This window comes from Drosophila takahashii, chromosome 2L (assembly GCF_030179915.1).
Source record: "Drosophila takahashii strain IR98-3 E-12201 chromosome 2L, DtakHiC1v2, whole genome shotgun sequence".
Lineage (NCBI taxonomy): Eukaryota > Metazoa > Arthropoda > Insecta > Diptera > Drosophilidae > Drosophila > Drosophila takahashii.
In genome coordinates, this window is record NC_091678.1 from 24,387,756 (window position 1) to 24,527,582 (window position 139,827).

Consider the following 139,827-nt stretch of genomic DNA (forward strand, 5'->3'; position numbering starts at 1 on the left):
GCCAAGGTGGTGGAAAAGGCGGCGCCCAACGAGGCTGTAGGCGTGGTGGCCATAGTCGATGGCAAGTACCAGGTGGTGGAGTACAGCGAGATCTCGGCCAAAACGGCCGAGATGCGCAACTCGGACGGCAGGCTGACCTTCAGTGCCGGGAACATATGCAATCATTTCTTCAGCTCGAACTTCCTGCAGAAGATCGGCAGCACATTCGAGCAGGAGCTGAAGCTGCACGTGGCCAAAAAGAAGATCCCCTTCGTCGACAACGCCGGCAAGCGGCTGACACCCGACAAGCCGAACGGCATCAAGATCGAAAAGTTTGTCTTCGATGTGTTCGAGTTCGCCCAGAAGTTCGTGGCCATGGAAGTTCCGCGCGACGAGGAGTTCAGCGCGCTGAAGAACGCCGATGTGGCTGGCAAGGATTGCCCCAGCACCGCCCGATCGGACCTCCATCGGCTGCACAAGAAGTATATCGAAAGCGCCGGCGGCATCGTGCACGGTGATGTCTGCGAGATCTCGCCGTTCGTCACGTACGCCGGGGAGAATCTCGCCTCGCAGGTTGAGGGCAAGTCGTTCACCAGTCCCGTCTACCTTCGGGACACCCGCGATCCGATGCACGGACACCTGTAAGCATAGACTGATGGACGGACGGTAGTAGTTGTTTCGGTTAATTGTACATTTTTCGTTTACCGTTTTTGAACGTCATGATTCCCAAACTATATAGTTAGCGCACGGAAATTCCATTGATTTCAGTACTTAAAGGAGACTTGTAAAAATTTGTTACCTATTGTGTCCGTTGTTTTTTTCGTTTTGGAAATAATTGTGCAATCGTAATGTGAATATATACAATATATAGAACATGTAATAATATGAATATTTTAATATGTTGTAAAATACAAAAATTATTAGTACGGCCATGTGACCCGATTTGTACTTCTTGGGCTATTAATACGTATGTATAGCATGTAAACAATAGGCCAATCCTTTGTGTGAACAGGTGTCGTTCTTTATTTACAATATTGTTGAATGGGCATTAGATAGATGGTATATTTGAACAATAGATACCCCACCTATTGCAATTGATAATTCCACTAGTTGCAAATGGACTAATAATATGAAAATTTGCGCTTTAAAACTAACTGGATCTAAAATGGAAAACTGTATTCATCTTGCTTTTCAAAGTTGTTTTTCCTCGGAGGCTTCATGGCAATTATATGTCTTCATTTCAATGTAAAAGAAAACATTTTAGATCACTATTGATTTTATACGCAAATCCAACTTGAAAAGCGTGTATAACTAATTTGAAATCTGGTTCATTGTTAAATCAAGATATTAAAAAAATCTAGCATAAACACCAGTTTCCAATATTTTATTTGTGCTGCGTTAAATCGACCAAATCATAATTTTCCCTTATTCAGACTGTGACATCATGTACATATATTATGATCGTTTACGCAACAGTATACCAATAGGGTGGGCTACAATCAGGGCGTGAATAATTATAGGGCCCTTCCCGCGATTCCAATAGAACTCGATACTCGTAGATTCAAACTTTGCGCCAAAGAACTCAGAAGGGCAGTCACACTTTTCCGGCCAACGGTAACACTTGGAGCGTGAACATTCGTGTCACATTTTTTCAAATACCAGCTGGTAATTTGTAACGGTTGTGCAACGGTCACGCTGGAACGAACTGGCTTCAAAATTTGGATGTTAATCAATAGCAACAATTAGATAATAAGTGAAATTATGCTTAGACAATTAACACGGTCAGTGGGCCTGACCTCGCGGCTGCTCAGGCGGGTCAACTATGCCACGAATTCTTCGACTGGCCAGTCACAAATTCCCGTAAACACGGCCCTGGAAAATGGGCGGTGGGCGGAAAAGCTCAAGGCCGCCGGAGTCGAGGACACGGAATTCAACGTAAAGTGCATTGTGTCGCATGTCCTGAAGAAAAAATTCGTAATGTTTCTGTCACAAAAGCGAAGCAATCATTCCAACTAACCGGTATTATTTTCCCCAGAATACTGTGCCGGACTCCTTCGATCAGCTGCAGTTCAATCCCGGCCAGCTGGCGGACTTTGAGCGCTTCCTGGAGGCCCGATGTGCCCGGATGCCGCTGCAGCACATCATCGGCGAGTGGGACTTCATGGACATCACCCTGAAGACGTCGCCCTCGGTCTTTATTCCACGCCCCGAAACGGAGGAGTTTATCCGCCTGGTGATCGAGGAGTACAAGGATGCGAAGCACGTCGACCTGCTGGAGGTGGGCTGCGGTTCGGGCGCCATGTCCTTGTCCATGCTGCACAGCCTGCCGCAGGTGGAGGCCACCGCCATCGAGAGGAGCAAAGCGGCCACCGTGCTAGCGGCGGAGAATGCCCAGATGCTGGGCCTGCTGGACCGCTTCAGGGTGCACAACCACACCATGGAGGAGGACAAGTATTTGCCGGAGGAGCTCAAGGATCAGAAGTACGACCTGATCATCTCCAATCCGCCGTACGTCAAAACGGAGGAGTTCCAGTTCCTCCATCCCGAGGTGGTTGTGTGAGTAGAGAGCCTCTTTAAACCATATCATTCAGTTCACTGACCCTCTTGTACCCCTAGTTATGAGAACCTCAATGCCCTGGACGGTGGCTCGGATGGCTTGAAGGTGGCCCGCCTGGTCTTCGAACTGGCCTGCCGGCACCTTCGTCCTGGCGGCAAGCTCTGGCTGGAGCTGGGAAACGACCATCCGCCGTTGGTCAAGACCATCATGAATCTGAAGTACGAGGGCCGCCTCAAGTTCATCGCCGGCTACAGTGACCAGTATAAGCGCGAGAGATTCGTCCAGATCGAGAAGGTCTAGGCGGTGTTACCACATCGACAGGACTGGATGATTTGACTTAGACAATGCAATTAGCTATTACGATGCCCATGCATTTAGCTGTGATTTGATTTATGATTTATGACCACAAAACCTGCACGCTGCCCAGAGACTCACACAGTATATATATTGAATATATATCGCTATTTAACCTAAAGTATTGGTGTTTTAATATTTTTGTACTACTGCTGCAAAGGCTTTATAGTTTTGTATTTGAAGCCTGCAGATTTCATAATGAGAACATAGATAGACCATTTTGACTTGGATAACGCAATTAATTTATTACAATTTATCTTGATATATGATTATTGAACTGCTACTTTGTGTCTAACAGCATTGACTTTTATGCTGATCAGGTTATACAGATGGTAAAGGTCTTAGCTGGATACTTTATAGATAACCCCCTATGATTACGATAGTTCTATGATGATATAGAATTGGAATACCTCTACATTTGGTCATAACAATTATATTTATATTGGTGTTTTAATCTTGTTGTAATATCGCTGCAAAGACTTTATACCGAATCTATAGCTATCAATCCTTTAGTTTACGAAAAGTATTTACTCCATAGATAGACCATTTTGACTTGGATAATGCAATTAATTTATTACAATTTATCTTGACTTATGATTATTGAACTGCTACTTTGTGTCCGACAGCATTGACTTTTATGCTGATCAGATTATACATATGGTAAAGGTTTTAGCTGGATACTTTATAGATAAGCCCATATGATTTGGAAAGTTCTATGACTATATTGAATTGGAATACCTCTTTATTTATTATTCTTGTTGTAATATCGCTGCAAAGGCTTTATTACGATTATTTAGCTATCAATCCTTTAGTTTAAATCGAAAAGTTTTTACTCCATAGATAGACCATTTTGACTTGGATAACGCAATTAATTTATTACAATTTATCTTAATTTATGATTATTGAATTGTGATTATTGAATTGTGATTATTGATTGTGTCCAACAGCATTGACTTTTATGCTGATCAGATATACAGATAGAAAAGCCCATATGATTTGGATAGTTCTATGATGATATAGAATTGAAATACCTCTACATTTGGTAATAGCAATGATATTTATATTGGTGTTTTAATCTTGTTGTAATATCGCTGCAAAGTCTTAATACCGATTATATAGCTATCAATCCTTTAGTTTAGATCGAAAAGGTTTTACTTCATAGATAGACCATTATGACTTGGATAACGCAATTAATTTATTACAATTTATCTTGATAAATGATTATTGAACTGCTACTTTGTGTCTAACAGCATTGACTTTTATGCTGATCAGATTATACAGTTGGTAAAGGCCTTAGCTGGATACTTTATAGATAAGCCTATATGATTTGGATAATTCTATGACGATATAGAATTGGAATACCTCTACATTTGGTCATAACAATTATATTTTACCGTCTTACAGAATTCCCAAATTATGAAAGTGAGTGCTAAACCCTATATCGTTATTATGATTTGGATCTCTTTCTTTTTATAACACAGCCAGTGGTGCTGTTCTGATTGTTTAGATAGAGGTGAATTGGACTATGCTATTAGGATTTTAACTATGGTATCCTTATGATATTAGTTAACCCGAAGTCCGACCCCATATGCATATAGCACTAGTATTCCTTAGTTCTCGTACCGTATCTGAAGTAACAGCCCCGCTGAATCGCTGGCCGAGAAAGCTTTCGGCTGCGGAGCGGAAGAAAGCTTCGGCAGACTGGCTGGCAGCAACAAGTGGAATCCACTCCGCTCAGTCAGTTGGAAATCGAAGCTCGCGCCGCACGAATCGAACCAGCGGAATCCGGGTCCGCGACTTAAACGCGGATTTTGATTTGTCGCCGTTGTCGTGGCTCTTTAATTCAATTGTCGATTCCGAGCTGCGGCTGGTGTGCGTTGTTTCACTCTCAAGTATTCACTTCATTGCTAATAAATTATAATTAACGAATGGGCGAAATTATAATTAAAGGCTAAATTTCAACGAAAATCACAATGAGCAGATAATAAAGCTAGAGCTAAAGCCAAAGAAGATGAGAGCCAGTCGCGAGGCAAACAAAATAAACCCAAAAAGTGCAAAAACAAAACAAAATCAAAAACACGTTAAACAAGAAATTGGTTTAAAAAACCTATATAAATTTAAGTTTATATGTATGGTAAATGAATGAATGTCGGTGCGTGCGAATGAACGTATGTACATATGTACTACAGCCAAACTTCAGATCGAAGGCGGTTTGGATTTGGATTGGAAACTTTTAGAAACCGATTACACAGATCGTGACATTATTTAATGCATCTGTGAGCGAGTGCGTGCGTGCGTAAACATGAATGTTCAATAATTGAATACCGAATCAAGTTTCGAATGGGCTGCGTTCTTTTCGACGACTGGTTTTCCATTCCGCTGAGGCTGCTGCTGCTTTTATCGCCTTACGTTTGTAATTTTAGCACACTTTCAATATTTATTGTCGGTTTCTGCTTCGGCAACGATTTTTCTGCTCGCCGCGCTAAGCAAATACCTGAGAATAACCGCGGTAGGCAAACGAAACCGAAAGCTCATCTGCTGTTGCCATTACCGTACATAAATTTCTGGTAGTTGCTCCTTCGACGGCATCTATGTGCAGCAGCAACGTGCAACACAGCTAACTGCAACCTGCAATGCCATGTCAACGACGGCAGCAACAACCACTGAGCGAAAGTTTTGCCAAGTCGCACGCCGGTTATGTTAACAAGTGTGGGTTGTTGTTTTTCCCCTGCTTTTTCATTCATCATCCGCACTGTGTGTCAAGGCACTGCGAATCCGATTCCGAGTGCGAATTTGTAAAGCTGTGAACGTCTTTCTTGCGACACATTGACCTGCAGGCTAAGCAAGCGATTTAAATGCTCCCGCTCACATGGCACAAGGCCCCATCGAAACACAGTTGCGGCCAAAATGGTAGCTCCAAAATAGTTAGATTTTATTCCAAGAAAAAAAAAAACATTTCAAAATTAATCTTTTGACTAATTGATTGGATCATTCTAAGTAAATATAATATTAGGAACCTTACCTGATCGAAAATAAAAATTAGGAAAAATATCAACGATATAAGTATGATTGCAAAATTTGATACTTTTATTCCATTTAAGCTCACAGTTATTTACAATGAATTTTAAATTATTATTTTTTCCCATATTTTTAAATTACTATTTTTTTCAAGAATAAATAAAAAAGATCTTAAAACAATATAAAGTATTCTTAATGCTTATTAATTGTTTGCCACTGTACATACAACCGTACAAGTACAGTGCGAGACGCCGAAGAAAACTGGCTGAAAATCAAGATAGTAGTTATCTACTTTAGATGGCCTTTCGCAGGCGGGGACTGGGAAACATTGAAATGCAAATACGCTGCCTTGGTAGTTTAGTTGTGTCAAACATTGTGGGGGGATAACCCGGTCTACTGATCGATCGGTGTATAAACAATGGCCTGCAATCCGTACTCACCTCTTTCCCACACTTTTTAATCGCTTCCAGCCCAGTGTCACACCTGTGCGAGTTTCGGCAGCCGAAAATTCGACAACGACAGTCTATGAATACACAAGGAAATGTTGCATAAATGAAAGTTAGTTAGAAAAGAGAGTTCCAGCCGGGTTGTCGGATTTACCATATATACTATACTCACGTCGACGGGGCGGATACAAAGTCTACATGTGTCACAACAGCAACATCGGCAAATAATTTAAATGCTACGCGGCAATTGAAGAGGCAACAATTAACCAAGACCACTGCAACTTAGAGGAATAGTGGAAAATCACTTATATATACGTATATCTATATATAAAGATATTTAGCTCCTGCAACAAAATGAAGAATCGTCAGCGGGCGCGCCGAATATCGCTAAATGAAAACCACAACAAATACTTGGGCAGCAGCGGCAGCATCGATGTACAAATATTTACCAATACAAAAGAACCCAATCAAGTCAATTTAAATTCATCGTCAAAGCTGCTGGCGACTACAGTAACGACGACCTCAGCGGAGGCTGCTCTTCCCGCTTCGCTTCCAGTTGCTCAGATAGCACAGCAGCGACATCTACATGCACAGCAGCAACATCAGCGTCTACAGCAGCAGCAGCAACAGCAACAGCAGCAACAACAGCTGATTAAGCCGCCTACAACGATGATGGGCAAATATTTTCCACCGCACGCAAAACTGAGAAAATGCAAATCGACACCGAGTCTCAATTTCGATGGCATGGAGCCCATGGAGGAGGATCCCCACTGTCATCGCATTTCCCCATTTCCACGGAACACCGCCTCGGAGGCTAAACAAACGCAGCAACATGAACAATTATCACGCATCACCAGCAGCGACGACAGCTGTAACAGCAACATCGGCAACAGCAACAACATCAACAGCAACAAGTGCAACAGCAATGCGACGCCAACAACACCGGAGTCATTGCGCTTTGGCTGCGCTCACTACAAGCGACGGGCCATGTTTGTGGTAAGTGCAATAAGTAGTCAATATACATTGATATCAGCTCTAAAGAGCTATAGGTTCTGCGGAAGTTAGCGAATCGTCTACTGAGCACTGAATGAAAGCAAAAGTTGCAGTGCACTGCAGGAAAAAGCTCGCATAGCAATGCACTTGATCTTGAATTTATATTTTATTTAGTGCAGCTCATCAATTGAAACTATAAATGGGGCCATATAATGGTCTTTATACACTCAAAAAAAATTGATTTACCAATTCAAATAGTTTCGTAACTGTACAAAATAGTTAGGTACTATACAAAATATGACCGTGTTTTGTTGTTTCTTGTTTTAGTTTAAATGTTATAGGAAAAAACTATAAAATTGTAAGTTCTTGTTTTTATTTTGCTGTCAGAAAAACTATTTTATGGGTCAAATTGACAATTTGATGGTTGAAAACCACTATTCTATTCTATTGGTAAATTTAACAAGTTCATTTTTTCGCAAATTCATGATATTTCAAATTTTAAAAATGGCAGATCAAATATTAAAATTTTTTGATAATTGCGTATATTCTTGGAGTGCTGAGAAAAAGTCTTTAATGTCTTATTTGACGAAAAGATATAACTGCATTCATTTTATGCAATCCCCTATATACTTTTTCAATTAATACAAATTAAAGAAAATGTCTAAAAAAAGGTTCATTGGGAAATTTTTGTTTTTCAAGCAATACAAAAATTAACCCTTCTCAATATTGATGCGGGTGTAGTTAAATAAATTATTTCTTATTATAGGGAACCCCTATGTTTCAATTAGTCGTTGTGCCTTTAATTAATTCGTATCAGAATATTTCTTAATTAATTTAAAACGCCATATATTCTTTGTTCCCATTAATACTCTTAAAGCTATAGAATATTTCATACACTTGGCAATTTTTGGAATTTTTTGAAAAAGTTATGATGGCGCCTTTAGAGGGCATCTGTGCTTTCTGCACATTTAATCGTCGCTTTATTTGCTCGGTGTCTATCCACCTCCCTCAAATGGGCATTTAACCTTTATTTATTCGTTTCTAAACAAACAAACCAAATAAAGTGTCTGAAGTCTAAACAGACACCTTCGGCAGTGATTCTTTTGTGCCTGGTGTAATTTTAATTCAATTGGAGGGAATCACTTTTTGCACGGCAATTGTTCGGTTTGTGTGGACAGCCACAGTCTCACGATGTCCGGATTTCGAAGGGGCATACGTACATATGGGCACGGGTATGGGTTTGGGTATGGGTATGCTCCGGTTCCGATTCACAGCACAGGAATTCTCGGTGGGCAGCTGCCCCAGAGGCGAGTGGCCATTTAACACCTCCATTCTCCATTCATCTGGGCAAACAATGCGTTTATCTTCATCGGTCGGGTTTGGATAAGAAATTATGAGGAAACGTGAAATTGTGTGTGCATATAAAGCAATCGTTCCCCAGCTATATTCAGGCCTTTACTTTACCAATTAGGAGCCAGCAGACATAATTATCGAGAGGTGATAAGTACGGGATATCATTGTACCAGTATAGAAGTTTTAAGGTGAGAAAAGTGACTCAATGTGGGGGAAAGTAATAAAAATTTTAATATTTAAAAATTAAACTACGAATTGACCAACTAATTTAAATATTCAAAAAGGATGTCAAAAAATATAAATAGAAAAGAAAAAACTGAGTAAACATTTCTGGAAACCCTGAAGAAATTAAAACCAACAATGTTTTTAAAATTTTGTCACCTAGTTTCAAAGTTTTAGGATATACAGAAAACGGATTTGCAATTCTTCAGGTAATAAATAAATATAAAAAGACCGACAGCAACACGTTTAAGTAACTGTAAAACTGAAGCATTCCAATTTCGCGATATGAATTGATAATTTACCCAAAAATGTATAAAGCTCTCCCAAAAATGTCACGTAAGCCCGTTCACGCCCCACACTGTCCTACATTTTCTACAATCCGAAGGGTTTTCGATGTTTTTGGCTTTGTTGAACTTATTTGCATTAATGAGGGTCGCATTAACTGTTGAATCAGGTGGAGTAATTTATTCTCAAATATTTATATTCGTCTCACAATGCGTGAAATTAATTTATACATATCTGTGGACTTAAGCTCAATGTTAAGAGCAATATGTGCAATCCCAAGTGGAGCAATGCCCGCCATTGCTGGACCCTCTCAGTGTCGCCTGTTCCACCAGATCTTGTACCAATTTGTCTTAGAACGTTTTTAGTATTTGCTTGCTTCTTTGTTTCGGCAATAAATAAATTTGAGATGTCTGGAATTAACCAATTGCAGGAACAAAAGCGTTATAATACGATCATTAGTGAAGCGCAGCAATAAAACGAGGGGAAACACAAAGAAACCGGATTCGGAGATTCTACTCCGTTTCTGTACTTCGAGTGTTATCATCGCAGCAGAGTTGAAATAAATACTTGTATACGAAAAAGTGTTGTTAAGTTATAAATAATTCTCAAAGATAGTAGGGATGTGTGTGCGAGGCTGGGCTGGCAGATATAAATAGCTGGGGTGTTGGCTGTTACTATACTGAACTCAAGGGAAGACTTTGTTACATAAGTTACAGAAGGCAAACAAACAAGATAAGGAAATAAGGTGGAGTTTGCATTGTAAACTAACCGATTTTTAATCTCTCTGCATGCAACCAGAAATTCTAAGATCAACACGGGAAACCGGATCGATCTGATACAGTTTCGGTCGGTCTTTATCATAACCAAATGTTGATAATTCGAGCTATATCGACGAGTGAACTAATTAGCAGCAACCTAATGAACCGACACGAGTGCCTTTTGGCATCTTTACAAGCGGATTCAGTTTCTCCCGGTGATTTGATTAGGGTCTCTATTCTCATAAAAATTCGATCGAGTTCCAAGTGCAATGTTTATTATAATGCTAAGTTTGCCTTTTGGGGGACTGAGACTGATACGTCATCCGTCAGTTTTACCAACCATTTGTTTTATGCCGGTTTCCAGGCAGATTTCGTAAATTAGCAACTCAATTTGGGAATTAGGGGCCGTGTCACCGTTGGCTGCTAATGAATTATGTTGCTTGATATTGGCTTCGCTAGTCCTTGACTGGGGGAGGGTTCCATTGGGGGAGTGTTGTGGAATCTTGGCTCCATTTAAAGTGGAATTTTTTATAGACCGTTTTCTTCCAGTACTAATTTCATTCGATTTTGTTTTCTCCCCATTCATATCGTATTTTTATAGACCCCCTGCTGCAACAAGTTCTACAAGTGCCGATTTTGCCATGACGAGAACGAAACGCACCACTTTGATCGCAAAACCCTCACCGAACTGATCTGTTCTGAGTGCAATACGCGGCAAACGGTTCGAGAGCAGTGCGAAAATTGCGGAGTGCGATTCGGCAAGGTAAGCTTGGGGTATTCTAAAATACATGTATCTTCCTCGAAATCTTTTCTAATATTTATCTTGAAAATATATTTACCTTAGTAAAGGCAATACGAAATTTTCTTATCTTATGAAAATATTCTTGTAGCAACAATCCTTTGGTTAACATAAATCTCCCAGGGCTTCTTCTAATTAGTATTAAAATATGATTAATTTTGGCATTTTAAAATTATATTTTCCAAGAAAGGCAAAAAGGTATTCCTTATTTGGACATTAGAAAAACTGGAAAATCAATAAAATGAAATTCTGTAAAAAAAACATTAAATTAATGAAACCCAGTGGGATTAGGTCATCAATAAAATGTTTAAATGTTACTTGGAAAATACACAAGCAAAAATTCCACGTTTTCTAAGGAACTTGTAATATAATTTTTGTGTACTTCATTAATTTCAGTACACCTGTCTGATCTGCAACCTCTTCGACGATGCGGACAAGCAGCAGTACCATTGTCATGGATGTGGAATTTGTCGGATTGGAGGTGCCGAAAACTTCTTCCACTGCGAGGTCTGCAATATGTGTCTGCCCATCCAACTGAAGATCGATGGCCATAGGGTGAGTTGGGACTTGATTTTGCACCCCATTAGGCTCCGAGATTGTCCGCTTGGAAATTATTTGACCTGTAAGTGCGGATGGCGACCTCCGCGTTTCGAAAGCAAATCAAAGAAACAGCCAGCCGGCTCGAATGTTAATTTTGTGTCAATTCATTGCCCAAACCGGTTGCCTAATTGCTTCATGTGGCGATCACCGATCCGCGATATAGTTGAGTGGATATGAATGTCAAAACTGTTGGAGGAATAGCTTAATTAATTGGCCCGCATATCGAGAGTGCTGTGCAGACACGTATCAGGCACCGAAATGGGCCCCAGATCTGAGACGGATTTGCATAACTGATTGGGAAACTCCACTAATTGACGCTATGTTCCCTTTCCAATCCCTTGCAGTGCGTGGAGAACATCTCGCGATCCCACTGCCCGGTCTGTCTGGGCGACATCCACACCTCGCGCATTCCCTGCCATATTCCCGACTGCGGCCACCTGCTGCACAAGATGTGCTTCGACCAGCTGCTGGCCTCGGGCCACTACACCTGTCCCACCTGCCAGACCTCGCTGATCGACATGACGGCGCTGTGGGAGTACCTGGACGACCAGGCGGAGCGCATGCCGGTGCCGCTGAAGTACGAGAATCAGCGAGTGCACATATTCTGCAACGATTGTCACAAGGTAAGTTATTAAATTCTGTAGAGTGCAGGGCAACATTTAAAAATACATAAAGAATTCGCGTTTTTAAAACGTTAATCGAAAATCAAACACTTGAAAAACTAACAGGTGTTACTTAAAAATACATTTAAATTTCGATAATACCACCTATATGTAAAAAAATTGATAGGTAACGATACTAGTTTTGATTAAAAATAACTTGATGCCCTTATCAGTTTCTTATGTTTCAATATATAATACCTTAATTTCGAGAGTATCGTGCTCAAAATAAAGCAGTTTTACCCAACTAATCCTGACACCCCCTTTATCTCAGTGATGAAGCTCTTAAGATTTTATGAAAAATATATATAACACAAATTTAGATCACATAAAATAAATAAATATACGAATATACGTCGATACCAAATATTTACATATTCTAATCTTAATCTTTTCTCATATCTATTGCAGACTTCCAAGACCAAATTCCATTTTATCGGGCTCAAGTGCGTGCATTGCGGCGCCTACAATACAACGCAGGATGTGAAGCGTCGCCTGTCCCTGGTCACCGATGAGCCATCCTCGGCGTGATGTCCACCGATTCCCACCACATCCCCATAAGCATCCACATCCGCATTTGCATCAGCAACAGGAAATCTCTTGCCATGCTACCCACATTTGAAGAAACTATTTTGTTACCTAAACACAACACAACTGAAATCGAAACGCATTGAATTTAGACCAAATTCGAGCTGGTATCGAATATAAACCATACAAACAAAAACAAAAGGCTCCCTAAATCATTCGGGTGTGCTGTCGAAACCCCGGGAGATTTGAAAATATTGATTAGATGAAATGGAAATAGTTAGTTTCAATATTGTGATAGGCCCATACAAAAATTATTTTCTAATTGTGTTTTTAAATCTCTAGGGGATTCTAGACCCCCAATAGATATACACTTTACACATTGGTAAAAACTAATTTTCTCTCGAATTTTTAAGCATTCTATTTGCTAAAATCATCTTGTGTAAATCTCGAATTTCTCTGTGCAAATTTAAACATAGAAAATACCCCTCGAAAACTCTCAAAATTCCGTTACCATGAACTTTTAATAAAAAAAAGAACACGTACAAATATGAATATTTTGTGTATTTTTTGGGGATACATATAGTTTAATTTGGAATTGAGTGATCATAGCTGGATTTGATATTTATACATTTTTCGACCTTATTTCTTTGGTTAAAATATGTGACTATAATTATCTTTCTTAGTAACCATTTAGATGCCTAAATCTATTTATTATTCATATCGATATCATCACCTTTCCCAGAAGAATCTTGGATGGAAGCTGGTGGAAGGCGTAACAAGACCACTTTTGTACATGATTAAATTGGTGAATATCGTTTGATCTTAGTGATTTGCATAAAAATAACTGAAGAACATAAATTTCCGGTGACATAATATCTACTGGAACACTTTTAGAAAGTCTTCCATGAATTGATCTACCAATTAAGGATTCTGAAAGCTTACTGCGCCTTCTCCTTCTCCACTGCGGCAGCGATTCCATCTCCGCCAGCTGCCTTCTCCGCCGCACGATTCTTTCTGCGTTCGGCAGCCTTTTTCTGGCTGCTCAGGTACAGTCCCAACGCAATCATCGCTGCCCAGCTTATGTAGCCAATGTGATAAACCGAGCCATAGAACCGCCAGATTCTGCCGAACGAGGAGAGCAGGAAGGCCTCGCCCAAGTAACTAAAGGCGAACCACTTGAAGATCCAGAATATAACGTCGATTACACGGCGACTAGTGCCAGTGGCACTCTTGCGCACCAGCTTATCCCACATGTCCTCCAAGGCAACGTAGAAGGGAGCGCCCATGATGCAGAAGTAGTGACCCGGCCGGAATCCGTGCCAGTAGGCGGAGCACAGCAAGGTGGCGCCAGTCCTGGGAAAGTTTTAAAATCAAGTTAGTAAGGGAATCGCTGATCAAGCCCATAATATAAGTAAGTGAGTAACTACCAGGCATACCTGCCAACCCTGCGATCAGTAGCAAAGGGAAAGAACAATAACAAGAGGAGCAATACGAGAGGCAAGCAGTAAAACGACAAAAGCTACGACTCAAATCAATTCCAAAACGTCTCTCTACTTTCTCTAACTCACCTGTACTTCTTGCTGGGGAAGAGTTTGTACACATTGACAGCCAACCAGTACTGGACACAGACGTTCCAGTGCTTCATGCCCTCGCGGAAGGTCCAGCATCGCTCCACCTCCAGCACTCTGGTGTTCACAATCGTTGTGAAGTTGTACGAGTGCTTCTCAGCGTCGCGCTTTAGGTGCTGGTAGCGTTTCCGCGGCCCCTCGCCATTATTGGGATCCGACTCATCCGGATAGGCTCCGAAGCCGGCCATCGTGCAGACGCATTCGCTCAGGGTCAGGCCGGTGTAGATGCGAGCACGGAAGGTGAAGAACGTGGGCCACACGTACAGCAGGCGGTAGACAAAGGAGCGATCGTTGAAGAACTCGTCAGTCAGCGCATACTAAATATCAAATCAGATTAGTAAGGTTTTGGGGTCAGCTTAACTACTCACATCCAGTGGCCAGAGGTAGTTTGTTGCCAGGTAAAGGGCGCAGTAGAAGACTGCATACTTGAGCTTCTCCAGGGTGGCTTCCACACTTGGTGCATGGGTCTTGAAGGGCATCTCAAAGTAGTCTCTGTATGTGCGATACCGATAATAGGGACCTGCAATAAATAAACGAAGTGCGATTCCGTTTAAAATGCAGATTTTCCAGCAGTAGATAATACACCTATTGAAAGCGGCAGTAATCGATTTTAAATGTGTGTGGGTAGCACTTTACAATCAGCAATTGAATTGGACTTTGGTATCTACATGTGTTTCGACTAGACAGACTGAATAGTTTTAAAACAAGCCCGATCTTCACCTGTTAGAACTCCGATATAGTTGAAGCTGTAGTGCAGGATTTCGGCGGCACTTAGGGTCTGCAACTCCTCATCGTAGTCGGTAATCTCGACGAGACTCTCCTGGTTCACATCCCGCTGGTCGTTCTTCTTCTGCTCGTCCCGGGCCTGCAGGCGCTTCCAGGCGGCGGTCTTCTCGAAGGCAATACCCGAAACCTGTCGTTGGAGGACTGACACGTAAGTAATTGTAATGATGGATGGTTGCATAACCCACCTTCAGGGTGAGTATCATTTGAATCATGTTGGTGTGGCCGGGAATGCCCAGGTAGAAGTCGAACAGGCGGAAGAACACCAGGTAGCCAAACATGACCACAAAGGTGACCAGGTGTCCCTTGCTGGAGGAGGGCGAATCAGTGGATATTAGCGGGTTCCAGAGACTGGGCAACCATCACCTCACCTCGGATGTACCAGGAGCACGGCGGCTGTGCCCAGGGCCAGGGAAGCGAAGCAGTGCAGGCTGTGGAGTCCCGAGACAATCACCACCACAATCACGCCCAGCGCGGTGGACACCAGCTTGCGCTGGCCCTCGTCCGAGATCTTCTTCACATAGCCCCCAGCTCCGATGCAGGCCAGCAGGCAGATCACGTAGATCACGTCGTCGATACTCATCGTGCCTGGGATCGGGATCTACATGTACTATACTCCCCCGCTATTGATTATATTATTATGATTTGCTCAGTGTTACCAGATTGTGAATCGAACTTTACCGCAAGGGCGCTCATCCAGCCGTCGCTATCCGCTAAATTCAAACGGTAAAAATAACCGCTAGTTATATTGAAATTTCATTGTAAGACGACGGAGTTTCTTGTTTTGAATCCAATTTTAGTACCCGATTACTTACCTTATGAGAGGATAATATCATAATGGTTTGTGGAACAGGTAAAAATAGGTAAGAACAACACGGTGTTTTTTTATATTATTATAGTTTTAGAGTTAAAAAAATGATTTTTATTTTAATCATAGAAAAAAATTTAAAACATATATTCAACAAGAAGCGCCAAAACAAAAAACAATGACAGAGATGACAAGCAACACGAAATTGAGATGGCCGAAAAGTTTATTTTTCAATCGATATGTTAGTCCCATCTATGGGTGGTGTATTCGCTAAGTGTGGAGGGTGTACTTACTAACCGTAAATGGACAAATAATTGCTGATATGAAACAACAAAACCTTCCGTTATTTTGAAAAAATTTATTTATTTACATTATTTACATTTAATACTATTTAGTGATTATTACTTAAAATTTTGTAATTCTATTATCTTTAATTAAGTTCAAATATTAAATAACTTGCAAAAAATTAAGATATATCGAGTAATGTATAAGCTAATGAAATGAAAAAATTCAAATCAGGATAAAAGCATGTGCCGATCGGATCCGATCCCATAGAACAAAAGGGTGAAAATTGTGACCTTTTATTTGCACATATTTTGTTGTTTGTTATTTTAATTTGATTTATTTAACAAATTCTAATTTAGTCACGTTTTGAATCGGGAAATCTGCAAGGGTGTTGAAACTTCGGATTAGCTTTCGTCCTCGTTTATTTCTGCAATATGCTCTGCTCAGTTTAACTTAGCGTTAGCTACTGGAAGCGACATCCATGGGGATGGTGAAAGCACTTACGGAGGTTTCACAGAAATCTCTTCCAACTAAAGACGGTTAGTTTTGTGTGATGTACATTATTTATTTGGAAAAGATTTCTGTGAAACCCCCGATTAAAACAAATTTTGAGATCACCATGAGCGTAATGGTAGTCAGAAATACCTTAGACACCAAATGAGTGAGGTCCTTGGCATATGGCTCAGCCCGATTTGGGGAATCCACAGTGGCATGGCTACTACTAAGCAGTCTTATTTTGTATAGACTAACCTTATAAATAAATATTCTTGAGAGTTTCCCACAATACATATTGTCCCCATACAATGCATACAAACAGCTTGGAAAATTGTATTGCAATGACTTCCTCACAAAACTCCAAGTCCGTCAGTTGAGGCATTTATTAAATATCAATTCATTAATGATTAGCCAGTGATATTTCCCAAAGCGCGCGCCACAAAAGTCAATTAGATGAACCATCCATTTGATTTTAATTCGAGTCTGATAATGAGATTCCATAATCGGTTGTAAACGCCCAGCTGATAATTGTGATCGAGTTGAGCTAAAGCGTTTGCCCACTTTTTGTGGCTGTCATGAGTGTGCGCCAAGAATTTCCCATGTCCACAGTGTCTATTCCAACTCGGTCTAGTGCTACGTCATAATGTGCATGTAGAACCGGTAATTCGCACTCAACACGTTTCAGTGGGAAGAATCGCGTGCCTTTATAGGAAAGCCGGGCAATGCCTCGTATCAGCTGGATTATGATCAGGGGCTGATTCCAAGGGGATTCATATTTCCTGATTAACATTGTGTAGCCAGGGTAAGGATTTTCTTTATTTCTAGATAATAAACTTAGGATGAAGATTTTATTGTTTCACAGGTCTTTGAGTAAATTTAGTGATTAGTACTGCAACCAAAAATTAAAATTAAATAAATTAAGTAAAATAACTTTTAAAAATGTTATTAAAATGTCTTAAATATGAAATTAATATATCTTTTTAAAAAGGTAAAATTTTACTAAAAAAAACAACTTTAGAGTCTTTCAAGACTAGTTTTTAGTTGATTTAATTGATTCAAAGAGGTTTTCAGTGGATTTCCCGTAACTGGCTCCCCCTTTGAACTCCACCCCTGCTATTTTCTGAGCGGGCTACCAAATCGCTTGATCAGTGCGATTTATTGGCGAGCCGACTACCAGGTATGACGCGTGATCCCGTCCGGGGAGTTGATCTATCAAAACCCAGAATGCATCGCACTATAAATAGGCTTGCTCCGTCGGCAGCATATAAAACCAGCTAGCCCGATCGATCAGATCAACAGAGTGCAATTGCAGGTGGAATCGTAGAGATCTTCTAGCCAGTTGCAGCTGATCCAATAAATCGACACATAATGTGGACTAAACTATTCGCAGTTTTGCTGTTGGTGGCAACAATTGGTGAGTTTACTTTGGAAAACTTTGCAACCTTTTGTTAATGCATACATAATTACCTGCAAACAGCTCAAGGCAAACCCAGTGGAAATGGAAATGGAGTCGAGGGCGACTACGATGATGAGATGAGCGAGTTCATGGATGCGCTGCCCAATCTGGATGACACGCCCATTGGCTTCGGACAGCGATCGGATATCGCGATGGAACCGGAGGTGGATGATATTTTGGCCAATCTGGACGACGAGTACGAGGGAGCCAAGCACTATGCCTGGAATAAGTGTGACAAAGATCTCAGCGAGAAGCGGGGCATTGGCTCGTTTCTGGACCTGTCCTTTGTGAAAAAGATCGCCAGCAACCTGAATCCGTTCGGCAGCAAGAAACTGCGGATGCAGTTCTATCTCTTTAAGCGGGAGTTCCCCGAATGCGGCAGGGAACTGGATTTCTCCAGCGAGCGCAAGTGGCGGCATTCTGGCTTCAATGCCTCCCTGCCCACCAGACTGATGATCCATGGATGGATGAGTCAGTCGCGGGGCTCCTTCAATCGGGACGTGAAGGACGCCTATCTGAAGAAGGGCGAGTACAATGTGATCGTGGCCGATTGGAGTGCCAGTTCGGCGAATATCAACTATTTTTCGGTGGTGTCCCTCATCGAGACCTTTGGCGCCCAGTTGGCCCAGTTTACCAGGGAGTTGAATCGCCAATTTGGAGCCGACTTCGATAGCATGTACCTGATTGGACACTCGCTGGGCGCTCAGATTGCCGGATCGGCGGGAAAGCGACTGAAACCGGATCAGGTGAACACCATTTTCGCCCTGGATCCCGCTGGCCCCAAGTTCCGTCATCGCAGCGCCGAATTCCGGATCGACCCCACCGATGCCAAGTTTGTGGAGTCCATGCACACGAGCGCCAACTTTGGATTCCGCCGACCCACGGGCAGTGCCACCTTCTATCCAAACTACGGGGCCTACCAGCGCAGCTGCTACTACCTGGGCTGCTCCCACATTCGCTCCTACCAGATGTTCGCCGAGTCCATCAACTCGCCGCTGGGATTCTGGGGAACCCCCTGCACGCGGGACAACGGAAGGTGGCAGTGCGACCAGAGCCAGCGGCAGACCATCCAGATGGCGGGGGAGCCGTCGGTCCACAAGGAGGGCATCTTCTACGTGAAGACCTCCTCCAGCGACCCCTTCGCCCTGGGAAAGCAGTAGATGTATAGCTGGGATAGGTTTAACGTTAAGTTATTGCACTGTAGTCTTAGGCGCCATTCAATGTGATTTAATATACCAAATAAAAGTTATACAATTTCATCTCAAGCATTTTAAATGTCGTTGGTTTCAGTTCAGCCTTATTTCATTGAGGTCCATAGGACTTAGAACCATATTTTGTTACTAAGTTTTTAAAATCATACTTTTACAATTATACTCTGATTTCTAAAGTAAGACTCAAAGAATTAGTTAACATTCATAGTAAAAGTTGAAAAATAACGGTTATCCCTGGCGCTCAAAAACTTAATTAATGGCGATAATAACCACAGTAACAAAGATTTAAAGAAATTGTTGTTTGGCTTTTTATACGATTTCTACTAAGTTATTTATTAAAAAAATCAAAAAATTAAAATCCCTGCGGATATATAAACTATTATGTACTACAAAAATATTCGTGTATTAAGGCACAATAATTTTGAATAGTCAGCGCAGTGAAATAATTCATTTTTATGGGATTGTAAATATAGTTTTAATTTACAAAATTCTTTATAATAATAAAGAGGCCTTAAAACATAGCACAGTAGGCTGTCGACCTACTTTCACACCCCTAGAATCAAGCAAATCAATATCAATATCAGTCAACTAAAAATCAATTCAAAGCTTGTAATTTATTTTTCTTGTTCCACAAAATGTCTGCCGAAATTGAGGAAATGCTGAAGCGTTACCAGAACTATCCGAATGTTGTTGGCGTTATTATTTTGGACCCCTTCGCCATTCCCATCAAGACGACCATGGAGTACACATTGACCGTGCAATATGCCGCTTTAATCAGCACCTTGGCCTACAAGGCGGCCAAAATGGTCACCAATTTGGATGCGAGCAACGAGCTGATGACCCTGCGCCTGCGCACCAAGGTCCACGAGGTGATTGTGCTGCCCTCCGAGAACTACATCATCATTGTGGTCCAGAACCCGGGCACTTGATTCCCCATCCCATAACATCCTTTCCATCCTCCAATATACTCGAAAAAACCATATACTCAAAGTGTTGGGCCGAATGCAATTGGCTTTATCTAGTTTTAATTAAAGTTGCAAAGTGTCTGGGCCAATGGCGCATCTTTGGCGATGTGAAATATGCGAGTTGGCGATGGCTTGGCGTTAATTGCTGCAGATAAATACACGCCGCGTCGCCATAATTACGACAGACAGATTACGGGCCGCACTTAATTGTCCGCCGTAAAGTGTGTTTGCCTTGCCGGTATCTCTAATCCGGCCGGAGAAGAAGCCACTCCCACTCTCCCGCCGCCTTAAAAAAGGGGCTCAGGCTCTGGCTCCTGCTCGATTTTAATTATTCGGCGACGCTCTCATCCCCAGCCGTTTGCATATTCATTGGTTCTCCCCACGGAGCCAGGGAAATATTGCCCGGACTTGCATCGCTTTGATTTCCATTATGGCGATTTTACAGATTTTTTCCTCCAGAAACTTTGGCTGCAATGTGGCGGTCGGCCATGGCCGATAAGCTATCCGGATCGGTTATAAAAGTGGCCAAGTGAAGGGGTTCCAAAGTGATTTAAATATTGGTGTGCTTTTCCTTGAGAAGGAGAGTGTTTTATAAGCCTAAGAAAAATGCTTCAGACTCGTAAGTTTGTTTCAGTCGACTTCCACGTCTCGCGGAAATGTACAGATGCAATTTTGTTGTGTTTATTAATATCTATCGAAATTTAGAAGAAATTTTTCAAATCGGACCTTTAATTAAAAAGTTTCGAGCAAATAATTGAATTGAAACTTTTCTGCGTGTATTTCTTTACCTGAAAACCGGGTTTATTTCTTTATGTTTTTACATTTGTAGTAATATACCCTTTACAAACACATTTTCGCATCGCCCTATCCATGAAAAAATGTGTCACTTGCTTTTTCGACCTACCCAGCATTTTACAGTTTTATTTCATTTTCATTTCGGGTTTCGGACTGTAAAGACCTATAAAAACCAAAAAAAAAGCAAAATTTTTCATAAAAATTTACAAAATTTTCTAAGCTAAATTTTTCCTCAAAAAGTAATAGTCATGGAGTACGGAAACGGTATGCAATATGAAGGTTACGGCCAAGGCGGTGAAGTAAGTAATAGCCTTGGTTTCCTGGCGCTCCTTAATACCCTTTTTAAAAACAGGGCTATGAAATGAACTATGACCAGATGGGCCGTGGCCAAGGATATAGCCAACAGCCGGAAGGCTACGGGCAGGAGTCGAGGAACTACCAAAGTGGATCCGCAGCCCTTGGAGGTCCTGGATATCGCAGTCCTCTGCGATACAACAAAATTCTCCGTGAGATGAACTCCCGCAACGGACTTTAGTAAGTGGATACTGTTAAGGATTCTGGATTATACGAGTCTGATGCATTTTTTCTCTTCAGTTCTCCAATGGAACAGCAACGGGGAGGTGGCCAGGGCGATTATTATAACACATTACCCGGCCTTGGCGGCGCCGAAGGCCAAGCTTATCAGTCGCGAAACAATGGAAACTCCTACTTCTGAAAATTTGTGGCCATCCCATGCAGTTTGTAGAAAATATTGCTTGCGTTTTGACGTGTTGCTTACTTAAAAAAAATTGTAACAAATATTTACATGACTTTTTTTTGAGGATTCATACATTTTACCACAAAATATAGGGTATTCAATTGCGTTGCAAAAGTGTACAATTTGTAAATTTGCCGGAGAAAAATTGTGAACGATCTTTTTTTAAAAATCGTTGCAAGATATTGACGTACAAGAAAAGGGTGACTTTATATTTTTGGTATTTGGTATGGGAGGCTTTGCCTAAAATAAAGTTGACATATGCACATAAATATGGCCCCTTGTTACTTAATATGAAAAGTCAGCAAGTTCAGCTGATTTGGTGGGCCAACTTCTTCGCCAATAATGTCATTATACCCGTTGCTCGTAGAGTAAAAGGGTATATTGTATTCGTGCAAAAGTATGTAACAGCTAGAAGGAAGCGTTTCCGACCCCATAAAGTATATTCTTGATCAGGTTCACTAGCCGTCTGTCTGTCCGTCTGTCTGTCTATATGACTGGCTGAGATCTCGGAGGGGGCCACACCCCCTCTAACGCCCACAAACAATTTTAAAAGGTGTCTGGCGCCCACACCTTTCAAGATTTCGGGGTTTATAAATATCTATCGAAATGTAGAAGAAATTTTTCAAGTCGTACCATTCGTTAAAAAGTTTTGCGCGATCAAAGATTTATATCTGCATCTTCCTCGCACTCCCTTTAGCTGAGTAACGGGCATCTGATAGTCGGGGCACCCGACTATAGCGTTCTCTCTTGTTTTGTTCTAATCTAGTACCATTTTCTTTTGTAGACTCTCAAAATGCCTTTGATTCCCTTGATTTAAACTTTTAAACAATTAAAACCAGAAACAAATTTAAAATTGTACCTAAATTTTTTTGTTAAAATAAATTCTATACCAAACCATGGATATGGACTTTTCTACATATGCTCAGCTCTCAGGCGTTTCCTATATGCCCACTCCCGAGGAATACTATCCGCAGGTAAGTAATATGAATGTCTCGCGATCCATTCTATAGTAGATTTGTTATAATGCTTAGATGAGGGGCGGCATGCAGCAGCAGCAACAATGCGGCGACTTTGACCAGGGATCCAGCCGGATGTCCAATCATCAGCCTCCTTCAGCACCTGTCCAAAATCGGTACCCCCAGAGGTCTATGGACATGTCCGATGGCTTTAAAGCCGATCCCTATCTCCCAGTTCGCCCTCAATGCACTAGTTCCTCTGCATATCGCTGCATGGTGAGGGAACAAAAACGAGCCAAGGAAATGATGTCCCGCAACGGGTTATAGTGAGTAAAATGTACTTAATGGAATAGGGAATAAATATTAAATTTCTTACATTATTATTACGTTTAGTTCCCCTATTGAAGCCTCTGCGCGTTACAGTGGCGGAGATGACAATTACTATTCAAATTATGCTGGTGAGTTACCTGTATCTATATTATCGATAACCATTTGCAATTAATTAATTTCATAGAGAGCAACAGGCGAATGGAACCTAGTGGTAGAAATTCTTATTGGTGAAACCTATTTTGTTGTTTACTAGTAGTAAAATTAATTAAAAATGTGTCATTAAAGGTTTAATAATTGATTTCTAATAATTGAATCTTGAATAAGAGGTTTTTATATCATAAGTGCTTCTGCGATATTCAATTTCAAAACCCAAGTACTCTCGCCCCTCATATTTAAAGGCTGCTAAATGCTTAGATAAATGAGCGAAGCAGAACAGTTGACACAGCTTGAGGGTAATTAACGTGTGTTTTATGGCCATTTGCCACTGCATGGAACCACACGCAACCGTCAACCCATCCTGATTCCCATCCACCCACCTCATCCTCATCCACACACACTGCCACCCAGTCGTCAGGGGAGGAATAGGAATCTGGATGGGTGGGTGGTTGGTTGGCTCAAGTCGCCCAAACCAAACAGAATGCAATGAAGGATTAAAATAAGAAAGATGTGCAAATAAAATATTTTACAAAGCGGACAACGAGGACAACTTTTGTGTCCTGTGTCGGGAGTTGAAAGTGGGTGGCTGAGGGTGTGGAGGACGGTCCGAAATGCGAACGGAACATGTCGATGTGGAGTGGGATCTGTACTGGAAGCTCAGACAGAGACGGACTGGGCAGAGAGACTACGACCAACAATGGCAACCAATGGCAGACTGAAGCTCCAACCGGAGCTTGCACCACTCGGGGATCCTGGGTAGATGGGAATGGTCCTAGGAGTCCTGGCAGGGGTTGGCACTGCATGCTAGCATTGTCAAAATAAATCAATCGGTTTTATGTTGTTTTCTGGAATTTCGGTTTTGTTGCTTTGTGTTATTTTGTTGCCCACCGCCGCCGCCGTCGACGTCAGGATGCCCCGGTGTGGAACAGTTGCAGGAGCTGCAGGACCAAGAACAACAGCTCCAGCTCCAGCTTGCGGTGGCATAAATCAGTTGGCCGTTGGACCCATTTATGAAAGGATAAACCAGGCATACACAAACACACACACACACAGTGGGTAACGGGGGAGCTCAGCTCATAAAAATGCATAAGTTACAAAAATTGTATAAACAAAAATACAAATTTTTAACTGTCTCCCAGCTCAGCCCGGTTAGAAATTTCTGATTTATCTCGAAAGGAATTAAGATGTCTCAAAAGTTCCAGCGGGCCACATTAAAACATCATCCAAGGAGAGACCCCAAAATGGGATGAGTGGGCCGAAATGGGCAAGTAAACCCAATGCCTCTCGAATTCCTTCTATCAGCACCTCATAATCGTTCACACTTCCTCTGCCGGCAACTTTGGCTTTGTGGCTGATGGCGATGAGCGGATGGAGGGGATGGGCGGAGGGGCAGATGGTTTAACGAAACTTTACTGCATCTCTTTGGACGCGTCTAAAGTGATTTCCTTTTAGGATTTTCAAAAACTTTCACCAAAGGTAAGTAAACATCGCACACACATCCTGCTAGCCAGCCAACCAGCCATCCAGCCCCACCACACACGAATCTCAGTCCGAATCCCTGGCCATGTGGGTACCCTGCTCTAATGAAGCACATTCCGCCGGCGCATTTGCCTCGACTCTTTAATCCCTAATAACTTTTAAGCAAGTGACTTTACTACGCACACAAAATGTCCAAATTCATCATCTTTGTGTTGGCATTGAATGTGGGGACAGGACGGAGTTGTTTGCTGGTCGGTCCTGTGAGAAAGCCCAAGGACTTAGCCTTAATTTCGAGTCCCTTGGTCTTTCGGCATGTCAGTTCATTAGCAAATTGAAAATTTTGGAACATAAAAAAGCTTAAGTAAATCTGAGGAGACCCAATTTCAAACTATTTTGAAATATTTTTATTCATTATCAAATTGAAATTTTCGGAACAAAAAATAGCTTATAATTTTTGGAATTTGAAATTATTTTGAAATTTAAAAAATGTAGCTTAGTTTTTTAAACATTTTTAGCAATTTAAAATTCCTAAAAATGCTCATTATTTGAACTCTTATGAATAAGCGTTCAGATTGACCATTTACTTATCACATTTTGTTCGTTATTCTTATTATTTTTTAACAAAAACTTTTTGTCCCCAGAGAAATGAATGTTTATGCGTAAAATTAAAATTGCGTGAAAAATGTGAACTAAAGATGTTCGGAGAAGGCAAGGCAAGTTAGGAAATTGTTTTTAAATTAAGATGGCAATTTTCCCAAGTCCAAGGAAACACCCCAACAAACAAAAAAAGGCCAACAAAGTTTTGGGAGTGTCAAGATGGCGGGGTGAACTTATGTTTTGCCTGGCGGTCGAGCGAAATTTGATTATGTTGGCGGTTACACTTCATTCGTCGTGATGTCTTCCCACCACCATTATATACCTTGACCTCCCCACCCTCATAAAGTTGACATACACTTTCCCCCTCTCGAAACACAAATTGTTGTTCCGCCCAGCAAGGAATTTATGCGATCAATTAAATTTTTCAAATGACCGAAGAAAAGTTGTTCTCGCTTTTTAATTTTCATAAATTTTACTTAAAAATTGCGCCTTCTCTGGCATAGTAAATTTGTTCTTATGGCCGCTTAATGTGTCAAGTTTTTTGTGTACAGTATCTGCGAGAGTTATGAAAATGATAATCAGATTTTATGATGATTAGAAATTAGAAATTTAGAGCCAGCGATGAGAATTTATTGTAAATGAGCAATAGCTTTCAGGGGAGTGGGAAAGTGGGAAAAGAGAGCGAGGGAAAAATGTGTCCAGCGAAAGTAAATCAAATGTAAATCATCGACAGCCGAAAAAGAAGAGCCGGACAAACTTTCATCTTTGGCGGAGCCAAAAATGAAATACAACACATTTTCGGGGGAAACCTTTACAACTAAATGCGGATAATCTGTAAGTTTGCCTTGTGCCCAGATTTATGGGAAACTGGGTGGAGTTTTCCCTATATATATTGTTGTTGTGCTTTTTCTTGGGTGCTCTTCCTCTGTATAGTTTTTCCCTCTGCACTATGGGCAAATATTCAGTCCTTGAGGCATTAACTCCAGTTTTAAAGATACAAATCTAAAATTTTTGTTATATACTTTTAAGGCTAAGATGTAATTTCGGTTTTTGTTGCTTTTTGAATCGGACCACATATTCATCCTACGCCCACGCCGCAGATATACATTTGAAGGCAAGGATTTAAAGAAAATGTTGTTTGTGTTGGTAACTGTAATACAATTTCTGTTTTTGTTAAATTTTGAATTGGACCAAGTCTCCATCAACCGCCAACGCCGCATATTTACTTTTAAAGGCAAGAATATAAAAAAAATGAATTTGTTAATAAATATTTCATATTTAACGCCTTTCGCAACAAAACTGAAGTATCTTCTTGTTTGATATTTTTTGCCAAAAAGAAGCACCATGCCAAATTAATGGCATCGAATTTTCTTTTTCTTTCGCCAATTGAGATGCCACCTTACGCTTTAATCGTGGTCCTGCCTCATTAGAAGTTAGGCATTTGCGACCAGGTTTGTCGCTTGGCAAGCCCTTTTCCAAAAATGAAATTTTCATGTTCGACGAAAGCCGCAGGAAATGTTCTTCCTTGAATCGGTCTATTATTCTATGACATTTTGGCAAATTACGACTAAAAAAGGCAACAATCTGCTTAATTTTTTTTTGACTATTGTGTGCTGACTATCGCTTAATTCGATTCCGTTCATAGTTTGCAAAACAAATTCCATCACAGCGGTTTGTTGCCGGTTGTTGCCGATACAAACATTAAGCAATGTGTAGTGACAGAACTCGAATGCAACTACAACATGGAGGTTTTACGTATAACGTGCAAAAACGTGCAAAAAGTATTGATAGGGTTCGATTAGCAATTGTTTTGTTTATAACTTCCTATTTTTACCTTGCCTATACTCTCCTATACTCACATCTTACACTCCACAGAAAGCAAAAATACATTTCTTATTTGTCATCTAAAAACTAAGCGACAACTCATCAAACAAATGGACAAAAAGCACATATAATAAACATTCAGTGTTTATAATTTATTTAACAATCCTTCACTCTTTGTATCCATATTTAAACTTTTTTGGTTGGCTTACAATAACCAAAGAAATCGAGGTGTGAAAACTACAAAGTTTTTCGTCCCTTTTTGTAAACGTGTGACCCTATTTCAAACTTTCGAATTTCTTAAGGGAAAAAATAGCGAAAAACGCCAAATAAAATTCTTTGAAAATGGATTTTAGGTTCCTTTAAGTATTGTAAATAACCACAGAAGGTCATTTATGTAATACTGAAGAACAAAAAAATTTAAAAATGCATCACTTTCGAATTTTTTGCCCATAGTGCTCTGGGCGCTTTTCCTCTCCTCCTGACCACCGCCCCTCGTTGCTCCTCCGTCTATCCTTGCCAGCAAGTGAAAAACGCAACCCGCAACTAAAACATGCGCATTCAATGGGTGAAGCCGCTTTTCCCACCCACTTTGCCACCCCTTCTCCGGCCCCTCTGCTGCTGCAATTCATTTCCAGCAGGCGTGTGTGTGTGTGTGCGGAGATTTACCGTTTTATACTTGACATTTCCAAAAGTTTAAGTTTTAATTTATGACACCGCCGCTTTCTATACGAGGCGACAAGCTAAATATGAGCGAATGGGGCGTCCTTAAACAGGATATCTAGCCATTGTCGCTGCCTTCCGACTCCTGGAGCTCAAGGAACGTTTCCAGCTCGTCCTCACAATGGCTTGAGAATCCTTGAAAAGCCGTTGTCCAGTTCTTCGGCGTTTCAAATGGGCTAAGAATTAGCTTTCAAGGAACAAAACTCTTAAGTGGAAGCGATGAAACTCAGAGTTTCTTGGTCTTTAACTTTTATAAATTCACGTTGTGGTAATTTAAATAGTTTAAAATAGTTTGTGTAGAGTCCAGTAACAGAGGAAACAATTTGTATTTGAATGAAAGCTATATAAAAGTTTTCAAGTAATGTGGTGATTTGAAAAAATTGTTAAAAACTTGTCACATTTAAAATTGATTTCAATATTTAGACTCAAGTGTTTCAAGGTTGTATTTCACTTAAAAAAAGTTTTTTAACTTAAAAATGTTTTGGAAATCAACGATATTTTCGATAATTTTACAATATCGATTCGATGATATCGATGTTTTGAAGGAAAAACACATATTAAATATCGAGAAATATCAAATTGTCGATATTTTTTCAAGCTCTACTTAATACCTACTCATCAACATTTATTAATTCAAATATTTATTAAATGTTTAAAAATTTTGTTTTGCTCTAATCACAGCAGAATAAACTATACTTTCTGTGTAGCTGAGAGGGCATTGCTTACATTTGTTACTCGCGGCTAAGGAACATTCTCCATCAGGTTGAAATCACCACCGACTTTTCTCATCAAGAATTCGCCATTGGTGAGCATGTAATTTGCATTTGCGAGTCAGAAATGAACTAATAAACACACCGGAACCCGAGTCAACAAATTGTCGACTTGTGCACCGACCCCCTGGATGGAGGTCAGAGTGGAAAGGGGTTGGGGTGAGGGTGGAGTGTCCGCTGGCACACGGTTAATAGGCACAACCGCGGCTTCTTGGCTCAAATTGAAAGTTATTCAAGGCAAAAGGTCGGAGACGAGAGCCACTGGGGCCAACCCCACATCGGTTCGCGGATGTGGATGTGGATGCCGCGGATGCCAGGCGGGGAAAAGGCCAACCGCAACAGCAGCGGTTATTGCCGTTGTTGTTACGGTTTCGTTTTCATTTTTTTCTTTTTTCCCGCAAATAAGATTCGAAAAGTTTATGCCGCTGGCTGTCACGAGGCGGTGGAAAATGAAGTCGAAAGGGGAGTGCCCCCAGCGACCTGCGTATGATTCGCTTAGAGGAGAACTGCCTCCGTCTCCGTGAATATTTAACAAGCGGCCGGAAACGGAAACCGAAATAGCGCAAGTGTTGCTCAGTTTAATCTATTTCCTGCCTGGTCCAGGCCCGATCCCTGCAATCTTTAAATACACAAATTTACAAGTAAAACTTAGCTTAGTTCCAGCGAGACAAGAAATGGCCTCCTGCCTGTTCCTTTCCTTGGTAAATTCGTTTTAAACATTTTTTTCATACTTTCTGCTGGCGTTTTTATAGACCGCAATGGAACTTCATTTCGGCTTGGCACTGAATGGCCCATAAAAATGTGCGTTTAATATACATAGAAAATTGTCCAAGAAACATTATCCAGAAGCTGAAGCTAGTTCTGCTTTGATATGATTACTTCTTACAATGATTGAACAATAAATATGGTGCAAAGTAGAATAGTACACTATATAGCAATGGAACAGCCGCATCTGCAGAACGACATCATAATTGTCCCTAGGAATTTTATTTTCTAAGATTTTCTGCATTTTCTTAGCGAAAATTATTACTTAAGTATGTAATGTTTTTTGTAGGTTTTATTTTAACATTTTTTTTATTTTTTTAACAATAATTTTAACGGAATAAATAATTTGAATGGAGTGAAGCTCAAGAAAGTAATAAGAAATTTTTCTTGGACTAAGTTCCAACACACACAAAAAAACACGCCGGAATGAAATCGATAAGCGCAAGGTAAATTTCTGGTAATTATACGCAATTACTTGCATTACTGGTAAAATGGATATTAAATAATATCATTTTGCCGAAGACACTCTAACTATGGTTCTCTGACTTCGAGAGGAAAAACCAAAGCAAGGCGACTTAAGTCTCCACATAATATCAAATTGATCATCGTTTCATATCTTATTTTTGTGTGCAGGATTCGTGTCGTTTGAGTAATTTTAAGGGAAACCTTTCTCAAATCTTTAATTAAAATATTAAGGCTGCCAACATTTGCTAGCACTTAACAATTTGGAATCCACAAAACTTTCGGATCTAGTCTGGGAGATCGTGTTTGTCGGATCACTTATGACATGCCTTTTTTTATTCCGCATCGAAGTCTTTCTACTGAAAGAATCTTTAGCTATTGTTCGGCCAAATCACATCCTCTAGCAACCTCCTTTGAGAAACAGCCACAAACTATTTTATTTGTTTTGTGAATTTTGCGAACGAATGCGAATTTCTAGCGGATGAGAAGTACACGGGGTTGCCCAAACTATAAACTGCGGAGAAGAAGACAAACGCCAAGTGCAGGGCAGGAACAGCAGCACGAACCGAAGATGAAGTTTATTTTATGACCCTGGAACCCCAGCCAAGAAGGATCTGGAGTCCTTTTGCCAGCCAGACATTGCATCAGCCAAAAGAGGGCAAATGGGTGGGTGGCGCGGGCGCAGCTCCGTTCCACACGTGTGTGTAATCAAATAATTTACCAAAAATCGAGAAATTATTACGAGTGAATTTTTACAAATTCATTTTCCACTTTTGCCAAAACCCGCCGGCGGAATCTCCCCGCCAGCAGCAACAAAAACATTTGGAAAGTTGCTCGCACTGCATGCAAAGTGGCTGCTACCCCTTGAAAAAGCACCTCCCACTTTCCCCCTTCCCCGATCCTCGATCCCTTGCAGCCTGCAGGATGTGTGGATTTTCCGGCATTTTGGCGGCATGCCCCTTTTGTTTATTTCTTTGAGATGCGGCTACGAACAAATGGGCTACCCATTCTCCAGTTTTGATTGTGCAAACTACTCGACTCCATTCTGCAGTTGCATTCCAAGCCAATCTGGAATGGGAATGGGTATTCGGGGCTTCAGCCATTGGGTTTGTTGGAACAGTTGGTACAGTGAGGTGGAGGGGCGGTAGGGGCGCTGTTTGAACACGTGTGGGAGCCCCTGGATCGTATCAATTGTGTGTGATGGTCAAAAGTCATTTCAACAGCACTAAATTATTATTATCTTCAAGAAGTTTCACATGCTCGACAATCATCCAAATACTCGGTCAACATGGCGGTGCGGAGGGAGGGGAATCGGACCCATGAACACAGGATGCTTTCATAAGGGATACTTTGGATTTGTGTAATGGCATGGAATGTTTTGATGCTTGCCCAAAACTTTGTTTAAAAAAAGAGTTATGGAAAGGATGTATCTTTTTTAATGTCTGTAAATTGCATAGAAATGGGAGATAATATGGATATAAAGTTAACATGCACGCTTGATGCAGTAAACAATTAAAATCTTTTAGGTTGTAAGCAAGCTAAGAATAGCCTGTTAATAAATATTTTTAACGGGAAAAAAATTCAAATTATATTTGTGTAAAATATTTTAAAGATATTTTCTTTCAAGTATCTTCAGGGCTATTATATTTTATTTGCATGCCAAGCATCTCCAAATCCGCGTGCACAACTAGTTTTCTTCTAATTAGACAATTGCAGAACAGCATTAATGTAAATGACAATTTCTATACAATTTCAGTGGTTGAATTGTGACAACCAAAACTACTTCCCGACTCTTTGGCCTTTTCAATTGCATATATGCAATTTCCATTAAATCCAAGAGAAAAACGTACTTGAAGCAATTAGTAAATGCAAAAGAAATCGAAAAGCCAAATTGCGTCAAAAAAGGATTCTAATAGAAAATGCAACTCGAAACAAAAAACACACGCAATTTGCAAATGGAAATTGTTTTTGTGTAGAGTGTGCGAAAAAACAACAGAGAAAACGCTTTTCTCGGCTCGCGGTTTTTGCCATTCAATTTCTTGACTTTTTCACTCCAGCTAATTTCATCTCTAATGTCATTTAGTTGTTATTAGATCTTTTTTGGGGCTCCCTTTTTTTGTTGGGTTATGGCAGCTGACGCTAAGTGCCGCTAATTGAAATTTCGTTTAGAGTTTTAATTGTCCCGGCTTGGTTTTTGGGATATTGCTGAAAAGGAGACGTTTTCCCTTACCCTTTTTTCGTAATATTTGCTTATTAATATTTTTTGTGTAGGGCAATTAGAAGCAACTGTCTCGGATTTCGAATGCAAGTAAAGCTAATACAGGAATGAGATTACAGCTGAGCAGACTTGACTTCATTTCGGGGATGGTGCACTGAATATAGATTGGATATTTATGAACTTTTCTAGGAAATGTCAAAAAAAAAGATCGTGGAAAAACTTACAAATAAAGAAATTTAAAGTGAGTGACTACTCTCTCAATTGTTTGCCTGTTATATACTGTAAAGTCAAATAACATTATAAATTACTATTTCTACCCGAAAGACAATTCATTCTGAAATTACAAACTGATTTCTTATAATATGAAGTCTACCTACCTCTTTTTGACTAGTTTAATTTAATAAATGTACTCGCCTAATGAATAAATGAGGACAGCAAACAAGTTTAGCTGCTGGGTTAACCACCAGGAACAGGAAGACCACAGCATCCTTTGTCAATATTCATTATACGAGTGCATACTTTCGGGCGCTTGACAAGCGTGGCCCAAGTCATAAAGTTGTCGAGAGAACGTCTCATAAAACGTGACGATAATCATAATTGATGCTCCAGCATAGGCCAAAATCGGGCTTGGGGGGTTTGTTGGTCCAACCAAATTGTAATTTAGTTTGCTAGCCTAGCCCAAACCACTCCCCCCTTCTTTCCTGTTGACTTTACCTGATTTTTGCTTTGCTTTTCGGCCAAATTAAGGGTAAAATTGTTAATTGAAATTTGTGTGGGAGTGGGTTGTGGGCGGAGGGCCTCATCAAGGTTGTCCTGATGTTTGGACCTAAAATTTATCTAGTGTCCGTGGCCAAACAGCAGCAGCTGCAGAAGATTTCCATTTTGGCTGCCACACCGACTGCCAATGATAAATCAATGCAACATATGGTTATGTTGCCGCAACCTTTGCCACGAGCATTGTAAATTTAAAATCAATGTTGCAGCCAGGCCTTTTTTCCCTGTAGATTCTAGATTATCCCTGCGGCTTCTTTCGGGCGGCCGTAAATCGTCGATGGCCTTCGTCTTCGGCTCCCAAGGGGAGCAGTGCGCTGACCAAAGTCTCCGCACGCAATCCATTATTGTATTAATTAACAGGAACAGGATCACCAATCAGGCGCTTGATTAATGATGTCACTCGGCATCGTAAATCTCGATTTGAACATGTGCAAATTTTGCGATGCAAATAAATGGGGCGGTGGTGCAACGCCTCGTTGGTTGGCCAATCCCAGGATCTCCTAGTCCTGCTCCCTGCTCCTTCTTCCTTCACCTCCATCGGCTGTTGTCCTTGTCGCCTTGGCGTATGCTTTGTGTTTTGAACATACATAATCATACATTAGGCCGAAAACAGTAAGGCAAACGTGGGCGCCAGGGGGCAGGGGTTCTGGCCACACATCCGGGTAGTCGGCCATCCTTCCTCGGAGGCCACATTTGGGGGAGGCGAGGGGAGGGAAGAGGCCCACTGCATCGGCGGATGCATTAGGATGTGATTGTGTTGCTTGTTCCAACCGCCTGTTGATTCATAAGGCGGCCATTTAAATGGAATTAATGTTTTGCTTGAGCAATTGCCATAAATTTTAAGCCAAATTTAGTTGCCTCCCGGGTTTAACGTAATTCTGTTGTTAGCTTTCTTGGTTCGTGTGTGGATTAATCTGGCTTATTTAGTGAATCCATTCATTTTAAGTGGTAAGTAAATGGACAAGCAAAGACATTTCTGCAATTTCGGTCTATTTATCCCGAAGGAATAATAAGTGCGTCGTCACATTTTGGTTTTTCATTAACCAAATTCACAATACTTTGCAATAATTCGAATATTTTTTACAAGGTACAGGTAATGTATATTTCTAGCCGAAAATAATTTTTAAACATTGAAGATGTTCTCGCCAAACCGATAAAAAGTGATATATTATGATTATTATTATTATCTGATGCTATCTTATAGTTAAGACTATAAGGTATCAGAGGGTTTATTGCAGAAGGCCTTAGTTGGTGGATGTTGATATTTTTATACCCGTTACTCGTAGAGTAAAAGGGTATATTAGATTCGTGCAAAAGTATGTAACAGGTAGAAGGAAGCGTTTCCGACCCTATAAACTATATATATTCTTGATCAGGATCACTAGCCGAGTCGATCTAGCCATGTCCGTCTGTCCGTCTGTCTGTCTGTATGAACGCTTAGATCTCGAAAACTATAAAAGCTAGAAGATTGACATTTTGCATGCAGATTCTAGGAGTTCCTACGCAGCGCAAGTTTGTTTCAAAAGGGTGCCACGCCCCCGTTAACGCCCACAATCGCTTATATGGGATTTTAAAAATTTCAATATTTCGGAAAAGTAAAAATGCAGTTTTATTGTATTTATAAATACCTATCGAAAAGTAGAAGAAATTTTTTAAATCGGACCATTCGTTAAAAAGTTATGGCGGATCAAAGTTTTTATCTTCGCACTCCTTTCGCACTCCCTTTAGCTGAGTAACGGGTATCTGATAGTCGGGGCACCCGACTATAGCGTTCTGTCTTGTTTATTATTATATCTTACAGTTTTGTATGTCATGTTTCATATTTAGGAACTGTTTGGAATTAATTACTTTACATTTTTTTTGTCCTTACCTTTTTTCTAGTTTATTCTTTTGTAATTATTTAGAAGGAAGAGAATTTGCTGGGTATTAATTTAAGTAAGTAAAAATAAATAAAGTGTTAGACTATTGCTATCAATTTCAGACTTAATTCTACCCAATAAATTGATTTATCCACCCCCTTTTTTAAATATTATTCACATTACTTAGGTATTTTATTGTACACATCGCTTTTCCAAATCTAACAAGCGAAAGCCCCAAAAACCATAAAACCATATTAATTGATAATATCTAAGAAGATAGTAGTATAATATGAAAATAATTAAAATTATGCTAAACATGTCCATTGTTCAAGATATCTTCATATCCCATTAATTATTACATACAATAAAATCCGTGCTATAAAAATGGTCCGTTTTAAAACGCCAGAAAACTCCACTTTGAGGGTACATTTTGAAAATTAGTTGATCATAAATTAGCGTTAATTGCAAACAGACGCATTCGTGGAAAATTGTAGAATTTTGATTTTGAAATACATTCTGCCTGCCTTTTTTGACTAATAAAGCCAAATGGTTGCAGTTGCCGCCCTGACGGGCATGGAGTGGGCGCAAGCCCAAAGGGGGAGGGGCAGACACCGCAGGTACTTCTAATCTCGTGTAGTCGCGATTATAAATTGTTGCGTACTTCATTTCGGCCAAAATAATAACATGAGTAATTAATTTAATGTGCCAGCCGCAAACCCACAAACAACGTGGCTGGTTTGGTGGGCCAAAAGGGGCGAAAAGGGGGTGGGGCGCTGGGTGGGCTGCAGGCAAATTTCAGTGGCTGCTGGGGTGCAGTACATTGCGTAACAAATGAACTAATGTTTATTGCAATTGTCGCGTAAATTACAATGCATTGGCAATGCCAAAATCTATGCTGGGCCAGCTGCATTCAAAATCTGGCAAATGGCTGAAATTATTTTGGTCGCGGTCCACCCGTTTCCCCAAAACCCCCAACCCCCCTCTACTCACCCTCCACATGTGAACCAATTTGAAATGGAATGTATATTTAATTCGTACCTGTTTGAACGGGAACCTCCGCCTCGATTCGGAATAAAAGTCGATCTCACTTGTTGGCTGCCGTTGCCTTTCCGGTGCCCCCATTAATTTTATTATTTTTATTATTGCACGTTCGAATGTCCTTTGAAATAAATTCGTCCCTAGTTTATGGTGCGTGAATAAATGGATGAGTGCAGCAAAACATTCATTTCATTATTTGAATGTCGCATCCTGCCGGGGCGACAAAGCGGTGTTGGGAAAATTGGGGGCACTTGCACTCTGGCTAGTAAATAAATTTACTTTGCCCGGAGTAGAATTAATTTTTATTTATTTTATGGCACTGCACTATTTGCTAATTGAATTGATAAGCAGTCGTTAATAGCTAAAGAGATGTTAAATGTACCACAACCACTATAAGATTGTAAATAATAAATTATTTTCGTTAACTATTTCCGTTCCCTTCCCCCAAATTTAATTAAAAATAAATATTCTGAGAAATATCATCATTAGTAGCTTATCTTAATACCGGAAATGTTTAGAGGCTCTCTAAATTAACTTTAAGTGAGTTGTAATTTTCACCAAGAGCTGACATTTTCTTAGCTTTCGAAACCCCTTACCCTTCAAGGGTCCGTCTGGAGTTTTGTTTATACTGCCGTTTAATGACTCTTTGAACCTCTTTTGTTGTAACAAATTGCGTCTGCAAGTGCCATCACACACACCCATAGCCCGAACCCCAATAAAGCACACACACACTTTTCGAGGAAAATGTCCGAGGACCATTCCATCTGGTCCCCACTTTTCATTCGTTCGGTTCCAGGCATTTTCCGTTCGCTAACCGTCCTGAACTCCGGATTCTCGTCCTTGCTCGTTTACCGCATCGTAATGTCACTCCAACAAATCACACCAACTTAGACCACGAATTGTTTTTGTTAATTCCAATTAGGCATCTTCGTCCTTACGCCTGTGTGGATGTTCTGCAGCTTTTTTTTGCCGCTTGATGACCTGAAAGTTGGCAATTGATTTCGGTATAGTGGTCGGTATATCGTATATGTATTCCTTAGTTTGCCTAAAATGTTGAATCGCTACTTTTATTAATACACCAAAAAAAACTTGGTATGAAACGATGATCAATTTGATAGGTAATATAGTAAAACACGCAACTTTGAAATTCGATTACCAGAGAACCATGGCAGTTCGCACCTATATTTCTTCATGTAAATTCTTAAGAATTCGAGGTCCGTCGAGTATAATTTTTTCGCGAATTTGGGGGTGAGGACCGTAAACTAGAGTATAACCATTTGATGTTATGTGTATGAATTTTGACTCGATATGCGGAATCTCAATTTGATATGCTCGAAATGAAAACAACAGGCTAGTTCGAATTTCGAATGTGTCTTTCTCCCTCCCACTCATGTAATTTTAAGCTCTATCTGGCTCAATTTCCAATTAATTTAATTTAATTTGATTTATTATCCCGTATGAGTCGTCATATTGGTTTTTACTCTCGCTGCTAGCATTTTAATATTACAGCATCGCTTTTTCTCAATTTTTGTCAACTATTCGGCAAGCTTAAATAAGTTGCAGCCCCTGCATACAGTGTGTATTCAATAAAATGATTTGTGTGATACATAAAAAAGTACGCATACCGAAATGGCGTTGGCTATTTATGCTTCAGCACATTGCAGCTGGTCTGCTCGAGGACGAGGAGGAGTACCACTCCCCCCGGATCCGGAATCCGGATCCTCCTTTGGGAATGGCGGATGTACAGTACTGTTTGGAATGGGGAGCCGCACCGACACTCGCCAACACTTTAGGGCGAGAATTTATGACTGCTTTTTTCAGCTGCAGGTATGCGCTTTTCCGGCCAAGCACTTAATTGATGTTGTGTCGCGTAAATTATAAACAAAACAAAAATTAAAGTGGACTCCATGCTGCTCCTTGGCTTTGGCTTTGCTGCCTCGGCAGCCTGGAAAGCACCGCTGCCGGATGCGGAAATGCTTTCATTGCAAGTGGTGGTGTCGGAGATCCCATAAAAAAGAACGCACCACAGAAGAGGCGCCCACACACGCTCCTCCCGCGGAGGATACAAGCTCACATCCCCTCCCCATTCCGGTCAAGTTGACCCAGGTGGTCAAGAGGCTAAGCAGGCCGCTGTGAGTGAGGTCAAGCACGAAAGTGGAGCTCCCTCCCCCTCCCACCGGATGTCCATCCGGACCCCCCGCCTCCGTTTATCCACCAAGTTCGGTGCGCATAAATTGTCGCCTTTTTGCATCGCAAAGTGTCCTCGAAAATGGTGGGCTGGTGGGCAGCTGGTGTGCGATCGCGTGACCATCCATGTGTGCCAACGTTGTCTAATATGGTTTTCTCCGCCGCCTGGCAGCTTCATAAAAACGCTGGCTACACGACTGCCACACCTTTCGATAATAATTATTTTATCAGATTGCGCAAAGTGTTTTTAATTATATGCACTTTACAAGTGTTTACAACTCCAGACACTGGAACGCTGTCGATTTTAATAAGGAGAAAGGTTTCGATAACTATCAGTATTGGTTAAAGATATATTACGGCTTCAAACCAACTTTTAGCTGAATAGAAGGATGGAAAACGGTACTAACCATTTTAATAAATCTCAAAATGTATTTTGGTCTTTATTTTATTATTTATTTAATTATGTAGGTAGTTATTTCGGGATGAATAATTTTAATGAAAGACATTCAATAGCTAGGAGCCCCGAAAGGAGCGTCCCATTAAAGTTAGGTTCCACTGACGTTCTCCGGTGGCGGAGGCCTGGACGTTCTCCTGGTTCTGCTCCTGCAGCCGGCGCTGGTTGTCCTTGAACTGCTCAATGGGGTCCTCAAACTGGCGGTAGTATCGCAGCACCTCCCTCACGTCGGTCACCTGGTGCTCGGCCACCAATTGCAGGAAGGCCGTGAGATCGAAGAGTTGCACATCGTCATCGTTTCCCAGCCACTTTGTCATCACCAAGCTATTATCCGGATGAAGGGGCGTGGTATTCGGATCGCAGTCCACCACAATCACACGACTTAGGTCCCGATTGAGGTAATCCAGGTTCTTCGTATGCTGACCCTCCACCAAATCCGTGGCGCCTCTCACCAGCCGATAACTAATGTAGCCGTAGGGATCTAAGGCGTCCAAGAGAGGAAAGGCGGTCATTCCCTGCTCCGAAGTGTAGATCACAATCTCAAAGTTCCGACTGCACTGCTGCAGGAAGTAATCCACCCCAGGTCGCTTCTTGAACCGCCAACCAGTCTGGTATGTCCAATCCGGATGGACCAGCACGTCCTTGATCTCGAGGACCAGCGAGTAGGGAGGCTGTATGTAGGGAGCTGGCAAGACGTCTGGCAGCAACTTGACCATCTGCGGCTCCTCCATCATCTTCTGGTAATACTGCAACGAGTGCCACATCCTCATCAGGTACTGACGGAACCAGGGCAGCTGACTGAACTCATCCTCGATGGGTCCCCGATGATCCACCTCCGGTTTGCCCAGCTCATAGATGGCCCACAGTACGGTGCTGAAGAGACTGCCCAGCACAATGCTGTATCCGTAGAACTTCTTGCTTCTTCTTCTGAAGTTCGGTGGTGGTGAGCCCTCCTGGGATTTCTGCACCCTTTGCCTGGCCGCACTCAACCAGATCTTCTCACTGGGCCTAAGAAGAGATGCCTCCTTTTTGCCGCCGTAGGCAAGCGACTTGTTGAGAGTTCCGATCCATAAAATTTTATTCATTTGTTAAGTGAATTTTTTCATTGATTATGATCACTAAGCCTAAAAAATTTAAAGGTTTCGGTTTTTGGATTTTTTCGAACTTTTTCAACTTTGACGAAGTGTAGCTTCCAAACTAATGAATGGAACTCAATGCAGTGTATAAGAAAGTTGGAGGGCATTCTAATACCTGTAAAATTAGCGAATTATGGTTGAAATCGGTTAACCACAACTCAAGTTAGAAATTAAAAACGATTTTACACTTAAAAAAAATTTTAAGTGCCATTTTTTTAATCGGGAAGTCGTACCTTACCGGAAAACAATGGTTTCATTCATGGTATATTTCATCGATTTTTTTTGTAAACTTGTGTAATCAAAATAATATTCATTCCAAAAACGGTGCCACAAGTACATATTGATCATCTAGATTATATACACAAAAGTTCACATATTTATTAGTTAGGCTCAATATATATTTTATATCTCATATAAATCATTTATACCTGTTCCCCCTAAACTCAACATTTAAAAATAAAGAAAAAATTAAGCCACTCAGATTCAAACATCCCTTGCTACATAAATTCGATGACTTAAATGCTCTATGCAAATGCTTGGGCTTAATTTCGCAAATTGCATCGGCGTGGCTCCATCAGGCAGCCAAATTGGGATGAGGAGGAGGCAGTATGCAGGATGCCAGGTGGGAGCTGGTCATCATCATTTAAATGCCGTATTATCAGTGGCCAGCAGCGGACTGGCCAGTCAGCTCGTCGAATTGTCATAAACAATCAAAATCCATTTAAAATTGTACATGCAATTTGGCCAGGACCGAATGGGGAAGGAGAAGGACGCGGAGGAGGGGAAATGGGAGTGGCAGAAGGACGAGCTGCCAGATGCCGACACCATCAACGCCTCGTCAAGTGTGTGGGCGGTGGGCGGAGGGTGTGGGTGGTTGGGCTGCTCCATTGGCTCGGCCCTTTTCCGCCCGCCACTTGTCAGCCAATGTGCCATGTCCTGGCTTGTCCTGCGTTTTCGAGAGCTCGGTGTGTTCTGTGTGGCCTGGCCATTTCCCGAGTCCTGGGCCTGTGTATCGTTGATATGATAATTGGCATGAGGTAATAATCCACTTGGATACGTTGACAATCGTTTATATCGCAATCAGTGTCATGCCGTCTGCTTCTGCTCGGCTCCGTATCCACCGTAGCCACCGTATCCTGCAATCCAGTGTCCTGGCGGCATAAAGTATAATTTCCCAGCCATGTTCTCGTTGTCGTTTCGGCTCCTGGCTCCGGTTCCTGCTCCTCCTGCCGCTCCTTCCATCGACTGGGCGACATATTAAATAACAATGAACTGCAATTGCCCAACGAGTCTCGTAATTCGTTTGTAATGCGTGCAGACGCACAGATTTTGAGTAGTCGCAGTCAGCAGCCGCATGTCCTCACAGGACTCCACATCCACTTCTACTTCCAGTTCCATTTTCCACTGGCATTTCCCCACTCCATCCGCATCCTGCACTCCCCGCTTCTTTGTCACTGTTTTGTTTTATGTCCTCCACTGGCAATTGTCCTTCGGATTGCATATAATTCCTGATTTCCGAGTTTAACTCGTTGGCCAGTTAAATTTAATCACTTTTTGAAATCGGTTCGCTCTGATAGAGTATGGGAATGGAGTTCGAGGTTCGAATGGAGTGGAAAGCGAGACAAAGTCAATTTTGTGGAAATGACAAACCAACTCGGTAAACTCTAATAGAAAGGATTACGCTCAGCAAATATTACGGTCGGTAAACTTTGAACAACTGCGACTGGTCGTGTGTTTCAAGTAAGGAATCCGTTATTATTACCAACCGAGAAATACTTTAAAATCTAAAAACGGGTTTTACAACGGACCGTAATCATTACGAGTTTAAAACTCTTACAATAATTATTATTTATTTTTATTATTATTATTTTAGTTAAAGAAAAAACCCAAAACAAATGATTTTTTTAAAAACTTTTTACTTATTATTATGTAAGGAGGGGGATAAACATAGAAATCAATATTGTTCTTCTAATAAATCGAAAAAATAATCCTTTAGAATATGTCATCAAAGTTTGTCGAAGTAAGTTGTTGCAGATTGAAGGCAGACCTCTACTATTTGCAGAAGACATGTCCCCTGCTGCGGAAAAGTAATGCATCGATCATCGTAAAATATTTTTTGCATAATATTTGGATGTATATAGGCAAATGAACATGATCTGCTTAAATCTTGAAAATAAATTGTTATAAAAAAGATGTGCTGTTTTATCTACCCTTCAAAGAAAACGTCCACGGTTTTGGGTACGGAAATATTTTAAAATTTTGGAAACGGATGTGGTAATTTTGGTTTCTTATTCACGATCAACAGCTAAGTATTTCAATTTATTGGTAAGGTTTTGTCCTAAAGCCTGAAGTTTGAAACTTAAAAACCATGTTAACCTGTTTGTATAAACATGGATTATTCTTATTTTGTACAAATACAACGACTTTTCCCCAGGCTAGAGATCCCGTCATCACATCAACGGATTTTCGCAAGTGGTTTCCGCTCGATTCAATTGGTCACAAACCGACGAGCCAGTCAGGTGGGCAAAAACACTTTCTCCCCGGGTCTCTGGGGCGTCGCATGCAAATCTACTTTATGGGTTCGGTGTTTGGGGAGGTCGAAAGTTATGCAAGCTGTGTGGATTGCGTGTGCCCGACTCTTAAATCGCCGCTGAAAACCGCAAGAGCCACGGAAATACAAAGCTGGGGATGCTGCCCACGGTTTTTTGGGGAGTTGGAGCATGTGCGATTTTAATTTTTAACAAGCCAGGTGCTTTGCGCCTGCTTTACATTCAGAGTCTTGACATTTTCCGCCGCGTCGGCTTGACGGAATCGCGGGGACGTGGGCTCAAGTTGTTCTCGGCTGTTGAAAAACTAATTTTGATTTTAATTAAATATTTATGACCCGCAGGCAGGGACTTCAGCAATCAGGGCTTTATGAAGAGAGTGGATATCCTCTAATAAAATAAGCAAATACCTGGCAAATAACTTCTGCTTATCAGTCAGTTGGGCTGTGGGCGGTAAGCGGTAAGAAAATTAGAGACCTATCCCCAGAGACTCGCTGACTCGCAGGTTGCGTGCCCAATTCCAAAACGGAACCCTTCCTTCTCTCCGGTTCCTAAGGTTCCTTTCCATGGAATCAACTATGACCCACAAGGCAGGAGGGGGATTGGACGCCAGCTCGTTTATTCGATCAAAAGTTACGAGCTCATCTTAGATTGGACATTAAATGGACACTAAAATATTTTCCATCTGCACGCAGGGCTCGAGAAAAGCCCGAAACAGGGTTGGAACAGGCGAAATAAATGTCATGAAACAACTCATTGACAGGCACATAAGGACACTGGTTTTATGGTCCACAGATATGACCAAAATATATGATTACCATGTGTCCGGCAGCATGCAAGCTCGTAAATAGGCATTTTCCCTGCTTTAGTTCTCATGGACACATCATGTCCCGTTCCCAACCCAACCCAGTCCACCCCACACTTCCGACTGACTATTTCCCCCGCCTTTCTTGACCTCCCCCCCTTCCGTCCGGCCATGATTTTCGTTGGTTATTTAGCAAGTGATCCAGGTGGGACTCCAGCAGACTGTCACAGGCCGTGGTGCAGTCGTAAAAATCAAAATAAAATGAAACTTATGCGTGATGTTTGGGGCTCTGGTCTCATTGGATTTTTGTTAGCCCTTCTCTACGTTTTTATGCCCGGGGTCACTTGCCCGCCTTACTAATGATGGGTTTTACATTTAAATGGAATCCACCGAATGACCCAGCAGCTTGACTTTAATGGCGGTTCTAATACAGTTGGCATACTTGTACTTGCTATATAGGGGGTTTATGCTTCTGGATAATATAAGAGATAAAACAGATCATCTGGTTCAATTAAAACGCCCTTAAAACAAAAATAGAACCTTAAAAACATCATAGTATTATAATCCAATCCCTCAATTAAAGCAGCTAAGAGAACTTATGCAACAGCTTTTTAAATATAAACTAACTTAAAATCGGTTTAAGATCGCCCTTCCTGATATCCTATTTAAGTAAGCCCCCTAACTTTGGCCCTCTTTGCACAACATAATGTGCCTCATTGTTCGATTTATGGAAACCAGATTTGGCCCCGACATTTGTTTGCAAATTAACCAATGAAAACATTGCGTTGCCGGCAAACGGGGATTCTATCGCGTGTCAAAGATCTACAAAACAGCTTCGATGGCCAGGACGATGCCAGGACATGGACGTGAATGATGCCCCACAGCTGGTCCGTTGGTCCGGTGGTCCAATGGTCCAATGGCCTGGGCCTCTTCATTTTCGTATAAATTCGACATTTATGCAGTCGCAGCCCTGAGTGTATGCTGATTTCATCTCATCTCGTTCAGGCGTTACGTGAGCTGATTACGTTAGTCACGCGCGATTGCCGAGGGTGTGGGATCCGTTGGATTCGTTGGTGGGTGGCTGTATTGGCAGCAGTGACCAGCAGTGTTGCCGGGTCAGCTAGTGAAAAGCCAGAGCTTTTCTGTCATGTGTTTTTTATTCCAAAATCTGTGGAATCCCCAAACATCTAATTTATAACATTTCAACATTAAACTAAATTTTAAATACTTAAAGAACACAACTCGATTTCTATAATCTATAAGAAAATATGACGATTAATTTTTTCATTCAAACTCAATTTAAATTACTGTTACTTGCGGTTTCCAGATAAAACTTCTACATTTTTTTCATCCCAACTCAAACATTAAACATTAAACTTCGATTAAAAAAAGTTTTTTAATCAATGAAATTACCACCAAATGCCAACATTTTTCGCTTTTTTAATTTCTACGTAAAATTATATCCATACCTCGAGTTTCTTAATAAGTGATCGAAAGTATAAGAACACATACCAAATTTCGACTGTAACTACAGGCTTATATTGTGGAAAAAAAGATTTTAAATAAAATAATTTATAAAAGTATACAACAAAAAGCTCTTATATGTTTTTTAATTATTAGACTTTGTTCAATTAAAACGAAATATTTTTCTTTGGCAAAACCGACAGCACCGATGGCCAGGACGCAGGTCCTTGCTCCAACCCGGCTTATTTCGGCAAAGTGAAATTGTGCCAACTTGCGACTTGATGAGAATTTCATTCGGTGCGGGATTTTATGACTCCGGCGGGGGGCGGCGAGGGGAAGGCCAGAAGTGTTGGGTCTAGGAGTTCCACTAAATGATTTTGCATTATTTGTCGATTCGAGTCCTTGTGGCTTCGTTGGCTCGTTGGCTGCCATAAAAAGTCAATGCATGCGAAATGTTTGCGTGACACGCTCGAACTAGTCTCCCAAATTCGGGATTCGTTTTCTTAGCCAGTTCCAGTTGGTTTATTTGTTTATTCATCGAATGGGGCGAATCGTAAAAATTATGTTGATGACTCATCAGTAAATGGCATTTATTTTATTGTCAGTCGAGCGCCCTTTGTCACCTTTGTGGCCGTGGGCACATCTTCAATTATGACCCAGCCCCCGCAGATGATTCCAATTCGACTTGATGCCCGGACTACGAATGAGTTTCTATTTGTATTATTAATGACTTGGCCGCTCCATCACACGGCGAGGTTGGTACTACTCAGTTGACCAATAATTATTGGTCAAAGTGCAGTGTTGGTGCTGGGAGTTTGGGACAAAAGATGTGTAAATAATAAATGGGTTCAGTGCGTTGAAGGGATGGCAAAGCTTAGTTTACTTGCATATCTAGAATAAAACCTCTAAAATGTATGAACAAAATTGTTAGTACCCAAGAACCAGCTTTTGACAGAGAATCAATTTCTGATGAGTCTTTTAAAATTGCGGGATCACCAGAGTAACTTACTCCTCAGTCACAACCTACTGTGACCATCAACGAAGAGGAGAGTAGGATACTGATGTTCTGGCTGGATAAAAATAACAGGAATAACAGGTTTAGTTTTCTCCACCTTTCCGATGTTTTTAAAGGCAAACATCCATGAAACTTTAAAAAACACCGATGTTTTTTCACTTTTATAACAGTGTGATTAGATCTCCACCACTATAACTTGAAAATGATCGACATTTTCGATACCACACCATTGAATTAATTTTATGTTACTCCAGTTCTTTAAGTTTATTTTACCAGGAAATAGCAATAATTCTAGATCTAGGTAGGTAGGTTACTGAAATCCATAGATCAAAATGCTGTTGTATATCCTTAGAAGTCCCTCATTATCACGTCCCAAGGGCCTTCGAACCTTGCATGCGGGGTACCCGGAAATAATTCATGGAGGGGAACTTTAAAACAATGATATTAGTACCATTTTCTATAAACCAAAGATCACTTACCTAGTCCGGATAAATCCAGATCAATTTGGAAATCATTCAACTTAAACAAGTCCACTTCATCCTCCTCGTCCTCGTTCTCGACCTCATTGTTTTGGTCTTCTTCGATCGGAATTTCGTTGACTGGCTCCCAATCTTCAGTTTCATCTGCCACTCGGCTACGGCTGACGACGGCACTTTTTTTATACTTCCGTCGCATGTACTGCTCCAGCTCGATTACCCCCGACTTGGGGGCCCGATCCGCAATGAATCTTTTGCGGCCGGAAGGCGCAACCGAATCGTGACGGTAAATGGTGGGCACATGGGCAACGTGCGATGAACTAGGGAGCTGTTTCCGATGCTCGCGGGGATTGTCAGCCTGGGCACTGCGCTGCTCGTCTATCTCCCGGATTTCTTGCTCCAATCTGTCCACTTTCTCCACATCGTTCATACCCACCGCCATATCCCGTTCCGTTATGAGGCATACTTTTTTATAGGCGGCTCTTTGCTTCTGCCCCACTGTCCCCTTGGTTTGTATCATCTTTTCGACGTCAGCTTCGGTGAATGAATACTCCGAGGCCTTCTTTAAATCACGCTGCTTCTTGGCGACGTCAACAAGTGTTGGCAAGAGGTGGTTATCGCGCTTATGGGCTGCCAACCACAGGAAGAACTCCTTCGATTCAATTGGCTGATTGGAAACCACATCCATCCGGCCAGTACGCCTTTCAGAGCCGCACTTTAGGCTCATAATCATGTTTGTCCGCTTACCATCCACCTGGTAATCTTGATCGCTCGGAAGCAAATCCTCGATCTGGTAGACACTATAGCACTGGCCAACATTCTGCCGCACAAAGCAACCGACAGCAGTCTCTTTGAGAATCGGTGTGTCCAGAATGTCCAACAGTCTCTTTCGTGTTATTACAGCCCGACTCAGCTCCTCCCGGGTGGTCACACATGGCTCATCTCCAGCTGCCTCCTGCGGATCGTCCACCTCACTGCTGGTGGATGAGTCGTCCGAGTATATTTCCGAGGCCTTCAGTTTTATTTTAGGAATGACCTCCGTCTGCCCCACACTGTCCTTGGAATTCTTCTCCTTGGCCAGCTTGTTATTTCGCACGCTCATCAAACGCTCGAAGGCACGGCTTTTTTGACCTCCAGCTCGCTGGTCATCCAAGTTGTGGCGTCTAGTCTGTGAGCGCTCCTTCAGTGCGAAGTCCTTAGAAGATGCCCTTCGCTCCCTGGCCAGCTTCGACTCATTAGGACTCGGCAGTCGATCATGATCCTCTGCATCACCAAGTAAGCGCTCATCGTACCCACGATTAAAACCCGCAGCTTCGGGAACTTCGCTCGTTTCGTCAACGTCCATTGGCTCAGCTGTTGTCATCATACGTTTCGTTATTCTCTGTGTAAAAGCCGACATCTTCCAACCTTAAAATAATAAAAATGCTACATTTAATAAACAAAACAATAAATAAATCAATAAAAAAAATAATACTTACAAATTTATGTATGCAAAAGTTTTTTGTAGCCTTACCACGTGATGTGCTCAGTTGAAGCTCTGCTCGATTGTGAAAAAGACTTCTGTAAACGTATGACGTTTAGGCTTAGCTAACTTTGACAGGGAATGACATTTATTCCAAAGCACTCTGTTTTGTGAAAAATGTTTATTGACTGTATAAATGAAACTAAACTGAAAAAATTGTAGGGGGATTCCCTAAACTGTTGAATTTCTGAATTGTTGAAAATTCAACAAAAAATTTCAGCAATTAAGGGAACCACCCAAAATGGTTCCTGTTGAATTTTCAAACAGCTGTTATATGTTGAAAAATTTCACGGAACTTAAAGCATGTAAAATTTGATTTATTATTGCTAGTTACTGTCTAAAAGTGTTACCAAGGTAAAAAGAACCACAAATATGCTTTCTAATACTAAAATGTTACAGAGTTGCCACAACTTTAAAAAAAAAAAACTCTGGCTTTTCAGCAATTCAACAACATTTTCAACAGCCCCGAGGCTGATGAATTGCTGAAATTTCTGAAAGTTGACTTTGTATGGAACACCGTATTAACAGCTGACCAAAATTCAACAGTTTAGGGAATCCCCCTTGTGTTAATTTTCTGAAAACAAAAACCTATTCAAATAAAGTAGCCCTTCTAGGATTTTTTATAAAAACACAAATAGACTTATCATTGGTTGTTAGAATAATAATACAGATTCAACCAAAATGTGTAATTGTTATTACACTGCGAATTAAATATATTTGATGGACACCGACTCCTTTAGAAATCACTTGACCTGGAATGACAAACATTTAATGAAAAATTAAAATAAATCGCTGTCCATTAATTGTGCTATACTAGGTGATTTTACATTTATGATATCTAACTTCAAATCTTACGATCTAAGACTGCTTAATAATTCTAGAAAGATAGCCTAAATAGTCACATGCAGAGGTGATTCTGCCACATCGAAGCCATAACTCATTTGCTGCTTAAGCTCATCCATACGTTCGCTTGTTTCAGTTTCAGTCCGAATTGCCATCAAAATCAGAGCCATAAGCCCGCACAAAATGAAAGCTGCAACTCGAGGCGGACTGGATGTGGAGCAGGAATCGGAATCGGAATGGGAGTCGGGATCGGAACAGGACTAGAAACTGTGGCTGACCACAATTTCACGTTTGCCTAGCCGTGAACACGTTCAACATGAACGGCGATTAGTTGCATTTGTTTACGAGTATGGATTTCGGATTTGTCTCCGGCTGTGCCAGGTCGCTCCACCAGCTCCACCAGGTCCACCACCATTTGCCACGACGTCGTAATGGCCGAGCCAGCGGTAACTTATTGCATCGTGGCGTGCGAGTGGCCAGCGAGTGCTCCAAAGGGGGTGGCTGCCCATCTGCCCATCAGACAATTGGATGGTTTCAGATAGGGATGTACTGCATTTTTAGGTGAATATAAAGTTATCGAAACAAATACTACAATTTGAAAAAAATTTATTTAAAAAAATAAAGAAAAATTTTAAATACATATACACTCAGAAAAAAAAATCGCCTTTAATTTAAGAAAATCGACCGTGATTTTAAATCGCCTTTGAATTAATAAAATTTTTCTTGATTATAGAAAAATTTTCTTAAGTTTATGGAAATTTGCCTTTATTTTTTAAAAAATAAATAAGAAGAAGAGTCGTTGAATTTCTTCTTGGATTAATGGCGATATTTTCTTGGATTAACGGCGATATTTTCCGGACTTTTTTCTTGAGTTAATGGCGAAATCGCCTTTTATTGTAGATATATTTCTAAAGGTTTTGATCTAAATCGTACTTTAGCCATCTCTAGCTCCAGTCCAGGTGGGAGACCACCACTGGCTCTCGATATGGATGTGATTTCGTTTTCTTTGCAAGTTTATCCACATTGTAAAGTAGACATTATGTTGATGTCCGGCTGAGATCCTGGTCAGCCCAGGTCCGCTGGGCTCGGCTCATATCGCACTTGGGACATCTGCCGACGGTGGCGATAATATCCCTGAAATTATTTTCAGTCGCTCGTACATTGGTTGGCCGTCCTGGTCTTGGCCCTTGTTTTATTGTTATTGTTTCGCTGCCTGGGCCATTGTCGTTGCCAACTTCGTGACTCTCTTGCCCTGTCGCATCCAATCCCAGCCAGGACACATTAGTGGAAGATGGACATTTCGGAGCTGTGGGTCTCCGGCTAAAGTTATTACATGTTATATCTCGCTTTTTCCGAAAGCTGTGCCACTTGCAATTATACACTTACTCTGCAACATTACTTTTTGGGTGGGCTCGGATTCGGATGGGGTTGTGTGTATGTGATTTTCGCATATTGGCGCTGCAAACTAATGGCTTCACTAACGATTGTAACCGTTGTCCTTAATGGCATCCTTTTGGGCATCACGCGCATCCCGTTTCACCGATTTGTTTTGTCTGTCCCACATCCCCCATCCACGGTCCATTGGTCATGGGTTTAGTATCTATGATGGAATGAAGAGATTGCCCTTCCCTTTGACTTTTCTTGGGGCAGTGCATTTGGGTAATTAGAATGGTTGGAGCAAAGGATATACAGTTCTGAATAAAATTACTTTTTAAGTTGAAAAAAAAGAAAAAGGTAACTTAAATCAAATTATAATATATATTTTAATTTTCCCTTGCTCTATTCAGAAACTCTTTTTATAGTGGTACTTCTCCTTAAATTTGTACCTACACACACTTCTTTCTTCAACCGTTCTGTCCACACATCTTGACCAAGCTCGTTGCGGTCAAAATAAAAATCGTACAAATTTATTGTTAATAGAAAAAGGGATCGAGCGGATGAGGCACGCACATTAAACCCTTCTCCACCGACAGTCTGCTGAAAATTCCAGAACTTTCGGGGTTAGTGGCAATGGGGTTGACGATGCCTATCTGGTCGTCGCCAGAGCCCCGTGGACACTGGACACTCGTAAACATCTCGAATCATGCGATATCGAAAAATAATCTCACAACGGAAATGGCATATTTAAAAGGCCAAAGGATTGCTGCGATTTAACTTATAAAATCGACGAGGCGAGTCCAATGCCCAGGAGGACTTCCAACCCGTGATAGTGGCGAAATCTCATCTCCTGTCTCCCCTTTTCCCCTATCCATTTTCCCCCAGCGACGGGACACAGCATCTTCGGGCACTTTTTGGGGGATTTTTAGTGTTTATTGCCATAGATTAGTTTGTTTATTGTAATCCTCGTTATAAATTAAGCAAAACTTGCGCTTAAAAACTCATTGGCAGCGCAGGCCAGCAAGGGTTGGGCCACCCTCACCGCCCGGCGAAGGGGATTCGAGGATTCTCCAGATGTCCTGGGCCATATTAATTTGCCGCATATTTCCCCGAAGGCGGCGGGCCAACTTGGAGCAGATAATTGCTGCAAATGGTTTACGACCGCAGCCGATAAATGCTGCAGTTGGACCCATTTTTGCCCAAAACAAATTTAATTTACCTTTTGTTTGGGATATCGATGAAAGAAACAGAGCCAAAGAAATTACAAAGGAAGTCTTCTATTTAAAAATACCCTTTTTATACCCTTGCAGACGGTATTATGATTTCAGTCAGAAGTTTGTAACGCAGTAAAGGAGACTGTTCTGACCCTATAAAGTATATATATTCTTGATCAGCATGACTAGACGAGTAGATCTAGCCATGTCCGTCTGTCCGTCCGTCTGTCCGTCCGTCCGTCCGTCTGTCCGTCCATCTGTCCGTCCGTCTGTCCGTCTGTTTCTACGCAAACTTGTCTCTCAGTTTTAAAGCTATCGGGCTAAAACTTTCCCAAAAGTCTTATATCTCTTGCAGGTAGTATATAAGTCGGAACGAGCCGGATCGGACAACTATATCATATAGCTCCCAAAGGAATGATCGGGGAACAAAATTTTAAAAAAATTATATCTTGGGTGTTTTTGAACCTATAACCTCCTACTTTTGGAAAGGCCATTTTTTATCTAATTCTGAATTTCGAATAAATTTTATTCAAAAACGGACGACTATATCACATAGCTGCCATAGGAACGATCGGAAAATTAATGGGAATATAATAGGAAATAAATTATTGCTTCGTTGGTTTTTATCGTATTCTCTTGTACTCTGGGATATGACTTTTTTTTAATGTTTTCGATTTTAATTTTATCAATATCGAACTACTATATCATGTAGCTACCATAGGAACGATCGGAAAATTAGTGATTAATAGAAATTATCTGCAAGGGTATAGCATCCTCTCTTGTTTGTACAAAAATTTACTAATTTTACATGGAATCTATTCTTAAATAATATTATATTATGGGCGTGGGCTAATATTAAAGAAATAGGAAAACATATTGAATTTTTAGGATTTTGCAATACAAATATTGCACACACATAAAAAAGGCCACACATGAATCCTTTTACAGATTCCCAGCGAAATAGTATGCAAATCGGCTGAATAATCAAGCCTCACTGGCAACTATATTAGAAACTGTGGGAAATGCAGGTAAATATCAAAATTACCGGATGTTCATCCGCCTCGTATTTTGTAATATTCCAAATCTATTTGAATGTCCGCAGCTGTTGTGCTCTCCTCATTCAATTCGCTTCGGCACAGAAGATTTTCCATATTGTTATCAGCAGTGGCGGCTGTTCAATAAGAAGCGGAAAACCTAATAAGCCGGAATCCCATACAGGTGACTGCTGAGTTGGGGGTGGGAAAATATGGCCCAGCATAAGCAGAAAATTTCTGGTGATGCCTGAGGAGCATCCGCGTCTTTATCCTTCTTTTTTTTCGGTGAAATGACAAAACTCCATTAAGAATTACGTTACGATTACATTACATTTCCCCCCTTTATTACATTTCCAATTCCTTTTTGCCTTTGTTTGGTATTCTGTGGGGCTTCCATTCGAGGGAGTGAGAGTTAGCGCGCTTCTAATTGCATTTTAAAATTGCGACACCATAAAATGTGCTTACGGTATAAATAATTATAACGGCATTTGTCGCAACAAACAGCAGAGCCCAACTGGAACTACTCCTCCATGGCCCCCAAACCCGATCCGGATCCGAGTAAAAAGCCAAAGCCGGAGTGGCAATGATTTCGAGTGTCAGGAAAAACGGAAAAAGGGATGGCGGGGGGCCAAGGATGATATTGCGAATACGACGAGTGTGCCGAGGACACTGGCATGCAGTCAGTTGTTGTCGCATCTCCTGGATATTGCATGAGTTTCGTGGCCCCTCCATCTGAATTTTCATTTCGCTTCCATGCGGCAACAATAACAACTGCGACGACGACGACGACGTCATGCGATTAACGTGAGCTGCATATTTTCAGCTAATTTTCTAATTAAAATGGTATTTATGCATTTTTCAGCTGGCAGAATTAAACATTCAGTGCTAAGGAGGCAGAAACCAGACAATTGCAAGGACACAACACGATATGGCTGGCTTTTAGAGGAGATCTGAACAATGAAGCGAGGATTAAGGTCCCCAAAAACGATATTGACATTACAAATTCGATTTAAATATTAATTGTAGGGGAGTGTAGGGTAATGTGACGAGTATGGTAATTTATTTCTTATATTTCTTCTTGTACTTTGTGCAGCCCAAAACATTTTAAAAACGTTTTAAAAATGTCTGATTGCATGGCAATACACACTATTAATTTTACAGTTTTTAACCTTAATGATTTGACCAGTTAAAGTTATTTGAATTAAAAATTTTAAATTTAACGTTTAAATTCTAAGAGACCATGCCATCTTATCCAAACAAATCACACAAAAAGCATATATATTTGTCCCTTTCCAAGCCTCTAATGATGCTCTAACGCATAACTGTTTTTATTTTGCCATTCACACAGAAGTTTACTTAACATTCGATCCGCAAGTTATCAGGGGACTCACAGTTCCGATTTGTTTTGTTTTGTTTAGTAATTTAGTATTCAAAATTAAACTATTAAGAATGGAAAATATTAATGAAGATATATGGATAAATATCCTAAAGTTCCTGCCCATGAGTGATCAGTTGTCTCTGGCCCAAGTCAACGTACGAATCTCGTTCTACGTGAAGTACCAATGGACCCTTCTAAAATCAGCGACCCTTACCCTAGACGACCTGGAATTTCTGGACGGGAATGAGAGTTAGCATACCATCGGTCTTTTGATTCCTTAATAATGTTAATTTTTACCTAGAACTGATGCAGGAATGCCTAAATAGTTGGTCGGGATCGGTGGAGCGCTTAAATCTACCCCGTGCCCAATGGGAACTGCTGACACAGTGGAAGGATTATAGATTTCCTAACCTCCGATGGCTCGACTGCTACATGGACTACAGCCTCGAGGAGGCCGACGAGGAGACCCTGCTGCTGACCGAGCTGTTTCCCCACCTGACCAATCTCACCCTCAATAGCGGCACCACAGGGCGTTACTTGTGGTGCTGGACACAGCTGAAGGAGCTGAATCTCGTCGGGTGCGAGTACCTGGAAACGGAGCACTTTAAGGAGGTCTTCGACAGCCTAAAGCTGACCAAGCTCACACTTCTTTACTACGGATACGCTGTGAATCTGGGCGAGGTGGTGCTGGACGTCACCCGGTGTTCCACGCTGGAAGAGCTGATCATCGACGACCTCCACTTGCTGGGCGACTTCCTGCCGCGGCTGTTGAATCTGCCGCACTTCCGCCGCCTGGCTTTCAACACGCGGGACTACACTAAGTTCTTGCTGCAATCTGTGGCCCGGCTCAAGCCGCTAAAGGTGCAATCGCTGGTCTTCAACAACTCCTTCTGGAGCAGTGCACGGGTGACGGAAAGTATCCTGCACATGACCAATCTTCGTCGGCTGGTCCTGCAAGAAGATGACATCGAGTCGGACCAGCTACACGTCATTTCCCGCAAGCTGCCGAAACTGGAGGAGCTGCATCTGGTAGAGATGCGCGAAGAATTCTCGCCCACCCATTTGTGGAATTGCATAGGTCTCTGCCCCATGCTAAGAGTCCTCAACCTGTCGTCTACCAAGTTGAGTTATCAGTCGGTGGATTTTAGCAACCCGCACCTCTCAAATATTCTGGTCAAACTCAGTTCTCCGCTGACGCTGAATCTCCACAACACAGGATTGGATCCCGAAAAGGTACGTTTACTTGATTAGTAGTACTGTACTACTAGTACTACCTAACACTATTTACCATCCTAGATTCAACCGACTATGGATTATCCTAATTTAAAAATCACATTCGAACCTATACACTTCGAAATTTGGAGCTCACAAAATGTGGAAATCGATTTCCACCCTGAATAAACTAACATCAGATTAAGCAGTTTACTAATACTAATAGTAAGAACCATCGCAGATTGCAATAAATCCCCAGGTAATCGCATTTCACACAAAAGAAGTTTAATCAGTTCCACAGAAAAACATTAACAAATACCTTATCACTTTTCATTCGTTTCCATCGGTATTGGGAGTGATTGCCCCAACCTATATATATCTCCAAAATCGAAACGGAAAGCTCACTTTCACTTCTAAACTGCTTGGTAACGGTAATGGATCGCACAAGGTGCCACTGCAAACACAGAAATGTGAGTCCCCTAAAAGTAAAATTCCACGATACCTATTGTGAACACAGTGAAACCGATTTGCAAAGGAATGAGATAGTCCTTGTTAAAGAGAAGCTGGAAGTTGTTGAAATTTCGAATCGTACTTTTACAGAAATATACTCAGTGGATGTAAGCAACTTTTTGTTTTTACACTTTTGAAAAATATTGATTTTTGGAAAAGTTACATTCAAAAATCCAATCGTTCCCCTAAGTACCTACTATTGGTAATATTGATAAAATATTAGGTACACTCAAAAAAAAATTTTAGAAAATCGCCTATGGATTTGCTTTACTGGCGATTTTTTTCTATATTTCTGGAATATTTCTTGAATTTAATGAATTTTGATTAATTGGAAGAAAATTTTCTTTACCAGTAGAAAATTTTTTTATTTTAAAGAAAAAAATCGCCAGTGAAGCAAATCCATAGGCGATTTTCTAAAATTCAGGGCGATTCATTTTCTGAGTGTACAATTTCAAGACTTGACCCAGTAAGCTTTCGAAAGTGTGACAAATTCTTTGTATACTTTGTGTTGTAATCATTTACCAATTTCGATATATATTTAAATTTTTGTAAAATTATCAGTTTTCTTTACTTTTATACCAATCTTCATATCAAAGTAAGTTAAATATATAAATGAAATTGAGGATATTTTAATGGTATCCCCGAAACAGTAATGACCAGTCCGCCACCTATTTTATTGGCCTGCTTTGTGCACCTGGTGCTGCATACAACGCTCTTCATCCAGCTGGATCCCGATGTATTCAAGGGCACCCCCATCCTGGGCAGCCAGATATTCTATCTGTCGGTAATGGATCTGCTGTGCGACTCCGAGGTGATACCCAAGCACTGGAGACGCGTTCCTCCATGGGGCAAGTTTGTCCTGGAGACCATCCTCGCCTTTCTGATTGGCGAATTTTCCATGGTGTTGGTGTGGCTCTCCATGGAGAGGCTTCTTCTCGATCTAATCAAGTGGACGGGACTTGATTACCCTTCCAAATTGTTAGTTTTGCACATCAGTACAGTGGGCATCGGCATTATTTCCGCGGTGACAGTGGCTGCGGTGACAAATCGTCCGGCAAAAATCCAGAAAACAGGTCGCAAAATCTGGAGCACTGCCAAGTATAATTGGCAGGCTATATTCGCCGATAAGAAGTAACCCGCCCATTGTGATTCCGTCATATGGCGATCCATTTCCGATTTTTTTCACAAGCACTTCCAACACACCGCAAAGGATTAATGAGACTATCTGAAACGCTTTAGGTTCCCAAATCATTCTACGTATCTTAAAATCCATTCAAGTCAATCCTTTTACCGGTTTTTTATTTTTAAAAAAATGGGTTTCCTCCGTTTAACAGATGCTTAATGTTCAGATTGACAACCATTTTAAAACGAGTCCAAGGCGACATTAGATCTATCTCTTTTTCTTTCCTACCTGTATTATTTATAGTCAGTATTAGCTATTCACCTCTATTTACTCCCATATTTTGTGAAGCTGCGCCCTGTTCGGTGAGACTTTGATACGCTCCTTGAAGAGGCGAGCTTGTTACCCGCACACTTGACAAGGATAATGCATTGGACAGCTGGCTGTCCTGGCTGCTAGAAGAGCAGTCAAACGCAGCTTGCACCGCACTTGGAAGTCGCATAAATTTGTGACCAGACCAGGACATATTGTACTGGAGCAAAGAAGACCAGTCAGAAGCTACTGTGGCTTATGTCCTGGCATCCAGCGAGTCCTGTCTGTGCCTCTGGCCCCCTCTTCTCCCTCGACTGCGCTCGGTCAAATTTATTTACTGTGTTATTTATTCTGTCACTTTGCAATGATTTTACCATTTTTGTTGTTGTGCCTCACAGGATAGGGAGCATTGGGTTGGGGACTCTGGACTCTGATTGGCCAGGAAACTCGGAAGTTTTTAGTGGTAAAATGTGAAGAATTAAAGCTTCAATAATAGAGTCTTGTTTTCTAATATAAATAAATACAAAAACCAGATTTTTTATTCTAGTAATCTCTGAATTTTGAGTACGGTTGTAGCTCCTTAAGTTGTTCTTATAAAAAAAAACTCAGCTAATCCATCGGAATCCTCGTTGGTGCACCACTAATGATATTGAAAAATTCAAGACCTCACAAACTATGCAAGTACAAGCTCTTCATATAAATGTAAACGAGGATGTCGTTTTTACTATTTTTTTAAATCTCGGCTTATTTAGCATTATATTTACTCTTTTAGCTTGACACTTTGAGAGTTAGCTTTTAATTATTCTGGTAATAGCATAAAAATATAAAGAGACCTACAAATATTACAAAAAATGTGCTTAATTAAAGCTGTTCTTTTTGGAGAAAAGCACGGAAACCTCTATATCGTTCTAATTGCTTCTTTTTCAATTCGTATACCTAAATATCTTTAACGTTGTTAAGTTTTTATTAAGTATATAATTTTGTGTATTTCTTGTTGCAAAGTCACTTTAAGCTCTAATCACTTTCCGTTGTCCCCAAACTAATGGAACTCCCAACTGTTCCTTCGCTTACAGCCAATAAACTTGTACGGCATATGTGGGCTGAAAGATTTGTTTGATCACGATCCTTCGACACATCCCGCGTCCCAGGGAAATGGAGCTTCGCATTTTCCCATTTTAACTGCAGAGCCAACATGTAATTTTCTCGCATTTTAACGGCCTTCAGCTGAGCAGAACGACGTGTGTCCTGTCGACGGCGACAGATTTTTCTAATGTCTCCATTCGAATCCTTTGGCCAAAGGCAATTAAATGTGCCACGGAATGGGAGTGGGCGGAGGATTTGGAGGACACATAATTGTTTTTTGCGTGCGTGAATGGCAATGAAGCGAGTACTGGATGCGGGTGAAGTGTCATAAATTCCATCGGAGAAACACGATTCCGTATGAATTATGTCTTATGGTTATTAGACAAAAGGACATCCCTGATCCCTTACACAAACACATTCAAACGTGGCGAATCATTCGCTGCAGTCGGGCGTTGGAGGTGTAATTATTAACATTTGTGCTGGGCGAAACAATTAAAAGCGAAAGCAGCTCGAATCAAAGAACAAGAAGGACTCTGACACACATAAAAGAGCTTGTTGGTGGGGGTGGGAGGTTGTGGGGTGGGGTGTGGAAGGTGTGAGAGATCTGGAAAATTGTCAGTGTGAAGAACACATGTGCAATTGCCGCTTGCCTTAATGGGCCATAAATAACCAGGACAACAATGAGGCGGCTGCACTGCATCCACCTTGGCGAACTTCCCCTTCCAATTCTTTTCTCTTTTATTTTCACTCTTTTTACGCCTGATATCCAGAAAGTGCAGGGGTATATTATACTGAGGAGCATGTATTAATAGGTTAACATATTTAATTAACAATAAGTAAGTAAAAAATATGTTTTTCTCTTCAGCTATACTAACAATGTTAGCCACTTCTGTTTTGATAAAAAATATTTTTTTTTTAAATATTTGTCAAGCAATGAAAATATTTTATAAAACTTACTTAATAGGTATAAACGTTGCGGACTCTACAGAATTTAAAAAATACATTTATTTTGTATTAAATAACTTTTTTTAAGGGCTAAATTACCGTATCTTCAAGTCGACTACATCAGGCAGTCCTTCTTCTCTTATTGTTGCTCGCCAGGACACATGGAATTATTGCACGTCGTCGTGCAGCCAATCGGTGTGCGTGTCCTTGCTGCCATATACACGGACACCCGATCGAGTACACACACATATACACACACTGCATGTGCATGTCCTTCGTCATTCATCAACGCTGTATGCGGTTGCGGCTTAGGGGTGGCCATGCAGCCTCGTCCTTGCCGCCCGCCTGCTTGCACTAGCCGATGTCTTCCCAAAAAAAAACATCCTGAATCGGGGAGGGAAATGGGCAAAATGTTGAAATGCGTCGACCGCTTTTGATTTATCGTCAATTGAGATGAAACATAAAACGCTGCTGCCAATAAAAGTGTTGGAAGCAACGGCGTCGTCGTGTATCCTGCAAAAAGGATAATGCGCAGCGCCTGTTTTAATTGAAAATAAATCTTGTCAATTTACGTCGCGGCCAGACACATCCTGATCCTGCAATTTCTGTTTGCTTTTATGTCTGATTTTCATTCCTTCTACCAAATTGTAAATTACTTCCGCATCCCCTTTTGTTGAATGTCCTTTTTGCTGGGTCTGGGTGTATTACTGAGTGTTTGTCCAGGGCCAAAGGTGTTGCGTACTTGCTACATTGCCTGTTCTTTTTTTTATGACACCAGAAAAAATATTCCGAAATCCGGCGACGAGCATCCGCAACCTTTTTGGCGAGGTCCTTCGGGGTCTTGTCCTTTTTGCAATAATAGAAAAAATCTACATATAAATAAACATTAAAATACTTTGGCGGCTGAATAAAAAGTCGGAAGTCTGCGAAACTTGGTTAAGTTCATCGAAGATTTGATACCTGATGAAACAAATTTCTATTTATTCTTAAAAATAAAATAAAAAATCGTTAATCTTTCGAAGTTTATATGCTAAATGTGATAGCATATATCACAAAACGTATATGTGTTCAAAATATTTAATTAATCATAATCCTAATAAAGGGTATCTTAGAGAAATAATGAAAAGGTTAAGATGGGTAAAATTGAAAAATTGTTTGTTTTTCATAATCTTTGTTCACCCTACCATATGGATGTGGATTTAATTATTAGGGTTCAAAGTAAAAGGGACCGAACAATTTTTTTTTTACTTCAACTGTTTTCCAATATTAAAGGTAAAGGCAAATTTAAGGCAAGTTGTAAATACTTTTGTAAGTAAAATGTTTTTTTTTCTATAGTTTAATTTAATTTATATAATATATAGTTTATATTATAAGTAAAGTATCTAATATTCGCTGAATAAAACTTTTCATCTTTCATAAAGAAACGGAAGCTTGACAAAAAAATTTGTTCTTCCTTTCCTTTTCTATTATTCTTGAAAATATTCTTTATAGCTGAGTAAGCTTTTGTGAGAGCCTGCATTTTAGTTTGTTTATACAAATCTTATGAATAGCTATCCGTAAAAATGGAAATCAAAATTCGCATTTCTTTATAGCTCTACTTCAATCTAATAAATTCTGGTCGGACAATCTTTGGACACATTAAACTGCTCGGATAGCTACCATTAAAATGTCGTTCCTCTTGTGTTCTCCACTTTGCCACAAATCAAGGCTAAAAATCATTTAAACGATTTTCCCGCACCCCAGGAAAATTGTCACTTTTGATTTGTTTGCCCTTGATATGGGGGCGAACTTTGAATTTATTTCCCCTGGCGCTTCCTCTTTTTTCTTCGGATGATTCGCAGGGTCCTTGCAAGTATCCCATTTGGCGCCGCTTGCATTTCCTTTGGCATTCGGTTTTGGCCAGAATGATTTCATGTGAAGCGGTGATTATTTTCACCTAAAATGCGTTGCCCTACCCCCTTTCCCACGAAGGATCCCTCCCTCGCCAAAACACACACACACACTCAGCTAACTGGCAGGATATTTATGGGCTTTGAGCGTGTTCCGCCTTTGCCGTGGGCGGTGGTGCACTTTCAATGTTTTTGCCAGTGTCTTTGGCCAGTCGATTCGCTGTCCCTCCACTTCCCTTCCCCATTCCCCCAACTTCCAGCCCACAGTGCCACTTGTATTTATGTCTTCGTCTATAAATCCATGTCTTCGAAGCACTCAAACACCCACACAATCGCCCCAAACACACACATGCGCGTCTTCATGTCAAATCGTAGATTTATAATTTTCGGCTGCGTCGCCAATGCAACTTGCAGGCAGCACATAAAAATTCGGAAGAAGCGAGAAGAATATCCGTTGTGCCTTGTCTTGGACTAGCAAGTACCCAGTACTCAGTAGAGGACTCTAAAGAGTTATTAAAATTTTTTATATTCAAACTGAAGGATCGCCTTTTCTTACCTTTTTACTTGTCAATTTCGTATTTAATCAATTACTTAAATACATTTAATTCACGTGCAAAACTAATATAAATCTGTAGAAAATATAAGAAGTAAATAATAATAACAATCATTTTAAATAAACTAATGATTAACTCGTTTGGCAAATTAAAATGTATTCATTATTGGTTTTTATGTAAACTAATCTTTCGTAGAAAAACTTTTGGTAGATCATACAGCCTTTATATAATAATGAATAATAATTCGTGAGGAAACCTCAGTATAAAATCTTAGTAAAAGATACATTTAAGTTGCGGTTATTGCATTTTTTTGCAGGTTAAAAAATATATTAAGTGTATACCCCCTTAAGTTCCATATTACCGGGTATGATAAGGAAACAAACACTCGCACACATCATCCGGGAGGACAGAAGGAGGATCGGCTGTGCCCAAACCAAAAGTGCATTTCAAACTTAGGGTTGGAGGTCGGAGTCGGGGCGACTTGCCTCGGTTCTGGGCTGTCGAATTCCATGAATTATGATTTTTGATTGAAGTTGAGTTATTGCAATTCAATTTATTATAAATGCGGTTGCCACGAACCCTGCCATGCCCACCCTTCCGCCGTCCTAGTGCCCGTGGAAGGCGTCGCCTGCTCAGGACATTGAACTATGAGTTCTTGGCGTGGCCGAATTTCTGCCATGTTTGACTCTCCCCCTCCTCGCCCCTTTTCCATGGTTGTGTGTGCCGTTTTCGACACTTTTGCTAAATTTATTGCCGATTATTTTTACATTTCTTTTTTCAATTTTTTCCTTTTTGCAGCCACCCCTCGGGAATGGTGAGGGCTTCAAGGCAGGAAAGTGTTCCTGGTGTCGCGGCAATTATTTTTAACATTTTTGTTGATTTTCCATTGATTATTCGGGGTTCCCTTTGTCGAGGACATTTCGGGCCAACTATGCAAACTTCTGGATGTCTGAATTTGAAGACAACTGAAAGGAGGTTCAATGGAGCATAAAAGCTGTTTGGGAGTGGTGGCAAGGCACCAAAACAAACGGAACGATTTAAAACAGTCACTCATTAATACTTTATGAACATTTTGTATTTATTTTCAAACTTAAAAAAAAGGGATAATGACATTTATTACATGTATATTATATTTTTTTTTATTATTATATGAAAATTCCACCAAAAAATTATATAATTTGATATTATGTGGTATCATTTTTGTCTTGATATGCGGCATCTCAATTTGATATGCTCGAAGTCTAAACAACAGAACAGTTTGATTTTTGAATGTGTGAGAATTTGTTTTTCCCGCTTTTCTTCTTTTTCGAAGTCAGACAGAGAGAATTCGGCCATATTTTAATTTGTTATATCAATTTTACCAGTATTGCATGGTATAAACGATATACCGGAAATTTAACTCAAATCGATTTGATCTCGCCGTTTTTTTGTGTGTAGTGAATGCGATATTTGTTAATCAACCAAGTTTCCTTCATTAATGCTTGGTTCTATACGATTTCGTTGAGTCAAATATTACTAGAACTCATTCTGAGAGGTCCCAACCCCATTTGGCCGTTTATTTAGCCCTACAATCCATTACGCCCTGCATATGCAGGCCATCAGCGATATTAGCTATTGGTTCCCGGCTATTTATATGGCGCATAAATCAGAAATACGGGCCAAATGGCCCGGACACTTTGCGTACGCGCTAACCATGAGTTACTCGCAATTAAGAGAAATATATTAGTCTAGCAGCTGATTTAATTATTTAACGATGAAGTCCAAGTCGCGGGCGGCGAAAGAGGTCCCAAAAGTGGGCGGGGACCACCAGCCGGCTGGCCCAGCCGTAAACAAGCCGAACAGCAGCCGTGTCCGCCTCTTCTAAGCGCCGAGACAACCGCATCACAGTCAGACAAAGGCATCACAGACCATCCGGGAGAGGGGGAGGCGATGAGGACGAGGTGGTCACCCCCGGATGAGGTAGCCCAGGGGGGAGGAGGGGTCCAGGACGTAGTCAACCCGGAGGAGGTGAAGGTGGAGGGGCGGGATTCTGTAATTGCACCAACGCGCATAATTCATATCAAATGACCATTTTAAAATCCTTTTATTTCGGTGCGTCGCCCTGTCTCTGTGTGCCATGGCTTCCATCTCTCTCTGCTTATTTTACACTTAAACAAAATTGTGTCCATCATAATGTTTCCTTGGATAAGAAATACTATTTATATTTTCCTTTAAATAAAGTTAAAGCTATTTATTTTTGTACAATACAAATGTATTAGTGTCTTTATAACGGTGTCTTTATAACATTTATATTATAAAATTGCACTTATTAATTAAATATTAAGCTTAATGATGTTTCCTTGGATAAGAAATACTATTTATGTTTTCCTTTAAATAAAGTTAAAGCTATTTATTTTTGTACAATACAAATATATTAGAATTAGACGGTGTAACGGTGTCTTCATAACATTTATATTATAAAATTGCACTTATTAATAAATTATTAAGCTTGAAGCAGGGTCCTTTAAATGTAAATTTTAAATATTCTAAACTGAAACTTTAAATTTGTCGTAAAAATATTAGAAAAAATCAAAAATTTAAAACATTTTGTTAATGTTAATACATTTGTTTAAAGTTATATATTTATTTCATTTATTTCTACCTAGCTCTTCACTTTTTTCAGTGCACCCCAGCCCCTCAAAATATTTGAAATAATAATTCTTCGAGATAAATTACCCAAAAACAGGTGTGTCAGTGTGTGTGTGTGTGCTTCTCTAAATTGCCCTGATGCTGATGCTGGTCCTGCTCCTGATGCTCCTCCTCCTGTCCTTCGCCCCGCTGCAGTCCCCACGCGAAACAAAGACACAGAGCCACCACTACAACTACGCCAGGATATCACTCTGCCCGGCCATCCTGCCATCCTTTCGTCCTTCTGGGCTGTTCCCATTCGGGCTGCTTCTGCTGCTACTGCTGCTGCCCCGAACCCAAGCCCAATCCAAAACCCAATCCCATTTTGCAAACTCGTGCTCTGGCAGTCGGTCAGTCGATGGCGGATGGGCTTAAGTGCTCGGCTAGCCCGCTCCGGTTCGTCCTGTTCGTCCTGCTCGTCCTGCGTTTGGCATTTAGCATCAGGAAATTATGCTGACGCTGCCAACTGGCCACGGAATGGGAAAGGCATGGGAATCGTACGGCCACTGAGATTGGACCCGGGCAATCAGCGACGTCTGCAGATGTGCATGCCCATGTCCACATCCATATCCACGTCCACATCCACATCCACAGCCACATTCACGTCCATGTCCCCTCCTATCTGTCCCATCTTTAGCGCCTCTATCCACTCGCCTCCCTGTGCAGCGCCTGCGCCATCTCCTCGCTCCTGCGGCGTCCTCATTAAACTCGCACACACAGAACCCACTCTAATGAGTTCCAGACCCCGCACAGGGGCATATGCTGTCGTCCATTTCGGTGGCAGGCGCATCCTAGCCGCGTTCCAGTTGATAGCCAGCCACCAGCCACCAGTAGCCAGCATCAGGACCCTCCCAGTTTGGACCCGCTCGTCGCTCTCGCAGTGCTGTGTCACACATCTGGGTGCAAATTATGGCACATTTCAAATAGCACCAAGTGCACCGAGAAAAGTCGGAAAGAAAATGCTATTTGAATAATTACACAACTTTTTGTAAATTTCGAATGCCCTATAGAATAATTTTAGAGATGGATTTTTAAATCTTTATACAACCGCTAGGTGCCAAAAGTTTATATTATAAATTCAAAATATAAGTACAGTTAACATTAACATTTGTGAAAATACTTTTGACCACCCCTGTAGAGGTAACAAAATATGTATTTTATTATTTTCAAAAATGTATAATCCACAAGGATCCAACAGTGTGCTTACAACTCGTTACTGAAAACGCCAGTCTATCGCTTTTGCGGCTTTATAATTCCCAACTAGTTCTATTAGCATTAATGAAACTTAATGAAATATGTTGATTAAAGTAATATTGAGGTAACGGGAATTTATGATTCAAACTAATTGTTCTTCCTTAAATTGCTAATTAATTCATTGATTTATATTTTGTAAAATTAAACCGATTTTTATATCAGTGCACGATGCACATAGCGCAGTGTCCTCCAAATAGTATTGCAGGCAGAAAGAGAGCGCGATAATCGCATAAAAGTTTACATTTATGATGCTCCAGCAGCCCGAGGCGATTCTCGGTCCGGATAGGTGCACGGCCCCTCCCGAGCCCCAACCCAAACCCAAACCCAAACCCAGGTCCCTATGTATAGGACACCGATGCAGCTGGCGGAGACTCAGTCACAAACACCTCGGCCGTAAAACATTCGGCTGACGGCGGCACACAAAGTCTGATGCAGACCAGCGGACGGACGGACAGCTGTTTGGGAGAACCCTATACGTATGCGATGTACCGTCATGGGGGTTCACCTCGGGTCGGGTCGCTTCGGGTCTCTGCTGCCGGAGGGGGTAAATGCGGCTGCACCGACTCTACCACCCAGCACCTCACCCTAGTCAAAACGAGAACAAAAAGGCGCGAAAATCCATTCGCACATAAAATGCGCCACAGTGTGCATTATTTTAATGTCACTGATAAATCATTTTTATGTCGGTGCTAAATCAAAAGATGGACGAGCAAATGCCGTATTTCAAGCGAGGAAAGAGGCTGGGGAGGGGGGAGAGTTGGCCGGGTGTCACACATGCACCCGGGAAAAGGTGTGCTACGTACTACGGGTTATGGGTTTTGGGTCCACTACCACTCCGCCGCTGCATTCGTCCATTAAAATGCGCTCCGGTGTGTCCAAAACACAAGCAGGGCTTCCACTCCGGACTCCCGACTACCGACTCCCGAGTCCGCCTGCAAGGCCCATCCGTTTATTTATTATTAACACAAAAAAGACCCCGAGGACGAATTGCAGTGCTCCTCTGGCTCCTGTTCCTGCTCCTGCTCCTTTTCCTGCTCCTGAACCGAGACTTGGAATGCGCAAACTGCCCTGAGTGGCTGCCGCCTGCTCATAATTCGTTGTCCTCATCGCAACGGAGCCCGGCACTGCAGAAATTCATCTGTTTGCGGTTCAAACACGTGCCGTGGCCAGAAATAATGTGCACCGGAATCTGCCCGGACTAATGGCCGCCCAACACGGTATTTGACTTAGGCCAGTTCTCGCCAGCTACTCGGTTTTGGGTAAGACCAGTATGCTAACTAAACTGGAAATGCAGCTAAACGAATATGCTTCGATGCCCCATTTTGGTAGCAATCAAAAACAATAGTTGGGACCAAACTAATCAAGAAGAGCAGGGCAAATCAAAAAAATGCAGTGACAAATCATAGTCTTGAGTCTATTAAATTAGGTTCCTGAGACTTGAAATTTAAACAATTATTTTTACAAATATTAGTGTTTTGAAAGTTTTGTTCGTAATGGGAAACGATTTAAACGCCAAATTAAATTATTATATGCAAACAAAGCAAGAGATATATATATTTTTTTTCATTCCCAACAGATTAAAATAGTTTTTTTATTTAAATTAAATTTTTACAATTGTTTTGTATGCAATAAACATATATTTCTTTAGAAATCGTGTTAGTCAAAATAATATAAGTAAATATTTAACATAAAAAATAATTCAACATAAAAATTACAAACAATACATCTAAGAAGTTCCTCAATCTGTTTATTGATTTACCTGTCATATTTCTGTAGGCTTGTCATTAATCTGATTCTGTTCCCGAGTCTATTCCCAAATCGTTCTAGGCGGGTTTGCCACAGTTGTTTATCCAAAAAAACAATCAGTTCCAAATTATTTTAGCGGTGTAAGTATGATCCACTACCACTGTGTGTTAACAATAACTGCTAAACTTCTGGGTACAGCTGCAGTCAAAATGTTTCGCACACTGTCCATTGAGCCGACTAGAATCGAGGACCGATCCAAGGAGGAGGTCCGCGCCAACCTGGTGGTATTTGCCGTCACCTGCGCCCTAATCCGATTGATCCCGATTATCATAAGGAAAATAGCTTAGTGGAGGCCGAGAATTCCCGGTTTGTTTGACAGCAAGAGAGCAAATATAATGCTGATCATTAATATAATTACGCAATATGTAAATAAATAGAAACAAATAGATACAAATGTATTTAATTTTAAAAGGAACAGGCTAGGTAAACCAAAGATCATTAACATCCCTAGACCATTAATATACTACTAAGCTACCATACATGCCACCCCCACTTAATTTAACATCAATGAACATTTGGCCCTATCAATTCGTCCAATTTTATACAATTGAGCTGCGAATCTCTCCGACAGGCGATTAACTTCCACTTGACTTTGATTTGAGTGAGCCTCGAGGACCTGACCTCACTGTTTGCCCAGCGGCTTCGACACCTTCGCTTCGCAGCCTTGACGAGGGGAATATAAATCAAATAAACAAACCTCATTAGCATATTATCAGCATCAAATTGTGACGGTGCCCGTCATCTTAGGTTCAAGTGAGAAATCTGTCACGAGGCATTAAATCGTCGGCCGCGGCAGCCCCCAAAAGCCGCAAGGATAACAGGACTTGGAGTGGGTGGAGGGGAGGTGGAGGTGGGAGTGGGTGAACCGGGAGAGCAGGAGCATTTCCCGGAATCCCCGGCACACATAATTATGCGTGTAAACAAGCTGATGATAGTGCGCTGACGTGTGACGATGACGATGACGGTGACTGCCGACGACGCATTGCCCAAAAGGGTTAAGTGCCGGCTTACCTATCCCATATCCTACCCCTTTTCGAAATACTCAACTCAACTAGTGGAAAACAAATTGCCGAAATTCCTCGAGGCCTTCAGCTAGTTGTAGCTGCTGATTTATTCGCGTTGTGCTGGCAACAATTAGAAAAGCTACCGCAGGATGTGCGCGCACAACACCCGGCAAGATGTGTCTGCTCCTGTCAGGACTCGGTCTCAGGACTCCATCCACATCTCCGTCTCCAAGTGTATTAGTATCCCATCCCGGCTGTCCCACCGTTCTGGCCCGTTGGCGCTGTGCGTTTTAATTTGACGAAAGACTGATGACATCTCATTAATATTCATTGCCGCTGCTGCAAGGCGCTGCTGGGATTTTGCGGCCATATATCCTGTTTATGCCGGAGTTTATTCATTGCCTCCGTCCTGTTGTTCCGTTGTGTAGTTGTGCGGCCATGTAGTCCCATCCCGGAGATGGATGCTCGATGTCCTGATTCTAATGAGGCGTTAAATGTTCATTTTTTCTTTGAGCTCCGAAGGGGTGAACAAGCTAAGTTGCTGACTAGGTGAGTTATTGTGCAGGAATCTCAGCGAGGATGTTGGTTTTTGAAGGGGTAAGACTCCTTGACGGAAATTCAAAGGAGGTTTTCTAAGAAGTCTAATACAGGTAAAGTAGTGAGGTGTACCGAAGTAGATGGATCGATGTTGTTGCAAAGTAATTAAAATATAGTTTTCCAGGAAGCGATTAGAAAATCTTAAAATATATAAAGCAAAGTAGAATAATAAACATTGAATATCATTTAAGCAACATTTTATGAAGATACAAGTTAAAACTATTTTAAAATTTAAATTTCTTTCATACCGACCATCGCATCTACTCTAACATAATCCAACACATTTAATCCCTTGTACTAAAAGTACTGCTCCGCATAATCGCCACCACTAAGTATCCACATCCTAACGACCCTTTCCTTACACTGTGTATAAAATGTATTTAACATATTTAAATTGCAACCGTCGTTATCCAATTTTGTTCACCAGTTTATAGTCCAGCCCCACACGACCATAAGTATTTCAAATTAATGGCGACACTTCAAAATAATTATGAAGCACATGGCACCCAGAATGGGATGGGATCTGCACCGGAAGGGCCACCGGATGTTTTGTTTCGCTCTGTGTGTGCTTACCTCTGGCACTTTTAAGATGCTGCCGTGACATATTTATGAAGTTCAATTATCATAAAATGCAAATGAAATCGTCATGGCCCGGAAAACGTCAACCTGAGCGGCCTTAGGGGAGGTTCTCCGCAACGTCCTTTCCCCCACCAAAAAGTCCTTGCCTCCAATAAAACAAACCGAAGAGACGCCTAACCCCAGACCTCGAGACATGGCCAAAATTAAGCAATTTACTTGCGATATCCGCCAGCCGAGAGCCGCCCCTTTGACCCGCGATGGAGTTCGAATCGGGAGGAGTGAGTGGAGTGGAACTGGGCGCGAGAAGACTACAATGTCAGTGTCAGGACATCTTCGTGGGGTTCGGGACTCTACTTCAGCGGAATTTTATCTGTCGGCTGGCGCTATTAAAAGAAATTACGCTCAAAACTAAATTGCGGACCGGGGCCGAGGAAAAGGTGAGCGACGGCAACCAGGAGGCAATGAGTGCACTCGGGGAAATTTGTAATCACTTACTTATTTGTAACAAAACAAGTATTTTTCCATTGGATTTCAAAAATTTAATATCAAACGCTAAGTTTATACTAATAAAAATCCAAGAATTTTGATTTGAACTAAGTTTTTGAAATGACATTGCTCTATCATCAAATGATTTAGCAATAATTTATTTATCTAATGCTTAAATTAGGAACTTTATTGACTCGAAATATTTTTTTGTATTTATAAAAGTCGAAACAAAATTATAATAAAAATATAGTTACTTTTTATTCATCATCTATGCTGCATTTTTGCAGTGTATTTTGGAGCAGACCGAAGGGGCACCTGGAGGACACCTCCTCCTCCTCCAGCATTGAAATGAGAAACGATTATGTTTGGGCCGCGACCCGGGCATAAAGAAATGCCAAAGAACAAGAGGAAAACTTTTTAACTTGTTTGCCATGTTGCTATTTACAAGTCCTGTGGGAAAACCCCCGCCCATTCGAGGCCCCCTCCCACTTATCTGCCACCAGGTAACTCCACTGCCGCATTGCGCTGATGTTTGCGTTTTTCGCGCTGTTTTCTTTGTTTGCGGCTTCGGCATTTGTCTCTCGACTCGTCTGCTTCTCGTCTCTCACTTGTCGCCTCTTGTTTGGATTCTCGAGTTGCCCTAATATGTTTCCGTTAGTTTTGGGGGTTTTTTTAGGTGGGTTGGGAGTATCTTTGGGGCGGGGTGGTGCAGGTTCCGCAACCGTTATGGTAATTTAGTGGCGCAATTTTGTGGAAATTGATGCTGTTGCTCCAAGCGTTTGACCAGGGGCTGAGGGAATTAAGTCTGCGTCTAATTTTTGTCCCTGCCTCATTTGAATGTACAAAGGTGCTTTCTATTATTTCCTCCTACTCGGATATTTGATTTTACAACATTGACATAAGGATGGCATTTACTTCGACTGATTTCTACTCAGGAAAAGTATAAAGGGTTATTTATTTATTTCCTAAATATATTTACGAACATAAGAAACAGATACGACGAACTCTTAAAGACGTCCTTTTCAATAGACGTTATTTTTTAAAAATATTAAATTATAAATGAGTTACTGTACTTTTTAGATACTTCCCAACACTTAAATATAAGTGTGACCGTACACCGATGTTATCGACGTCGTTTTAAAGGTGTGGCAACTCTGACAATGCTATCGAAATTCGATAACAAAATAAAAAATGTGACGCTTGTTTGCCGAAGTTTTTGCGATTTAAATAAGTTTTGCACAGTTTATTGTTAAAAGTAGTGAGCAACCAACACGACTGATTAGTAGAGGCTGTGCCTTTAATGTCAGATACAACAAAAGAATAAACATTTCAAGGGTAAGTGATTTTCTTGGAAAGCTTGTAAACTGCTCTTCGTGGTATTATATGTTTTGTATAATTATCCCGAGGTAAGATGTCCATACCTGGCGGAAATGGCAAGTTTCCTCCACTTCAACCCACTACAATATCGGAGTCCTTCTGTCTTAGCCTTGAGGCTTCACAAATAGGCGAAGAACATGGTTATAGTTGCCACGGACTAACTGATATGGGTAAGATCTTTATTTTGTTTGGATGCATTAGGTTTTAATTGTTGTAACATTAGATTCCGTAGCCTCAACGGTTCTTTCCATAAAAGATGAAGGCAGTCCAAAGGAAGCATTCGATTACAGTTGCAACGGACTAACCGATATGGGTAATATAATTATTTTATTAAATTTAATAATTATTAATTCGTTTACAATTAGATTCCGTAACTTCAACTGTTCTCTCTATGAAAGTTGAGTTAACTGAACGTACTCCAACAAAAATGACGAACAACTCTATTAAAAACTTTTTATCAGCGAAGAAAAAATCGCATGAAAGAATTTTCGGTACGAAAATTTTAAGAAACCCAATTAAAAACCTAGCAGTTTAAATGATAAAAATATAACTTATAAATTTTAGATGGTGACCCCTGCAGCATTATTTCTAAAGGTTCAACCAATACAAGGTTTGTTAATTTAAGGTTTTTTTAAACAGTACCTAATAATTACCTTTATTTAGTATGTCGCCGAACGAAGTCTCACATTCATCACCACAATCGAGTTTTGTATATAAACCTTTTGATTATACTCTTCATGGATTGACGGATTTTGGTAAGCTTGTTTTAGTTAAAAAAAGGATTATTAAATATATAACTTAAAATTTAGAAGAAGATGCCAGTTGTTCAGTCAAGAAGGACAATTCAGAAGGTGATACTTTTGAAATCATTACACAAAGTCGCAAAACTTCCGAAGTGACAAACTGGGATACTAGCCTGAATGATGGAGACCCTAATGACATATTTTGCTCCACAATGAGAAACCCAGAGGAAATGCTTTCCACTTTTCCAGCTGATGAGTCTGAAATCAGTAGCCAGGAAACCCCAGAAACAATTGATTCTCCAAAAGAAATCAATTTCCAAAAAGTTACCGAAAGTCCTGAAGAACTAAAGGAACGCGATGATAAGGGAGAATATAAAGATACATTGCTGGAATACTTGTTGTGTCGGTCTGAAGGCAACGCCTCAGATTTGAAAGGTGGAGAAATAACGGGCAAAGAAGTTGATAACCTGGCAAAAATAGGCGGAGATCTTCAAAATAATCTTGAAGATTTTGGAAAAAATGTTGATAAAGGCGAAGGTAACAATGTGTTGCTAAAAAACAATTCTAGCCAGCTTTTGGAGTCTGGTGAGTTATCTGAAGATACCACCTTAGAAGCACAGCAGGATCACATTCGATGTGTTAATGAGATCTTAGATCTGAAGAGTCCCAAGGATGGCCATGATAATTTAACTTGTCAACTGCCGAATTTCGAAAACAATGCTGATGAATTTAAGAAAACCGTTGAACACATAAATAATTTGGAGCCGGAGAAGTTATACGAAGATACCACTTCGGAAGTGCAGCATAAAGAGATTCGATCTGCTAACAAGACTTCAGATGTAGAAGATGGCGAAGTATCCGATGAAGATAATGATTCCCAAGTAGATTTGCCCACCGAAATGTCACCTTGTCAGGCTATTAATATTATTGATAAAGAAAGTTCAGTTGAAAATGAAATTAACAAGCAATTAGAGTCTGATGAAGCGCAGCCCGATCAACTGAGATCCACTGATATGGAAGATGGCGAGGTATCAGGGGAAGAAGACGATGTCCCAAGTGAATCGCCAAAGAAAGAGGATAGCAGTATACCAATCTGTCGGTTTCACATCCGTAACGCCTGCTATTGGGGCACAAATTGTCGATTTCGTCATCCGCAGCTGAAGAACAACAAAGGCAACTATGTGATGTTTGAAAAAAAGGTTCTGCCAGTGGCCACCGCTCCGGTTCCACCAGGTAAGTCTAAAACTGATTTTTCAAACTGATCTTAATGTTAATTGGTTTTTAAAATCCATTTATAGTATGGCCAGCTTTTATAGCTCCATGTGTTGACACCTACCAATCGACACTAGATGAAAAAATTACCCAGCGTCTTGGAAGCCCGGCGAAATCAACAATTGGCTTAAACGACATGGACAACGATCCATACTACTCGCACGATATGCTGGAGGTGCAGGAGCGTGCTCCTCTTCTGCCTACGCCCACATTCAACGATCTTTTGGAATCGCAGAAGAAGTACCAGCAGTTACTGGCAGTGAACAGATCGGTATTCAACCCGCCGAAGCCCTCGAAACCGAGACCAATAACATGGGAGAGTCGACCGAGAAGTAGCTCACCCCCGACGACCTTGCATGAGTCGTCCGGGAGAAGCAGGTCGCCTACCGGTTCACCGAGTGGGTTTTCAAAACATTTGAGATCCACTATCCAGACAACATCAACGCCTTCATTGATGAGCAGGCACTCCCAGAAACGCCACCGTTCTCCAAGTCCTGCAAGGTCCTCTGTCAACAGGAATCGAGGACCTCGTACTCCATCATGCAGCCCACCAAGGTGTTCTAGTGTCATCTTGCGTCCTGAACCGAAACAACAACGTCTTAGCGACAGCTCTTCCAGTTCCAGCGACTCTACCGAGTCGTCTAGCTATGAATCCACCACCGAAAGCTCCGACGAAGACTCTTCTTCCTCCGAATCTGATGCCAGGGACACATGCTCCTCGAAATCACCGGAAAAATATAAATCAAGGAATAAAGAAGCATCGACATCGAGATATTCAGACAGATCTACCTCAAAACATCGATCAAAGTCTTTAAAGTCGAAAACACGAAACGAATCACCTACACGAACTCCTTCGAAATCACCCACAAAAACTCCAGCAAGAAATCCCCTAAAAGTTATGCCCAATGCTCCAAAAAAACCTCACAGCGCACTGAATGAATCACACAGTATCAAAAAGAAAATGTCTCGGCAGAAGTATTTACTAATGGAACTATTGCGCGTGGAGGAGCAAATCGCTAAGAAAAAGAGGCAGCGAATGAAAACACTCAAATTATAATATTTTCATAATTTATTATAATGTTAAACTTAATGTCCGTTAAGAATTCGGAAAAATAAAAGAGGATCTAATTTAACTAGTATAATATTGTAATCAATAATATTTTTCATATTTCTCTAATCAAATCAATCTTTCGTATAATCAAAACCAGAATGCTTAAAAGCCCATAAGCTAAATGGGATTGATAAATTCCGGCCGTGTAAACACCCGTGTACCTATTTCCTGAGCAGGCAAACAGCCAGGTGGCAGAGGCGACATGTCCATAAACCACGACGACCACGCCCAATGGAATGCAGAGGAAGTCCGGGGTCTTACAGCAGCCACAACTGCGACTGGATGCAATAAGTGAGCGCATCTGTAGCTCCCAAGTGGGTGAGTGTGTGTGTATAGTCCCTGCTAATATCCTTGTTAATATTATTAAACATTATTTATGGATTTGTTTAATTTGTATTTAGTAACGCTTCGCCAGGCAACTCCGACTACGTGACTCCCAACTCCATCCTCGGGGGGAAAACTTAAGATCTGCGGTCGTCTGGCTTGCCTTTGCCGCCTGCACTGCCAGCTGAGCCAAATGTCCGCCACATCCTGCGCCCCACTCTCTTTTTGACCCGGCATCGTCGTCGCCCTGGTGGAACAATTACATGGGTTTGCCTAATGAATTTATCTGCTCATCAGCATCTCCACAGACTTGCATGCATGGCCATGGCTGTGCACCGCCCAGGATGTGAGTGGGTTGGATGGGTGGGTGTTGGCATCACAGTAAATATTATGTAGATTTCCTAACACGAATTATGTTCATTTGCCGCCATTCTGCGTGTTGTTATCCCACAGTGGAAGATTTTGCTTGGGCGAAAAGTTTATGAAAAACCCGTAAATTAAAGAAAAATTTTTTCAAGTTGAATGCAATTTTTTATTTTGATTCTTTTAAAATAAGACTTGATAAAATTGAGCACTTAGAAAAACTTTGAACAAAACTCAGCAGTAATAACATTCAAAATCATTTATTTGACTTTTACAATAAGTTGGACACCGCATATTAATATTAAAAAGAATACTTATAAATTATTTCAAATTCATCCAATTTTTTGAAATGAATAACTAATTCTTCTGTAACTAATTTAAAATTCGGTATTTTCCAGGGTTCGGTTCATCTCTAGCCAAAAGGCACACATTTTACTTTGATTGGGGAACCATTTTATTAGCAACTTAATCGTGATTTGTTGCTCCGTCCTGTTTGGCTCTGGCAATCGGATAAATTTATGGATTAAGTTTGCATACGATGGTAATTAATATGAAGTTCTTACCGGGGTGGGAGAAGGAACATAATACGGTAAATATATAGAGCACATCATTGCTTGCAAACTGTGGTTATAGAATACAAAAACTAAATATTATCTAAAGTTATTAATCGTCTTTGCTGTTCAACTCTTCTTTTAGCAACAGGATTTCATCATTTAAATAATGAAAAATCACAATCAAGGAAATTATTATCGATTGGGCGAATACCATCTGCAAAATACACTTTAGAAAAGGCATACATGATCAAAGGTAATACTCACCAAACTGACATAGCTAAGATCAAACCGCAAAAACGAGTGAAACTTGGTATAGAAACTTCTCTTTAGAATTGCCTTTATATCTTTGGCTAGAGGTCGCATTTTCTTAGATAGGGAATTCCGCTGGGCCAAGAAAAGATCAAGGCACCTAATAAAGTTCATCCTCTGGAGAATGAGTAAGATTAGTTTACAGAAAATAATAAAATAATGTTACTATGCACTTTACCTCTTTCTCCATTATAAACAGAACCACCATTAAGCAGATGTAATCACTCGCAATACAGGCATATATGGATGCATTTGCCGCATAAAAGATTCTTCGCTTGCGATCCTCAAAGATAATGTGCCAAGTATTCCAGTAATATGTGAGCGAGTAAATACCTCCTAGTAGACAGTTTCCATTCATGGCAAAAAGAAGAATCAAAGAGTGCTGAATTGACTGGAAAAAGAAACGAAAACTGGAACCAAGAATCTCCAGCTTTCTTTTTAGATTTTCCAAAGTATCCACGCTTGTGGTTTTCGCAGATATAGCAAAAGAAGTGGAAGCAATATTAGCCTCGTCTTTGGTCATATTAGCCCTTAGCTCCTCCTCTGCATTTCTTTTAAGCTCATTTAATTGTCCGCGAGTTAACCAGGCCAGAACTATATATAGTCTCAGTGATCCAGCCAAAATCAGATGAGGAAGGAATAGAGCCATTCCGATCATGGCATCTTCTAACGGAGGCAGCTCGAATTTCATTTCATACGATATGTAGAGCACAAAGCAGAATAAAATGCCAAATGTTGAACCCAATAACACGTAGGCAATGACCTCATCTTTCCTAAATCCAGAGTGTCTGGTTGGTAGCGTTTCCACCAGGGAATTAACTGCACCCACAGATTTCACCGAAGAATAGACGGCATAGGCGAATACTTTGGCTCCCAGCAAAAGCTGGGTCCTCGTCAATAAAAATAGAAATGGTGACACGTCTTTCAGAACTTTCAATAGAGACGACTTGGAATCAAAATGTTGCGAAAAGCAACCGGCATAGATGACACCGAGCACAAAGATATTGAGAACCCCGGGCAAGGACAATCGGAACCTCTGCGATTTCTTTTCAAACCAATGCATCTGATAACCCGTGAGCAAAAGCACAACATTTGTAATCCTCAAAATACGAGAGTGATTCATTATTAAAATTTTATTTTTAGAGCTACCGCTGCGACGACCGAATTGAAACTGATGGCTCTGACCAACAGAGCTTAGCGATAGATCGATTTTGGGTTATCTGTCCATCGTGTTGTGACGAACTGTGTGAACTGGCGCAAAACCGTTCGAAGTTCACCAAAATTGTTAAAATGGTTATTGTTATATTTAATGATCTGACCGTGAAGCTGGTTATTCTATGAATAATAATAGTAATAATTTTTAAAGAGGATAAATCTTGAGAGCTTTTTTTAATATATTTGCTCATATGTAATTCATTTAAACCGAGACATAACTACCGGAAAACCCTCCCATTATAGTTACATACTCTTTCTGACGTGCGGAAGATTAAAGAGAAAAAAAGTGTATCACAAGCCATAGAACAATAGCCCTCATTTATAAGTATCAAACGTTAATTATACCGAAATCCTTAAACAAATCAAGTTTCCCCCATCCTAATTCTTAAACAATTGTAGATTTTTAACCGGCGGCGTCTTCAAAGATCCAAGTCTCTGCTCGCATATTTTTGGTTAATTAAAATGTTGATCTCCGCTTAGGAGTATGAAACGTTAATAGCACCTAAAGTCAACAATGAGAAACGATTCCGGTAAACTGGAGCGCATCCTCCATATGTGGGTGTGTGTCAACAGATGATAGCGCTGGATGTCGGCTACCTAGAAACAGCTTCCTAGGACAGATGTCTTGGGTGCGAGCACTTTCAACACCGCAGTGTCAACATTACAAATTAGAAACAATTAAAAAGACAGCGCCGACGTTTGCCGAGCTCAAATATTTGCCAATAGTGGAAAATCTCAAGAATCCAGCTGCTGCTCTTTCATCTGCTCGCCGTGTTGATTTTGCGAGACGCGAAAGACAAACAACGCGTGGACCAAATTGAGATCCGCTCAGGGGAAGATAATAATTATATTTTTAGAAAAATTTAAATGATATGAGGAAACTGCGTTTCTCTATCTTAAAAATATTTGGACAAATAAAATAAAGAAAATATATAGCTGGTTAATCCATTGACATATTAAACTTATATTACTTTCAGATTTCAATTAAAGCGGTCCAACCTGCAAAAATTCCCCATCACTTTCCGCCGTTTTTCATTCACAATCCTTGCTTTCCTTCTCGGTTTTTACCTTTTTGGCGGCCTTAAGAGTCATAATTCAATAAATAAATGCAAGGATGACATGTGGACAGGCCGCCAACGTATCGCATCGAATGCACTCAAAATTGTGCAAAGGTTCGCTGTCCGTTCCGTGTTTCCTTTGTGGGAGTTAGGAGGAGTGTCTGCATGAATGAAGTAAAATTTACGGCCGCTTTTTGGGCAAGTAAAAGAACAACAAAGGGCCACCGCCGAAATGACCGAGTGTCCTGTGATTATATGCAATCGGATTGGGTGGCTGGGGCAACGGTCCAGGTACGGAGGCACTGCAAATCTATTAACGCATTGCGGTAGGCAGGTTGCACTCCCTTTTCCCGATTGGTTACGCCGCTGACTTTGATGGGCCCATTCTATGCAGCCAGCGACAGGGCTTATAAAGCGGTCAGTATGAGGCATGTTGCATGTAAATGATGACCGACAGGGTCAGTCACTGCTTTTTCGGGATACAATAGGTTTTGTAAACTAAAAATGTTGGAATCAAAATAAAATAAAATATATAAAATATAATATACCTTAACACGTTAAAGCCTCAACAATATTTATAAATTTTATTTATCTTCATAATATAAGCATCAAAATAGCAATTATCACTTAAAAAAGCTTTCTTTTATTTGTATATTATTTGTATATAATATTTATGAAAAGTTTAAGTATCTCATTTGAATTATTGTCTGTTCTAGCTTTTATTCCAAGAAAATTATTTAATTACTTGATTATAAAAATCATTTCATAACATTTTCAAACACAAAACACATTTCTATTCTTTTATCTAGAAAGTTCTAACCTTTTGGATGGAGTAACCCTACTGGATATTTTTTCCAAACTCGCCCAGCGACATGTTTGGATGACACTACCCCTTTATCTTCCGTTCACTATAGCCTTTCTAGCCATTTGGATGTTACACACCAGGATGATGCTGCCGATGGTGATCCAGTTCCAGTTGCACGAGTGTCCAGGAAATTATGATGCATTTTTATGGATTTTCAGTGTTTTTGCTTTGGTGCAGTTTTTCGACAAGGATTACGTTTCGTCACTGGGGCTGCCCCGAAGAACTGATCCGCCGGGGATGGGGCTCCAATTTTTTACGAAGCTTCCGGAGCCGCGCTACGCGTGTTGGTAAATCTTTTTTGTCGCTTCTTTCTGCCGCTACCTCCAAACTGATTTATGCCCCTTGATGGACGACAGGATTGGGCAACGGGCGATGGGCGATGGGCAAGGATGCAACGAGTGCAACCAAATAGGCATCGTGCAGAAGGAAAAAACGCCGGCGAAAATTGAGGACGAATAAAAATTTATGCATTTTCATTGATATGCAAAGCGCTGTTGCAGGCCGAAGATGAAGAAGAGAGAAGAGAAGAACTTGTGTGCGCGTTTCCGTTTCCGCTGCATTGCCAAGGGGTCGAGTGGGTGGGCGAGGAGGAGGAGGAGGGGGTGGCTTCGGCGGAGGCTGGTAGCTTTTCCAAAGTGCGGGTGGAGCGGAGTGGGTTGGGGTTTTCGTGCGTAGGTCGACATGTTTGGCGTATTGTCGAATTGCATAATATGCACTTTTTCATCGGCCATCCGCCAAAAATTTACAGCCCTACACACATCGATTTATTGCCTGACAATTGTCCCGAATCCTCCAGCGCCACAACAATGGGAATGCCAGCGTCGATGCCATCGTCCAATGGATTTGTGTCCATGTCCCTGGCTTCCCTGGCTATATGTCCATGGCGCCGAGCAGCGAGCTGAGTTATGAGTGGTGTATGCTGCTGGCGACCGATTGAATGCGATTTTCGACTGCAATGCGAGTGTTTTTCTCGTATTTTTGCGCCTTTTTCGGCCTGGATTCCATCAGCGAATTTCAATAAAATTTCGGAGACACATCCTTCGTCTGTCGAACGGGGATCGCGATATGTGCGTCGCATCCATCCATTGACGCCAATTCGTGTGAAAAATAATGTTTTTAATATTGACAAACATGAAAAATGTGAAAACAATAATCGTAAATATTTATTAACAGCAGCGGCAAGTGCAAAAACAAGGGAAACACAACAGGAACAAAACTGCATTTGCCAAAAAATGTCACAGCAAAAAGTAATCACAATTATGAGAGTTCCACCACTTTCCGGTCACATATTTATTTTTAGTTATATATTGTCGAAAGCAAGTTGAAACAATTATCATGCAATATAATACGGAAAATATGTAACTATTCCTTTGATTGTTGAGGAAGTGATATGTCAGATTTCGATTAGGCTCTTCAAATCTAGTACATTATTTAAATTTTAATTTTTTAAGGTTTAATAAATAAAGAAAAACTCGCTTGACATTTTTCTATGCCTTGGAATTATAAATTAAATATGATTTAAAAAATTGTTCGCTTTAACTACTAATATTAGACCACAAAATGTCTAATTAAATATACGAAATATGTAAATATATTAAAACTAATCAAAATGCGTTAGCAACTCAAAAAAAAAAAAAATAATAATAAAATATTTTTATGTTCCACGGCAGTGCTGCCATCACTCAGCTTGAAAAACAGGACAAATAAGCCAAAAAAAACAGGGAAAAAAGGGACAAAAAATTTTAAAAAAAGACAAAAAAAGGGACAAAAGTAAATGCGCCTCCATTTTTCTGTTTTACCAATGGGTTATATAATTACTTAATTTAAATGGATTTTATATTAAATTCAATTATGTAATGACCTACTGCGCCCGACTCACATCCTTCTTTGTTTGATCATTTTACCATGGTAAATTTTTGTGCGTATACGTAATAATCTAAAATTATTAAAATAATAAAGGCATTTCAAGTAACTATATTGGTAATACAAAAAAAATGCAATATCTGCGTCAAACCCGAATAAGAGTCGTTGAAATCTGAAATTTTTTTCTGTCAAAAAAGCAGAGAGTAAAAATTGAGAAATTTTTTAAGTGTTTTCCTCATTTTTTGCTACAGAAAAAATCGTACTATAAAGAAAATCCATCGACTGCTTTACGTCTCTTTGATAATTTGTAAAAATAATTATTTTTAAATGCCGAACTGTAAGATTGATGGTTAAAAAGGCGTTTAAGCATATAAAAACAGGTTTACACACTTTCGACTGGCAAAAATAACACTCAAAACCTTATTTTTGAAAAAAGGACAGATTTCCGGATAGGGGATGTTTGAAATTTTTTCCGGATAAACCCGTTAAAAAAAGGACAGATCTGTCCGGAAAGAGGACAAAATGGCAGCACTGGTCCACGGTCTACATAAACTATTATTATTTTAATATTTCAAACTCAAAAGAACTAAATCGTTTGAAAACACTGAGTTTCTGTTAAAAATATAACTATAAAATATTTTTATAGTCCACGGACTACATAAACTATTATTATTTTAATATTATAAACTCAAAAGAGCTAAATCGTTTGAGTAGCTGGTCTTATTATTTTAATAAACTCAAAAGAGCTGAATCGTTTGAAAACGCTAAATTTCAGTTAAATTGTTTTTGATATAGGTACTTTACAGCAGAAGTTTGATAGAAACGGTACTCGAAAGTCTTGAACTCCAAAGAGTCGTATTCGAAATCCAAACAAACAAATGCATTCCAGAGGTTCAGCTGGCGGAATTTCTTGTGCCCAAATATGTAAAGCTGCCGCAGTCAGGGCTGGGATAGGGGAGGTCCTCGGGGGCAGGACATCTTGCAACTCCAGCTCCAGCTCCTCCTGTCGTGTTTTGTTTTGTAGTGCCGAGTCCTTCGGTGGAGATGCGCGCGCGTTCCAGGACACATCATCATCGTAAATCATGGTGGGGCTTTCAGCTTTCTCTGGTCGTCTCGCTGGGCGATGGCTCGGACATTTTCGGTTTTCTCGGACGTTGGTCGAGAGGGTCTAAACATAAAAATAAATAAAACGCCAGGCTGACAGCGGCTTCGCGCAGGACCTCGCACTTGGACAAGGACTCCACTTCGAATCGTACTACTTTTTCCCTTCTATTTTTTTCTTGTTTTTTTTTTGAGTGCTGCACACAAAAATTCGCATCGAATTGGTGGAGAATTTTTGTTGCAGTCGAGGAGAAGTTGTTGTTGCTCCTGTGCATTTCGCATTTCGCAAGGATGTGCTGCTGGGGAGGCGCAGCAAAAGGATTTCATAAAAATTGCGCAATTTAAAATGTCACAACATAAATTCTGTTTGCGTTTCTTTATGCAGGCAGCAGGCAACAAAGCGGCGAGCGCCAGGCGAAGCAGCACAATAAGTATTAAATTTTGTTAGAAGGACCTCTCGCACACAGAGCCTGCGAAATGTCCTTCGACGCAGGCCAAACAACAAAACAGAGCGCCGAAGACTTGGCGCTGACGCCGCTGACTGGCTGTCGAGCGAGTGAACGAAATGGCAGCCGAGGAAACAAAAGAAATCCAAAGTGCACACACACACATCTGCAGATGCACCCAGACAGGACACTCGGTGGCAAACGAATGGCGGAGCATCCTTCTCCAAATCGGGTGAGGGATACGGATGGAAATGGGGACGGGGATCCTCCTGCGAGGAGGTGGCTGCTCTTAGGTGGCCTGCCTCCGGCTGCTCTTCCAGCTCGTCAGTGGCATCATCGTTGCTCCTCCCTGCGCATCCTTTTCGTCCTGGCTGCCTTTTCTGTTGCTCCCGTTGGCCAGACAGCGAGCTGAACTCTCGATGTTGTCGTTGTCGTCGTCGCTGTCGTCATCGCAAGCTGTTTTTTTTTTGAGGATTCTTTTCTAAATATTTCAAATTGTTATTCTAGAGAAATAATAAATAAAAGGGAATAAAAAAAGGAAAAAATATTTATTAATCCACAGAATATCACGAAAAGGATGCTTCGATGTATATTTTTAAATATAGAAAAAGTTTTTAATATAAATAAATATTGTTTAAACATCGAAAGATTTCTAAAAGTATTTACATTTACATTTTACATTTTCCTTCAGTTGTTTTATTTTCTAAAAAGTTGTAGGTATACATTGTAAAATATATCGTTATTTTAGTTTCTGCTAATATTTAAATTAAAATGCTTTGCCATTTCTCGTTTTAATAGTTCAATATTTTTAAATCTAAAAAGTATTCCCGAAAACAATATTTAGTTGACCCTTTTTTTCAATGACTGCAGTATTATAAAGATTATAAAACTTATCCAAATTGCATTTAATAAAATATCTTCCACATTTCGTTTTGCAGTGGACCTTCTGCGCAGTGTTCGTCAGTGACATAAATCACAAGACAGTGTTGGTGAATGCGCCCCCCTGAGAGGGAGTGTTGGAGACTTGAAGCAACGCCCATTGTGCAACACTTTCGTTTTTTTGCAGTTCCCGCTCTGGTTTCCTTTTTTTGTGGGGTCCTTCCTTTTTTCTCCACTTGCCATTTGTCGTTTTCATCGTGTTCTGTTTGTTTTTAATTTTTTGGCCCTTTGTGTGAGTGCAGCTCCCTCAGCGATTGTGTGTCCGTGGAAAGGATTCCCGTTCCCGTTTCCATTCCCATTCCTCTCTGTGTGCGAATGTCCTGCTTTTCTGGCGTCAACTTCACATTCGGTGCCGGAGTTGTCCTTCTGGTAACCGTAACTATTTTTGCTCCTGGTTGGACATAATCGCGTCTGCATTATTGGTTGATGTTTGTTGCCTGCACTTTGCATATAGCGAGGGAAAAAAGCCACCAGGATCTCTGCCACGCCCCATCTGCCCCCACAGCCCCCTTCGACCCCCGTATCCTCTGGGCTCGCTCCACGTTTATCGCCCGGCAGCGTGTTGCAAGTTAGCTGGGTTGGAGACATAAATATTTTGTTTGTTCATCCTTCCCTAGTTCTCTGGCACTTTTCTTTTCTCCCATTCAGCCCCCCTCAGTTGTTTTCCTTTTTGCAGATTATGTGTGTTTTGTTGCCTGACAGGGATCAGCATAAAATGTTGCAAGCTGAGCTTTTTTTTAGAATTCCCGGGTAATTGCAGGGTGTAAATGGTATATCGGGATGCGGACTTAAAACAATGTATATTTATTCTGAATACAATATCGTTAAGTTTATGCGTTTTATTCATTGTTAATTTATATGAATTTGTTTAAGAAATAAGCTTACATCGTAATTAATAACTTATTACTTATGTACAAAGGCCAAAAAATCGGATTTATTTTATTTAGGGCCGGTTTCTCGAGTGCCGGCTAACATTTCTCGAACAGATAAAGTCCCTGCTAAGGCATTTTGGCTTTCTCGAGCAACAATGTGAGAGCTAACTTTGACAGGGACTCGGAGCCCCTGTTAAGCGTTTTCGACTCGATAGAATGACAGCTGATTTCCCAAAGCCAACTAAGAATAAGAAACGAAATCACAGCTGACTTTTCCTTTAAATTATACCCAAACAGCTGAGGAAATAATCGAAGCACGCCATTTTTTACCCTTCACAGCACAATTCTGTGCGTTAACAGCACTCTGTAATTGTTTCTCGTTCAGATAAGTTAAAGCAGTCGAGAAAGCCGATTTGCTTTTACGAACAGTTTATCTGGTATTTAAGTTTTTCGAACAGATAGCTATCAGGGACTTTGACAGGGACTCGAGAAACCGGCCCTTAATCAGTTCCAGTATTATTTTATTATATTTTGCATGATTTCTACGTTAATGATTTTAGGCTTTCATTATTATTTTCGATTCTAAAAAATTGTCATGTCACTTGAAATTTTTGTATATTTTAAAATTCTATGAAATTATTTCCGTTTCAATTAACATGACTTACTTTTTACTAGTAATACCGCAGTCGAGTTATACGCGCAAGATTTTTTCCACAAATTTTTCCCTTTAACCCCTCTGTTTGCTTTCGTCCAAAAGGTGTGTTTTAGTATGGAAATTATCCTCGTACGCTCCGGTAGGTGGTATGTGTGTGTCCGACAAAAACGGGTTAAATGTTGTGGCGAATTTGTAATTAGAAATTGTCGCTTGGCGCATTTCATTCTGTTTGCTTGTCCCGCTGTTTGTTTGCTTGCAGGTTTAGAAGATTCCCTTTATTTTCGCTTACGGCAGGCATTAAATATTTTGTCTAAGTTGATTGCTCTTTTTTTGGAATCGCAACGAATTTTGGTGGAGCTACAGCATTACTTCCAAAACTCTGAAAGCTGTCTTGACTGACCAAAATAAAGGAAATCGACCCAAAAGTCTACGTTTTAGTCAAAAGTAATGCTGTATAAATTTAAACCAAATAACGACAAAGGAAAAAATTCCCATCGATTTTACAGTCCGTAATTAATCGAATGATTTACAGCGCCACCCACCCCGGCAGCCACCTCTCCTTAAATCATTTTTGTAATTCACTTGCTTCGTGTTTCCTCAGCGACCTCAATATTTTCATTAAATCATTTATTTTAACTACGGGCAGCGAGAAACAAGAAGAAATCGAACGCTTTATGAATGATTATTGGGGCTGCTGATTCCAGTTCCTGGCTCTCCCTTAATGTTAAGGATGCGATAAGGGGACTCGGCTCGAATCGGCTTCTCTCGGCTTGAATGAATTTATTGCAGCGTCGCATTAACTGCTTTTGTTCATCTTCATGCCTGGCATAAAATGTTATTTCGTTACATTCAACTTTACGATCATAAATGTCCCAAAAGGGTTTGATTTATAACACAAACTTTTGCGCTGTACTTCAACAAATGCTTGACGCCATATAAATGTGGGTGATTTATTTTGTGGTGAGTCAAGGTTAGGGCAAAAGCTATAAAAGTAGAAATATATATAAGATGTATATATTTATTCCAATCCTCAAGGGACTCGATTTAACCATGTTCCGTTTCCTCTATTTACATAAACTGTAGTTTCTCCGTTTGTCGTCTAATGCCAGACAAGGAAATTTTGAATCTCATTAAGATGTAACCTTTTTAGAGCCAGAAAAAAAAGTTTATTCCAACAATTGTATTAATTAATTTACTTTTAAGCGATTATTACATTAAAAAGGTACTGTTAGCCATTTAAATACAGCTGTATTTATTTTTGTTTTTTACAAAAATATATTTGAGTACGCGGAAAGTTATTTCCCCTTAATTTGTTTTTAAAATCATGCTTTTGATTTAATATGAAATGAAGTTAAATTTAGTATTAAATTCAGAGAAACTCAGAGGGAGAGTAATCGGCAAAATGTTATTATCTGATATCAATTTTACCAGTATTGCATGGTAAAAACAATATGTTTACAAAGAGAAAAAAATATCAAAAATAGTCATTAATCGGGTATTTTTTCATATCATTTTTGGTCCAGTGTTATACGTGGATTTTTAAAGTTCAATAAACACTGTTCATAGTAAAATGATATTTCCGAACATATTGAATCATACCATTTTGTTATGGAAAAATTTATATGAAACAATATCAGTATCATATTGTTCCGTTTTTTTCTCTGTGTATAAATACCAGAAATTTTCGATTTGGTCCTGGCCTTTTTTTTATTTTAAAAACTACTACAAAATAGGAAATATACTATATCGATTAACATCTAACTTCTAGTCCCTGCATCTAAGCCACACATCATGTGGGCAACTGACATGGCCAGGATCTGTAGTTTATGGGCGTGGCAAGATGGCTTGAAGAGGTTCGTTCGCTTGTCACAACATTCCAGGTGCAATATATAACTTGGCCTCTGCGCCTGCATCTTGAGGCGTCCTTGCGGCGACATCGTCATCATCATCATCGCCATAATCTGGGCGCAGACACCCCAGGAAGGGGGCTCTGATCTATGGACTTCGGCGGAGGCAACGTTTTCGTGTTCGACTTCTTCCGCTCTTCCAACACTTCTCTCCGGGCGAATTTTCTTCCGGGAAAGCGATGGGTCGGCTGGTCGGTCCTACAGCTTGGAATTTATGTGCATCCCACATGGAGCCTGGAAGCCGGGCTTTTGGGGCTGTTTCTCGGTCTCGGTCTCGTTCTCCATCTCTGTCTCGCGTCTCTGAATTTTTCTATTTCCCTTTTTTTGTTGCCCTGCTTTTTGCTTTGTTTTTGTATTTATGGATTTTCATTGGCGCAGCAGCTAGCTGCAGGATGAGGGGCAGGAGCGACGTGTCAAAACGCAAATGATTTATTGAACTGACAGCCAGCAGTGAATTTTGTCGAGTCAAGTCGCAGGACAACGATGCGGCATCGTCGTTTGCTGAATGCGACACCGTTGAGGAAAAGGACGAGGCATCCTTTGAGCATCCCCGAGCACCTACTCCACCAGCCAAACACTTCTCTTTACACGGGAAAAAAGAAAAAAGAAAGGTAACTAAATCTTTGAGGTATTTTAAAAGTTTTTACTTTTTAAGAGTACCAACAAATATAAATAGAATCAAATTAGAATTTAATTTTGGGAATTTTAAAATTATTTTTTAACATTTTATGTAATTAGTTGAGAGTGAATTCCTTCTGGAGGTTTTCTGCCCTGTATTTATAAAATTGTTGGTAATGAAAATTATCTTAAAAAATACTTTTTGTTCATTTTTTCCATTTTTATTTGTAGGCCATTTTGAAACCTTTTTCGGTGTAACATTTTGCGCTCTCGCCATCGCTTGGATACATTTTCTAGTTTTGCCGCCATTTCTTGTTTCGATGTTGTGCACTTTTCCTCGTCTCGCTTTTTGTTGCACGAGGGTGGAGTTTTCGCTCAACTCAACTGAAAACTGAACTGAACTCAACTGAGGCCCTGGCGCAAGAAATGGCACCGATGTGAAATGAAGTTTTGATTTAGTTCAAAATTTTTATCAAAAGAAACGCGTTACTGCTGCTGCTGTGGCTCTTGCTGCTGCTTCTGATTTCCCCTCGCCTCGCCCCCTTTCGGGGGTTTCCCTTGCAGTTTTTCTAATAAATCACAGCATGGGTTGTCTCCTGATATGGGCGGACCTTTCGGGCGTAATGGTATTTTGATTTATGTCTCCACCAACCATAATGCAAAAGTTTTCAAACACACACTGCCAAGCAGCCGTGAAGACACACCTATGAAATAAAATAAAATAAACGCTTTCAAAATGTTTGCAAATATTACAATATGTTTAATGCTTGACCAACTGTGCGTATGCGTGATATCAAAGACACTTTACTGCCTGATTAAGAACTCGCTTCTGTTCAGCTGTATTCAAAGAGAATTTTACGAAAGTGTTATGTAAATCGAATTAAAACTAAATTAATGTGTTTAAAATTGGTTTCTTGTCTTTTAACAGTGCGTATACGTAATATTTTATATCTAATTCTATAAAATAGGTATAATCTGTAGCCAACATTTTAAAAATAAATGCAAATACAAAGGTAAACCATCCAAACTCATCAAATAAAATATTAAACTATTGGATTTGTTTAAAAAATAATATACTACAACATAAAACTTAAATATATATTATTTAAAAAACAATTTTAGTATTGTTTTTCGGAAAATAAGCCAATTTTACTGAATCAAAATATAATCTAAATTAGAAATAATATAAATCTACACCTTGGAAAGATATTCAATATCACGACCACCGTAGATCATCTTGTCGTTTTGCCGGATATCATCAACCCATTCTCAAGTTAAATAATTACAAAATGGCAATTACAGAAACAGACTTTCTCCATCCCTCTCTCTCTCTTTCTTTTCTTCACTCTTCGTCCCACAAATCGCAAGATTTTTCAGCATTTCTTGGCAAAAAACCCAAGGCAGACAGTGCTGAGGAACGCCCACCCACCACCAGATCCTGGAAGGGATTCAGATCCAGGCGACGAATGTGAGTGCCATCGTCATGGCGATGAGGAAGCCGAGAACAGAAGCCAGAAGCCCGGCAAGGACTAATGAGACTGCCACAGGACGCAGGACGCAGGACGAGCGCCTGCAGTGCAAAAGTTTAGCAAAAGTGTCAGAAAATGTGAACGCGATTGTGTGGGTTGCTGGGTGTGGGTAATGTGCCGAGGTAAACGGCAGCAAACGAGATGAATGATATCCAGACGAGTGATGCATGAGTCGCTTTGGGGGCGGGTGGCTTTCGGTGGGTGGCATTCCGACGCTTCATTCGCCAGGATATGTGTTTGCTCCCAAAAAAAGGGGGCGGCGGTGCGCGGTGGGCGGTGGGCGGAAGATGCTGCCTTGTAAGCGAGACGCAGGCGTGGAAGCAGCAGCGAATGAGCATGCGAATGCACACAAACACCCACGCCTATATACAGACACTCATACTCACAGGGGAAGAGGAAAACATATCCAACTCGAATCTTGTCTACAATAAATCAAATTTTATTACACTTTTCTTTATGCATGCCACAGGATATATGGCAAGCGTATGGCTCACTGATGAGCACACAAACACCCAGGACTCGCACACACACATGCACACGGGCACGGAGAACTGAGATTTTCGCAAGCTCATTTAGTGGGGTTCGTCCTTTGGCGGGCGGACTCGGGGTTGGGCGGAATTATCACACGGATTGACATCGTTGCCACACGTCGCAAAAGGATTCAGCATTTGGGGACACGATTAAGCAAGTATTTATTTAATGTTAAGGGTCTTAATGCAAGATTTTATAGACTAAATATGTATCTACCTTAGTAAATTAAAAAAATAATTTGTTGGCTAATTATAAAATATCTGTTATATTTCTATATACTGATAAACGGAAACCAATTTAAAATAATAAAATATACCTAGTTAAGAATGTCTACATTTTTCTGTTATTTTTTTTGTGATCTAGAACAATTTAAAGTAAATGAGAAATAAAATGTTATGATAACTTGTTTTACATTAAATAAATATCTACTAGAATATTTTAATTTTTAAAAAAAATATATATGCTTGGGAAATATAATATTTTATAAGTTTTTGTGAAATTGCCTGCTCATACTTGCCTTCATTTGGTGATCCTGACATTTTGGCCATATAAATTTGATTTCCTTGTCTATTGCCTCAGGACTCGGGAATTAACTTTGCCCACACATTGGGGCGAAGGCACCCACTTATGTACATGCTACCCCCTTTTACCCACCTCCTTTCACCCAACCACCCACTTAGACATAGAGACAGTGTCAGTGTCGGCAGTTTTGTTGGCTTATCAAAGAGCAAAAAAGTAAACCGTTATGCATGACACTTTTCAGAATTTATGTGTTTGTATCTCATTAAGCGGAGCGGCAGTGGGCTTTCGGGAGGGGGTGGGGTGCGAGGTCAACCCAAAGGTGTCCCGTGCGCAACTTTCGGAGGCAAGAAAAGCAGCGCCCCCCTCCTTCCCCTTCCAAAAAAACCAAGCCATCAATGAAGCCAAACTGAAAACTGAGGCGGGCCAGAAAAGTTGTTTGGAACATTTTCCAAAAATTATCTCTTAACACAAATGTGACACCCAGCACATGTCCTCCTACTCCCTCGAGGCATATCATATATGTACTTTGTACACAGATAAAAACAGGGATAACATATAATATTTGATGGAAAAAATTAATTTTATTAGTTTGAAATAATCGTAAAATGTTTGTGATAAATTTCCTTTCTTTTGAACTTTAAGAACTTTGGAACTGAATTGTTGTTGAACGTAAAAGTTTTATTAAACAAACATGAAATGAATGCACTTTTAGATTAAATAAAAAAAAATAAAAAGAATTTTTATATTCTTAGAAAAATTTTATCAGATAATGTGAGTAAGTTAAACTTCGTTACAGACAGATGAGAGATTTAACAATTATCTACTCGTTAAAAATGTTATTATATTTAAACAATTTTATATAGCTGGTGTACTCATTCTATTCATATGTTTACTATTGATAAATCTCCAACAACAAATTTTATTACTTTGAAATAATGGCCTATTTGGATAATTTTCCTACTGTGTATCTTTCAGCCCCGCCCACCGCTTCAAGCCGCCCACAACGCGCACACATCATAAATTTTAAGTGAAAATGAATCCTTTGGCAATTGAAGTTTTCGAGGAGATTTTTGTTGGCGTCGGATCGTCATCAACGTCGGCCGAAAGAGAGGGCAATAGGCGAGCGGAAAGAGACGGGGATAGAGGCAGGGATATGCGTATGAAGTTGCTATCGGTATCTGGATGTCGTTGTCTTAATCCTTTGTTGCCCATAAATCAGCGAATCGCGTTCACATTTCGCGCATGTTCCTGTTCCTGCATCGTCCTTTCCCCGCCCCCTTCCGCACCCACCCTATTTGCCACCCCTTCCTCCCACTTCGGCCCACGGAGTTAACACGACCATGTGCCCCATAATTCAGGTTTAATTAACTCTGCGTGTTTATTAGCAAATATTAGTTTACAATTTGATATGCCATGTTTTCGGGCTCCATCGTTCCACAATTAACTGAGATTTTGGCTGGCCCCGAAATTTGGCCAATTGGGGAGCAATTGAAAAGCCGGACCATGGCAGATTAGGCCACTGCCCAAGGCTGGCTAAAACACAGCACAACAACCATGATTAGCTAATTGAGCGACTGTTAGGAGATGGCAAAACGGACCGAGCTAACATACACGCAAATAAAAATAATTAAATTATACAAAACATAAATAGCTTTGTTTTTGGTCTTTGAATGAATAATGGAATGTTCAAGATCAAGTATAGCAGTTTATAACGAAAACAAATAATTTGTATTACATTCAGTCAAAACATAACAAATTGAAAATCAAAAATCTCTCTGAAATATTATGAGAGATTGAATTAACTGACTGAAGTTTAATTCTGCATTATTTTCGTAGGACAAAAAGCGACCCTAGTGCCAAAATTTGATTTCAGAAATTTAGTGTGTTGATCGTGTTAAATAGTTTTTAATGCCTTTCCAATTATTAAAAAAATCGAACATTGTTTTAATAATAGTTTTGCAAGTAAAACAAAAAATGTATAATCAAAAATTATTATTAAATAATTATAATTAACTTGAATAAAACTTTGGTACAATACCGATTCATACCCATAAATCAAGCATCCATAACTTTCACAAAAAGCTTCTCACGATGTTTTGCTTTAAATGCCAGTACTTCTATTTAGTTGTTGTGTCGTCTGAATTGAAGTGACCCAGTAGTCACAATATTTCGTCTTTGTAAGCTACAAACAGCAAGAGTGTAATACTGCACTCCACAAATCGACCCCACTTCAATAAAATTAGAAAATCGAAATCCTGTTTTAATCGGAAACATACAACTTTTTATTGAACTCTTCATTTGCATTCGATAACTTGGTAGCTTCCTTTTCAATTGCAGATTGCACACTAATTTGGAATCAAAGTTTTCAATTAGATCGAGTCCAGATTCGATTGGGTTTTGCTTGTTCGTGGAGAGAAAATCATGGTAATTGTATTTTGAATGCTGCGCCTTTATTGCATTTATATAACTTACACTTACGATCTAGGGGGCGGGGTGGGAGGTGTTACAGGATATATGTGGGATGTTGGGGGCGTGGCGAAAAGGAAGCGAACGGTTTCGTTTTAAAAATAATATCACAAAAACTCAAATACAAGTCGTATACATAGTTACCATATATCATAGATATAAATTATTCCCGACGAGAGACGACGACAATAGTGATTGTTGTATTGATAATAATGAAATGTTTTACATTCTGCAAACTTTCTCCTCCTCTTAGGTTTAATCTTAGGTTAGATATTCAAGATTCTTAGTTATTGTTGAGACTGGAGTTGCCGGTATACATGGGTATATTTAGTTCGTAGGTGTATATATATATAATTTTTAAAATTGTTTCCGTATACATGCGTTGCTGTGGCTACATTTTGATTTTGACTTTCTATATCTTTATGTAAATATTGATAATCTTTAGACATATGGAAGGAAAGTGCTATTGGCTAAGTATTTACATGTACTTGATGCATTCTTTCGAACGGGGGCTATATATGCATCGTTAAAAGTCTCCTCCAAGCAAAAAAATGCATCCATCCAATGAGGTTAACTCTTTTTTTTCAAGTGTTAGGTTTTTACGTATACTGCGTTGCGTTTGTTTTGTAATTGCTTAGGAGTAGTGATTTAATTGTTTTAGTTTAGCTTATTAGATTTAAGTATTTCGAATTTTTTGGCACGCTTTTATTCATTCTTTTGTGACCAGGAACTGCGGCATAATAAATAAATAATGTTTGACTCGTTTGCTCTGAGTGCACTCCAATTCGAATCCAATTGCACTCGAAATCGAATTCCAAATCCAATTTGCCACTCAATCGTGGCCCTCTCTCGCTCTCTCCCTGGCTCTCATCCCCACCCACTGGGCTCTCTTTCCGTCTCTCTCGCCCCCATCCAATCGCAGTTTGACGAACTCGTGTCGTCGCCTTTCGTCACTCTGCTACTATGGCCGTCTCTGTCCGACGCGCCTTGATGGACAGCAGTTCGTCAAAGTGGTGGTAATTGAATTTCCAGCTGGCCTAGCCCCCTCTCGCTCGCACAGCCGACTGCGACTGTCCGATTGGGAAACAATAAAAAGCGGACCAGCATCGCCGTGACGTCACCGACCGAGGGGAAACTCAAATCTTAGAGAGAGGAGAGACTGGGGAAATTCCTTTGCGAATTCAGCAAAAGTAGGGGAAATCCCTGTGAGAGTGTGGGTGTGCAGCGAGAGAGAGCGCCTGCAAAATATTTGCGAGCGTAACAGAGAGAGAGAGGGAGAGCGAGAATGGAGATCAGAAATGAAGAGAGCTTTTGGAACATCCGTTTTGAGTTGGAAAATACATTTTAGAGTTTTTGAAATCTGTTTGGATCTTTGCAAGCGAATATCTCTATAGCAAACAGATGGTTTGCATTTGATTTGAAAGGAAGACTATTTCTTAGAACAATTTAAAGATCAGTATTTCCGTAGTATAACATATTTTTAACTTTTTAACGAAAAGTATTCTGTGATAATTATGAAATTTGAAACATATGACAATAGGTTGTTTTTTAAAGACCGTTAGAGAGAGTCTTTCTTGGGTACACTTTCAAATAAAAAAAAAAGAGATCTTATTAATTCTACGCTTGACTTTAGTTTAAGTTTAGTTGACCTCTTTGTAAGAGCTCCTCTTTTTAACCAATCTGTTTGCTAATAGAGTTGTCTCGGCCTTACTATTTTTTAAGGTGACCCAACATCTCTGTTAGTTTAGGATTCCTTTAGGCATTCTTCGAGGACAACTGTTTGGCCAGCTCCGTGTATTTGAGAAACTTGGACTGCGGACTCTCGTCGTAGGGATTGATGGTGGGCGACGGAGGGGGCTGTTGGGCTCCTGTCGCCGGACTCCTGGAGGCCGATCTCTTGGGCGAGGCCATGGGCAGCGACTTGGGGCTCTGGGCGGCGGCTGCCGGGGACTTGAGCCTGGGCGACTCCTCGCCGGCGTCCTTCACAAAGTGCACCTTGGACAGGTGGTGGCGGTAGGCGCCCTTCGATCCAAATGGCGTATCACAGAAGGAGCACTTGATGATGGACGAGTCGCCGCCGGAGCCACCACTGCTGGCGCTCAGGACAGCCTCGTTGCAGGCCCAGCTGAAGGCCACCAGATCGCTTCCGCTCGCGGATGCGGACCCGCCGGAGGATCCGCTGCGAGGATTCGAGGCCGGAGGATCCGTGGTCTCGCACAGTTTCTGCAGCGCAGCCAGGGGATGGGCCTTTGGTTTCTTCGTAGAGATTCCGCTCGGCTGGTTGTTGTTGTTGTAGCAGTGTCCTGAAAAATAGACAGATAAGTAACATTAACATTTTATTTAAGAAAAAATTGATTAATTAATTAATTAAGAAAGGTCAGTCCAGATATGAAATGTTTGATAGGGCTAATTTCTCAGTTAATTTATTAAATTAAATTTCAAAATAAGAATTTTTACACTATTTAGGGTTCAGTGCTATCTATAAAGCATCAAGAAATTATTATTGAACTTGGAAAAGGATTATATGAGTGGGAAAATAAATGCCTTTATTATAAACCCAAATATATTATCATTTATTTATTAATTATTGTCAAACTAATTCTATTTTTGTTATAACGATATTTGTAATGGTGAGAATTATGTAGTTTATTGTTCTAAACCAAATAATGAGCATTTGTTTTTAATGATTTCTTATTAATTTTACCACACTCATTTAAATTTCAAGAATTTACTTAAAACATCTGTATTAAACTGTACAACAAATGTTGTAAAATACAGAAATTTAAAAGTAATTGGTGATAAAATCTACATCTCCTCACCCATTCTTTCGATTCACTTCCACTTACCCGAGTTGTTGTTGTTGTTCTCCACCCCACTCAACTGATCGAACATGGAATTCAGGGCCAGCAGACTGCCATTATCCGGAGCAGATCCTCCGCCCTGCGGCGCAGGAGATTGGCCGGCAGACCGAGGACTCTCCCGATTCGCCTCCATGCTGAACTCCTTCTTCACGTGGATCTGCTGCCGGGGACTGCCGCCCTCCGGATCGCTGCCACCCATCGAAGGTTCCGCCTCTGGGGGCTCCGCTTTGATGGTGGGCGGCGGAGGAGGCGGAGGCGGGGCCGGGGTATCGGGCGTCCTGCGGGGAGTGGCCTGCTGTCGATCCGGGGTGTACGATGACTCCACCCTGCTGGCCGAACTCGATTCGCTGGCACTGCGATCCCGGGAAGCGTAGGAGGATCGGAGCAGGTGCATCGCCTGGGCGTCCATCAGGGGTTTCGTGTAGTCGCTGCTGTCGTCGATGCCCAGACGCTTCAGGATGCTGGCGCCCAGCGGAGTTCCGGCCTCGGAGTAGCCGCCAGGAGTCATGGTTCTTCCCGCCCGCGACTCGAAGCTCTTCTCGATGAGCTGCTCCAGGGCGTTGAGCACCGACGGGGGCTTCTCACCGCCCATTCCCGAGCTGGGACTCGGCAGACGTTCCACTCCGGCGGCGGAGCGCCTGGGCGGAATGGGAATGCTCTCGCCCAGGCACTTCCTTATGTGCTCCACAAACAGAGCGGTCTCGATCTTGCTGCCGCACTTCTCACAGGTGATCTTGGTGGCGGCAGCAAAGTCCCTCAGGGGTTTCAGAGCCGAGTCCAGGCTGGAATTCGATCCGGAACGCTCGAGTTCGAGGAGCTTCCGCACCGGCAGCGACTTCTTGCGCTTCTCGTTGCGATTCTGCCTGCCCCTCTTGGAGTTCCCAGCACCGCCGGGAGCAGCAGGTGGGGAGGCAGAGGGAGACTCCTTGTAGTGCGACTGCTGGGCCATGTGGGTGCTCAGCTCCTTGAGGGTTCCGAAGGCCTGGTCGCACACCTTGCAGGTGAGCACGGCGCTCACGGAGGGAGCTGTTCCACCCGCCGCCGGGGGAGGAGGCGGAGGATGAGCTGCGGATGTAGGCGGGGCTCCCCCGTTCGAGGGCCTCTCCCGCTCATCGCCCGACTTCCAGGATATGATCTGCTCCTGCGAGATGATGTTCGTGTAGTGCTGCGTCTCCTGCATGTGGCTGGTCATCTCGGCCAGCGACCGGAAGCTCTGGCCGCACCACATGCACTTGAGTATCTGGCGCGTTTGCTCCGCCCCCTTTCCCAGCCAGACATCCTGGCCCCTCACCAGCTTCCTGGGCAGCGGCATCGTCTCCTTAATCAGCATGTTCAGCTCCGATTTCGAGGAGTTCGAGGAGCTGGACGTGGAGCTGCTGCTGCTGGAGCAGGCCGAATTGGAGGTCGAAGTGGGCAGCCTGGCGGGGGGTGGAGCAGGTGGAGCCGACGAGGGCGAGGGTATCTGGACGCCGCAGTGCTGGGTCTCCTTCATGTGGGTGGTCAGGCTGGCCAGAGTGGAGAAGCTCTGCTTGCACCACACGCACTTGAAAACATCCTTGGCGGCATCGGCGCCCTTGTTCAGCCAGTGCGACTGCCAGGCACTGTGTCGCCCACCAGAGGATGATCCCCCTCCTCCTGCAGAGATTGCTCCCGATCCCAGAGAGGCCGTTCCGCCCGAGGAGCTCCTGGCCACCGGTGGCGGCGTCTCGCGGCGACTCATCTCGCTCATCTTTTCCAGCGCCTTGCTGGCTTCACTGGGCGCCAGTTTGGAGTTGCCCAGCCCCCCCGTTTTGGCCGCCACAGCCGCCAGGTAGGGATTGATGGGCGGCATCCAACTGCCAGGAGGCAGCGGTGACTTGTAGTCGGAGGATACACTTCTCGGAATCTTCCTGGCTGGCGGCGGTGAGTCCTGTCCCTGCCTCTTTCTTGTGCTAACCGAGAGATCCAAGGGTCCCTGTCCGTCCTGCTCGGGCTCTTGGTCCTGCTCCTGCTCCTCCTGATCCTGATCCTCGTCCTCCTCCTCTCCATCGCTCGTCGGGCGCTTTCTGCTAAAGTCCAGGGCCGGGGAATCCCCCTCCTCCGCCGCCTGCTGCGTCGCCTGTTGGACCAAAGAAGCTGCTGCCGCCAAGGGATTCGTGAGAAGCAGGTGATTCTGTTGGGCGGCGGCCAGGTAAGCAGCCATGGCGGCGGATTGGGGTGGCAGCAGGGCAGCCGCGGCCGCAGGGGGCAGAGTCGCCGTCAGCGGAAGACCCACCGAGTGTGGCGAGATGGGAGTGGCCGTTGGGGTGGGCGTGGCAGCCGGGGTCAGACGATCGTTGGCCGAGCAATGGGACTCATTCGATGGACATCGCACATCGCCCGATCCCGTTCCCGCTCCACCTGATGTGTTCGACTCCCGGGACTGACAGCGCGGACTGGCCAGCTCGCTGGAATGGAAAGAAAGGAAGAATGGAGGTTAAGATCAAGAAAATGTACTAACCAAAATAAACACAAATATAAATATATACCCAATGAGCCGCTTAAGTAAGGGATTATATAGCCAAAATAATAGTCATTTTAAGATTCAGTACTACTTCCCCCTTTTTTTAAATACCAAGCTGATACTTTCCGATGGTGACATTATATCGGTTAAATAAAATATCTTATTAAACGATCTAAGGGCTAGTACTCAACCCAACAAAACGTCGTCCAAGCAAAAAACTAAATATGAAAAAACACAAGTTTCTGGCTTCCAATAAGAGCAAATTATTCGATTTGATATGTACGATGTTTGAAACAACACAGAACGTTTAATCTTTCACTTCAAATCAAAGGCCCAACTTTATCAAAGCAGATTTCATTCCTTTTTGCTTTTCCTACAGCTTTATATATTTATACCCGTTACTCGTAGAGTGAAAGGGTATATTGTATTCGTGCAAAAGTATGTAACAGCTAGAAGGAAGGGTTTCCGACCACACAAAGTATATATATTCTTGATTAGGACCACTAGCCGAGTCGATCTAGCCATGTCCGTCTGTCTGTCTGTATGAACGCTGAGATCTCGGCAACTACAAAAGCTAGAAGTTTGGGATTTCACACACATATTCATGGGCTTCATTGAGGTGTCACGCAACCCCCCCCCCCCCCTCCCCCCCCCAACACCCACAATACCATAACCGATTTTAAAATGTTTCTGGCGGCCACATATTTTAAGATTTTAAAAATAATAAAATATATTTATAGTGTTTTAAAATACCTATTGAAATGTGAAAGACATTTTTCAAATCGGACCATTCATTAAAAAGTTATGCACTATCAAAGCTTTATATCTCCCTCGCACTGCTAGCTGAGTGACGGGTATCAGATAGTCGGGACACCCACGCGACTATAGCGTTCTCTCTTGTTTTTAGTTACACTGGCACACTAATCCTGTCAGATTGGTCAATAAAGTGACGCTTAACTAGAATTACATTTTGGTATACTATCAACAAGAGTTTAACACAAAATAAAATTTCAACTGAAACAATCTCCTGAAGTTTGAAAATACAATTTTTGTTCTTTTTAGTATAACATATATTAATTATTTACGTTGACCAACCGACTTTTTGGGTATAAAAATCTAAGCATAAAGAGTAACAGAATAACATGAATACATAACCGATAGTGATTAATATTTTTTTAAAACACATTTTTTATAACATTACATTAATGTCAACAGTAAAACATACTCTGTTTTTTTTATCCATCTTTTATGTTCCAATATAAAATGTGTAGAGCTCAAAGTGTTATTATTTCACAGCAATCACAACATAATTCATAAACTTGCAACTGGATATTAATAACATCTTAAAATATATGGTAATTTATTTAGTTTACATTTCACTTAAACTTTTATTTAATAATGGAGAAAGGAGCACTATGACTACCTAAAACCTTACATCAAAACAAACTCAAAAATCCCTTGTGGAGACCAAAATAATATAAATATGGGGGACAAACAAAAGGGGATTCGAATCACTCACCTTGCACTCAACGCCTGGCGATAGATTTCCAGCATGACGGCCTCGTGTAGCATCATTTTGTTGGAATTATTTGGTTATTTGGGAACTCGATTTGGATTCGGATTCGGGGCCTCACTCTCCGAAGGTTAGATTACTTGGGCTGTTTGGCAATTAATTCCGACTGCTCATTGATAGGGCTTGTTTTTCTTTTTGTTTTTATTTATTTTTATTTGTATTTTGCTGGTTCCCTTCCGTTGTCACACTTCACTTCCAATTCAAACATGCGCGAAAAGCGAAAAGAACTCTGATTCTGATTTTATTTTCGTTCACTAAATAAATTCTTTGGCGACTGTATGCGTGTGTGTGTGTCAGTTTCGTGTTGAGCTTCTATCAAAAACACACACGTCAAATAAATCAAATGTCACAATGCTTCGATGGGCGAAGGGGGGTGGCGAAGTGGGGGGAGGGGGAGGACCACGGCTGATGACGAACGCGTGTGAGTTTGCGTTTGTGAGTGTTGCAGGCGTATTTGTTATTGTTGTTGTTGCGGTCAAACTGCCGCCAATTTCACTTCCTTCTGCTTCTTCTTCTTTGGCGCACACACAACAGCTGTGAGTGTGTGTGTGGTGGGGCTATTAATTTAATGATTTACTGACGGCTTGCCACAAGATTTATGTTTATTTATTTCGACGCGTAGAACTCTTAAGGTCTTTAGGTCTCTCGATTTTCGTTTGGTTTTTGGTTGATTTTTTTGTAAACTACTTTCTTGCCACTGGCGATGTACCGTTACTGATGCACCACCCACTGGACACCCAGCGTTGAAAAATCAAGAAACTGCGACATGATTCGACATGATTTTTCGTTCAGTCGTGCGGCCTGACTAAAACATCTTTTTGACAATTGAAACGTTGAGAGCTGACAGCGAACAGCGGTGGCAGCGTATCGGTGGCAGAGAGCGAGCAGAGAGAAAGCAGCGCTGCCACGGCGCCATCAAAATGAGTAGTTGCGCGAGAGCGAGAGAGCGACTGCCGACAGCTTTCCCCATTAAATTGATATATGCCGGCAGCGCCCGGAGAGAGGCTGCGAGCGGTGGCAGAGCGCCGCTTACGCTCTCGCCGACGCCTGCGCTCTCCGTTCGTGCAACTTTGTTTTGATTTATGAGCCCTCTCATTTTACTGCACCGAGAGCAGAGCCAGGATTGCAGATTGTCGAGAACGCAGAGAGAGAGAGAGCGTGTGACAGGTGTTTGTGTGTGGGGGCCGGTCTGGCCTCTGTGCGTGTGTGTGTGGAGAGGGTGGGGGACATTTGTATTTGTATTGCAGCTGGTCAAATGCTGACTGCGCTGCCGGCGTCGACGTCGCTGCCGCTTAAATCAAGGTTATTTATTGAAATTGAAAATGAAGCAATGTGTGGGAGAGGGAGAGCGGGACTGGGAGAGAGAGAGAGAGGATGGTTAAAGAGTTTCCATTTCCATTTTCAGCACTTGAAGAGCATTAATTTCTGCGCTGCTTTTTCTAAAAAGTTATTGTTGCCTCTCCACCTCCGCCCCCTTTCTATGCCCCTCTCTTTCTCGCATGCGTGACCCAGGAAACAATTGTTGCATGCACACCGCAGAAGGATAACAGGATATTTAAGGACAGCGAGGGAGATGCAGATGTGTGCCAGAAAGGGAGGGAGGCTTAAAAGCACACACAGGGTCTGATTTCTTCTGGATTCTTTTCGAAAATGGTTGGATTCGCCATCCATCCCTCCTTTTTCTAGTTTCTCATTGCTTTCCCCGCTGTAATTATTTTCCAATATTTGTGCGCGGACAGCCATTACGCATCTTTATTAGTTTTGTGTTTCGTCTTCACCGATTCAAAGTCGTCAAGTAAAAAAGAAGAAAAATGGAAAACGGCTGTTAGTGGGGGCTACAGAATAGAGGCCTGCATGAATGTATTTATTTCCAAACTTACAGTACTGTACAGCTGTACACGGTACTCAAATTTAGTGTACTCATACAATATTGTAGAGAGTACCCACTCTACCGATAGTAACTGAGTACACTATTTTAGAGTGAACACTTTTTTAATACTATGTGTTATGCTTCTCAATCTGAACAATACTATGAGTGTCGTCTCAATTACTATTGTACAGTACTGTACTCTGAGTAAAAAAAAAAGTGCAAATTTGCAATAGCCCATCAGAAGACGAAGACTCCATAACTCATTCTAATCCACAAATCGATCCTGTTTTTGATGACTACACTCAACCAATCCAAAGCAATAGCCTTCATAATACAATTAATGATGAAATCGAAACATATAAACACGTTAAAATCTCGTACAGTGACGACTTTAATGTCCTGCAATGGTGATTTATCAATAAGAAAACATTTCCATTATTATACAAACTAGGCCTACAAATATTAGCGGTCCCAGCAAGTAGCGCTCCGTCGGAGAGGGCGTTTTCAATTGCAAAAAATCCAATTTCCGCAAAGCGTTCCAAAATTGCTTCGACTGGACAACAAAATAATGTATTTAAACTCAAGGTTATTTAACAGCATTAATGAAAATGTCTTGAATAGCGATTAATGTATTAATAAATCCGTCAATATTTTATGACTAACGACACTTTGTCTCTTTCATTAGGTTTTAAGTGATTCTGCTAGTGGATAGATTACAATATTACAAAGAAATAAGCAAGCTTTAACATTTTATAAATTCAGTAGGCCTTGTAATTTTGGGAAAACTTCATTCACTGTACAATGAGTTATTGTACACCAAAAACACTGTATTCACAATATACTGTACTGTGTCTGGAAAAGTGAGTACAGTATTTGGCAATACAGTCACAAGTACTGCATTCACTCATATTTAAAGTAATGAATACAGAAAAACTTATACAAGTTTTAAGAATGAGTGATTCATTTGTCAGTTTGAATGCATTCATGCAGACCTCTACTCCGCACGCTGTCTCAGTGTGACCGCATGGAAAAAAACCATAATTGAAATGACTTGAATTTCTCGAAATCTGTGGGTTTGATTTCGCTGAAATTAAGAAAGAAATTACTTATAATAATGCCCCTTCTACTGATATACCGTGCAAGTTGGCACAACCTCTGTGAGAGCTGTATTAATTATTTAAAGTTTGCACAGATTGATGGTTTATGTCATGGCTCCGCACGCTGTCTCAGTGTGACCGCGTGGAAAAAAACCATAATTGAAATGACTTGAATTTCTCGAAATCTGTGGGTTTGATTTCGCTGAAATTAAGAAAGAAATTACTTATAATAATGCCCCTTCTACTGATATACCGTGCAAGTTGGCACAACCTCTGTGAGAGCTGTATTAATTATTTAAAGTTTGCACAGATTGATGGATTATGTCATGGCTCCGCACGCTGTCTCAGTGTGACCGCGTGGAAAAAAGCCATAATTGAAATGACTTGAATTTCTCGAAATCTGTGGGTTTGATTTCGCTGAAATTAAGAAAGAAATTACTTATAATAATGCCCCTTCTACTGATATACCGTGCAAGTTGGCACAACCTCTGTGAGAGCTGTATTAATTATTTAAAGTTTGCACAGATTGATGGTTTATGTCATGGCTCCGCACGCTGTCTCAGTGTGACCGCGTGGAAAAAAACCATAATTGAAATGACTTGAATTTCTCGAAATCTGTGGGTTTGATTTCGCTGAAATTAAGAAAGAAATTACTTATAATAATGCCCCTTCTACTGATATACCGTGCAAGTTGGCACAACCTCTGTGAGAGCTGTATTAATTATTTAAAGTTTGCACAGATTGATGGTTTATGTCATGGCTCCGCACGCTGTCTCAGTGTGACCGCGTGGAAAAAAACCATAATTGAAATGACTTGAATTTCTCGAAATCTGTGGGTTTGATTTCGCTGAAATTAAGAAAGAAATTACTTATAATAATGCCCCTTCTACTGATATACCGTGCAAGTTGGCACAACCTCTGTGAGAGCTGTATTAATTATTTAAAGTTTGCACAGATTGATGGATTATGTCATGGCTCCGCACGCTGTCTCAGTGTGACCGCGTGGAAAAAAACCATAATTGAAATGACTTGAATTTCTCGAAATCTGTGGGTTTGATTTCGCTGAAATTAAGAAAGAAATTACTTATAATAATGCCCCTTCTACTGATATACCGTGCAAGTTGGCACAACCTCTGTGAGAGCTGTATTAATTATTTAAAGTTTGCACAGATTGATGGTTTATGTCATGGCTCCGCACGCTGTCTCAGTGTGACCGCGTGGAAAAAAACCATAATTGAAATGACTTGAATTTCTCGAAATCTGTGGGTTTGATTTCGCTGAAATTAAGAAAGAAATTACTTATAATGATGCCCCTTCTACTGATATACCGTGCAAGTTGGCACAACCTCTGTGAGAGCTGTATTAATTATTTAAAGTTTGCACAGATTGATGGTTTATGTCATGGCTCCGCACGCTGTCTCAGTGTGACCGCGTGGAAAAAAACCATAATTGAAATGACTTGAATTTCTCGAAATCTGTGGGTTTGATTTCGCTGAAATTAAGAAAGAAATTACTTATAATAATGCCCCTTCTACTGATATACCGTGCAAGTTGGCACAACCTCTGTGAGAGCTGTATTAATTATTTAAAGTTTGCACAGATTGATGGTTTATGTCATGGCTCCGCACGCTGTCTCAGTGTGACCGCGTGGAAAAAAACCATAATTGAAATGACTTGAATTTCTCGAAATCTGTGGGTTTGATTTCGCTGAAATTAAGAAAGAAATTACTTATAATAATGCCCCTTCTACTGATATACCGTGCAAGTTGGCACAACCTCTGTGAGAGCTGTATTAATTATTTAAAGTTTGCACAGATTGATGGTTTATGTCATGGCTCCGCACGCTGTCTCAGTGTGACCGCGTGGAAAAAAACCATAATTGAAATGACTTGAATTTCTCGAAATCTGTGGGTTTGATTTCGCTGAAATTAAGAAAGAAATTACTTATAATAATGCCCCTTCTACTGATATACCGTGCAAGTTGGCACAACCTCTGTGAGAGCTGTATTAATTATTTAAAGTTTGCACAGATTGATGGATTATGTCATGGCTCCGCACGCTGTCTCAGTGTGACCGCGTGGAAAAAAACCATAATTGAAATGACTTGAATTTCTCGAAATCTGTGGGTTTGATTTCGCTGAAATTAAGAAAGAAATTACTTATAATAATGCCCCTTCTACTGATATACCGTGCAAGTTGGCACAACCTCTGTGAGAGCTGTATTAATTATTTAAAGTTTGCACAGATTGATGGTTTATGTCATGGCTCCGCACGCTGTCTCAGTGTGACCGCGTGGAAAAAAACCATAATTGAAATGACTTGAATTTCTCGAAATCTGTGGGTTTGATTTCGCTGAAATTAAGAAAGAAATTACTTATAATAATGCCCCTTCTACTGATATACCGTGCAAGTTGGCACAACCTCTGTGAGAGCTGTATTAATTATTTAAAGTTTGCACAGATTGATGGATTATGTCATGGCTCCGCACGCTGTCTCAGTGTGACCGCGTGGAAAAAAACCATAATTGAAATGACTTGAATTTCTCGAAATCTGTGGGTTTGATTTCGCTGAAATTAAGAAAGAAATTACTTATAATAATGCCCCTTCTACTGATATACCGTGCAAGTTGGCACAACCTCTGTGAGAGCTGTATTAATTATTTAAAGTTTGCACAGATTGATGGATTATGTCATGGCTCCGCACTAGAGGCCTGCATGAATGTATTTATTTCCAAACTTACAGTACTGTACAGCTGTACACGGTACTCAAATTTAGTGTACTCATACAATATTGTAGAGAGTACCCACTCTACCGATAGTAACTGAGTACACTATTTTAGAGTGAACACTTTTTTAATACTATGTGTTATGCTTCTCAATCTGAACAATACTATGAGTGTCGTCTCAATTACTATTGTACAGTACTGTACTCTGAGTAAAAAAAAAAGTGCAAATTTGCAATAGCCCATCAGAAGACGAAGACTCCATAACTCATTCTAATCCACAAATCGATCCTGTTTTTGATGACTACACTCAACCAATCCAAAGCAATAGCCTTCATAATACAATTAATGATGAAATCGAAACATATAAACACGTTAAAATCTCGTACAGTGACGACTTTAATGTCCTGCAATGGTGATTTATCAATAAGAAAACATTTCCATTATTATACAAACTAGGCCTACAAATATTAGCGGTCCCAGCAAGTAGCGCTCCGTCGGAGAGGGCGTTTTCAATTGCAAAAAATCCAATTTCCGCAAAGCGTTCCAAAATTGCTTCGACTGGACAACAAAATAATGTATTTAAACTCAAGGTTATTTAACAGCATTAATGAAAATGTCTTGAATAGCGATTAATGTATTAATAAATCCGTCAATATTTTATGACTAACGACACTTTGTCTCTTTCATTAGGTTTTAAGTGATTCTGCTAGTGGATAGATTACAATATTACAAAGAAATAAGCAAGCTTTAACATTTTATAAATTCAGTAGGCCTTGTAATTTTGGGAAAACTTCATTCACTGTACAATGAGTTATTGTACACCAAAAACACTGTATTCACAATATACTGTACTGTGTCTGGAAAAGTGAGTACAGTATTTGGCAATACAGTCACAAGTACTGCATTCACTCATATTTAAAGTAATGAATACAGAAAAACTTATACAAGTTTTAAGAATGAGTGATTCATTTGTCAGTTTGAATGCATTCATGCAGACCTCTAATACAGAAACAAAACGCCTTAAATACATTTTTTTTAGTTCGTTATGATTTTGAAAATAGTAGTGCACTTAAACACACCACGTTTGGCAGGAAAATCAATAGATATTCGCAATTTATTTCAACAATGTTTTAAAAATAACAATTTACATATATATTATTATCAGTTCAGCTAATTTGGTAATACTAAATTATAATAGTTTGCACTTCAGGCTTTATAAACAAAAAAATCACAAATTTGTTCCGCTTATGAAAATAGTAGTGACTACTAATAATTGAAAACTTAACTCACAACTTCTAAATATCTCCATAAATCATGATCTCTTATCATCTACAATGTAATACTTAGTCGAGTATCCGTTTTTCTGTAAGACGGAGGGTCAACGGCGTGGCATGGAGTCGACCAGGTCCTGGCACCGCTTTACAGGAATATCATGTCAAGCTTGCTGAACCATCTTCCACAGCTGAGTTTTGTTTGATTGTTTTACAATAGATGCAACTTTATTAACTGAGCTGGCCATGTCATAACGTCGATCTTTTGTGATGTCTTGTGTGTTTCGGATCATTGTCCTGTTGGAATGTCCACTTCAAGGGCATTTCCCAAGTGTCATAAGGTAGCATTGTGTTTTCCAAAAGATCAACATAAACATTTTTGTCCATAATGCCATCTATCTTATGGATCGGGCCAACGCCAACGCCAGCATAAGAGAAAGTTTCTGGGATACTATCGATGGTCGCGCCATAGTTTCGATGTTTTCAAAACAAAAATTCGATAGTATCGATAATATGGTCATATTTACTTCATTTTTTTCCATATAAAGGTTTTTTGTTTTTTAAGCTAAATACATAATAACAAAGAGAAAAAAAAATTATTCTACCTTATCATTAACATAAATTATAAGATAACTTCAACAGAGATCATAAAAAATTCAGGTCATATTTGATTTAAAATTAAAAAAAATTATTCTATCCTGGAACTTTTTTTGCAAAAATAACAAAATGTCCACATTATTCGCCTTAAGCGTAGCTCTGCGGTTATTTATGACAAGTCCAGCCTTGCTAACATACGTTCCGACTCAGTCAAGGTTGCGGGAACACATAAAAATTTCGGTACTTTTTTTAAATTAGATTCATTATGCTGAAATAAAAGAAATGGTTTTTATGTTTTCCCTTATGTTTAGTGAAAACTGGAACACTTACCTTCCAGAATTGTAGGGGATCTACATTTTCTTCACAGTGCTTCAGATTAAAGTACTGTCTGAGATCGATAATCGCATCAGTTCTTTTCGAGGTTGGCAAAAAAATGCCCAGCACAATCGATAGCGTCAAAAAACTATCGATGGTGACTCAGAAAGGCAAAAATTCGATATATCGATAGTGCCATCGATAGTATCCTCTCAATGAGAGCTGCAAGATGGTCCAGCATTTTCAACGTCCTGCGAGTTCAGCATCTGTCCTCTGTCCAAAACTTTTAAAAATAGGTAAAACGTTTAACCATTATAACAATTTTATATTTAAAAACTTACATTGTTTTTTGCGCCGCAAATCTTTTGAATTACCATTTTCAAAGTAATTAAACAAATAAAAAACTAAATAAATAAAAAAATACATACTTAAATAAATAAATAAATACAAACATGGTAACTGAAGTTCCACGGTTTTTTGGAAAAACTTACCAGTTTAGCGGGAAACTGATAAAAATAGCTAATTTTTTCACACCTCAATACCTACAAACTCCCAATTACAACAAAAAAAAAAACTAACTATTGCGACTTTGAATTTTTGTATTTATAATTATTATTTCTGATATTTACTTATTATGACAACATAATTCTTAATGTCGCTGCCCCATTGGGAACGCTTCAAACTCGTCATCTTGGGACAGTCCGGAGAGTCTTCTAGCTCCAGGGGGCCCGGAGGGTCCCCCCGATCAGGACGGCCCCGCAAATCCGGAGGTTGCCTTGGATCCGTGAGCCCAGCCAGTCTGTTGGCCGGCAGAGGTCATTTCGGCCAAGAATCCATGGGAGCGTGCGTGCTGTCCGCAGTGTCCAGGGTGCCTAGCCTGATGGCAAGTGCGTCCAGTACCAGGATGTCCATTGTGCTCCAAACGACCGCCAGCAGGACGTGCGTGTACGCACCTTGGCGGATCTAAAGGGCAAGCTAGGCTTGGGTCACATCCTTGCTCCCGCAATGGCGATCTGTGTGGCAACCGCCCACATTGCAATTAATTCCACCTCGGTTGTAGTGGTTGAAGTTGCTGTACTGCTGAAATTAATTAAATATTTAAGTTTTTGTGATGGGGGGTTGAAAACCTTAAAAAATTATATACTTACATATCTACGCATGTTGAAAGTAGAATGAAGTAAAGCACGATAGATGTGGACCGGAAAATAAGTTGTTATCGAAAGCAAACCTGGTGTAAGCACGTTGTTAACGAAAGCAAAAGCGATTTTAAAACGTTTATGCGGTTATTCCACGACATTATTCGGCTCATTCATTCAGCTTATTTCGTGCAGTTGCCCAAAAAAAGTTCTAGTCGTTATTCCTGCTAAAGCCTAGTACTCAGTTCGGCTAAGAGTTTTACTAGTCGAAAAATATTATTCTTTTGTAGTGTGACCGAAGCTTTCAGAGTACACCCGCTTTGCTTGTAGCACGGTCTTATTGTAAACCAGCTGGGTCACAAGCTTTAAATTGGCTGTCGGCATTAGAATATGTATTGCCGCAACTCCTACAGGCAGTTTTCCATTGATTTTTGGAGTTTTCATTTAATTTATAATATGTTATTGGCACACCGCTTCTGCACAAACACAGCGAAAGATTAAATTTTTTATTCTTTGGTCCGCGACTAAAGCCGTTCGTCGGAGTTCATCCGCTAAATCTAGTATTTTTGTGGTATAAAGTATATAAATTCTTGATCAGGGTCACTAGCCGAGTCGATCTAGCCATGTCCGTAGGTCCGTCTGTCCGTCCGTATGAACGCTGAGATCTCGGAAAAAGCTATAAGGTTGAGATTTTCCACACATATTCTTGGGCCTCCTAATCAGCGCAAGTTTATTTCAGCCGAGCGCCACGCCCCCTCTAACGCCCACAATCGCCCACTAACGATTTTAAAATGTGTCCTGCGCCCACATCTTTAAAGATTTTAAGTAAAGAGAGAAGTATAAATGCAATTTTGTTGTGTATATTTATACCTATCGAAATGTAAAAGACATTTTTCAAATCGGAGCATTCATTAAAAAGTTATACGCAATCAAAATATCTACATACATCTATCTCCCTCGCACTCCCTTTAGCTGAGCTAGGATTATAGTCGGGATACGAACCCGAGTACAGCGTTCGCACTCCCTTTAGCTGAGTGACTAATATTAAATAGTCGGGACACCAACCCGACTATAGCGTTCTCTCTTGTTTCTTATTGGTATTTGAGCTAAGGAAAGCTCAACTGAGTACAGAGGTGGGAAAAAGTCCCTGGCTTAAGACGTTAGCTACCTATTTGCCTCTCGCTTACTCCTATGCTTAGATTAGGCTTAAGCCTAGTACTCAGTTCGGCTAAGAGTTTTACTAGTCGAAAAATATTAATATTTTAGTGTGTTTTTGGAGTTCATCCGCAATGCATGTAGCATGGTCTTACTCTCAGCAAACAAATCAACTGGCGCCAATTTTAAAATATTACAAAATGTAGAGCCGACCTGGGTTGGAAGCTTTAAATTTGCTGTTGGCATGGCGATTTGTATTACCGTAACACCTTCTGGCAGGTTTCCATTGGTTTTTACGGTTTTCCTTCCATTTATAATTTGTTGTATTTTTGGTATTTCCTTACCATTTCCTTAGCTCAACTAAGTACCGCGGTGAAAAAAGTCCCCGGCTAAAGGCTTTAGCCACCTATTTGCCTCTCGCTTACTCCTATGCTTAGCTAGCATTTTTCGTCGTACTGAGTACTAGGCTTTAAACTAGAAAAGATAACAGATCAATTTAAATGCAGTATTTTAATAGGGAATATTAACATGCTTATTATACAAAAGCGATTTTCTTAATAATAAGAACATAAGAATAATTTAATAAAAACAAAATGTACAGGCTTTTTTCATTCCGCAGCTTATTTCGTGCAGTTTATTCTTCCTAACTTTTTATTTGTAATTTAACAGCTAATATTTTGTATGTCCTCCTTTTTGGTTCAAGACAGCTTTGAGACGATTTTCCATGGATGAAACTAGCTTTTTAGTGGTTTCCATTGGAATTTTGAGCCATTCTTCCATAAGAACACTTTTCAGATCGTTTTTGTTCCTCTTCCTTATAGCGATGTTCAATATTTCCCATAAATTTTCGATCACATTCAAATATGGAGACTGTGCTGGCGTTATGACGACATGAGGGCAGTTCCAGACAAGCCAAGCCTTCACAATTCCATAAAGTAAGAAACTACAGTGGCGGAAAAAGTTCTAGATACGACCCCCTTTTTGGGAGTTTTAACACTGCTTTAGCTTTTACAGAAAAAGTAATGATGCCATCTTGTTTTAAATGTTATTATTACTCAAAAACCAAAATTTCATTCGAGGCTTCAACTGATCCCCACATGATGACACTCCCACCGAAGTGCTTTTTGGTTCAAATTAGTACTGTGGTGGGATTATGGTGGGAAAGTCATGGTGTGGGGATCAGTTGAAGCCTCGGGAGTAGGAAATTTGGTCTTCGTCGAGGGCATTATGGTTCCTTCTCAGTATAAGACCATATTAGAACACATTTTGAAAACATCTGGGTACAAATTATGGCTCGAAACGAGCTGGACCTTCCAACAGGATAACGATCCTAGGCATACGCCGCATATCGTGAAGGATTGGCTGCTGAATTATACTCCTTGTCAATTATTTTTACCCCCACTAAGCCGGTACATAAGAATTATAGACCAGGATTGGGAAATTTTGAAACAAAAATTTCGAAAGTTCTATGTACAAAATCGTATGTAGACTTTTGTCAGTGCCATTTTTAGGTTTTTTGTTTATAACTCTTTAAGTTTTTGTTGTAAAAGAATGCAATTTTGGTTTTTGAGTAATAATAACATTTAAAACAAGATGGCATCATTAATTTTTCTGTAAAAACTAAAGGAGTGGGAAAACTGCCAAAAAGGGGGTCGTATGTAGACTTTTGTCCGCCACTGTATATAGAAGCACCATTTGCTCTGCCCGAACCTCTGCCCAAGCTCTGCTGAGAGCCAATTCAAGGCCAAGTGCGAAGCGAACGTCGATTTCTCACCGCATCCAACATGTGCGAAGCAACAGCAGCAGTGGTGAGAGTCTACATACAAAAACAAAACAGTGAAAGAGAGCGGTACAGATATAAAAAATCCCATAAAACTCACCATGGGCCCAAAATGCATGTTTGAATCGAACATAGTAAAAATGAAGGAAATTGCCGTTTTTCGACTAGGTGGCATCATTGGCGAATTCGCCGAAGAGAGCGGCAGAGCAAATGGCGTCTTTATACATTATTACTCTATGTTTGTGCCAGCCGCTAAACGTTTTAGAGGTGGAGAAACATCGATGTTTGCGAACATCGATGTTTTTGGTCAAAAACATCGAGGTTTCATCGATGTTTAGAAAAAAAAATATATTTTTTTTTTAATCACAGTTTTATTTTATTTAAATGTTGATTCTTGTTTAGAAACAACAATTTGTCCACAACCAAGGAAGAAAGTCTGGTGCGACGATCTGATATCAACTGTCCAGCCTTACTGAAAACGCGCTCGGACTCGCACAAAGAAGCGGGAACGCAGAAAAACTTTTTTGCCAACTTTTTAAATGCTTCCTCGGTCGACATCTGAAATAAGGTTTTTGTTACATTTTAAAAAAAACTAGTCTTAGTTTATACATTTACCTCCCAATACACAAGTGGTTCGCACTTTTCGGGTTGAATTTCCTTTTCAACATGTTGGCGCAGGAGAACAATAGCATCTGCGTGTGAGGATTGTATTTTTGAATTTAGTTTTGCCTTCAAAAACGAAAAACGAGTAGGTTCTTCTGTTGGTGGTGCTGGTTGCGGTCGGGGAATGGACGCTATTGTGGAATGAAGCTCTTCTTGCAAAGCTTTAGACCAGCGGTCGGCACACACATACGTTGACATTTTGTTTTATATTTGTGTGAGTAATTTTCTTTGGGCAGCTCATCGATGTGTGTGTGCAGACCGCTGTTCTACGTTATACATGTGCGAGCAGCGCGGCGGCAGAACAAAACCCTATGCTCACTTAATAGGGCGCTGCCGACCGCTGCTTTAGACGCTTCTTCCGAGTTGTTCTGACTAAGAAATCCTTGTTTCTTGAAGCGAGGATCCAGTAGGGTTGCTATGCGTGGAATGGTTCGTGACTCGGATTCCATGCATGTTTGAATCGAACATAGTAAAAATGAAGGAAATTGTCGTTTTTCGACTAGGTGGCATCATTGGCGAATTCGCCGAAGAGAGCGGCAGAGCAAATGGCGTCTCTATACAGTTTATTACTCTATGTTTTCAAATCTTAGCTCTGTTAAATTAAAATTGGTTATTTTCATATACGATTGACATAGAGTAATAATGTATAGAGACGCCATTTGCTCTGCCGCTCTCTTCGGCGAATTCGCCAATGATGCCACCTAGGCGAAAAACGAAAATTTCCCTAATTTTTAATATGTTCGATTCAAACATGCATTTTGGGCCCATGGTGAGTTTTATGGGATTTTATATATCTGCACCGCTCTCACTCACTGTTTTGTTTTTGTTTGTGGCCTCTCACCACTGTTGCTGTTGCTTCGCACATGTTGGATGCGGTGAGAAATCAATGTTTGCTTGGAACTTGGCCTTGAATTGGCTCTCAGCAGAGCTTGGGCAGAGGTTCGGGCAGAGCAAATGGCGTCTCTATACAGTTTATTACTCTATGCGATTGATCGACTAAACAGAGTGAGAACACAAGTACCCGTCCTGAATTTTCATGTTTACATTTTTTCCCATTAATAAAGGGTTTGTGTAATCTAAAAATGGTGCCTTTAAAATTTAATCATTTCGATCATTTAATACTGATTCCTTAATTAACCTAATATTTATAAGGCACTGGAAAGCCGAGTTTGCATAACAAGCATTATTTGGATTTTCCATACCACGTATATTGTATAAGATACCTGTATTACAGTTATTTTTGCTGGTAACTTTGGTTTTTTCATTTTCTAGTACAGATGGCTCAATAAAAGCCGTTGTTTGCCATCGCAAATATATGTTTTTATGAGAAATATTTAAATTTTTTTTTATTACCAACAAGATGTAGCAGATCTCTTCTATATAAACTTCTTAATCTATTGTTTTCTATTATGGCCCCATTATTGGTTTTAATACTTTTCGGATTAAGATTAAGAATATGTAAGCCAGAAAGTGTTTTTAAACGAGATAATGCAACATAGGTTTGACCATTTGCGAATATTCTATCACCAATATCAACAACTCCGGATGTAATTGTTAGCCCTTGGCTTTTATGATGCAACATCTAAATTTCGAAGTAACATTATTTTTGCACCTTTTTTAACTTCTATTGTATCTGCTAAATAAGCTGTTTCTGAGCTTTTACCTTTTCGTTTAAGTTTTTCCAGCGATTTTGCTGCTTTTACTTTTTGAAGGGCAGTCTTTGCTTCAATTAAATCTTCAGCGTTAAGAAATATTTTTTCTGAAGGAATTTGTTCCAACATTCCCGCGTTTAATTTTGAGCATTGTTCCCTGGTCGGAAATAAACATATTGTATGTCAGGCAGCTTTCTTATGTATTCGATGAGTTCGGAAAGACATGTTTCAATTGTACACACAAAAAAAAAACTATGTAAAATCAACTATTTAATAGTGAAAACTGCCCCAACCCATAAAAAATAGAAAATGCCTTAAAAAAAATAGTAGATTACCTATAAAATAGTAGATGACCTACAAAATAGTATTTAACCCGAAAAAAATTGTTGTTTTTTTTTTAAATTATGTTTTTAACTTTTTTTATTTATAATTTAATTTGTTATATTAATTTATATGGAAGTTATTTATAGACACTTACATTTCACAGATACTTAAACTTACAAATCAGGTTTTTTGCCTCCGCTGGGAATCGAACCGGGGCCGCAACCATCGGAGTCAAGCACTCTAACCACTAGGCCACAGAAGAATGCTTTTTGGAGAGGAAAATCTATAGACTTGAAATCAACATTTAACACAAAAAAAAAAAAAAGTTCATCTGCAAAAGCGGGATTTGAACTCACGACCCAGAGGTTATGAGTCGGATACTCTAACCACCCTAAGTCCAGAAAAATAGCTGACATACACTTTATAATCGTATTTTTAAAACAACAAAATATATGAAGGAAAAAAATAGTTGTGTTACGATATTAATTGTGGTGTTACTATTTAATACCCCAAAAAATAAAACAACAAAATACACGCAAACAAATAAAATAGTTTTGCTACGATATTAATTGAGACGTTACTATTAACTTGCCAAATGAATAAAACAACAAAATACATGCAAATTTCGTAAATAGGTTTTCTACTATTTTAATTGTTAAATACTATTCAATGACCCAAAAAGTAAAACAACAAAATACATGAAAAATTCAGGAAATAGTGAAATACCTATTTTCTATGTTAATTTTACATACACACAAAAAAAAAACTTGGTAAAATCAACTGTAATAATTGTCAAACAGGCCCCAACCAGCAAAATTGTCAATTCTACTAAGTAAATAGTCATTTCACAACAACAAAATACACACAATTAGCAAAGACACAAACCCAAAGCAAAAACAAAATACACGTAACTATTTTAAAAGTTACGTAACTATCTTTGTTGGTCAATTTTACCAAGCAAATTTTTTTGTGTGTAGTTTTTTTTTTTTGTGTGTATCGCTATTTAATGTTATTATTTCTCGCTTAGATAAAAGCTCATAATCTTTCTCGTCTAAAATGCCTAACCTTACATGTGCTGGGGTCTGTGAAAAATCTTGATCTGATTGTTGCCTGACATTTTGTGTTAAGTCATCATAAAAAAATAACTTGACCCATACATTTTTAGGGTGCAGACCAGAAAAATGTTTTTGAAATCTCTCTTTAGTCATATTAACAAATGGAGATGGTTCGTTTACAGGGTCTAATTGCAATAAATCTACAATAAATAAGATATTTATTCTTCCAAACCAGCCATCTGGATGGTTCAATGTATCAAATATTTCGTATAATCGTAAAAATATATATTGTAATGTTACATTCGAAACCATCGAAATCTCGTCAATTATAATAAGGCAAATATTTTTAAGGTTATCTGGCATTAATTTTAGTTTTGCATTGTTCAGTGGCGTATATTTGGCTATTCATCCATGCTCAACGGGCAAATTTAACAATCTATGTATGGTTAGGCCATTTACATTACGAGCTGCAATTTCAGTAGGACCAGCCACAACGACCTGTTCTCCAAGGCTTTTTATAATCAATTTTCGGTAATAGTCTAGAAGAGCGGCCTGAGCACCAAAAACCGCGAAAAAATTACCCTCGATGGACCGGGATTTCTTAGGAATTTATGTGCAGAAGATTATTTGCGGAAATGCATTGTTCTCTTGTAATTGCATTTCAAAGTTGCGTGTTTTGCTATAAAAACAAAGTAGGATTTTCTAGGATTTTGAGGTGTTTTGTGTCATTTTGCTATAAAAAACATATGGGCTTTCCGTTTGTTGTCAAAATAATAAGCGTTCGAAAAAATTCGACAAAAATGTGAAATTGTTTTTATAGCAGGCCAGACCGCACAACCGCGAATTAATATCCTCGATGGACCGTGATTCCTGAAGAGCTTGTGCGACCATGGATGACCAACATATACATTTTTAAGATGAATCTTAAGAAATCGCAATCCGAGGAGGATCAACCTTAGTCTTTATCAAAGCCAATTACGAGAGTTTTTAGTTCAGTACCTCCTTATACTTGTAACTCATTTGTAATAGTAAATAAAATGCTATATTAAACTATGGTTAATGATTGGACAGTAAATATTTATTTATAAAAAATGCTGGTTAGTGGTACAGATTAAGCCTATTCCTTTTCATTGTCCGTATCGGTGGTTTCCTGAAATTTAAGATAGTTAATTGTTAGTATTTAAAAAGAGATGGGAAATGCTAAAAAAACGCCGGAGGCAAAAAAATTAAAAACAAAAAATTAAAAACAAAAAATCGCGCGATTTTTTGTTTTTAATTTTTTTGCCTCCGGCGCTTTTTTAGCATTTCCCATCTCTTTTTAAAGGTTGATCCTCCTCGGATTGCGATTTCTTAAGATTCATCTTAAAAATGTATATGTTGGTCATCCATGGTCGCACAAGCTCTTTAGGAATCACGGTCCATCGAGGATATTAATTCGCGGTTGTGGGGTCTGGCCTGCTATAAAAACAATTTCACATTTTTGTCAAATTTTTTCGAACGCTTATTATTTTGACAACAAACGGAAAGCCCATATGTTTTTTATAGCAAAATGACACAAAACACCTCAAAATCCTAGAAAATCCTACTTTGTTTTTATAGCAAAATACGCAACTTTGAAATGCAATTACAAGAGAACAATGCATTTCCGCAAATAATCTTCTGCACGTAAGTTCCTAAGAAATCGCGGTCCATCGAGGGTAATTTTTTCGCGGTTTTTGGTGCTCAGGCCGCTCTTCTAGACTATTACCCAATTTTCTTAGTACATTAATTAAAAACCAATTTATCGACATCACTCATTTCAAAAAGTCGCCCGTATGGAACAGTTTGAATATTTGACAAATGTGAAACTCTGATTCGACCAACCGATAACAGCTGACTTGACTTGAACAGCAGTTGCTTATCATGAAAAATGTATTTTTAGTGTTATTTTTTTTAAAATAAAATAAACAATTTTGAAAATAGGAAACTGTTAAACATTTATCGAATTTTTTTAAGCATATCTTTCGTAGTGTTCGTTCCAATTTCCACAAATAAAAGTGAACTATGTACAAACCATTCAGTAGATAGTGATAGTGTGGTATATCCTTGCCAAGAGGGGATTTTTCGGAGCGGCAAAACCTTATGGACCATCCGATCAATAGTTATTCACGACAGCATTATACATTTAAAAGTAAAAATAAACCTCTTTTATAGGGTCTTCCCAGAGATCCATTCACCATCCGTTGAACGGATGGTCCATAAGGTTTAGCTGTTCCGAAAATGATCCAGTTAGTTCCCCTTTAAAATTTGACAGACTTTGACGGGCTCTTTTATGCGATAGTTAGCCGATGATTTTTCGGTGCAACTCTGAATTCTTTCTCCTGACTGTGGAAATTAGAACGTTGACTACGAAAACATATTCAAACCAATGTCGGGAAAAATGTAAAAATGTGTAAGCTTGTTGATTTTTTGAAATTTATTATTAATATTTAGTTTTGTTGTAAGCGAAAAGGCCATTGCAAGCAAATTGTTATGGGTGGGCCAAAATTTAAGCTGTTCTGGGACCGAAAACATTATTTATTTATTTATTTATTTATTTATTTATTTAAAGTTAGCAAATATCTGCCAACATAAACATAGTACCCTACTCACATCAAGTGGAAGGGGGCAGGGACAGGTAAGTTAGGATGTTTGTTACAATTAAATTAACAGAGCATTCCGAGAATATCAAAAAATACAGTTCATTATATTGCGAACATAAAACGCGAAATGGATCATGTAACTCAAAGTTAGTTTTACAAATATCGAGGGCAATTGGTCGAAAGTGTCGAGTAGACCTTACAGGAATAGAGAAACGAATTTGACCAAGAAGGTAGCTTGAATTTACAAGTCCAGTAATTAATTTGTGCAGGAACATAACACCATGGCACGTTCGACGATCCTTGAGGGAGGGCAGGTTAAGTAGACGCAGTCTATCCACGTACGATGGCAGGTGTCGATGTGTTTCCCAGTTTAAACCACGTAGAGCAAACAAAAGGAACTGTTTCTGTACCTACTCGATAAGGTCCTGATAAATGGTATATTGGGGTGACCAAACACACGAGCAGTATTCAAGAATTGGACGAACCAAGGAAATGTATAAATGTTTTGTGGTGTAGGGGTCCTCAAATTCCTTCGACCAACGCTTAACAAAGGCAAAAACGCCTTTTGCTTTACTAACTATTGTACCAATGTGATTAGAGAAATTTAAGTTGTGGTTGAATAACACTCCAAGGTCTGTAACGGAATTTATGCGTTCAAGTTCATTCGACCCAATAGAATATGTAGTTAGGAGAAGCTTCTTCCGATAAAAGGACATAAAGTTACATTTAGAATTGTTCAAAAACAACAAATTTTGGATGCACCATGAATTCAGATTGTTCAGATCAGCTTGCAAAAGTGCCTGGGAATCGGGATTCGATAACGGCAAACAGAGTTTTACGTCGTCAGCATACATCATAACATGAGCAGAGAGAACAACTTGGGGCAAGTCATTTATGAAAATTCCAAACAGTAAGGGTCCAAGGTGGCTCCCTTGCGGAACACCAGAGGTTACGTGAACAAGGTTTGAGACTGTGCTTTTAAAAGCAATTCTTTGAGTTCGGTTCGTCAGGTAGGCTGAGATCCACTTAGTCAACGTGATCGGGAATCCTAATAGTGTTAATTTTTTCAATAATAACTGATGGTTCACGGAATCGAAGGCTTTACTGAAGTCCGTAAAAATAACATCGGTTTGATTATCATTTTTAAAAGCGCTTCTGATGACTGAAGTAAACTCAAGAAGATTTGTAGTCGTTGATCTTCGTTTCATAAAGCCGTGCTGAGTTGGGGACATTACTGAGCTGCATTGGTGCTGTAGCTGAGCGGTAATAAGCTGTTCGAAAAACTTGGGAATTGCGCTTAGTTTTGCAATACCACGGTAGTTTTTAATGTCCGACTTGCTTCCCTTTTTATGAAGTGGAATGATAAAAGATTCCTTCCAAACTTCAGGGAAAAATGAATGAAGGAGGGATATTTGAAACAGTTTAGATAGCGGTTTGCACAAGGCATCAGCACATTTTTTTAAGATACAGCTCGGTACAAGATCAGGGCCAGAAGAGAAAGACGTCTTGATTGTGTGCAAATTTTGTAAAACATCGTCCTCACTAATTAGGGGAGTGAAAAAGCAGTTGGAATGAGGTAGAGGGTATGGGTAGGAAGAGGTGTTATCGTAACTAAAAGAAGAGTACGTGGACTGGAAGAATTGTGCGAATAAGTTCGCAATATCGGAGTCGCTAGAGGCGGATATTGTATCAAGATGAAGGCATGATGGAAATAGTTGCGATTTTCGTTTCGAATTAACAAATGCGAAGAACTGCTTGGGATTGTCTTGGAATTCGATTCTGCAACGGTTTAGGTAACTGTTGTAACAATCGGAATTGTGGACTAAAAAATTGGAACGAGCAATTAGATACCTAGAATGGTCAACTTGCAGCCCAGTTCTCTTATATTTCTTAAAAAGTCTAGACATGGTGTTTTTAAGGAAAGAGAGTCGACGAGAGAACCACGGAGGCTTATGAGACGCGTTTCCAGTGGGAAATGAAGGAACGAACTTATCGAAGGCTAAATATAGTAAGCTATAAAACTGTTCTACAATATGTGAGGGATTATCATTTGCATCCATAAAAGACCAATCGAGTTGGGATAAATGCCTATTCATTTCAGCAAATTTAGCTCTACGAAAACAGCGAAAAGTTGCTGGTTCGATTTCGGGACATGACAGTAAAGGAGCTGATGCTTCTAAAGTAACCTCAAGTGTGGGATGATACGCATCTTCAGGATTCAGGATACGCATTTTTTAAACATTAAAAAATTTGGGCCATACTCGGCTTGTTTTATTCGGTGGGATGTAAACTTTAAGTTTGTACCCATTATGATTTTTCAACGGATTTATTTCGAGTTTTTACGATACATACAGCAGACTTACAGTGGACCAAGAAACACATTTTTCGCTGCCATTAATTATCCAATCATATTGATCTGTATGGCAAAGTTAAGCTCTGATCTATTGACTTTAAAAAGAAATAAAAATTGGCCCCATTGGGTGGATATTTGCCGAGATATAGGAAGAAATTCGAAAAAAGTCCAATATTTAAACTTTAAAAAATCTTAAAAAAAAAACTGTGCCATCGAAAAAAAAATTAGTGGTATTTTCGTGATTTGGGGGTCCAACACTAACAAAATTGCCATCAATTGCTTTGGAGCAGTTTGGCTGTAAACTAGTGTATTCTATGTGATAGAGATTCCCTTAACATCAGGGACCGTAAATAACAGTTATTTTTGATTTTTATTTTAAAAGGCCTACTGAGATTTGTACAAGTTTTTATTAACAATTTAACTGGTTTTTATGCACTTTATAGACATGAACAAATAACAGTTAATTTGCTTTCCAGATTTGTTGAAATGCATATACTTTGTGGACAAGAGTAAAAAAAACGTTATTTTTGACGTTTAAAACCAAATATCACAGTAGTCTTTTTAAAATAAAAATCACAAATAACTGTTATTTACGGTCCCTGCTTAACATTGCTGTTGCTGGCAGGGGGTATTATTTTAAAGCAAAAAAAGAATACCATAAACCTTTAAATATCGCATTTGCTTTCGATAACAACGTGCTTACACCAGGTTTGCTTTCGATAACAACTTCCTTTCCGGTCCATATCTAGCGTGCGCTTTACTTAATTCTCCTTCTTCAACATGCGTGGATATGTAAGTATTTAAAGTTTTTAACTCCCTTCCATAAAAAACTTATATATTTTATTCATTTCAGCAGTACAACAACTACAACTCGTTTGGACGTGGTGGAAGGGGTGGGTTTCACCGAATCGGGGGCGGTTGGCGGCAGTACGCAATGCGCTGCCAATGCGCGTACCACAATTATGTGGAGCGCGACTGCTGCGATAGTGGCCGTCATTGCGGAGAGCAACGATATGCCCAAACCCGTGATTGCCCCTCAGAGCCCCCAAGATGTGTATCAGGATGCGGACATGGCGGTCGCTTTGAACACCAAGGACATCCGGAAACTGGAAACGCTTGCCATGAGACTAGCAACCTGGGACACTGCGGACTACACGCATGCTCCCATTGATCCTTGGGCCAAATGACCGCTGGCGGCCAACAGACTGGATGCGCTCACGGATCCAAGGCACCCTCCGGATTTGGGGGGCCGTCCTGATCAGGGGGACCCTCCGGGCCCCCTGGAGCTGGGGGACTCTCCGGATTGTCCCAAGATGACGAGTTTGAAGCGTTCCCAATGGGGCAGCGACATTAAGAATTATGTTGTCATAATAAGTAAAAATCGGAAATAATATTAATAAATACAAAAATTCAAAGTCGCAAAGCGTGCGCTTTACTTAATTCTCCTTCTTCAACATGCGTGGATATGTAAGTATTTAAAGTTTTTAACCCCCTTCCATAAAAAACTTAGATATTTTATTCATTTCAGCAGTACAACAACTACAACTCGTTTGGCCGTGGTGGAAGGGGTGGGTTTCACCGAATCGGGGGCGGTTGGCGGCAGTACGCAATGCGCTGCCAATGCGCGTACCACAATTATGTGGAGCGCGACTGCTGCGATAGTGGCCGTCATTGCGGAGAGCAACGATATGCCCAAACCCGTGATTGCCCCTCAGAGCCCCCAAGATGTGTATCAGGATGCGGACATGGCGGTCGCTTTGAACACCAAGGACATCCGGAAACTGGAAACGCTTGCCATGAGACTAGCAACCTGGGACACTGCGGACTACACGCATGCTCCCATTGATCCTTGGGCCAAATGAGCGCTGGCGGCCAACAGACTGGATGCGCTCACGGATCCAAGGCACCCTCCGGATTTGGGGGGCCGTCCTGATCAGGGGGACCCTCCGGGCCCCCTGGAGCTGGGGGACTCTCCGGATTGTCCCAAGATGACGAGTTTGAAGCGTTCCCAATGGGGCAGCGACATTAAGAATTATGTTGTCATAATAAGTAAAAATCGGAAATAATATTAATAAATACAAAAATTCAAAGTCGCAAAGCGTGCGCTTTACTTAATTCTCCTTCTTCAACATGCGTGGATATGTAAGTATTTAAAGTTTTTAACCCCCTTCCATAAAAAACTTAGATATTTTATTCATTTCAGCAGTACAACAACTACAACTCGTTTGGCCGTGGTGGAAGGGGTGGGTTTCACCGAATCGGGGGCGGTTGGCGGCAGTACGCAATGCGCTGCCAATGCGCGTACCACAATTATGTGGAGCGCGACTGCTGCGATAGTGGCCGTCATTGCGGAGAGCAACGATATGCCCAAACCCGTGATTGCCCCTCAGAGCCCCCAAGATGTGTATCAGGATGCGGACATGGCGGTCGCTTTGAACACCAAGGACATCCGGAAACTGGAAACGCTTGCCATGAGACTAGCAACCTGGGACACTGCGGACTACACGCATGCTCCCATTGATCCTTGGGCCAAATGACCGCTGGCGGCCAACAGACTGGATGTGCTCACGGATCCAAGGCATCCTCCGAATTTGTGGGCCGTCCTGATCGGTCATCTGACTCCGGGGGACTCTCCGGACTGAAGTGTTCCCAATGGGGCAGCTACATTAAGTATTATGTTGTCATAATAAGTAAATATCAGAAATAATATTAATAAATACAAAAATTCAAAGTCGCAATAATTATCTTGCAACCATCTTGGAGCTCTCAACAGCAATCATTATTGACCGACTTCTTAGACTCCATAGAAGTTAGAGTAAACGCGAGTGATTCACACGTTGAAGAAGAGGTCAAACAAGCTTTTAAAGAAATTGAAAACTACTCCCCGATTGCGATACCTCTGGCATCATGGAATATTGGGAGGAGGCAAAATTTCAATTTCTCTTTTTATATGAGTTGGCGAAAGTTCTTCACAGTGTACCCGCTACTCAAGTCAGCGTGGAGTGAGCATTTTCAGCACTAAAATCAGTACTGACGGACTTGCGCTGTAATTCGTCCCCAGAATCGATAAAAAAATTATTGTTTTTCAAACTTAATAAAAAAAAATCATTGTCGATCCAATTAATTCACCCTATAGAGTTGTGGGTTAACATTTGTTAAGTTCATGTTATCGATGCATAGAAGATATCTAGAGCGGTCGAAAAGGACTTCGAGACGGCGCATCGGGAGTGGAAGCGGAGGAAGCAGGCCGCCCACGAAGCCGATGTGCAGGAGGCATACCGCCACAAGTAAGAGAAGAAGAAGAAGAAGGAGGAGAAGCAACAGGCGAGGCAACAGGCGGAGCAACAAGCGGAGCTGGAAGCGAAGGAAAAAGCAACGTGTTCGCTTCTGCCTTTTGATAGTGTGACCGTTCTCCTATCCTCACATAATCCAAAGTTCTTAGCAATATTGAAACGGCGGAATTGGTACATTACTTATAAATAATAGTTGTCGGTATATAAATCACCGTTCTCCGATCCTCACATTATACAAAGTTCTTAGCAATATTGAAACGGCGGAATTGGTACATTACTTATAAATAATAGTTATCGGTATATAAATCACTTAAACCTAATCAATACACTGCTTTCACACTCCACCAAATCAATATATTGCTTACAGAATTAAAGCCTAGTACTCAGTACGACGAAAACTGCTAGCTAAGCATAGGAGTAAGCGAGAGGCAAATAGGTAGCTAAATCCTTTAGCCGGGGACTTTTTTCACCGCGGTACTCAGTTGAGCTAAGGAAATGGTAAGGAAATACCAAAAAATACTAGATTTAGCGGATGAATTCCGATGAACGTCTTTAGCCGCGGCCCAAAGAATAAAAAATTTGATCTTTGGCTGTGTTTGTGCAGAAGCGGTTTGCCAATAACAATGTATAAATGGAAGGAAAACCACAAAAACCAATGGAAAACTGCCTGTAGGAGTTGCTGCAATACATATCGCCATTCCAACAGGGAATTTAAAGCTTGCGACCCAGGTCGGCTCAACGTTTTGTAATATTTTAAAATTGGCGCCAGTTGATTTGTTTGCTGAGAGTAATGCCGTTTCCTCACTGATGTACATACTGTAGTATTTTTTCGGTATTCAAAAAAATGCTATTTCCTGTCCGCACGGGACAGCATTTAGCATTCAGCATTTATTATTTTGAAAACAGATGTGCTTTGCTTTTAAATTCAAAATATTCAATGCTAACAAAAATTATCTTATGTTTGTCATGTGTTTTCTGCTGAAAATTCAGAAACAGCTAGAGAAACAGCGCAGGCACGGAAACACAAAGGAAAGCGTTGAAAGCTTTTCATGAGAAAGACATTTTTCAAAACCTGAGATATGGGCATAATTTCTCAAATACTAATCCGCAAGCAGGAGATTTGAACAATCAAATGTATTGACCATGGACAATAAAGATTTGAATGTTTTATTAAGCTTTTGTTTGCATTATATATTGCTATGCAATGCACATTAGATCTTTTTTTGGGATCATTTTGTTGTTGATTTGGCAATCCTTCGGTGGTCTTATCGATATGGTGGTTTGTTGCCTCTTACTTCCTGTGACAAACCGGAGCGGCAAAAGATTGGTCAGATTTTGTTAACTGCAGTTATTCGTAATTTTTTTTCTGCAGAGAAATTATCTATAGTGGGCCTTGATAATTTCGAACATTTTGCGATGGCCGTTTTGTCGATAGTCAGATATTTGGTATTTTAGGCACGAGAATATCAAAATGTAGTAGCATTTATTGTCGAATGCTCTTTTCTCCCACCACTAGAACCACTTGAAAATATATGGGAAAAATGTAACATATACCAAAAAATGTCAAAATGCTACATTCAGCTCTGGTGAGGAAAGGGCATAAGACCCTGCTACATGCATTGCGGATGAACTCCGAAAACTTCGGTCACACTAAAAGATTAATATTTATACCTTTGTAGAGGGTATTATAATTTCAGTCAGATGTTTGCAACGCAAAGAAGGAGTCGTTTCCGACCACATAAAGTATATATATTCTTGATCAGCACCAATAGCCGAGTCTATCTAGCCATGTCCGTCTGTCCGTCTGTCCGTTTCTATGCGAACTAGTCTCTCAGTTTTAAAGCTATCGCGATGAAACTTTCCCAAAAGTCTTCTTTCTATTGCAGGTAGTACATATGTCGGAGCGAGCCGGATCGGACTACTATATCTTAAGGCTCCCATAGGAATATTCATACAAATATAAGAAAATGGATAAACTTCCGTTTAGCTCCTACCCCCAATTTTTTTCAAACTTTCCATATTGACGTGTTTTTGGGTCCTAATTACGGGAAAAATAGCCAAAGTTGGCGCAAATAACGGGATCTTGAAAAATAACGGTAAAAATTGTAAAATTTTCGGTTTTTTGCAGTTTTTTTCGGAAAATAAAAGAAAAATCAAAAAATGTTTTAAACAAAAACAGAAGATATTTATAAAACGGATCTTTTGTTTATTTAAAGCAATGTACTGCTCAATAGACTTAATATTATATACATCATAAATTTAAAAAACAAACAATAATTTTATTGTAACGTAGGAGAACTTATTAAGTCGATGAAGAAAGGAACGCAATGACTTTTAGCGAATTAGCCTTGGCAGAGCACTCATAGGATATGAGGTGATAAAGTTCATTATAGTTATCACATAGGATTCGGAAGGGGTCGAAACGGGAGTAGTTTGACCTGCACACAGGAAGTGCTAATGGACGGAATCGGCGAGTAGCTCTGCAAGGAACGTTCCAATTGAGGGTGGCTAACAGATCAACTGAGTCGACGACGCCAGTGATGAGTTTGTGAAGTAATATCACACCATAACAGGTCCGACGATCCTTTAAGGTAGGTAGATCCAAGAGGCGGAACCTGTCTCTATAAGAAGGCAGACGGCGTCCCTCCTCCCAGTTTAAGCCTCGTAGTGCAAAAAGGAGAAATTGCTTTTGGACGGATTCTATCATATTTTAATAGTGCTCATATTGTGGAGACCAAACACTGGAGCAGTACTCAATTGTAGGACGAATTAAAGAGACGTAAAGGAGTTTAGTGGTGAAAGGGTTTTATGAATGCTAATAAGCATTTAGCTTTATTGGAGATGGTACTGACGTGGCGATTAAAACAAATCTTGTGGTCAAATAGGACACCAAGATCAAGAACAGTATCAATGCGTTTAAGTGCAGAGTGATCTATTGAGTATGTACAAATATATGGATTGGATCGATAAAATGACATGGATTTACATTTATCTGGATTAAGCAGTAGCTTGTTGTATTGATCATTTTCATCGTCAACATAAAGGTTTTCGAGGAAAAACTAAAAGAAGTATTTTAAATTGGGTGTGAACATTTTAAAATACTACAATATCCCGCCATAAAATGGCGACAGATAGTTTTCGATTAGTCGATAACAGCATTTTACCTTCTACTCTAGTGATGGACCTATTTTGCCTTTTTATACGATGTATCGTGTTCATGCTCCTCGAAAAAAGGAAATGGAACGGATGACCTGAATGAAAGGTGGATAAGCTTTTAAAGAAAGTAGTAAGGTACGGGCGAGGAAAGCGCCGCAGGCAAAAATTCGAATTTATTTTGTTCGTATTTTATTTTGTTTTCTAAATGTTATATTTAACTACGAGAACTGAAATGCTCTTCCTAAAATATGTAATGCCATTCTCGTGCTTAGGTAGTATCATCGCTAATACATCGAGAGACATCGATATAAATTTTGACACACCGATATAACATGAAGCTTTCGTGCGATATATCGGGCAAAATGACGCAAGTGTGCTCCAACGGTTTTTTATTTTCAATTATTATGAAAAAATATTCTTTTTTAGCGTTTTTTTACGAAAACTATTAGTTTTACAGAAAAAATGTATAAAACATAAAATACTCATTTATTTAATAGCTTTCATTTCTCCTAGCTAGCTTTTTGATTAGGTTATTATATTCGAAGATATTTAAGAAAAACAGTTTTTACCGTTATTTTCCATGATGCCGTTATTTGCGCCAACTTTGACTATTTTTCCCGTAATCAGGACCCCAAATAACGTGGATTTTGAAAGTTTGAACGAAATCGGGGGTTGGAGCTAAACGGAAGTTCACCCTAAAACTCTTAGCCGAACTGAGTACTAGGCTTTTGGGCCGCGGCTAAAGGCGTTCATCCGCTAAATCTGTTTTTTTTTTTGGTATTTTCTTACCATTTCTTTGGCTTATCTGAGTACCGCGGTGAAAAAAGTCCCATTTGCCTCTCGCTTACTCCAATGCCTAGCTAGCTAGGCAAAAGCCTAGTACTAAGCATAGGAGTAAGCGAGAGGCAAGTCCTTTTATATTTGTCGTTGTATTTTGGGGATTAATCCATCGCCCTTCTGGCTGTTTAAAATCGATGGAATATCGGACTGAAATTGGATTGACAGGCGGTGGAATATCGCGACACCTGACAATTGTGGCCAAAATGCAGCACCCACTGCTGTCAGCCATCAAAACTTGGACACGTTCCGCGTGCTCTTGTCTGCGTTTTGGTTTTTTGTGGACTAGAAAAGTGACATAAAAGAAAGTTTGTCCAAAATGCTCGCAATGGAAACCTCTTTGCTGATTAAATGCTAGTTATTCGGGAGGGGAATATGTAAGAATAACTATTTAACTATGACTATAACTATGACCAATAATTATACATTTAAGTTGTAAAATTTTTATTGTTTTACCCAGAAAGTCTTAGACATTAAAACATTTAATTTTTTTGAAGACTAATAAAGATAATATTATTAAGATTTATATTTCGATATGACAGGTATATGGACAAAATACATTGATATTTGCAATTACATACAAATATTTTCTTTGCTTACCAACTGAAACTCGGGGCTTAGTTCCAGTTTAAGGCCGAGTGGGCAATTAGAAGGTAAGCGGAACCGATCACCATGGTCACCAGCATCAACGGGAATCCGATGACGAAGAAGTGCCAAAAGGAGATCTTGTAGCCATGCTGGAGGGCGATCAGGGCGATGATCTCATTAGAGACGGCCCCGAACAGGGATCCATTTCCCCCGAAACAGGCGCCGAATGTCAGGGCCCAGAACATCGGGGGCAGTGGAATGTCATCCTTGCTGGCCATTTGGAAGCTGAACTTTAGCATAAAGATGGTGACGGCGGCGTTGTCGATGAAGATCGTCAGTAGGGCGGTGGTCCAGAGGAGCACCATGGTGGTCACCGCCGTCTGGTGCTGCGGTTCCAGGCTGGTCAGCAGGACCACAGTCCGGTCCCCGATCCACTCGAAGAGTCCCAGCTGATCCACGGCCTCCGAGAGCACGAAGAGGGCGGCGATGAAGAGGAGAATGATCCACTGGATGATGCCCAGAGTGGCGTTCAAGTCGTTCTTGTCGTCCAGGATGATGAGCAGGAAGGCGGCCAGCAGGGTCACCCAACCCAGGGAGGCGCCATCGGCCACCGTGGGTATCGAGTGGAGGATCATGCAGAGGAGGGCGAAGATCAGGGCGATGCAGCACTTGATTAGCAGCGGCTTGTCCCTAATCCGATTGCCCTCCTCCAGACCCGCCAACGTTTCTGCAAAGTTATCCACGGGATTCAGCCAATACCTTCCCGGCTTTTTCTGCTTCAATTGAGCTATGCGCTCCAGGGTCTCCTGGCTGGGTGGCTTCTTGTCCCCCGCCGTCTTCTTCTCCTCCATCAGATCCAATTGATTTTGGTCCAGCACGAAGATACTCTTCCTATGCGTCGCATAGACTATCCCGAAGACCACGAACATGGCGACCAGCACTCCCGGCAGCATGTGTATCACGAACTGGACAAAGTCAACGCCTTCGGCCACCACAGCCGGATTGGTGGTTACGATGGCATTCGGAGGATTGCCCATGGGCGTGAGGGCGCCACCCATGTCCGCGAATATGGCCACTACGACTAGCACGTAGGTTGTCCGCAAGGACATCTCCTCGCACAATCGTATGGTTATGGGGGTCAACACCAAAGCCATAATGTCGCTGTTCAGGAAGGCGGACAGAAATGCGGTCAGCATGCTCAGGAAAAATATCAAAGGCCAAGGACGACCCCTGGAGATCCTGTAGGTGCCAACAACCAAATATTCAAAGACGCCAGTGGTCGCCATTATGTCCACAATGGTCATCAGACCGAAGAGCAGCATCAGGGACTCGAAGTTGACAAAGGATATGATCGTGTGCACATTGGGCCGATGCTCCAGGATCCCCAGAACGGCGATCGCAGTAGTGGCTATGATGAGGGCGGCGAAGGTGTGATCTATAATGTCGAAAATGATCAGCATGTAAAGGCCGAGAATCAGGAGGCCGGCATAAAGGACGCACATGTCGGTGATCAGGGGATTGTTGTTGACCACCATGTGCAGGGACACCGGTGAGTCCTGCTTGCTCTCCAGGGAGATTACAGCCTGTCGATCTGCCTGATGGTGCATCCTGAAGTTCTTGGACACCTCGTTGTAAGACGTTCCATCGCTGGCCATCACAATGTTCCACATGTCCGTCCGGCGGTAGGTGACATTCAAATCGGAATTGCGCCACTCCAACCGCAGGCCCGCCCCGTAAACCCCGTTATCCTCCTCGGGAAACCGCATGAGCTCCCAGTCCACGGGTCCGAGCAGCGTTACTCTCACCCCATTGTGGGGCAGGTCCACCTTACGCAAAACCGTTTGGTTGGGCATCACGGTGACCATCGTATTGAGCGGCTTTTCCTCGGCGGCAAACACGAAGACGATAACGGTGCAGCCCAGCCAGAGGAGCAGCAGGATGCACATCTTGACGATGTGAATGATGGCCCTGTTACGCTCGGAGAGTCTGGGTGTTTCGCCATCCTGGGCATTTTGTCTGGTTCGGCGTAGGTGCGGCCAGGCCTGGAATTGGCTACCGTTTATATGTCTGGAATTTATAGCCCGAAGGGGATTACTTAGAATTTTCATTTGATATTTCAGTCGAACACGACTGGATCTTTACCGTTACATCATTATACAGGTGGGTAAGATACTCTCCCAACAATCTGGCGGGTCTGCACTATTTAATTATTTCAAACATTATACTTACACCCATAAAAACACACACCTGGATCAAAGCACATCGTTTTTACTATACAATTCTTGTAAAATTAAGATTAAATAATATCTTTTTGCCGATTTTGGCATGAGTGGGAGGGAGAAAGACATTTTCAAAATTCGAACTGGCCAACTTAGAACATGTTGCTTACATTTCGATCATATCGAATTAATATGACGCATATCAAGTCAAAATTGATTCTACGTAACATTAAATCGATCACTTCATATCAAGTTTTTAATTTCAACTTGCAAGACCATTGAAGAGCTTTTCGGTTCTTGAACCAAGATGAAGTGAAATAACCCATGTTCTGTTTTTCGAAATATATGCAAATATTTGAAACAATCCCTTTGTTCGTTGAACCTCTAGTTCTTTTGATTTTTTTGACTGCACATAGGCAATCTCCTCAACAGCCTGCCCCACCCACCTAGAAATTTCTGGGCGTCAGTCAGGTTTGTGCAATTGCATCCAGCAGGCAGCCTGTGGAAGCTGCCAATTCGCTGCCACAAATGTCATGTAACGCGTCCGTTTTTCTATTGCAACAGAAACATTTTTCAAGCCTGCAAAAACTGCCGGCTTTTGTTGTTGTTGTTTAGGCAGCGGTTAACGTCACAAATCGAATTGACACACGATTTTTATCACAAGTTGCAACTTCCGCACGACTCTGCGGAATCATTTTCAGACCCCCACACATCTCCTGTCCATCTGTCAAAAAATGTGGAATACAAAAAAGATCCTGACACCTTTTTTTTCGCGGTGACGGACGCGTCCAGACGACAACCACAACGACAGCGACGTCGCCAGAATGCCATAAAAATGCAGGCGCCAGTTCTTTTCCCATGCCATTCCATATGCATGTGATTCGCCTCAAAAATAAATGGTACTCGGCTTTAAATTTAGACACAATTGCACATACGATTCGTTGAACACTTGGATACATGCTGCAGTAATAGGAAAAGCCAAAAACTCAATTGGATTGAATGGCAGCTACCTGGAAACTCGGTCCCCCATTTGAGGTGGAGTCAAAAGTTAAATGGAATCTATCTAACAATTTGCGCACACAACAAATTATGGTTTTGGCAAATGTTTACGAGCTCTGGGTTCAAAGTATCTGTCAGAGTTTTTGGCAAATTTTCGGAATATTTTTGCACAGCCGCGGGTGAATTTTTCCATGATTTTCTGGAGATTTTAATTAATTTGCCTTGAACTAGAAGTGTGGTATAGTAAAGCAAATGTGAGGTATAAATAAGCTTCAAGGGCAGGCGTAATTTTACGTACCAATTTTTACATGCAAAGATTGCATTTGTTTTTAAAAAAAAATATTGAAAGATCCACAGAAAAAAATATGTTTTTTTAAAATCATGTCTAAAAAAAAAGTATGCAACAAGAGCTAAGAAAGTAGGACATTCTTGCGGTTTCTTACAATATATAATTACTTATACCTTTTTTTTTAATATTTAGTAGGTGCATGAGAATATTTGCAAGACACTTCTCGCACTAACACTAATTTAATTTAATTTCCTGTTATTCTGAGCTGAAAGCAAACACATGGCCCAACTAATAATTTTGCTGTTAAAGTCCTCATAAACAAATTTCATTTGATGTAGGACTCCAAACCACAACTTACAGCCACGTTATGGTAAGCTTGGCAAACACATGCCACCATTCATCAAACGGTGAGGAGCTCAGAGTCCTTTTCGGATGAGCCATCTCCACTCTTCTGCTTCATCTACCCGCCCTCCAATTGTCTAGCAGCATCAAGCCAGACAAAAACACAACTCAAAATACAATTCATCTGCATAAACATTTGTGGAGCTATTGAAAAACAAACAGAACCAACCCGTGCAACAACAATAAGACAAATAACCCACAAAAAACCCGAGCTGGGTTCCAAAATGCATATGAGTGATGCAGATAGATGAATTGCCACTTCCACATACACTGCCCCATTTGGATATCCCCAAAAACTCGACTTTTGGGTACCATGCATGGCCAAACAAATGAACAGGGACTCGCGGAATCAACAGAAATATGATGGTTCTGAAGGAGTTTTATTTATGCATGGTAAAAACGATATGCGTATGAATACCGGAAACTTACCATGCGCATGTCGATTTGATCCCGGCGTGTTTTTTTTTTTGTGTGTAGTGGGTATTATTAAGATCTAGTAACCAATTTATAAGCTTAGAAACTAGAGGAGTAGTTATCCAGCATTTTTAAGGAATCGCAAGGCTAAGTTAATACGCATTTATCTAAATAAAAAATAATTTAAAATTAAATTAAACTTACTGGTATAACTAATCTTTAAGTGCAGCTCTAACTATAGTTGTGTGACCGTTAACTACGCAATTGCCATTGGCAAAAAACAATGGAGAGCACACTCGAGGGGGAGAGGAGAAAGTTTATGTTCGCATTGCTGCCTCAGAATGTGATGAAATTCAAATGGCGGCCCGGAGAAAGGGGGGAATTAGGCAGTGGGAGTGGCACATAACGAGCCCAAAACACTAAACTCCGAAACTGAATGAATGAGTGTCAAGTGTGATATATCACCGCAAAAACAAGACCATAAGCATGAGTGATAAACGCTGTTGAGCTTGGTTAGCGCATTGCAACGCACAAACACACAACATACCCCTGCCCCACACACACTGTCACAAACAGTATGTCAGCGCACACATGCATATGCATGCAGTCATAGACATGTCAACATGTTGATGATGGTAACTAACTAGAGCAAGAGCCACCACGAGACTCCTGGCCAAGAGGGGGCAGGATATGGCATTGGATGGATTCGGATTGGGACTGCAAGGAAGAGTGGGACTGGGATTGGGGCATGGTTATGCCACTGAAACTGGCGCTCCAGGCCGGAGTTGCGTCTAGGCGCGATAAAGCGATGAGGACAACAGCCACTGGCGGCGGGGGAGGAGAAGCGAGTGGATCTAAAAACATCCTAACTGCCGCACACTGCATCCGGAGGTCCATAAAACTGGAATAAATATTTGCATTTATTTTGGGACTATATCTAGGAAGGTTACTTACTTAGGTTACTTTACTAGAGTACCTACAATAAAACACTGAACCAAGCATAATGTCGCGTTGCAATACATTTTTAAAGGAGTTATAAGAAAACAGAAATCTCTGGGGTCTCGAAATCACAATTCACAATGATTTCTGATACCCTTTCATGTTTAAAAGGTTGTCTAATTTTTTAAAAATTTAATTTTTATTTTATTGACACTTCAATCCTTTAAAGGCTACATGATTTTAGGTGTTTATATTTTACTTCAACATTAATTACGAATCAAGATATGCTGGAGTATATAATACTTTTTTTTTATTATCATTTTATTTTTTAGACAATAAATTCTTTTTATAATATGTTTTATATACAATAAAATCTTTAAATAATAAAATAAAAAACAAAGTGAATATTTCTGAGTCTAGCCTTTCTAATTTCCCTTTAGTTGGTATACTATTTTGACAACTCCCAGAGCACTGTGCCCATTGAATGTTTTGTGCAACATTCTGCGGCAATCACATGTGATGAACTGCAAAATGTCACAGGCCAAGGAGCGGAATGGGAATGGGTTTGTGGATATGGATATGGAGTCGGACCGGGGAGATGGATTTCGGAAAAGAGGAACGCGCTGTGGCCGCTGTGTGATGATGCCCTCTGCTCCCAATCTTGTTGGCCTCGTTGTTCGGTTGCTGATGTTGATGTTGCTGTTGGTGTTTTGGCAAAAAGGCGTCAAGGCGTTTAAGCCGAAAACAAAAACTGGCAACTAGGAATTCATTGGCCAAAAACAATGCAATTAATTTCACTTACCCGTCACCGTTATGCTGCCGCTCCGTCCGTGAGTGATGATGATGCTGCTGCTGTGTCGCCTGTCCAGAGTTGAGTGTTGCTGCCGTGCTTGTTGCTGTTGCTGTTGCTGATGTTGCTGCTACTGCCGGACGATCCAAATCCAGTTCAGACTTTATACACTCGTCCAAACTCCAAAGCGAGGCGGAAGTGTCAACGAGGCGAGGCTTTTCACAGAGCGGTGATGAATTTCATAGTTGTTGATTTTATGATTGCCGTTTGTTGCTTGTTTTTTTGATACCAGCAGTTGTTGCTGCTGTGAGCCAGTGATGGCTCAGTTATTTGATCCTATTTTTTGGAACGTTTATAGGGACAGGTAAAATGTGATGCTCCATTTAAAGAACGTTTAGATGTTTTAAATTTAAACTGAAGGTTATATAAGCTATTGATTTAATTTTAATTGTATATATTCTTTATATTTTTATATTCAATTCTTTTTGACTTAAGCAAATAAATATTTATACCCGTTACTCGTAGAGTAAAAGGGTATATTAGATTCGTGCAAAAGTATGTAACAGGTAGAAGGAAGCGTTTCCGACCCTATAAACTATATATATTCTTGATCGGGATCACTAGCCGAGTCGATCTAGCCATGTCCGTCTGTCCGTCTGTCTGTCCGTCTGTCTGTCTGTCTGTCGGTCTGTCTGTCTGTCTGTCTGTCTGTCTGTATGAACGCTGAGATCTCGGAAACTATAAAAGCTAGAAGATTGACATTTTGCATGCAGATTCTAGGAGTTCCTACGCAGCGCAAGTTTGTTTCAAAATGGTGCCACACCCCCTTTAACGCCCACAATCGCTTATATACGATTTTAAAAATTTCAATATTTTGGAAAAGTAAAAATGCAGTTTTATTGTGTTTATCAATACCTATCGAAATGTAGAAGAAATTTTTTAAATCGGACCATTCGTTAAAAAGTTACGGCGGATCAAAGTTTTTCTCCATCTCTTTCGCACTCCCTTTAGCTGAGTAACGGGTATCTGATAGTCGGGGCACCCGACTATAGCGTTCTCTCTTGTTTTTATAACATTTCCTTTGAATTTTAATTAAAATTTGTAATAATTTGTACTAGTTGTCTATTCGAGGTAACTGTAGTGAAAGTAAGTACCAATGTAAATAATACTACCCAGATTCTTCCCATCTCTGCCGGTAGGTATCATTTCGAGGCAGTCTCTCACATGTTCCCTGACTTTTTACAATTGTCAACTTCAAGTTTATTGCTGGATGTTGTTGTCGCTTCTATCCTTGTTGCTGTCAGCAACAGTTTTAGTTTTCTTTTTCGCCCATGTTTGTTTGTTTGTTTGCCGTTTAGCTGGAGAGCCGCATTATGGCCGCATGTCAGGCGGCGGAACATTGTCACATCGTGAATCCTTCAACGCCACCAGTTGACACCCATCTGGCCATCTGGTCAGGTGTCCTGTCCCCCGATTTGTGGTCCGAAGGCAAATCTAAGCCATTTGCATTGTGGCTGTTGACCGTTGGCATCCGATTCTGACCGTGTTGAGCGACCACAATGAGAAGCCTGATTGTTGCCGTTGATGTTTGTGTCATCACCATTTGAAATCAACGTCCAGGGACGGTTAAACTTTTTGCCGACTTCAAGCTGTGATGGTTTGATGGTTGATTTGTCAAACGTAAACGATGATGGTTTGATTTTGATGGTTTAATCAGGCATGGAAGGAAAATCAATGATTTGCATTGCTGCAATAGACATGGAATGAAGTTATGAGGAAATTATTGAAATTATTTGTAGTTTGTCTACTGCAAATAAATTATGCTACCCAATTATATAGCAACTTTAAAGTAATAGACGTTTTAGTTGTTCAGTTTAATCGCATATTATTGAACATTTATTAATTTTCTTCCCCCTCTTTATTATCCTCTTTAAAAATGAAATTTTTTTTAGAACATTTTATTATTTACGAACCACCAACACTGCATCTTGTGCGTTCTTCATGGCTTCCATATCTATAGGTAAACAGCACCTCCCCGAAAACAGACTCAAAGTATTCATTTCCATCATAAGATCACCGCCAAAGTGGAAAAAACAAGTGGGAGTCGGGAAAGGGGAGTCAACTTCAGGCAAACCGAGGCAACACAAAAAGGTGACAAATGACATGGTCGACTCAAAGTAATTCCTTTCAATTAGGACGCTGCGCAGGCGCAACTGCACTGCTTCCTCTTCCTCGGCTACCGACTGTCCACTTTTGTCCGCCGCTGACATTGACATAGCGCGTGGACATGAGCGGTACAGTGGGTCCTGCTCGAACGGCCGCAGCCCACTGTGGCACGAATCAAATCAAGCCTCCGGTGTCAGTTATTAATGGTGCACATTTTGCGCCTTAATGGCTAATTCAAAAGTTGACAGATGTGCGTAATTTATTCGCACCTCTCGGGCCATCGCATTCCCCCCACAGAACATTGATCCTTTCGGCCAGACCCGTTTCATTCTACATGGCCGCTTGATAAACGATCCTCGCATTGTGGTGTTGAAAAATGTTGCAGGGAGAAATAAGCCAAAAGAAAATATGATGAGGCCATCACGATGCTGAAGATAACCAATGGGACATGGCCACAAATGAAGAAGGATCTCTATAAGCAAAGATCACAATGGAACGTTTTTTATAAATTGTTCGCCGAATATAACATAAACTTGGTTATTTTTTATGATTGCTCTGTCTTATAAATACAATATTTTAAGACAAAAATAACACTGTGCAGCATTTTTAGTGCTTTTTAAATTTACCTCGATGGATGCTATATTTTTTAATTCGTTACGAATTTCCAAGTTAAACTGCGTTTTCCAAAAAGTTCCCCGACGCAAGGATTCTTAGCAAAAGGACCTCAAAGTTCGAAAAATGCTGAAACTGGCCAACTTTGCGGAGCTCTCAGAGGCAAATGGATGCATGGTTTGATTCGATGTTAAAGTTTTTTAAAAGATACACCCTTTATCTTTTAAACCCTATACTTAAAAAAATTTTAAGATTTTTTTTAAGGCAGAAACAAATTCTAGAAAAAATAGTCAAAAAACATAAAAGTATACAGCTGCGGTCAAAATGGTAGTAGTGTTGCCGCCCTGTGTATTTAAAAGTTTGTTGTTGTAATTGATCTTTTCCTGGTAATATTGTATTGATTATAATTTTACTATTAGACTAATTGGATAAGAAAAAATTACAACATCAGACTTTTAAAAACACAAGGCGGCAACACTGCTACTATTTTGACCGCAGCTGTATGTTTTTCAGTTTTTTGACTATGTTTTTTGGAATTTATTTCTGCCTTAAAAAAATCCTAAAATTATTTTATGTATGGGGTTTGAAAGATAAAGGGTGTATCTTTTAAAAAACTTTAACTTCGAACCAAGCCATGCATCCATTTGCCTCTAAGAGCTCCGCAAAGTTGGTCAATTTCAGCATTTTTCGAACTTTGAGGTCCTTTTGCTAAGAATCCTTGCGTCGGCGAACTTTTAGGAAAACGCAGTTTAACTTGGGAATTCGTAACGAATCCAAAAATATAGCATTCATCGAGGTTAATTTTTGATGCTGCATAGTGTAATGTTTGAAATTTCAACTCGTAGTGTTGCCAAGAAATTTGGTTTACCCAAAGGCCCCAATTTAATTTTTCCTCTAAATTTATTAGACACACTTTCAATTCGTTTTCTCTTATTAGGTTTACTCACTTAAAAATGGCTGTAAATGGTTTCCCCCTGAAAATTGGAGGAATATTTAATGAATCTAGAATTTGCGGTGCGGGGGAATGAGCTGTGGAAATGCTAATGATACTATCAGGGCGAGTTAAGGGTCCGGCCACTCACAATACACTCGAAATTAAAACCAGAGCATACAACTTAAATTAAGACACTCAAAAATGATTAAGAAATGTGCAAAGAACAAAACGGAAACGAATGAAACTGGGAAGATGCCGCCACAAAGGGGAAGTGAGCATAAAAACCGAGGCGAAGACCAAATGAAATGGGAAGTAGGACTTAGGACCCAGTACCCAGGACCCAGGAGAACTAAGGCCAAAACCAAGAGTCCAAGTCAGTGATGGAGCAGATGATATGCCCGCGGGAATTGTTGCTGCTCAGGAAGATGAAGACGAGGCCAAGAAGGGAGCCCTTAGAAGAAGAAAAAATGCAAAAAGGCAAATGAAAAGCCAGGCCAAACCAAACCAAACCTAACCATCGGCAAATGAGCCGGGCAAGAGGAAAACATTTTGTAATAATTTCATTTTGCAAATGACGTGCGAGTAACGAAACAAAAGAAATTAAATTTAACATACAAAGGAACTTCTGGAATAGGAATGAGATGCCTTGAGATGAAAACGGCAATGGGAATGGAAATGGGATTGGGAATGGGAGCTGGTAGTGCCACAGGCTGGCGCCTTATGCATTATGAATCGGATATCTGAGGAGGTATTACAGGGGGGCGCCAAGGCGGAAAACTATTCCTGCAGATGAAGTGCCGAACGCGAATTGCTTTTTTAATGTCAACCCGAGTGCAGGGAGACATTGCGAATTATATTATGAATGAAATAGAAGCGGAGCAACAGAAACAGAACCAGAGGTGCAATAAAATTTTTGCTCACTAATGTGCCCAGGACTCTCCTCTGACCCCAGCAGATGCCACTGGCGATAGCCGGCAGACAGACGTTGATAAAAACTCATTTCAACTGATGGCCCAGGTCCCAGGCCGAGTGCCCTCTGCCAGCTGCAACATTTTTTCTAACCAGCCACAGTGGGACCAATCAATATCAATATATTTACCATTAATTCATTACCATCAAATCCTGTTTTTATAGATGTTAAAGAAAAATAGTGAGATAGTGTGTTCATATTTAATTTAAATGCTGTGACTAATTAATTTAAATTAAACCTATTTTATTTGTGGCTTAAATATTTTTTTACAATATTTTAATTAATTTGAATTAAACTGAATTGTTTGTAAACAACAAAATGTTTATCCACGCAATGAATTAATACAAAAATAAAATAATGAAGAATAAAAGATATAAAAGATATTTTTAAAACCCATCTCATAGCCGGGGAGTAGTGTCCTTTTTATATTGAACTTAATTAATATAATATAAATAATATTAGTTTTGTTTTAATTTCGTATTTCATAAAGCTAAAACTAAACAATTTGTTAAAAAATTACGGTGGTGAACCACTGTGCTGTGGGTGGCCGCCAATAGAGCGTGGACTCCTTTCGCTTGACGTACGAATGCTGGCGAACACTTTGACGACTCCTGACATGACGAGTGTGAATGCCCAGAGCCAGACACCTCCTTGCCCATTGCCCCGCTCTCGTCCAGGATGACCCACCTCCGACTCCTCCGACTTTCCCTGGGCTGCTGACGCTGGCAATGTTTCGCGTTGTGGGTCTCGTCCTTGTTTCTGGTCGTCGTCGCCATCGTTGCGTTATATTTTAATATATTTGATACAGACCATTACTTTTAACGATTATTTTCTAAAGTAATTACGTTCCAAGTACGAAATATGAAGAAGCGAAACGGGCAATGGGTCTCCCACTTTGCAGCAACCAACATCATTCCCAACCCAGCTCTCACATGGCTAGTCGTCGCATTAAAATGAAATGCTCACACAGTGCTGGGGCAACTCGACGTTTTGGAGAGCTCAACGCGATAGCTCTGCTAACGACAACATTACGAGGCCCAACCTTGCGCCCACAACACCCACTTCAACTAACCCTAACCCAAACCTTTGACGAACAATGAATTTAATTCGCATCTCTGAGTGGCAAACTGAAAAGAAGAACCAAAAATGAAGAAGAACTTCTCATCAAGCTGTTCTCTTTTTAATGACCATTTTTAATGAATATTGCTTTCGGCTTTTAATATTTGTTGGCAGTGCTAAAAGGTCCTCAGATGCGGTGAGATCGGCCGGTAAGTCGATGCCAATGCTGGGGATTACCTAAACGTTGTAAACCTGAGGCTCTTAAAACTAAGCGCCAATGCCCAGCGATAGAACTTTATTAGCCTTTAAGAGGAATAATAATAAGGAAGTAGGTTTTAATTATGTCATTTAGTTTTGGGACAGTTTAAGTAAGAGATCTGTAAGGATCCCGGCTGCAAATGCAATGTCTTTTATTATTAAACTTATCTTTGACGGATTTACAAGATTATCTTATTTTTTAACCAATTAAATTAGTTCATTAATATTAACAGACAAAATCTTTTATTAGTTCATCGATTTATTCCATTAAATTGGAATATAAAAGCCTTTGTAATGGTCTTCTTTTACTGACAAATCTCTGTACTAACTGGAAATAAGTCTACCAACCTTGACGACCAATCTCTCAACTGGAGAGTGAACAATGAAAAGTCTGAATCGGTGGCCTGGTGGCGGAGTTCAAACTAAAGGTTCAAACTGCAGACAGAATGGAAACTTTATAGGGAATAATGTGTTTGGCTGGCGTGCATGTCTCTGACTTTGATGCAATGGGATAGCCCACACAAACGGCACAAAAGCAACAATGAGAACGTGAAGTAAGCAACTAAATTATACCGTTGAGA

The 139,827-nt window shown here is 40.5% G+C and overlaps 18 protein-coding genes across 26 annotated transcripts in view; 12 read left to right on the forward strand and 6 right to left on the reverse strand.

Annotated features, from left to right (window-relative positions):
- mmy (UDP-N-acetylglucosamine pyrophosphorylase mmy) overlaps positions 1–916 on the forward strand; it is a 6,528-nt gene extending 5,612 nt beyond the window's left edge. For both annotated transcript variants that reach the window (XM_017156289.3, XM_017156290.3), the window contains exon 3: positions 1–916. This exon is cut by the window's left edge and continues 491 nt beyond it. In XM_017156289.3, the coding sequence (XP_017011778.2) occupies positions 1–624 (624 nt within the window). In that variant the 3' untranslated portion in view covers positions 625–916.
- Positions 917–1,645: 729 nt separating this feature from the next.
- Positions 1,646–3,011, forward strand: HemK1 (HemK methyltransferase 1). Its single transcript, XM_017156291.3, has 3 exons — positions 1,646–1,953; positions 2,015–2,535; positions 2,596–3,011. Exons 1-3 carry the CDS (start codon positions 1,741–1,743, stop codon positions 2,834–2,836), a joined length of 975 nt encoding a protein of 324 aa, XP_017011780.2. The 5' UTR covers positions 1,646–1,740; the 3' UTR covers positions 2,837–3,011.
- A 1,631-nt stretch (positions 3,012–4,642) lies between these two features.
- Positions 4,643–13,103, forward strand: Rchy1 (Ring finger and CHY zinc finger domain containing 1). Its single transcript, XM_017156284.3, has 6 exons — positions 4,643–4,782; positions 6,379–7,350; positions 10,567–10,728; positions 11,161–11,319; positions 11,709–11,987; positions 12,435–13,103. Exons 2-6 carry the CDS (start codon positions 6,709–6,711, stop codon positions 12,552–12,554), a joined length of 1,362 nt encoding a protein of 453 aa, XP_017011773.2. The 5' UTR covers positions 4,643–4,782; positions 6,379–6,708; the 3' UTR covers positions 12,555–13,103.
- frj (membrane bound O-acyltransferase domain containing farjavit) lies at positions 13,092–15,615 on the reverse strand. Its single transcript, XM_017156282.3, has 6 exons — positions 15,334–15,615; positions 15,151–15,271; positions 14,900–15,092; positions 14,548–14,699; positions 14,120–14,496; positions 13,092–13,904 (listed from the first exon to the last, which is right to left on the reverse strand). Exons 1-6 carry the CDS (start codon positions 15,543–15,545, stop codon positions 13,490–13,492), a joined length of 1,470 nt encoding a protein of 489 aa, XP_017011771.1. The 5' UTR covers positions 15,546–15,615; the 3' UTR covers positions 13,092–13,489.
- A 2,061-nt stretch (positions 15,616–17,676) lies between these two features.
- On the forward strand, positions 17,677–19,283 carry LOC108067297 (phospholipase A1). The gene is made up of 2 exons (XM_017156258.3): positions 17,677–17,964; positions 18,028–19,283. The coding sequence occupies exons 1-2, from the start codon at positions 17,919–17,921 to the stop codon at positions 19,164–19,166; spliced, it is 1,185 nt and encodes a 394-aa protein (XP_017011747.1). The 5' UTR covers positions 17,677–17,918; the 3' UTR covers positions 19,167–19,283.
- Positions 19,284–19,762: 479 nt separating this feature from the next.
- Positions 19,763–20,271, forward strand: LOC108067308 (dynein light chain roadblock-type 2). Its single transcript, XM_017156270.3, has one exon. It carries the CDS (start codon positions 19,853–19,855, stop codon positions 20,144–20,146), a length of 294 nt encoding a protein of 97 aa, XP_017011759.1. The 5' UTR covers positions 19,763–19,852; the 3' UTR covers positions 20,147–20,271.
- Positions 20,272–21,105: 834 nt separating this feature from the next.
- LOC108067303 (RNA-binding protein FUS) lies at positions 21,106–21,777 on the forward strand. 2 transcript variants are annotated; one of them, XM_017156264.3, is made up of 3 exons: positions 21,106–21,276; positions 21,330–21,511; positions 21,588–21,777. In XM_017156264.3, the coding sequence occupies exons 1-3, from the start codon at positions 21,226–21,228 to the stop codon at positions 21,757–21,759; spliced, it is 405 nt and encodes a 134-aa protein (XP_017011753.2). In that variant the 5' UTR covers positions 21,106–21,225; the 3' UTR covers positions 21,760–21,777. The 2 variants fall into 2 exon arrangements, with proteins under 2 accessions (XP_017011753.2, XP_017011752.2); XM_017156263.3 differs by having other exon boundaries at positions 21,111–21,276; positions 21,572–21,777.
- Positions 21,778–22,521: 744 nt separating this feature from the next.
- LOC108067306 (uncharacterized) lies at positions 22,522–23,328 on the forward strand. The gene is made up of 4 exons (XM_017156268.3): positions 22,522–22,708; positions 22,766–23,016; positions 23,084–23,148; positions 23,205–23,328. Exons 1-4 carry the CDS (start codon positions 22,631–22,633, stop codon positions 23,249–23,251), a joined length of 441 nt encoding a protein of 146 aa, XP_017011757.2. The 5' UTR covers positions 22,522–22,630; the 3' UTR covers positions 23,252–23,328.
- Positions 23,329–38,313: 14,985 nt separating this feature from the next.
- On the reverse strand, positions 38,314–39,469 carry ttm3 (tiny tim 3). Its single transcript, XM_017156261.3, has one exon. The coding sequence runs from the start codon at positions 39,406–39,408 to the stop codon at positions 38,383–38,385; it is 1,026 nt and encodes a 341-aa protein (XP_017011750.2). The 5' UTR covers positions 39,409–39,469; the 3' UTR covers positions 38,314–38,382.
- A 6,076-nt stretch (positions 39,470–45,545) lies between these two features.
- On the reverse strand, positions 45,546–47,401 carry LOC108067289 (testis-specific Plus3 domain a). 2 transcript variants are annotated; one of them, XM_070211639.1, is made up of 3 exons: positions 47,279–47,401; positions 45,769–47,172; positions 45,546–45,717 (listed from the first exon to the last, which is right to left on the reverse strand). In XM_070211639.1, exons 2-3 carry the CDS (start codon positions 47,162–47,164, stop codon positions 45,638–45,640), a joined length of 1,476 nt encoding a protein of 491 aa, XP_070067740.1. In that variant the 5' UTR covers positions 47,165–47,172; positions 47,279–47,401; the 3' UTR covers positions 45,546–45,637. The 2 variants fall into 2 exon arrangements, with proteins under 2 accessions (XP_070067740.1, XP_017011739.3); XM_017156250.3 differs by having other exon boundaries at positions 47,244–47,380.
- Positions 47,402–53,122: 5,721 nt separating this feature from the next.
- LOC108067304 (uncharacterized) lies at positions 53,123–61,691 on the forward strand. 2 transcript variants are annotated; one of them, XR_011419537.1, is made up of 4 exons: positions 53,123–53,382; positions 53,435–54,366; positions 54,430–54,604; positions 61,557–61,691. XR_011419537.1 is itself a non-coding variant. In XM_017156265.3 (3 exons), the coding sequence occupies exons 1-3, from the start codon at positions 53,205–53,207 to the stop codon at positions 54,532–54,534; spliced, it is 1,215 nt and encodes a 404-aa protein (XP_017011754.2). In that variant the 5' UTR covers positions 53,123–53,204; the 3' UTR covers positions 54,535–54,747. The 2 variants fall into 2 exon arrangements, 1 of the variants encoding a protein (XP_017011754.2); XM_017156265.3 differs by lacking the exon at positions 61,557–61,691 and having other exon boundaries at positions 54,430–54,747.
- Positions 55,295–56,143, forward strand: LOC108067305 (uncharacterized). Its single transcript, XM_044393657.2, has 2 exons — positions 55,295–55,450; positions 55,506–56,143. The coding sequence occupies exon 2, from the start codon at positions 55,508–55,510 to the stop codon at positions 55,988–55,990; it is 483 nt and encodes a 160-aa protein (XP_044249592.1). The 5' UTR covers positions 55,295–55,450; positions 55,506–55,507; the 3' UTR covers positions 55,991–56,143.
- A 4,727-nt stretch (positions 61,692–66,418) lies between the features above and the next one.
- On the forward strand, positions 66,419–66,857 carry LOC108067309 (uncharacterized). Its single transcript, XM_017156271.3, has 2 exons — positions 66,419–66,565; positions 66,624–66,857. Exon 2 carries the CDS (start codon positions 66,635–66,637, stop codon positions 66,770–66,772), a length of 138 nt encoding a protein of 45 aa, XP_017011760.1. The 5' UTR covers positions 66,419–66,565; positions 66,624–66,634; the 3' UTR covers positions 66,773–66,857.
- Positions 66,858–70,330: 3,473 nt separating this feature from the next.
- On the forward strand, positions 70,331–73,662 carry LOC108067290 (zinc finger CCCH domain-containing protein 18). 2 transcript variants are annotated; one of them, XM_070211445.1, is made up of 8 exons: positions 70,331–70,486; positions 70,563–70,698; positions 70,752–70,841; positions 70,894–71,019; positions 71,093–71,138; positions 71,192–71,283; positions 71,338–72,504; positions 72,570–73,662. In XM_070211445.1, the coding sequence occupies exons 2-8, from the start codon at positions 70,563–70,565 to the stop codon at positions 73,598–73,600; spliced, it is 2,688 nt and encodes an 895-aa protein (XP_070067546.1). In that variant the 5' UTR covers positions 70,331–70,486; the 3' UTR covers positions 73,601–73,662. The 2 variants fall into 2 exon arrangements, with proteins under 2 accessions (XP_070067546.1, XP_070067547.1); XM_070211446.1 differs by having other exon boundaries at positions 71,341–72,504.
- Positions 73,663–74,734: 1,072 nt separating this feature from the next.
- Positions 74,735–76,354, reverse strand: Grl40a (Gustatory receptor-like 40a). The gene is made up of 3 exons (XM_017156269.3): positions 75,383–76,354; positions 75,160–75,321; positions 74,735–75,109 (listed from the first exon to the last, which is right to left on the reverse strand). Exons 1-3 carry the CDS (start codon positions 76,325–76,327, stop codon positions 75,005–75,007), a joined length of 1,212 nt encoding a protein of 403 aa, XP_017011758.2. The 5' UTR covers positions 76,328–76,354; the 3' UTR covers positions 74,735–75,004.
- A 15,375-nt stretch (positions 76,355–91,729) lies between these two features.
- Positions 91,730–99,732, reverse strand: tio (zinc finger domain-containing protein tiptop). The gene is made up of 3 exons (XM_017156298.3): positions 98,654–99,732; positions 94,638–97,078; positions 91,730–94,094 (listed from the first exon to the last, which is right to left on the reverse strand). The coding sequence occupies exons 1-3, from the start codon at positions 98,707–98,709 to the stop codon at positions 93,547–93,549; spliced, it is 3,045 nt and encodes a 1,014-aa protein (XP_017011787.2). The 5' UTR covers positions 98,710–99,732; the 3' UTR covers positions 91,730–93,546.
- A 20,434-nt stretch (positions 99,733–120,166) lies between these two features.
- Positions 120,167–121,977, forward strand: LOC138911918 (uncharacterized). 3 transcript variants are annotated; one of them, XR_011417548.1, is made up of 3 exons: positions 120,167–120,788; positions 120,850–121,463; positions 121,528–121,977. XR_011417548.1 is itself a non-coding variant. In XM_070211561.1 (3 exons), the coding sequence occupies exons 2-3, from the start codon at positions 121,452–121,454 to the stop codon at positions 121,840–121,842; spliced, it is 330 nt and encodes a 109-aa protein (XP_070067662.1). In that variant the 5' UTR covers positions 120,169–120,788; positions 120,850–121,451; the 3' UTR covers positions 121,843–121,977. The 3 variants fall into 3 exon arrangements, 2 of the variants coding, with proteins under 2 accessions (XP_070067662.1, XP_070067663.1); XM_070211561.1 differs by having other exon boundaries at positions 120,169–120,788; positions 121,525–121,977; XM_070211562.1 differs by having other exon boundaries at positions 120,169–120,788; positions 120,853–121,463; positions 121,525–121,977.
- A 5,148-nt stretch (positions 121,978–127,125) lies between these two features.
- Positions 127,126–129,330, reverse strand: LOC108067296 (P protein). Of its 2 annotated transcripts, XM_070219476.1 has the most exons (2): positions 128,696–128,837; positions 127,126–128,630 (listed from the first exon to the last, which is right to left on the reverse strand). In XM_070219476.1, exon 2 carries the CDS (start codon positions 128,515–128,517, stop codon positions 127,225–127,227), a length of 1,293 nt encoding a protein of 430 aa, XP_070075577.1. In that variant the 5' UTR covers positions 128,518–128,630; positions 128,696–128,837; the 3' UTR covers positions 127,126–127,224. The 2 variants fall into 2 exon arrangements, with proteins under 2 accessions (XP_070075577.1, XP_017011746.2); XM_017156257.3 differs by having other exon boundaries at positions 127,126–129,330.
- Positions 129,331–139,827: the final 10,497 nt, after the last annotated feature.

Coding starts and splice junctions, on each gene's coding strand:
- HemK1 (XM_017156291.3), top strand. CDS start 1,741: ATGCTTAGACAATTAACACGGTCAGTGGGCCTGACCTCGCGGCTGCTC. Junction 1,954..2,014: donor ATGTCCTGAAGAAAAAATTC/GTAATGTTTCTG, acceptor TATTTTCCCCAG/AATACTGTGCCGGACTCCTT. Junction 2,536..2,595: donor CTCCATCCCGAGGTGGTTGT/GTGAGTAGAGAG, acceptor TTGTACCCCTAG/TTATGAGAACCTCAATGCCC.
- Rchy1 (XM_017156284.3), top strand. CDS start 6,709: ATGAAGAATCGTCAGCGGGCGCGCCGAATATCGCTAAATGAAAACCAC. Junction 11,320..11,708: donor TGAAGATCGATGGCCATAGG/GTGAGTTGGGAC, acceptor AATCCCTTGCAG/TGCGTGGAGAACATCTCGCG. Junction 11,988..12,434: donor TCTGCAACGATTGTCACAAG/GTAAGTTATTAA, acceptor TATCTATTGCAG/ACTTCCAAGACCAAATTCCA.
- frj (XM_017156282.3), bottom strand. CDS start 15,545: ATGAGTATCGACGACGTGATCTACGTGATCTGCCTGCTGGCCTGCATC. Junction 14,497..14,547: donor ACTACCTCTGGCCACTGGAT/GTGAGTAGTTAA, acceptor TTTGATATTTAG/TATGCGCTGACTGACGAGTT. Junction 13,905..14,119: donor TTCCCCAGCAAGAAGTACAG/GTGAGTTAGAGA, acceptor AAACTTTCCCAG/GACTGGCGCCACCTTGCTGT.
- LOC108067297 (XM_017156258.3), top strand. CDS start 17,919: ATGTGGACTAAACTATTCGCAGTTTTGCTGTTGGTGGCAACAATTG. Junction 17,965..18,027: donor GCTGTTGGTGGCAACAATTG/GTGAGTTTACTT, acceptor ACCTGCAAACAG/CTCAAGGCAAACCCAGTGGA.
- LOC108067308 (XM_017156270.3), top strand. CDS start 19,853: ATGTCTGCCGAAATTGAGGAAATGCTGAAGCGTTACCAGAACTATCCG.
- LOC108067303 (XM_017156264.3), top strand. CDS start 21,226: ATGGAGTACGGAAACGGTATGCAATATGAAGGTTACGGCCAAGGCGGT. Junction 21,277..21,329: donor GTTACGGCCAAGGCGGTGAA/GTAAGTAATAGC, acceptor TTTTAAAAACAG/GGCTATGAAATGAACTATGA. Junction 21,512..21,587: donor AACTCCCGCAACGGACTTTA/GTAAGTGGATAC, acceptor CCAATGGAACAG/CAACGGGGAGGTGGCCAGGG.
- LOC108067306 (XM_017156268.3), top strand. CDS start 22,631: ATGGATATGGACTTTTCTACATATGCTCAGCTCTCAGGCGTTTCCTAT. Junction 22,709..22,765: donor CCGAGGAATACTATCCGCAG/GTAAGTAATATG, acceptor TATAATGCTTAG/ATGAGGGGCGGCATGCAGCA. Junction 23,017..23,083: donor ATGTCCCGCAACGGGTTATA/GTGAGTAAAATG, acceptor TATTACGTTTAG/TTCCCCTATTGAAGCCTCTG.
- ttm3 (XM_017156261.3), bottom strand. CDS start 39,408: ATGAATAAAATTTTATGGATCGGAACTCTCAACAAGTCGCTTGCCTAC.
- LOC108067289 (XM_070211639.1), bottom strand. CDS start 47,164: ATGTCGGCTTTTACACAGAGAATAACGAAACGTATGATGACAACAGCT. Junction 45,718..45,768: donor TCTGGATTTATCCGGACTAG/GTAAGTGATCTT, acceptor ATTGTTTTAAAG/TTCCCCTCCATGAATTATTT.
- LOC108067304 (XM_017156265.3), top strand. CDS start 53,205: ATGGAAAATATTAATGAAGATATATGGATAAATATCCTAAAGTTCCTG. Junction 53,383..53,434: donor ATTTCTGGACGGGAATGAGA/GTTAGCATACCA, acceptor ATTTTTACCTAG/AACTGATGCAGGAATGCCTA. Junction 54,367..54,429: donor CAGGATTGGATCCCGAAAAG/GTACGTTTACTT, acceptor TTACCATCCTAG/ATTCAACCGACTATGGATTA.
- LOC108067305 (XM_044393657.2), top strand. CDS start 55,508: ATGACCAGTCCGCCACCTATTTTATTGGCCTGCTTTGTGCACCTGGTG.
- LOC108067309 (XM_017156271.3), top strand. CDS start 66,635: ATGTTTCGCACACTGTCCATTGAGCCGACTAGAATCGAGGACCGATCC.
- LOC108067290 (XM_070211445.1), top strand. CDS start 70,563: ATGTCCATACCTGGCGGAAATGGCAAGTTTCCTCCACTTCAACCCACT. Junction 70,842..70,893: donor CAACGGACTAACCGATATGG/GTAATATAATTA, acceptor GTTTACAATTAG/ATTCCGTAACTTCAACTGTT. Junction 71,139..71,191: donor AAAGGTTCAACCAATACAAG/GTTTGTTAATTT, acceptor ACCTTTATTTAG/TATGTCGCCGAACGAAGTCT.
- Grl40a (XM_017156269.3), bottom strand. CDS start 76,327: ATGAATCACTCTCGTATTTTGAGGATTACAAATGTTGTGCTTTTGCTC. Junction 75,322..75,382: donor TGTTTATAATGGAGAAAGAG/GTAAAGTGCATA, acceptor CTCATTCTCCAG/AGGATGAACTTTATTAGGTG. Junction 75,110..75,159: donor ATCTTAGCTATGTCAGTTTG/GTGAGTATTACC, acceptor TGTATTTTGCAG/ATGGTATTCGCCCAATCGAT.
- tio (XM_017156298.3), bottom strand. CDS start 98,709: ATGATGCTACACGAGGCCGTCATGCTGGAAATCTATCGCCAGGCGTTG. Junction 97,079..98,653: donor CGCCAGGCGTTGAGTGCAAG/GTGAGTGATTCG, acceptor TTTCCATTCCAG/CGAGCTGGCCAGTCCGCGCT. Junction 94,095..94,637: donor GAACAACAACAACAACTCGG/GTAAGTGGAAGT, acceptor TCTATTTTTCAG/GACACTGCTACAACAACAAC.
- LOC108067296 (XM_017156257.3), bottom strand. CDS start 129,303: ATGAAAATTCTAAGTAATCCCCTTCGGGCTATAAATTCCAGACATATA.